Genomic DNA, 144,179 nt, shown 5'->3' with positions numbered 1-144,179 from the left:
AGTTGGAAATTTTGTTATTGCCTCTTTCAAAAAGCACTTTTGATGTTTAAACATTCAGACTGGAGGAGGATGTATTGTACATTGTTCTTTAGTGGTTCAATACAGAGTCAAGAATGCACACTCCAACCACTAGTTTATAACAATAAGTGTTCTCCGTAACAAGGAAGATTTTAGGATGGCAAGTCTATTAATAATGACAAATTTTAAACTGAAACTGCAAGACACACTCAATTAACAATGCTTTCATTGTTACTTCTTACTTGGAAAAGTATTTTTAGTATTACTAAGCATTGGTTCAAGAGGTTTGTATTAAGAAGATTCAATCCGCTCTCTTATTATGCAATTTCAAACAAGCCCAACAATAAACTTTGCAAACAAATTGTAATTGACGGACATGTATATGTTAACATAAAATATATCAATGTGCTATGTTTTCTCCTAGATCATCTATGACAGTATAGTACTTGCATATAACTGCATATACAATTGTTATCATTTATGTCAATGGTTTTATACCTAGATACAATAAATAATGTCCCTTTTGCCTTATAATAATGTCTTGAGCAAACGTTTTGGTTCAAATTGAAGTCATAAGTGAATTTTACTGCAAACAACATTATAATTTCACCATTGGTAATAGGGCCTATATAGGAGTCACTTTGTCTGTCTGTCCAGAAATTTTGTCCGGACAATAACTATGTCATTTATTGTTAGATTTTAAAATGACTTGGTACATTTGTTTACCATCAAGGGACGGTGTGGTGCGCAAAAGAATTACGTCGATATGTCCAAGGCCAAGGTCATACTTGGAGTTCAAAAGTCAAATGCTTGTCCTGGCCATTACTTTGTTGTTCATTGTGAGATTTTAAAATAATTTGCCATATGTGTTCACCATCAGCAGACGGTGTGTCCTGAGAAAGAACTACGTCGATATCTTAAATGTCAAGGTCACACAGTTTGAGCTCAATGGTAAAAGATGGCCATAAATGAGCTTGTCCGGGCCATAACTATGTCGTTCATTGCGAGATTTTAAAATCATTTGGCACATTTGTTCACCATCATTGGAAGTGTGTCTCTCGAAAGAATTGTGTGGATATCTCCAAGGCCAAGGTCAGTATACTTTTAGTTCAAAGGCCAAAAATGGCCATAAATGATCTTGTCCGAGCCATAACTATATCAATGTTTTTTTCAAAGTCATTGGACGGCATGTCATGTGAAAGAATTCAAGAATTAAAAGTTCAAAATGGCCATAAATGATAATGGCATAATAATTCTTAAAAATTGCCATAAATTAGGTTCTCTTGTTTTGTGAAGACAACATGCAAAATAGTCTGTGTCAATGCAGCATGTGGAGGTATACGTCAGGTCTGTGACAAAGCTCTACTTAATTTTGTTTTAATTAGTTCCCAAACGGTTTCACCGGAGGGGACTTATGGTTTTGTATCCGTCCGTCCGTCAGTCAGTCCGTCACACTTTTCTAGATCCTGCGATTACTCTAAAAGTTCTTAGTATTTTTTCATGAAACTTGGAATATGGATAGATGGCAATATGGACATAATGCACGTCATTTCATTTTGTTCCTACATCAAAAATTCTGGTTGCTATGGCAACAAATAGACTAGAAATACTGCTTAAAATGGTGTGTTTTTTCTGGATCCTGCGATAACTCTAAAAGTTCTTCATATTTTTTCATGAAACTTGGAATATGGATAGATGGCAATATGGACATTATGCACGTCATTTTATTTTGTTCCTACGTCAAAAATTGTGGTTGCTATGGCAACAAAAAGACTAGAAATACTGCTGAAATTGGTGTTTTTTTCTGGATCCTGCGATAACTTTAAAAGTTCTGAATATTTTTTCATGAAACTTGAAACATGGATAGATGACAATATGGACATTATGCACGTCATTTCATTTTGTTCCTACATCAAAATTTATGGTTGCTATGGCAACAAATAGACTAGAAATACTGCTGAAAATGGTGTTTTTTTTCTGGATCCTGCGATAACATTAAAAGTTCTTAATATTTTTTCATGAAACTTGAAACATGGATAGATGGCAATATGGACATTATGCACGTCATTTAATTTTGTTCGTACGTCAAAAATTCTGGTTGCTATGGCAACAAATAGACTACAAATAATGCTGAAAATGGTGGTTTTTCTGGATCCTGTGATAACTTGTAAAGTTCTTAATATTTTTTTCATGAAACTTGGAACATGGATAGATGGCAATGTGGACATTATGCACGTCATTTCATTGTGTTCCTACATCAAAAATTCTGATTGCTATGGCAACATATAAAACAAATATTCTGACAATGGTGGAATTTCTGAAAATGGTGGAGCCGGTAGGGGACTTTTATTGCGTGGCAATAGTCTTGTTAATTATCCTTCTACAAACACAGCGACCTATTTTCTGTAGACAAAGACTAAAATACAAGGATGTTTTGCGATAAATCATGTGGTTTTACTGCAATAAATCATGGAATTATTCTGCAATCAAAACCTATACATATTGATGGGCTTGTTTACTTCTTTGAGTGTGACCTGCATGGGTCAGCCATCTCACAATTTTGATGCAAGCGTTTTACAAATCGAATATATTCACAATATGTCACAAAAACAGCCTTTCTAAACTGTTTGACATGTACTTTTAAGCTTTACACTGTCAAAAGCATACATTTGACATTCAAAAGTACAATATGTGTTGCTGTTTTTTGTTTGCATTTCTGATTTTGCAAATTGTGTTTCCCACTCAGATTACGTCTAATGCTTATTTAAATGCAAAAGGCGCTGGGATATAGCTTTGTCATTGTCCGTGCGTCAGTTCATCAGTCCACCTATCAGTCCGTCCATCTGTCTGTCTGTCACTAAGGTTTAGGGCTATATCTCAGACACTATATAAGTTTCAACATGAAACTCCATAGGTGTATAGATATTAATGAGGATAAGGCAGGGGAAATTATCAATTCAAAGAAATTGCTTTTTGTTAAGAATTGAAAATTATAAAACTGGTGAAACCACTGTTGTAACTTAAGATCGGCTTATAAACCACAGTTACCACACCATTGAATTTGACCATAAGTAAGTGGTATAGTCAAACTTGAGATCCCTTGTTTAAGTGCTTTTTCACAGATTTGTGCATGTATTGAAGTTTGTCACTAAATGCTTTATATTGATACATGTAAACATTGGATCTAAAAAGTTTCAGGAAAAAAGCAAAAATTCAATTATAAACATTAAATAGTAACCCTCAACTCCAACCAATGGCTCCTGGAGTAAAAGTCTACCTCTTAAACCAATCGGCCATCTGTGCCAGGGCCCTCAATCCATTTTAGGGGAAGCGGGTCGCTACCCATAGCAGGGGGAATTTTCGCGGCGTTTCCCTTTTGGGGGGATTTTTTTACTTTTTCTCTAATTATAACATTTGTATATGTTTGCACTATATTCATTGCTTTTTTCATAATTTAGTATGTTTGGCAAGATTATATGAAAATAGAATTGAGATATAATAATCATAAGATACATCTTTCTATAAAAAGGGGAAAAAAGTATACTTTTCGGGGGGGGGGATTGAGGGCCCTGTGTGCTAAAACAATGAGGGATGTACATGTATTTTTATACTTTATATAAGCAATCGTCATAGTTTCAAAAAATTTAACCACAACAAAAGAACACTCCAAATTATTGAATCGTTTTGCATTGCAACACTTTATAATTATCAGATTTTTAAATCCTCAAAAGATGCATATATAGTGGATATTTTAGATAATGATAAATGTTCAGTAGTACTGTTTCCTCACAAATATCATAACTGCAATGAAAATTTACGAATCTGAAACAACTTTGTTAAATTTATTCAATTTACCAAAACATGAAAAGGCCCCTTTAAAAAAGTCAGTGTAGATTCACTTTAAAGAAATCACATAAGATTAAAGCATGCACTTTTACAGCGGAAATAGCTTGAATAAGAAAGACCATGTGGTGCAAGTGAAAACACATGAGTAATGTGGTGATGACCGATATCCAGACAAGTGCAGCAATCTGGAGTTGATTTTGTAGTCTTATCCATTTATAAGTTTAAATATTGTTTGAATCTTTCTTTCCAAATTGATTTAATTGCATTTTCGTGAAATGCGTTAAAATTTCAGACATTGTAGGGAATCCTGCGGGCATGTGACATGGAACAATTGTTATTGACAAAGAGTTTCAACTTGGAAAAAAATATATTGCTAACATTTCTCACAAGAGAACAAAAATCAATGTATTACTAATGTGTCAAACCAAGCAATAGACATAACATAGAGAACATTTTAATGTTTGTCAAAAGTATTGACTATGGATCATTGACGATACAGTTAACCTGTCAGAATAATGTTGCTCATATGATATATGATTTTATTTTTTGAACGCACAAGTGCCCAGCCAAAGAAAATATGATAATAGTGTACTATATCTATGCATAGAAACATAATTTTACAATTTCTACAAGTATTCTGATTTTGCATTAATAAATGTGTTTTCATGACAACACCACACCCAAACTGCAACAAAAAATGTCAAAGATGACAGTCGCCAAATGCAGATTGACGACGAACATGATAAAGCTATTGGTACAAGTCCTATGATACTTGAAACTGTTGATGACAAAGTCTATGCACCGAGCAATGGTGCTCATGAAACACTGGAAACAGTGGGACAAGTTGAAGATGGTGTAGGCAAATTCATTAAAATACCATTCTTCAATTGGTACAATTCACAACTTGATTTTCCCAATTGGAAGATTTCGCGACTCATTTTTAGCTCACCTGAGCACAACGTGCTCATGGTGAGCTTTTGTGATCGCATTTTGTCCGTCGTCCGTTGTCCGTTGTGCTGCGTCAACATTTGCCTTGCTAACTCTCTAGAGTCAACATTTATTGTCCAATCTTCATGAAATTTGGTCAGAAGATTGGTTTCAATGATATCTTGGATGAGTTAGAAGATGGTTACGTTTGCTTGAAAAACATTGCTGCCAAGGGGCCGGGCATTTTTCCCTTATATGGCTATAGTAAAATCTTGTAAACACTCTAAGAGTCCACATTTACTGTGCGATCTTCATGAAACTTGGTCAGAAGATTCATCCCAATAATATCTTGGACAAGTTTAAAAATGATGCCAGTTGGTTGAAAAACATGGCTGCCAGGGGGTGGGGCATTTTTCCTTATATGGCTTTAGTAAAACCTTGTTAACACTCTAGAGACCACATTTATTTTCCGATATTCGTGAAACTTGGTCAGAAGATTTGTCCCAATAATATCTTGTTATCTCGGGTGAGCGACTTTGGGCCTTTCAGGCCCTCTTGTTTCCCAATCTGATGATTTCACGACGCGAAAAATTCCCAAAGGCATGTGTACCGGACCCCTTCCCAATTGGGTGAAAAAAATCACTAAAAGTAGATCACAGTTACAGTACGGACAGGGCCCTCAATCCATTTTAGGGGAAGCGGGTCGCTACCCATAGCAGGGGGAATTTTCGCGGCGTTTTCCCTTTTGGGGGGATTTTTTACTTACTATCTAATTATTACATTTGTACATGTTTGCACTATATTCATTGCTTATTTCATAATTCAGTATGTTTGACAAGATTAAATTAAAATAGAATTGAGATATAATAATCATGAGACATCTATCTATAAAAACTTTTTTTTTTTTTTTTTTTAGGGGGAATTTTTCCCTAAAAAAGGGCAAAAAAGTATACTTTTCAGGGGGGGGGGAATGCGGCCGAATTTCGGCCGTGGATTTGACAGATTGAGGGCCCTGACAGATCTAGTAAAGCAAACTCCAACATTAAGATAAGGCAAATTAAAACATATTCCAAGCAAATTCATGCACATAATTTCACTATAGAAATAAAACTGTTTATCTGAAAAATATTTAGGTCTCTGTAAAATTTGGGTAAATGGATTATAAAACTGGTCAACAGGTTAAAGGTTACGCAAAAATTGTTGAAACTGTAGAAGCTACCCTTATGATTCATTGGTCCGAATTTGTATCATAGCAATATCACAAAAACTGTCAATTCTAAGTGAAGTGTATTAAAAACTTAGGTTACCATTTAAATTCTTAGAAAAACATATAGACACTCTAAATGCTATATTTTATTTTAGTCAAATGAAACTTGGTCTGAATGGTTAAGGGTCACATGGTTTATGTAGATTTTATAAATATCAACATACTATGCACCATCAGCGCCCTGAACATGCATAGCTTATACTAGGTTTACTATTTTGTATGTTGACTAACATCCTTAATGATAGTTATGATCCTGAAGTCTAGATTACATTCCGCACTCCATGGATCACTTCCTTTTAAACACTTAGATAGACCAAATACTACTTATACATGTTATATTCTGAACGGGCTTGTCGCTAAGGTTTTGTAAATTTATGTCTAATGTTGTAAATGCATATTCTCTACAACAGCGGTTTAGATCTACAACAGCGGTTTAAATGTGAATGCAGTTGTATAAGCTGGTCACTAAAAGAGGTTCACACAATTTGTATAACAAAATGACTGTTAAATATTCTTTGCTTTAGTATATTCCTTGCATCTTGTATTTTGGTCCTCTAAAAATAGTTTTAGCTAATGTGGTTATTGGCTTGTCAGCTAACCGATTGAAGGGATCGTCTTATTTTTTGTGGGAATGTTACAAGTTAGCTATGTCATGGGAACGGCTTACTTAGTATAGGGAATAAATCGAGATAGAAAACAGAGGAGTGCAAAACGAAATAAAAGAGGAGTGCAGTGTATTGTTTTATGCAATCCTCCTTTATTTAATGCACTTCTCTTGTTTCATTGCATCACTCATGTATTTAGTTTTGCATCCCTCTTTATTTCTCGCGTTTTCTCGAGTCAGTAAGTCATTCCCACGACATAGCTAACTCGTTCCATCGAGTTATTATGTCGTGGGAACGAGATAGTAAAAGAGGATTGCATTTAAAACAAAAGAGGAGTAAATGTCACCTCTATGGCAATGTACATCAGAGATCTTGATAATATATTTGTATGTCCCCCACCACTATAATGGGGGACCAGGGTCTTCCCCAGGCCATTTAAGCGCCCCTTGCCGGGGCGCTTGAATTTCGAAATCAGAGTCCCCGGGGCGCTTGAAATTTTCCGATCAGCGTATTCTTCAGTAAAAGAAAGTGGAGATTGTCCAAAAAAAAAATCAAGGTTTCCCTATCAGTGTATCAATATTTCCTGTTTTAAAAGAGCACTCGGTACCTACTTTCACAAGTAATCGCCATAAACACCACATGGGGTAATGGATAATCCACTGATAAGAGAATAGCATGACGCGCGTATCGATTATTCTAGCCACATTACACGGTCATTTAAATGCTGACAAGGATGTATCTGGTAACTTTCCAGTCGTCAAACTGTGAAGTTCATCGTCCAATCGGTTACGCGAATGCTTATGAGGGCGGGGTTAACTATCGACCATTATTTTTGATTGACGTCGGGCATGAAGTAAAAGTTTATCGCAGCTTGATTAGCAAGAAGTTGTACCATTTGAGTAATATAAAACCGGTAATTAGTACAGTACAGAACATTAAAGACGGTTTCGGGCATCATCATCACATCTTTTTACTGTAAACAAGTGTTACCTATGACTCATAATTAATACGAGAAATGAATTGCAAGTGGTAAACAATTAATTATTATAGCGAGTAAGTTGTGCAAATGACTCCCGGTTACAATTATGTGATAACAATTTATTTAATTCCAGTACATGTATATTTCAACATGTCCATTTATAGAACTGATTCACCTCGTTTTTCTGACATTTATTCGACACGTAATGCGCTTAAACAAATTTTCGTTGAATTAATTACGCACACTTGTAAATGTTTCGTCCGATAATCGATAGTTAGAAGACTGATGATGGCAACCGGCCGTGATCCTCGTGGACAACGTAAATTTCATGCATAATTCCGTCAAAACATTTATTCGACTCGTAAAGTGTGTAAACAAATTAGCGTTGAATTTATAACGCAACGGTTTATATATGTTGAAATCTCAAATGGGAATAATTAAATTTGTAATCCCAAACCCATTACCGTAAGTCGATGTTAACGCGTTTTTAATCCGAAACACACTTCCGAATGTAAATGTTACCGCAACGTTAAATATTTTTGCTTCAAATTAGCAGTGCAAATTTATTTTGTGTCGAATCTTTTTCTCAATTAAAAAGAGCGCGAAAATTATGCAGCATGTACAACGTCGCGTTTATTGCATACAAATGGCGTGTATTGAGCGTTTTAACAAGCACACAACAGGTCATGAGATTGACGCATATTCAGAGGCAATATTTCATCAAATCTATAAATAGTCACTTGAAAATGGCAAGGTTTGTGTTAAAGAAATAACTGAAAGCTTTTATCGTAAATATTTACCAGAAAGAGATTGATAAAAACGGAATAAACGGGATTATCGGGTAATAAATAGAAACTTGAAAAATAGTAAGTATACAGTAATAGAGTCGGGTTGAAACGGATGCATTGGGGAATTGTTCGAGTCGGGATTTTACTATCTGTGCGGAAAAGTTTTAAAACAATTAAACAATATAAAAAAAATATATTTTTAAATGACTGGGGGATTTTTTTGAAGAGTCATAGCGCACCAAATGACGTCTTTTGACGCTGTTTTTCTTTGAGTTATAACGCACCACAGAACGTGAATTGACACGTTAAATTTAAAAAAAATCAACGTCGGGAAGGGACACCCCGCCCGAACACACCCCCGGTCGGCCCCGGGGCGCCTGAACAAATTCCTGGGGAAGGCACTGGGGACATATTGTTTTTGCCCTGTCTGTTGGTTTGTTTTTGTGCTTGTTTGTTTGCTCCAACTTTAACAATTGCAATAACGTTTTCAATATTCAAGAAAGCAACTTGATATTTGGCATGCATGTGTATCTCATGGAGCTGCACATTTTGAGTGGTGAAAGGTCAAGGTCATCCTTCAAGGTCAGAGGTCAAATATATGGGCCCAAATCGCTCATTTTATGAATACTTTTGCAATAATGAAGATCGCAAGTTGATATTTGGCATGCATGTGTATCTCATGGAGCTGCACATTTTGATCTGTGAAAGGTCAAGGTTATCCTTCAAGGTCAAAGGTCAAATATATAGATTCAAAGCGGTGCAAATGGGGACATTGTGTTTCTGACAAACACATATCTTGTTTAAACCTAAATAAAGTGTCTTAATATCATGCCCCTTGAAATAAAAGAGCCCTTGTGGATTCAGTTTTATATACCATTTATTGACGTAATATATTTAAAATATGCTGACACCATTATGTTATTGATAGTATACTATATCATTTATTTTTCCGGTATAATAATCAACAATGAACTTGTTCTGTAATTATAATTCCGATTGGTTATGTTTTTGTAATGTTCTTGGCTAACCCTTTCCCTGCAGAAGAAGCAAAGTGGAAATGGCTTTTGCAACCATCATAAAACCAGAACATTCTGTGAGTAACTTGTATGCTAAGGTTGTATGCTGTTTGCTGCTCATCAGTGGCTCATGGTTGGAAATGAAGCCTTTAAACTTAAAACTAGTAAGAAATGTATTGTATTACATTAAACTTTCTAAGGGACTTCAAATGAGTCAAAATGTGCATCAAAGTGGTAAAGGGTTACTACATTCGGAAGCAATCATCTATACACAACATGTAGTACTTTTTAACGTAATATATTATTTGATAAAATTCTAAATTGCTGACTGACATGGAAATTACATTTAATATAAATATATTTTAATATATTCATCAATAGTAACTTAGCATAAAACAGGGATACTACGTTATGAAGTTAACATTGACTTATCAATGCCAATTTGAAGTTTAAAACACTGAACTTGTCAAATATATAGAAGCTTTTAATTGAATTTGCTATGATAACATTACAATTGTAAGAATTTAATATTCACTCTCTACATACACATCATCTACATACTGCGAAAGGAAGATTTTAATACTAAGTCATGTCAGCACACTTTAACCTCTGCTTGAAAACCATGAGTGTTCTTCTTCAATAACAAGGAAGATTAGTGACAGCTGGTCTGTTGATATTGAGAAGTGTTCAATCAAAACTAAGTGATGTCGGAAGCATACACAGAATAGAACAATACCCCCAATGTGAGTATGCACTAGAAAAAGTATTTTGCTTTTATCGAATGAAAGCCCCAGTCCGGTCAACACGTTTGTTTTCAGAATATTCAATGTGTACATTATTGTATTATTATGCTGAAACACTTTTATAGTCAAGTTTATAGTTAATGTAAGCACAAAAAAATAATTTGATTAACCAGTTTCAGTCAAACGCCTTTCAACGCCAAAGACCCCAGCCTATTTACAAACTTGTTGAATAAAAACCCTGTTCACAGTGCTCTGTCAATTCTAATACAGATGTACCTAGCTTGTTTTCTTCTTAGCTAACATTAGCACAATGTGCTTATGTAGTGATTTTGTGATGACATTTATTCCCATTGTTAAACATGCATTGCCAGTTATCAAAAATTACACTGTTAACACACTAGAGATTATGTTTATTTCAAATATTCACGAAACTTTGTCAGAACATTGGTCTAAATAAAAAATATATGTCTATTACAAAACTAGGTCCAAAAACTAGATCGTTACGTCAAATGAAAAAAAAAGTGCATTCTAGAAGTAACATGTTTACCCAATTAACCCCTTGATGGTCTTGTCTTCAACCATGGCATACCAATATTCTCATGGTTTTCCATTGTGGCTCTTTCCTGCTTATTACTCAGTACTGATTCCGGGGTCTTTCATGCTTACTAGTCAGTACTAATTCCCGGCTCTTTCATGCTTACTACTCAGTTCTGATTCGCGGCTCTTTTATGCTTACTACTCAGTACTGCTTCCCGATATTCTCATGGCTTTCCATTGTGGTTATTTCATGCTCACTTCTCAGTACTGATTCTCTGCTTACTACTCAGTACTGATTCCCTGCTTACTACTCAGTACTGATTCTCTGCTAACTACTCAGTACTGATTTCCGGCTTTTTCCTGCTTATTACTCAGTACTGATTCCCGGCTCTTTCCTGCTTATTACTCAGTACTGATTCCGGGGTCTTTCATGCTTACTAGTCAGTACTGATTCCCGGCTCTTTCATGCTTACTACTCAGTTCTGATTCCCGGCTCTTTCATTCTTACTACTCGGTACTGATTCCCGATATTCTCATGGCTTTCCATTGTGGTTATTTCATGCTCACTTCTCAGTACTGATTATCTGCTTACTACTCAGTACTGATTCCCTGCTAACTTATACTCAGTACTGATTCCCGGCTCTTTCATGCTCACTACTCAGTACTGATTCCCGGCTCTTTCATGCTTACTACTCAGTACTGATTCCCTGCTCTTTCATGCTTACTACTCAGTACTGATTCCCGGCTTCTTCATGCTTACTACTCAGTACTGATTTCCTGCTTACTACTCAGTACTGATTCCCTGCTTTCTACTCAGTACTATTTCCCGGCTCTTCCATGTTAACTACTCAGTTCTGATTCCCGGCTCTTTCAAGCTTACTACTCCGTACTTACTACTCCCGATATTCTCATGGTTTTCCATAGAGGTTCTTTCATTCTTACTACTCGGTACTGATTCCCGATATTCTCATGGTTTTCCAGTGTGGTTCGTTCATGCTTACTACTCAGTACTGATTCCCAAAATTCTAATGGTTTTGCAATGTGTCTCTTTCATGCTTACTGCTCATTACTGCTTCCCAGCTTACATCTCAGTACTGAGATCCGACTCTTTTATGCTTGCTACTCAGTACTGCTTCCCAAATGAAAAGTTATGCTGGTCCGAAAGTGAAAGATTGTACATGTTGAATATACATATATATTTATAATAAATAAAATGAACAAATATAATTGCTTAAAACATCAGCCAATAATACAAACACTCAATTAATATGATAGATTATTTAAATATTATTAATATGATTTAATATATTATAAAATTGATTGAAAAATGCATTATAATTGGAATACCTGATTTCTGTGCGTGTCCCTTGTTTGTATTGTTAATGTTTTTTAGCTTGACTATTATATATGAAATATATATAGTGGAGCTATCCTACAGTACAGCCATTGCGGAACAAATGTATTTTGCAATCCGCGGCGGCAAGGCGAAACGAGTTGATGCTGCGTCAGTAGTTGAAGCCGCATCAGTATGGGGCGGCAAGTCGCATTTTGCCGCGAAACTTCGCATCTGTCCGCCGAGGCATGCCGCTTTCCGCAACATGATGCCGAGTCGATGCGCATCATAAAATAAAATATCTTTTTAAAATTATTAGTTACATGTGGTTAACAAATTTTAAAAGAACAATTATAATAATATTAATATTATTATTTAAAATCATAATATATTTATTGTGCGTGGATTGTATTAGCATATACACGTTAGCATAGTTAATGTGTCTTGCAAATTAAGTTTGCTTCCCGCCCGTAGTGTATATATTTAACACATAAACAAGGTCACGTAATTATGTTTTCCCACATACCGGTACAAGTGATCAAGGCTCCAGCATATGGTGGATTTATAAATTAATTGCATGTTGTTTCTGCTATTATATTTAAGCTGAGAAAATTAGCAGTATGAAGCCACATCAATAATCAAGACGGTGACGACGTATTTGTTGTTTTGTTAATTATCAGCTTATCATAACTATTGTTTGAATTAGCGTATATAAACTCGTTTCATTTTGTTTATATTATACAGTTAATATCGCTACTCATTACCCGATAATCCCGTATATTCCAGTTTTAAAGCAAATGCTGGTAAATATTTACGAAACACAAACATTCTCCATATTTCTTAAGTATCAAATACATTTTGGCATTTGTTACTATTTAAAGAGATGATGAAATAACGTCTAATCGGTGCGTTTTTTTCCCCACTGAACACGCGATTTACGCCTGACGTGATGTTCATGTAAGTTATACAACACAAAATACACCCACATTTTCCAATAGACGTTCTACATGTCTGCATAATTTTGCGCTTTTTATGAGACAAAGGATATTTTAGCACTGTGTATATGACGCTAAAATTTGCCACATTCGGAAGTGTGTTTCAGATTACAAATTTTATAATGATAATTTCAGAATCGAACAAAACATTTAAAGTTGTGCGAAATTAATTCAACGATAATTTGTTAAAGCGCATTACGTGTCAAATCGCTTATTAAAAAGTGAAAATAATAATTATGAAACTAGCGTAATCTTGGTTTCTATGCTACACATATGTTCATTTAGGTGGATATGTTTTCACTCGATCCGCCGCGTACTTATGCAGCAGATTTACTCGGCGAAAGTACGCAAGGTTAATACAGAATCGGCGTTGTTGCGCGGATTGATGCTGAGTGCCACGGCGATACGACGCGTGAACACACGATTTGGCCGCCGCGTTCTAATAATCTTGCTGTGGCGTAGCCTGGGATTATGTTTGTGCCATGTTGGCTGTACTGTATACTCACCCCAGCGTTGGCGTTAGCGTTTGCGTTGGCGTTTGCGTGCAAATGTTAAAGTTTGCGTACTACCCCAAATATTTTCATTGTTTTCTGACATATTGCTTTCATATTTTGCATACTTATTTACCAACATGACCCCAACCTATAAACAAGAGCAGACCACTGTATCAAGCATTTTGACATAATTATTGCCCCTTTTATACTTAGAATATGAATATTTTTGATAAATATATGTTAAAGTTTGCGTACTACCCCAAATATTTCCTATGTCCCTTGACATATTGCTTTCATATTTTGCATACTTGTTTACCAACATGACCCCAACCTATAAACAAGAGCAGACAACTGTTTCAAGCATTTTTACAGAATTATGGCCCCTTTTATACTTAGATAATTAAACATTTTGCTTAAATTAATTGCCATAACTTCTTTATTTATGATCAGATTTTATTTTATTTTATTACTTTGACAAAACAACACTTACCTGAATACCACAATGGATTCCACCCAAACAATACCCCACGCCCCAACCCAGAATCCCTGCCTCCCTCCGCCCACCTTTCCCCCACCCCAATTTTTTTTTCCTTTTTTTATTTTTGATTTATTAATGACCACACCCCACATTATACCCCCTTATCAACCCCTCTACCCCTCCGCCAAAAAATTTTTTTTTTTCCTTTTTTAATTTTTGAAAGATCGTCTAATAAATGACCACACCCCACATTATACCCCCCTCTCAACCCCCCTACCCCCCAAAAAAAAAAATGTTTTATTTTTTTTATTTTTGAAAGATCTTCCATTATTAATTATTGAATATAAACAACTTCTCCATGATGGCTTACGTTACACTGTCAAGCACTCGAATAGTCGAGCGCGCTGTTATCTGACAGGTCTTGTTTATAATTCTGATATGTATAATTTGTGCATAATGTTTTCTTAAATACTCTACACAAATATCTCAGAAACTTGATCATGATCCCTATATGGTGAAACTGATCACAGTGTCCTGTTAGGGTGGACTTGTGCATCTTGTCAGGTTTTTCCTTTATAATTTTTCTCAATGCAGATGTAACTAATTGTTCTGGCTCATTGATTTGCACATATATTGCCTTTTTCTGGAACTCATTCTTAAAATAAACCCATATATTAACTTAGCGCATAATTGGGGAGCATTGATACGTTTTACTTATATTCTTGTTTTTCTTATATTATAAGGACTGTGAGAACACTTAATTAAGAGTATTGTAGAATCAGTTTAATGAATCTATTTTTTGTTAAATATTATCATTGTTGTGCTTTTACTTTCACTTTCCACATTTGCATTAATATAAATACAGTGACCCCGCGTTTATCCAGATCTCGATAGTCCGGAAATCTCGTGATGCGGACGAAAGTCAAGGGGAACGGATTTATTATGCAATATTTTGCCCCGTTAAGTCCGGAATCTTGGGACTTCGAAACACCGATCTGTGTATTTAGCTGTAATTATGTCTCATTTATAGGGATGCTTCCCAACATGGGGACTTAATCGCCCACCCGCCGTATAAACAAAAGCGCAATCACCGAGGCTCGAAGTATTGTAGTTTAAGGCTTAATTGCCATCCCATCGTTTAAACAAAAGCGCGCTCACCAAGGCGTGAAATATTATTGTGTTTAGGCGCTAAAGCTAAAAGGCGTGACTAAACATGATTCGACTCAGACTTAAAACGTAGATTGATGTTGGCATTACACAATGCATCTTAAATGATACAATGATATTCTTAAAGGTCTTTAATGAGCTGAACACGCGACCAATTAAGACGCTGATTACAATCGGACCGTCATCGTGCGTGAAAAGTTGTGCTAGGATTATTTAAGCAATCCGTTTAAAACGCATCGAACATTACGTGTCGCTATTTTGATCATTTCACAGTTTTATATTTTATTGTCATTTGCCTTCAACACCCTTGATATGTGTACATGACTTGTACATGTTCTTAATGTCGGTTACACGTTTTTGTATATATTGTTTAACAAACATTTTATTATACGCCAATTACCATTGGTAATGGGGGCTATATAGGAGTCACTTTGTCGGTCTGTCCGTCCGTCGGTCAGTCTGTTTGTCTGTCCTAAAATTTCATCCGATCTTCACCAAACTTGGTCAGAAGTTGTATCTAGATGATGTGAAGGTCAAGTTTGAATATGGGTCATGCCAGGTAAAAAACTAGGTCACGGGGTCACTTAGTGTGTTTTAAACTGAAAGTTTGTCCGGACCATAACTATGTTATTTATCGTTAGATTTTAAAATGACTTGGTACTTGTAGCATGTGAAAAAAAGTATGTTGATATCTCAAAGGTCAAGGTCACACTTGGAGTTCAAAGGTCAAATGCTTGTCCGGGCCATAACTCTAATGTCATTCATTGTGAGATTTTAAAATCATTTGACACATTTGTTCACCATCATTGGACGGTGTGTTGCGCAAAAGAAATACGTCGATATCTCCAAGGTCAAGGTCACACTTAAAGTTCAAAAGTCAAAAATGGCAATAAATGAGCTTGTCCGGGCCATAACTATGTTGTTCATTTTGAGAATTTAAAATCATTTGGCACATTTGTTCACCATCATTGTATGGTGTGTCGCGCGACAGAATTACGTCGATATCTCCAAGGATAAGGTCACATTTTGAGTTCAAAGGTAAAAAATGGCCTTAAATAAGCTTGTCAGGGCCATTAAACTATGTTGTTCATAGTGAGATTTTACAATCTTTTGGCACATTTGCTCACCATCATTGGACGGTGTGTCGCGCAAAAGAATTATGTAGATATTTCCAAGGTCAAGGTCACACTTTGAGTTCAAAGGTAAAAAATGGCCATATATGAGCTTGTTGGGTCCATAACTATGTTGTTTATTGTGAGTTTTTTCACTCTGGCTCTTTTTTCACATTTGGCTCTTTTGTTCACCATCATTGGACGGTGTGTCAAGCGAAGGAATTACGTCGATATCTCCAAGGTGTAGGTCATACTTTGAGTTCAATGGTAACAAATGGCCAAAAATGAGCTTGTCTGCCATAACTATATAATGTCATTCATTGTGAGATTTTAAAATGCCTCTGTTCATTAATTTTGTTCACAGTCATTGGACTGTGTGTCATGTGAAAGAATTCAAGAGTTCAAAGGTCAAAATGGCTATAAATGATAATGGCATAATAAAATTCTTAAAAATCGCCATAAATTAGTTTCTCTTGTTTTGTGAAGCCAGCATGCCAAATAGTCTGTGTCAATGTGGCAAGTGGGGGATTACAACAAGTCTGTGTCAAAGCTCTAGTTTACAACAAAACAAATGTCTGCGTAACAAGAAAATATCATTTTTGATGCAAAATAAGTATGTAAATGTACATAAACATAAGGTTTATGTCATAAGGTAAATATTTAACTCTTGAAACGGCACTGGTTCGTTAATCCGGAAGATTTGTTTATTAGAAAATTTCTACCAGAACGGACGTGTCTGGATAAACGCGGGGTCACTGTACTACATTATTAAGTGTGTGATGTTGAACACCATTTCGAAGTTTAAAGGAGAGACGATGCAAATGCTATTGGAAGTTTTAATTGAACAATTTGTATGGTCATATTACATTCTTGTAATTTAATATTCGCCCTCTAAATACTGCAGAAGGAAGTTTTTAATACTAAGTCATAACCACACACTTCAATTACTGCTTGAGAACAGTGAGTGTTCCTCTTAACACGGAAGATTATAGACAGATGGTCTATTGATAGTGAAAAGTGTTTGTTGTTTTGAGATATAACTTTTCAGGGCTATATCTCAGATATGCTACAAGATTTTAACATGAAACTTCATGGTTGTGAAGAAATTAATAGGAAGAAGTGCAATGCACAAGAACTATAACCCTGCACTTTTTTAAGTGTTATTGCCCTTTGTTGTTGTTATGTCCCCGGATCAAATGATCGGGGTATATTGTTAATGACCTGTCTGTCTGTCATTCTGTCACTCTGTCATTATGTCACTCTGTCATCCCAAAACTATAATATTGCTCATAACTTTTGCAATATTGAAGATAGCAACTTGGTATTGTTTGTCATACATATTTTCAAATTAAACTGCGATAGCTTTATTTAATAATTCACTTATAATTTTACTCAGAATAAAACCATTCACATTTACTTAAATGAGCAATGCTCTGTGAAAATGGGTTTTAATGTGTGTGCATAAAGTGTAACCCAGATAAGCCTGTGCAGTCTGCACAGGCTAATCAGAGATGAAACTTGTCATGTTATGGTATGTTTCGTTTACAGAGAGTATCTTCTTTGCAAAAACCAAGTTTAGGCGGAAAGTGTCGTCCCTGATTAGCCTGTGGGGACTGCACAGGCTAATCTGGAACAACACTTTACGCACATGCATTAAACCCGCTTTTCACAGAGCAGGGCTCATTAAAATTAATTAACAACAGTCTGAGTTAAATATATCAAGCGGTTAATTCCATTAAAAGCAATACTTGTTCCTGCAAATGCATACCTATCTCACAGCATTGTCCCAGCCACCCATCAGTAAAAATACTTATCTTTGCCGCGGAACCAGTACACTCTCCTCTGTTCTGACATGTGCTATTGTAACATGGATCTTTAACTGAAAGACTTATATAGAAATAATCCCCTAAAATTTGGTGATCTTCAAACAAAAATGCCAATCAAAGAAACTGTTTATGCCGCGTATCGAATGATCGGGGATATATTGTTTTTGACCTGTCTGTCATTGTATGCGTCTGTCTATAATAGTATATGTCTGCCTGTCATTGTATGTGTGTCACCGTCTGTCCTAAAACTTTAATCTTGGTCATAACTTTTGCGATTTTGATGATGGCAACTTGATATTAGACATGCATGTGTATCTCATGGAGCTGCACATTTTTGTGTGGTGAAAGGTCAACGTCATCCTTTAAGGTCAAATGTCAAATATATGGCTTCAAAGCCGCGCAATAGGGGCATTGTGTTTCACAAACACAGCTCTTGTTAAGGCTATATCTCATATAGGCTATAAGATTTGAATATGAAACGTTATGGGTGTGTAGATATCAATGAGGAGAATTGCACTTATTACTACCTTTTAATTATTACCCTACACTTATTTATTATACTGTATATCAAGGATTTGCACTGATCCATGAACAAAGTTATCAAATCAACAACTGTGGTTGTTTTGGAAAGATTCAATGTGTCAGTGTTTTTTTAAATTCAAAATCGAGTCCTGTAATCTGACTTATTCAACATGGAAAAACGTATAATCAAAGGTTTCCAAAAAAACATAATTATTTTTTAGATTTCAATTAAATCAACATGCAGGTAAATATAATACTGGACACACTTGTATCCTTGATGTTGAAGCATTTTATAGCAAAACAACATCAACACTATTTTCCCAACTTTAGTCTAAATGCCGCTAATTTTTCCAATCCAAAGGAACCGTGCCCATTCCCAAAACGGTGAAAAAGCACTGTGTGAATCAATCCCCACAAAATGCTACGCAAAGTAATTTAAGTTGACTAAAATGTATATTCAAGCCACATGCTTCATGGCTGTGCTGTGTTTCCTCCCCCACCTTCATGCCAAGAAGTAATTTGTGAGCATCATATGTCAATATATGTGATATCTCGATATAAGAGTGAATTTTCTCTTTTTCTTATTGAACTGGCTTAAACATTATGTTTGGTCCAAATTATAGCAGCATTTTAGTTGCTATAAAAGGTGCAGCATTCTCCTGCGTATTGCTATATTATTCTAAGACATGCATTTAGCAGTTACAGTCAATCTTGTATTAAGAGACCACTCAAGGGAGTAATCAAAAGTGGTCTCTTAATAAAATAGTCTTTAAATAAAAAAAGGCCATTCTGGAAGAATGTTTACCCTCAATTTTAATCTATATGAAGGATTATCTCTTTTGTCAACAATGATTTTAAATTTTATAATAAAATGAATATAAACACATATTTATTTGCAAAAACACCATAGACAAGGAAATATTTTTCGCATTTTTTTCACCTGACACATTATTTTCCACGTCTTCAAGCACCTCGGCTTTACGCTTAAGAATGTTCTGAATTTGAGTTTTACCGACTCCAAACTCCTCTGCGATTTTACGTGCACTTTTACTCTTTGACAATTCCAAAACCAGAATTTTCTCGTTCAACGTTAACACTTTTTGTTTTGACATTTTAATTTCTGCATGTACGCTTAAGGAAATCTGACTCGATTTTGATACATACAGTACAGCCAAGGCGGAACAAACATATTTCGCGATCTGCGGCGGCAAGGCGAAACGAGTCGATGCCACGTCAGCTGTTGAAGCCGAGTAAGTATGCGACATGACGCCAAGTCGATGCGTACATGTATCATAAAACAAACAATCTTTTTAAAATGATTAGTCGTTAAAAAAAATTAAAAGAACATTTATAATCATATGTCAAATCCTATTATTTAATGTGCGCGGATTCAAAATAAAATAGATAACATCGTTAATAAAAAAGTGTGCTGTTGTGTTTTTAGTGAGTGCATTCCCGTTTATAAACAAATTGTTGTAATCTTAAAAATTGAACAAAAATCAAAGTCATCGAAACAAAACACGATAATCAAGGGCATGTATGAATTCAATTTCAATAATAATTTATCTTTGTCATTTTTAGAATCGGTTTAAGTAGTTTTAGTTACTTTGTGTGCGTCTATTAACTGCACCGTTTCATTATTATTTAATATTGAAGTGATATTATGGGCATTTTTCACTGTTGAATTGAACTGAAAAGAATAAGCAGGTCAAAAGAGTTAGTGAAAATGTGGTTACTGACAATTAGCTGCAACTCATCTTGCTCCCGGCTGTTTATAAAATTAGATATTTTTTATGACTGGACATTCTTCTAAGCCGAAGTGATTCGTAAAACAAAAAAGTGTCTTTGTGTCGTTTGAACGAATCTGCACTAAAACTAAATTCACATTGTAAAACGAATACTTTCTGTCGTAAGTTGGGAAAAACGAAAGTACGGTTGATATACAAATGCATTACTTTCTCTTTCCTGGATATTGTTTTAGTATGTTGATGCTGCATTCACAAATATAAGTGTATCTTAAGTGAAAACAAAAACAATAAATAACGGTTGCGATAGACACCTATTACACGTAACTGTTAGATGACCATTAGAAAACTTTCAATGATCAACAAACATATTTGTTTTTGGTTTTATTTTTACAACAACAGGTATTATCATATAAGCATATTTAGTGTGCCTGGCAAGTAAGTAAGTTTCCTGTCCGTAAAGAATGTATTTCACACATTAACAAGGTCACGTAATTATGTACAAAATAGTTTGTTGAAATGTGGTTACTGACCAATTATCTGCAACACATCTTGCTACCAGTTGTTTATAAATTTTTTTTTAATTATAGTTGATATTTTACATGACTTATCTAGTCCCCTTAAAAAAAAGGAAGGGTAAAACAAAATAGTGTCTTTGTGCCGTATGAACGCATCTGCACTAAACCGAGATTTACATCGTAAATCGAATAATTTCTGTCGTCAGTTGTCAAAGTACGGTTGATATTCAAATGCATTATTTTCCTCTTTCCGTGATATTGTTTTAGTATGTTGATGCTGCATTAACAAATATAAGTGTAAATATGTGAACACACAAACAATAAACAACGGTTGCGAAAGGCACCTATAAACTGTACGATGCCCATGATATCACTTTATAACATGAAACTAATAACTATAAAAGTGGCGTAAATCTAGGTTTCTATGCTACACAAATGAACGTGTAGATGTATATCTATTCACTTGATCCGCCGTGTACGTATGCGGCTGATTCACTCCGCGAAAGTACGCGAGGTTGATACAGGCTCGGCGTCGTTGCGCGGAACGATGCTGAGTGCCGCGGCGATTTGCCGCGTGAACACACAATTCGACCGCCACGTACTAATAATCTTGCCGTGGCGAAGCCGCGGATAATGTTTGTTCCGCCTTGGCTGTACTGTAATGAGCTGAAAAAATTTAAGCACGTCAATTGAAAACAAACAGACCTGATTGGAAAATTTATTAAGCAAATAACAATGTGATTGGCTAACAAATATCTACTAATTAGCATTATTACAAATTGGTAATGTACGGATATCGACAGATGTTGCCGATTAATAGTTTATTTTCCGCACTTCTCAGGAAATGTTTGTTGCGTACAGTGCATTGTTTATGCACCTGTTATCTATACTTGAGAAAAATCGGCGTTGTCTCTTAACGTTCCACATAGTAAATTATTTAAGCTGTATACTGTGCGCAATACGTTCCTCTATTATTCAACTCAATAAATTGATACGCAGTCTACAACAATACCGGTCAGAACAAGTCAACGAGACAAAGCATAATGGTTTGTGTGAAAACAAAGCAGAGGTGCAACAGTACATCTTATCGGCTTAGATTAACAACACGGATTTGTCCCTGAAAGATCAATAGATTAACCACTTTTACCTCCTAGTGGTCGCTTAATTCAAGATTCTGACATCAAAATACACAAAAATCAGCGGTCGCTGGTCGCGTAAGACAAAAGTCGCTTAATACAATATCATTATATAGCGAAAAAGCTCCGTGGGATTTCAAAATGGTCGCATAAGACAAAGGTCGCTTAATACAAGTGGTCGCATCCACAAGATTGACTGTATAAGCATAGTAAATAATTTGCACATCTCTGGTTCAATCAAATAACAAGAGCTACTGATAAATGTTTTCACTATTCAGACCTACACCATTTGTATCATAAAGCAGCTGAAATGTGGGCATCAGTTAAGGATAAAGATTTGTATATGGCGTTTGGAAACAGGGCATAGTATCAGGCTGGTATAGGGCGTTATGAAACAGGTATTATCAGGCTGGTATATGGTGTTTGGAAACAGGGCATAGTATCAGGCTGGTATATGGTGTTTGGAAACAGGGCATAGTATCAGGCTGGTATATGGTGTTTGGAAACAGGGCGTAGTATCAGGCTGGTATATGGCGTTTGGAAACAGGGCATTAAGTATCAGGCTGGTATATGGTGTTTGGAAACAGGGCATAGTAACAGGCTGGTATATGGCGTTTGGAAACAGGGCATAGTATCAGGCTGGTATATGGTGTTTGGAAACAGGGCATAGTATCAGGCTGGTATATGGTGTTTGGAAACAGGGCATAGTATCAGGCTGCTCTGGCTAGAATATTATGAATGGGCGCGTGGACTGTTGGATAAGTGTTTGTTATATTTTATCAAGCATGACTGTATCTAAAAATATCTGTGTGACTTGCAAATAACAGGTCCCTATGTCCTAGACCAAAGTTCAAGGTCAAAGGTCAAAGCATTTAATCTACACATATCACTTTGTTTGCAGCAACAGTTTATGCAGCCTTAATACATGTATATTCTCAAATTAGTTTGCATGATTTACCAGTGTTGTTAGACAGAGCGACTTGCACCATAAACCAACGCCCTTCGAAAGGTTGAAGTCAAGGTATTGTCTGGATTATAATATAACCTTGTTATTGAAGCTTGGATGGATTTAAAAATGACAGAAGTAAGACTAATGCAGAGTGTAAAACCAAAGAACAATGTCCATCAATAAATGTCAAGTTTTTTTTTATGAGAGGTCAATGAGTGTTCAAAATTATTAAAAGCAATATGCTTCTCTGCATATGAAGGTCACTAAAGCATAGTATTGAAATAAATAGCAAAAACATTAAATACATCTCCCTTTATAAATGCAAGGGCTAAGATTTAATATGTTTATATTTCCTGATAAAAATAAAGTTAAATAAATTATGAATAAGACTAAACTACATATCTTTTCCAGAATTTTCAGAACACGAACCAACATTGTTATTTTAACAAACCCAGTCACTGTCAAACATCAATGTATGGGAATCTGAAGGGCTCCCCCCAGAATAAAATAATTAATAGCCAGCCACATAACAGGGGTTTAATAAGGCACAGAGTTTAATCCTTGCTGTTCAGAACAAAATAGTGTTTCAGCTTTATCACATTATAGACTACTTTGTTTCTCGTCTCAAAAGAACTGTAACTTCATGTTGACCTCATAAACTAATCTTTGGATGGAGGGGCATTGAGCCCTATTTGGAGAGGTACTTTTTGTTGATTCCGCTTGTGAAAAGCTCTATACATTGCTGTTACAACAGTGGCTTTCATTTTTCTGCACGCGTTACGACCAAGTCATTTGAACTGTATGATGATAAGATTGGGTACCACTTCAAACCACTTCTATTATCACTATAACTACATATCAAAACAAAAGCTTATCAAACGCATGGCAGTGTGTATATAGTAACCTAACATACCAAACGTACGACAGTGTGTATATAGTAACCTAACATATCAAACGCATGGCAGTGAGTATATACTAACCTAACATATCAAACACACGGCAGTGTGTATATAGTAGAGCTGCAACGATTCGATCCAATGAATCGAAAATCGGTTTGAAATGCGTCGATTCGATTACGATACCAAACCTACCAAATTGGATTCGATTCTTTAGCATATAGACATATATAAACATAGATACGTAAAGCTTGCTGTATTCTGACTATTTGATATGGAAAGGTGTAGGTTTTATCTTGTAATTACCTGTACAAGACCTGTAATTACGAAGCGCGCGATTGGCTGCTTATTACTATAGTCAACCAATCAATAAGTGCGTTACGGTCTACTTTCGGAAAAAGCGTCAAAATGGCTAAACAAGTTGTGGCCGACAAATTGAAATTATCAGATGCGCATAAGAAGCTTAAATAAAAAGTGTTGCAGTATTTTGGGTTTCGGGATGGTAGCGCTCCCGATAAAGCAAAGTGTAAACTGTGCTTCACAGATGCAAACATAACGTTGATTTAGCAAGACTTAGAGGTAGCACAAGTGCAACTACTTAAGTCGCCAGCCAGAAAAGTAGTTAAGTTTCTGTTGGGAATTTGTTAAGTTTATTAGAGAATGTGCTTTGTCCTACAGGTAACAGGTGATGCTGTCACGGCACAATGGTAGACATGCTTGTAGCGGTTTTGGATATAAGTATAATAGTGATAGTACTATCACTCCACTGATTCAAGATGTATTTATGATTATTTATTTAATTTTATATTATTGTGTATTCAACACAATCTTCTAGTCATAAATTTTTTTATATTAAAATTGAGTCCTAATTTGCTATTCTTTTTTGTATGTTTTATTGAAATATTGACAATGTTTGAAAGACAATTGGCAGTTTTTTGCATAATATTTCTTACAAATGTTAATTTTAAACACTTTCAACAGTTTTTAAAACACTGTTGAACCAACCAAACTATATCAAACACACACACAATTTGACAAATGCCCAAGATATCTAGGTATGCGACACTTTTGAACAGAAATGTTTATTTTGAGGCAGAAGAGTGAATATATGATAAAACTAGGTTTGAAGATGAATCGAATCGAAAAAATCGGTATCGGAGTGTCTAAAATCGAAATCGAATCGAGCTGTATTTGAATCGTTGCAGCTCTAGTATATAGTAACCTAACATATCAAATGTACGGCAGTGTGTATATAGTAACCTAACATATCAAACGCACTGCAGTGTGTATATAGTAACCTAACATATCAAACATACGGCAGCGTGTTTATAGTAACCTAACATATCAAACATACGGCAGTGTGTTTATAGTAACCTAACATATCAAACACGCGGCAGTGTGTACATAGTAATCTAACATATCAAATGCACTGCAGTGTGTATATTGTAACCTAATATATCAAACGCATGGGAGTGTGTATATAGTAACCTAATATATCAAACGCGCAGCAGTGTGTATATAGTAATCTAACATATCAAATGTACAGCAGTGTGTATATAGTAATCTAACATATCAAACGTACGGCAGTGTGTATATAGTAATCTAACATATCAAACGCATGGCAGTGTGTATATAGTAATCTAACATATCAAACGCACTGCAGTGTGTATATAGTAATCTAACATATCAAATGCACGGCAGTGTGTATATAGTAATCTAACATATCAAACGCACTGCAGTGTGTATATAGTAATCTAACATATCAAACACACGGCAGTGTGTATATAGTAATCTAACATATCAAACGCACGGAAGTGTGTATATAGTAATCAAACATATCAAACTCGCGGCAGTGTGTATATAGTAATCTAACATATCAAACGCACGGCAGTGTGTATATAATAATCTAACATATCAAACGTACGGCAGTGTGTATATAGTAATCTAACATATCAAACGTACGGCAGTGTGTATATAGTAATCTAACATATCAAACGCACGGCAGTGTGTATATAGTAATCTAACATATCAAACCCACGGCAGTGTGTATATAATAATCTAACATATCAAACACACTGCAGTGTGTATATATAATCAAACATATCAAACTCGCGGCAGTGTGTATATAGTAATCTAACATATCAAACGCACGGAAGTGTGTATATAGTAATCTAACATATCAAACACACTGCAGTGTGTATATAGTAATCTAACATATCAAACCCACGGAAGTGTGTATATAGTAATCAAACATATCAAACTCGCGGCAGTGTGTATATAGTAACCGTACATATCAAACGCGCGGCAGTGTGTATACCTAAGTTTTGGTCAAAATCTGGTTTACACCAAAGTGAGATCTTAGGGTTACAACACACCGAAATGTTAATCAACATAGCCGTCTGTATGGCTTATTAATTAATGAGTTCAATATTTCCCTGCTATTTATGCCCCCTTCGAAGAACAGGGGTAATATTGATTTGCACATGTTGGTCGGTCGGTCGGTCCGTCCGTCCACCAAATGGTTTCCGGATGATAACTCAAGAAAGCTTAGGCCTAGGATCATGAAACTTCATAGGTACATTGATCATCACTGGCATATGACCCCTTTGGATTTTCAGGTGACTAGGTCGAAGGTCAACGTCACAGTGACTCGAAACAGTAAAATGGTTTCCGGATGATAATTCAAGAATGCTTAGGCCTATGATCATAAAACTTCATAGGTACATTGATCATGACTGGCAGATGACCCCTTTTGATTTTCAGGTGACTAGGTCAAAGGTCAAGGTCACTGACCTGAAGCATTTAATTGTTTTTAACGTATTCACACAATGGCTGCCACTACAACTGACAGTCCATTTGGGGGGCATGCGTGTTTTACAAACAGCCCTTGTTATTTTTTTAGATCAATTAATCAATTATCAAACTGTGTATTTTAGAATGAATATATGATAGTAATATTTAATTGTTTTGTAAATTAAATTTGTATCAGGATATTGTATTCCTTGCCTAATAAGAATTCGATAGTCTGACGGCATATTCATGTGTTGATGATTGCATATAATTTTAATTTATCTTTAATGGTTCAAATAAAGCATTTTTTCATCATACTTGCTATACTTTCAACGAGTCTAAAAAGAGAGATGTTGATGTTATTTGTACTAACTTTTTATGCCCATGGTAGGTTGGCATATAGAAGTTAATTGCCCGTCAGTCCGTATGTCTGTCTGTCAGTCTGTCAGTCTGTCTGAAAACTTTAACATTGCCCACAACTTTTGCAATATTGAAGATAGCAACTTGATATTTGGTATGTATGTGTATCTTATAGAGCTGCACATTTGGATTGGTGAAAGTCAAGGTCAAGGTCATCTTCAAGGCCAAAAATCAAATATATTGCCATAAAGTGGCGCCGTAGGGGGCATTGTGTTTCTGACTAACACATCTTTTGTTATCTCTAAAACATCATCATCGCTGATGATATAAAATATATAATTTACCAAAGCAAAAAAATACCCTGTATTTGTGTTATGATTGAGAACCAGTTAATAAAACCTTAACAATTTTGTTCTTTTGCTTAGACCTTGCATTATTTTGCTATCTAAGGGCAATATTTCAACCAATCTTCGTGAAATTGAAAAAAACTACAACTGAAGTTATGCCCTCGATGTTTAGAACTTTTAACAGTTTCATATATATGTTTATTTCGCTACTAGTTTTACTAACGGGGACTATAGGTTTACCCTACCTATCTTTATGTATGTATGTCCTTCTTCATGTCCGTCAGTCTGAATGTCCGCTGAACTAGATCCTGCAATGTCTCAGAAAGTAACTAAAGATACTTGCAAACAAAGTATGTTTTTCCCAAGTTACAAGACCTTAACATTCCAAATTGAATTTTTTTTTGAAGATCTCAACATCTTGTTCATCTTCCATCCAGCTATGTAAGTTCAACTTTAGTGAATATAATACTGAAAACACTTGTATTATCAATTTTGAAGCATTTTTCAGCACAAATGGACAAGTTATTTTCAAAGGCTTTAGTACCCATCACTGTATAGCTTTTGTTGTTTATATTTAATTTAAAAAAATTGTATTTCATTATATTAATTAACAGCTAAATTATGTGAACGAAAAACTAAAAGTAACTCTGTTCAGGTTTAAGCACCTAGGTCATTTGATGAACAGCAACCCTTCCACTCCTATGGATAAATTACATATGTGGTTCAACATTTTAGACATCAAAAAGGGCTAAGTTCACAAAAGTCATTTTAAGGCTACCATTTAAAAGTTGTTCAAGAAAATTTGATTCGTCAAAAAACATGGCCACAGGAAGTTGAACTTTGCATGTTTATGCGTTTTTGCTATTTATTCGATATGGGATGAATAAACTATTTTCGTCTCAAACTAAAAGTTTATCGAAATACACTTGGAATAACTTTTTAATTATAAGAGATAAATGCATACATGTCGAGCGTGAAAGGTAGACCAACATGTTAACTATCCATAAATGTTAACCCTTTACCAAACAACACATTTTGGACTGCCCCAAATTGAAAGAGATTGCAGACGAGAAATAAAATTGTAAAGGACTATTTATAAAGTGGCTGGGTGGGATAAAAATTATTGTGATAAAAGGAGAAATTGCTCATAATGAGCAATTTCTCCTTTTTGAAACCAGAAGGCCTGTTTTCAAAACGAAAACAAACTCTTCAGAAGGAGTTATGGTCTATTGGAACGTCAGATGGAAAAAGTAAAGGAAAGTTAGGTCAAGTTCAGAGCTCCAGATAAGGTTTTGTGAAATTCTTAACGTAACTACCAGATTTTCAAAAAGAATTCTTAACTCTGAAATTTTATTCTTAACGTTACTACTAAGTTTTGGAAAATAATTCTTAACTTTTCTAAATGACCTAAAATAGATAATAATGGTTATTTTCAAGCAAAAAAATAAAAATACTAGCAACTTTATTTATACGAGTTCAACAGTGTCTATTCAGTATTATACAATTTTATTTTTCAAATACCTTCATATGCTCAAACTGTGCTTAGATTGCATGCCTTCGATTAATTTTTACATATTTCACAATTAAAACGGGTCTTCCCTTCAATCTTTTCAACGATTAGCCACGGGAATTGTCCCTTCCACTCGTTCAATATTTTTATTTTTTTTATTTTTGGACTAGTCGAGTCGCGTTTTTTATATAGCTTTTCCGACTGTGTCGGCAACTGAGCATTCAACATCGTATAAGATCTTTTCTATAATGTCTTTCTTAACATTCAACTTCGGCTCACTTTGCGTACAATATGTTTTAAGCGTGTTTTTGCACGCCTCGCATTTTTTTTAACGCTCTCTGGGCGCCGCCATAGTTTTTGACAGACTGTACACGCCATTTTAATTGGAAAACATGCGATTTGTTAAACAACCCCGATAACCATTCTATATAAGCACCAGAAAGATCTTAAATACGCGAAAAGAACTCAATAAAAATCGATACGAACCAATGTTAAAATAATATTCGTAACTTGATTTTGTAGTTCTGAATGGTATGACAAGATATTAAAATAAATACGTAACGGACATGAAAATAATTCGTAATTACGAAAATACGACCCTTTTCTGGAGCTCTAAAGCTAATTGTTTGTCATGATATCTCTTTAAACCTCACGCCATATACAAGTAGTGTTGCCATGATATCAACATCTTGATGAATTATGATTCAAATTTTTGTCTCATAAACATTTACTTTGTTTAACAAACAACCTCTACAAAGTTATCATTCCTACTGCCTTTCGGCACCTCATGAACCTGAACCAAAAAAACTCGTAACTTTATGTTTCCTCAGGCAAATATATTATTTGTACAATTAACAATTTCTTCGCCACATTAACAATCCTGCTACACTCACTAATGCCTCAAGAATGAAGTAAAGTTCAGGTGATCTACATCATTAGATATTTTGCATATGTCAGTGTCTTGAAGTATATAAGTAACAGAAACTTTGAAACCTACATACACTTTTTGGAATTTAATGGAAAAAGATTCATGATTGAATGAAGGAACTTTCATTAATCTTGAAGAACATGCGTAGATTTGATCTTCAGCATCTAAAAATATGTGAAATAGAAAAAACGACAATATCTTTTGGAGAGATAAATGTACCTACGCGATAAGCAAAGGACCTGTGCGACAATTCCCGGGCTTTTTAGTCTGTTTAGTTAACACCATAGTAACATTTTCCATTAATAAAAGTGCTCACCTTTCCAATATTAAGAACCCAGTGGGACGAGGGATAGAAAGAGTCACATGCGTGAGTACATTTCAACCCATGCACATTGCACGCTTTTTCCGCATAAAAAACAGTGGAGCGATTCAGGGCCATCATGACCCTCTTGTTAATACTGTATGAGGGAAAGGATCTGATATTGTAATAAAATTGGTTTATGCAAGAACCTGCTTAATATTATCATTATAATTCCATGTTCATAACATGTCATTTATTAGAGCAATTAAAAATGTGGTGTGTTAAATAATTTGGTTTAAAGGTTTTATCTATACAGCTTGTTTGGTACAGTTTAAACTCAAGTAATCAAAACACACATTACCCAATAGTCATGTGACAGTATGCATAGTAACACTGTTAACCTCTATCATACAAGTGCCATTTGACGGTTAACTTGGGTGCTGTTCAGTTAGAAATTTCAGATCACTTGTCTATGTTTAATAACATTGTGTGGGTGTGTGTAAAACATATGCTTGGACATAACTATTTCAAGTTATTTCAGATTGTAAAATCTTGTTTGTTGAAAGTGAATTAACAAAATGGCGACATCTGGAATTTCTAGAAATTCTGATGTGGTTATGTATTATTGTTGTACAATCTGCAAAACAGAGCGGTCTGTAGAAATACATGCAGATTTTTACTGTGAAAAATGTCTTAAATACTTCTGCAGAACATGTATAAACTCCCACAGACAGCATGGTTGGTGGTTTTATAAAAAATATCCTTATGGAAAGGATAAAATAAGGAAGTGGCCACTTTCTAAGAAGATGGAGACTTCTCTTTTAATATGCATCATACACAAGCGTGAAAAGTTAACAATGTTCTGCCCGGACCACAATCATCTGTGCTGCTCTAAATGTGTTGAGCTTAATCACAGGTAGCTAAAATTATTGCTTATTTTATATCAGTTTTAATTACTGCATTGTATAATTCAATTACCATCATCCATTTTAGTTTGTTTGGATTATTGTAATATTAGTTATATAAGTATTTCCAAATCAGTGCATGTGAACAATTTGTTGTTCAGCTTTAATTTGTTAATTTGTGTTTGTTAATAAATAACTCTTCAATGGTTCAAGTATATGGATTACAAGCTATTGGCCATATTTCAGCAAAAAACATAGTGTAAAAAGTCTTTCTCTGAAATGACTAAATTATAAACTCTTTCTTTGTTGTTTCAAGTCAAAATGGTAAATGCAATAATCATGATGGACCCAAAGCTGTGACAATCAACAGTTAATAAACAGTAAATTTCTCATAAATAATGTAATGACTCCAATGCGGCAATGCGAGCTTTGTTTCAGAAAAACCTTAAATCAACCTGCCTGTATAATGTCTGATGCATGTATTCCTTTACCCAATTTACATGTATGAAGGATACGTCACACGTGATGGCTGAATCTTTGAGTCTGCATTTTTTAACTCACTTGAGCTTAACCTGCTCATGAAGAGCTTTACTCAGCCTGATCTCTTTATGTTGATCGTTCGTTGTCTGTTCAACAATAAGCTAATGAAAACTATAGAGGCGCCACATGTATTGCCCGATATTCATGGGACTTGGTAAGAACATAAATTGCCTCAATGATTTTCTGCCAAATTTGAAACTGGTCTATGTGAGATGTAATGTAGGTCACATAGTCAAATTGAAAAAAAACCTGTTTTTCAACTCTATACAACAAAAGCATTGTTCGCATACATTCTTATATGTGCCGAACCATCGTACCTGACCAACGTTTCTTAAACAGGTCCGATGGAAAATGCTTTGTTGTCGGTCCAAATGTCCAGTAAATAATTAAAGAGCAAAAGTTTCTTTATTTCATAGAATTAAAACATGAAACTAAAAGCGAGCTTGAATGAAATATAAGCAGTACAAATTACCTCGTTTTTATGTTAATAGTCATGCAATGTTACTGCACATGCGCACCGAACACTTTCTCCTATGCGAGTAAATGTGTCAATAGGTTTTACTGTTAAACCAAAACACGTTCTGCTACTCAGATCGTTGTATTTGGGTATTTACAGTTGGTGTTGATATTAATTTACGCTTAATAGTGCTTTTTCATTGATGGTTATATCTTTGTGGTTGGTTTGTTGTTATTTATGCCCCCGTTCGAAGAAGAGGGGGTATATTGCTTTGCACTTGTCGGTCGGTCCGTCCACCAGGTGGTTTCCGGATGATAACTCAAGAACGCTTGGGCCTAGTATCATGAAACTTTATAGGTACATTGATCATGACTCGCAGATGACCCCTATTGATTTTGAGGTCACTAGGTCAAAGGTCAAGGTCACGGTGACGCGAAATAGTAAAATAGTTTCCGGATGATAACTCAAGAACGCATACGCCTAGGATCATGAAACTTCATGGGTAGATTGATTATGACTCGCAAATGACCCCTATTGATTTTGAGGTCACTAGGTCAAAGGTCAAGGTCACGGTGATCCGAAATAGTAAAATGATTTTCGGATGATAACTCAAGAACGCATACGCCTAGGATCATGAAACTTCATAGGTAGACTGATCATGAGTCGCAGATGACCCCTATTGATTTTGAGGTCACAAGGTCAAAGGTCAAGGTCACGGTGACCCGAAATAGTAAAATGATTTTCGGATGATAACTCAAGAACGCTTTTGCCTAGGATCATGACACTTCATAGGTACATTGATCGTGACTTGAAGATGACCCCTATTGATTTTCAGGTCACTAGGTCAAAGGTCAAGGTCACAGTGACAAAAGTCGTATTCACACAATGGCTGCCAGTACAACGGACAGCCCATATGGGGGACATGCATGTTTTACAAACAGCCCTTGTTACTTTGACAAAACAACACTTAACCTGAATACCACAATGGATTCCACCCAAACAAACCCCCCCTCATACCAGAATCCCTCCCCCCCCCCCAACCTCACCCATTACCACACCCCACATTATACCCCCCCTCACCCCCACTCCCCCCCCAATTTTTTGTTTGTTTTAAACATCTAATAAATTACCACACCCCACATTATACCCCCCCTCTCACTCCCCCTACCCCCCCACTCCCCCCCATTTTTATTTATATTTTTTTTAAACATCTAATAAATTACCACACCCCACATTATACCCCCCTCTCATTCACACCTACCCCCCCTACTCCTCCACCCCCCACCCCCACCCCCCAATTTTTTAAACATTTATAAATTACCACACCCCCAAATTATACCCCCTTTCACCCCCACTCCCCTACCCCCCCCCATCCCCACCCCCATACTTTTTTAAACATCTAATAAATTACCACACACCACATTATACCCCCTCTCACTCCCGCCAACCCCCCCCCTAATCTCCACCCCCACCCCCCACCCCCACCCGCCCCCCCCCAAAATATTTTTTTAAACATCTAATAAATTACCCCACCCCACATTATACCCCCTCTCATCCCCACCCCCCCCTACCCCCACACCCCCCCCCAATTTTTTTTTTAAATTACCACACACCACATTATACCCCCCTCTCACTCCCCCCTTCCACCCCTACCCACACCCCCCGCAATTTTTTTTTAAACATCTAATAAATTACCACCCCCCAACCACCCTCCAACCTCCCTACCCCCCCCCCGGCCCCCCAATTTTTTTTTAAACATCTTATAAATTACCACACCCCCACATTATACCCCCCTCTCACCCCCCCTACGCTCCCCCCGGCCCCACACCCCCAATTTTTTTTTTTAACCATTAATTACCACACCCCCACATTATACCCCCTCTCACTTCCCCCTATCCCCCCTACCCCCCGGCCCCCCCCCCTCCCCAATTTTTTTTATTTTTTTTAAACATCTAATAAATAACCCCACCCCACATTATACCCCCCTCTCACTCCCCCCATGATCATGACTGGCAGATGATCCCTATTGATTTTCAGGTCACTAGGTCAAAGGTCAAGGTCACAGTGACTCAAAATAGTACAATGTAAGGGGTTCACGATACGCTCACCTTACGATACGATACGTATCACGGTACAGTGTGTACGATACAATACGTATCGCGATACGTATCGTCAGATGGAAACAACATACAAACCATTTAAAACTATTTTTAAATTTAATTTAAAGACCTCTACATATGTGTCATACAATATACAAAATACCATATAATGTCATGAAAGTACACGAATTGACAATAAGTTATTATTGTTTACATATCTAAAACTTTGATTAAATATGAAGACGAAATTATGAATATGTTTGAAACATACGGACTGCTTTAAGTTTCTTTTACTGCGATAGATTATTTAAGGTAACAATAAAACGTGTTTACTAACTAGTCAAACTGGTTTGTGCCAATCTTTGCTTGTGCGGTAACACAGGGCTTTTTTTCCTTCTTTTGGACCCGCCGAAAAACGGCCCTTTCCCCTCGGATTTTTTTTCCCCTCAGCAGGTAAATTTTCCCCCAGACTTAATTTTTTTTTTAACTTTTAATACATAAGTTAACCTGATCCAGTGTAGAAAATATGTTGCCTTGAATTTGTTTTAAAAACAGCAAAATAAGTTAAATTGATTATTGAAGACTTTCCTTATTTTCCCCAAAATCCGGCGTTACGCGTGATTTTTTCCCCAAAATCCGGCATTTCGCGCGATTTTTTTTCCCCTCAAAAAGGCCAGGCCCTTTCCCCAAAGTCAGATAAAAACCCCTGGTAACAAAACTCCAAGCACAATTCTTAGAACCAGTCAAATATTGCACCTTGTTTCGTGACGTAGGCGACACAGCACATTTTTGAGTGGTTGAAATTTAATTTTAATGGTTTCAAAGAATTTGCAAAATTCTCAGCGGAATCATAAAATTACAGCTCCTGCTTAGGAAATTCGTAGAGACTAAAGTCTTGATATAAAGCAAATGTTTATACGAAATAAACACCTACCACTTTCTTACTGATAACACAAAATTCTTTCATATTTTTTATTAGAAGCTCGCTGGAGATGATTTCAATTAAACTTCCGCCATTTTTTGGGCAATTTACAGTTACTTCCCTTGAAATGCGTACCGTACTGACTCGGAGGCATATCGTGAACCGTACTGAGGGGAGACTATTACGATATACCGTCCCATGGAGTACCGTGACACCCTTAGTACAATGGTTTCGGGATGATAACTTACATTAGGTCAAAGGTCAAGGTCACAGTAACAAAAAACGTATTCACACAATGGCTGCCACTACAACTGACAGCCCATATGGGGGGCATGCATGTTTTACAAACAGCCCTTGTTGTAGTTTAATTCTGAGTTTTCATATAATTTCCAGACCGGGAAATGTATGTCATTGAAATATTGTAAATTCCTAGAATTGCTTTTAAAACTTAGTCTGTAAAATTATGTAATTGATAGGAACATTTGTTAAATTGTTTGAGGTACTTCGTTGAGTCCTTTCAAGTATAAAGGCGATGTTTTTGTGTAGAAATAATTTATTTACATTCTTCAGTCATTGTGACACCTAAATAACAGCATCTGAAAACATTGGTGTTCACAGAAATGTGCATGCCAGTATACAATTACTGAATTTTCAATTGAAAACTTGCATTGTCTTTAACTTCATTTTGGTTTAAATATTGTTCTTAAGAATACTGTGATTGTGTTGTGATTTGTTAGTGTGAATTGTTCAGTGCTGTGTATATTTTTCAATTCATTTTTATGCCCCCAGAGGAGGGCATATAGTGATCGCACTGTCCATCTGTCTGTCCGTCACTTTGCGTTTAGGTTTCGAAAAATGCTCATTACTTCTATGTCGCTTCAGATGTAACCTTCATATTTGGTATGCATGTGTAAATGGACAAGGCCTTTCCATACGCCTCAACATTTTGACCCCTGTGACCTTGACCTTGAGCTTAGGGTCCGCATTTAGGTTTCAAAATCTGCGTTTTTGTTTCTAAAAATGCTCATAACTTCTAATTCAAAGCGTTTATAGGGGGCATATGTCATCCTATGATGACAGCTCTTGTTCCAACTATCATTATGTCAATAAATTTGAGTTGATGACGTGATGTATAGGTCTTATGAATCCCAGTCCGGTCATACAATTTTATTGAGTCAACAGGACCCAATGTCCTATGACCTTTAAATACTTTTTGGAATGCCTGGTTTTGTCCGATCTTCATTAAACTTTTTACAGAATATTTTTATGCCCCCCTTTGAAGAAGAGGGGGATTATTGTTTTGCACATGTCGGTCCGTCCGTCGGTCTGTCTGTTGGTCCGTCCACCAGATGGTGTCCAGATGATAACTCAAGAACTAGAAACTAGGATCTAGAAACTTCCTAGGTACATTGATCATGACTGGCAGATGACCCCTATTGATTTACAGGCCACTAGGTCAAAGGTCAAGGTCACAGTGACTCCAAATAGTAAAATGGTTTCCGGATGATAACTCAATAATGCTTAGGCCTAGGATCATGAAACTTCATAGGTACATTGATCATGACTGGCAGATGACCCCTATTGTTTTTCAGGTCACAATATCAAAGGTCAAGGTCACAGTGACTCGAAACAGTAAAATGGTTTCCGGATGATAACTCAAGATTGCTTACGCCTAGGATCATGAAACTTCATAGGTACATTGATCATGACTGGCAGATGATCCCTTTTGATTTTTCAGGTCACTAGGTCAAATGTCAAGGTCACAGTGACACAAAACGTATTCACACAATGGCTGCCACTACAACTGACAGCCCATATGGGAGCATGCATGTTTTACAAACAGCCCTTGTTTTCTAATGATATAGCTGGAAAGAGGGACATGCTTCTGGCATGCCGATGGTGATACCTTGCAAACACTCTACACATCACATTAAAAGATCACCTGAGCACAACATTCTCATGGTGAACTTTTGTGATCAAATTTTGTCCATCTTTTGTCGCCCCTTGTTCGTCATCAAACATTTTGTCATAATGATATCTCGGCCACGAGTTAAGTCTGGTCGTGTGAGGTAAAAACTAGGTTACATGAAAGAACAATCTTGTGAACACTCTAGAGGACACATTTATTGCCCATTTTGTTATGAAACTCTTTGTCAGAACATGTGTCCAAATTATAAACCTGATATATTTAAAACTTGGTCATGTCTGGTTCAAACAAATAGTTTGTAAGACACAATTTAAAAGAAGCCTGTTCACACTCAAGAGGCCACATTAATTGTCAAATGAAACTTAGTAACAACATTAATCCTATTAAAATCTTTCATACGTCCTGAAAGCTCAAGAAGAGTAATACTGTATCAGACATTCAGTCCGACAACCATGTTTGCCAGATCAATACAAGATATACATGTAATCACTTAAACATTTTCGTGGTCTATCACAGCAAACATACTTTCGTATTGAAGTCCATGTCAGGGGATATAACATTATGCATATATTTTATACAAATTAATACAAACTTACAATATGCATATTATTGGTAAAAACAAATCATTTGTTTGTACGAATCACATTACTCACATGTATTGTCAAATCTTCATGAAACTTGGTAAAACATTTGTTCCAATGATATCAGTGGAATTCAAAACTGGTCCTGTTGGATGTAAAACTAGACCATAACGTGAAATTGATGAATAGGTTTGTTAACATATTTCAACTTGAAGTTGACATTTATTTCACATTGTTTTCATGACACTTAGTAATATTTGTCCCACTCATATCTCAGACTAGATCATAACTGGGTAGGGTGAAAAACTAACTCACAAGGTCAAACTAAATAAAACTCTGATGAAAGTACACACTGATTGTATAATCCTCGTGAGAGTATTTGTTCCAATGATATCTCAGCAGATTTGAAAACTGTAGACTAGGTCACTAGGTAATATAAAAAGAAAAGACTATGAACACTGAAGAAGTAATATATGTTTCCTCAATAATATTGACACTTGCTTAACATTGATTCAAGTGATTTCTCCGTAAAATAAGATTATTTATTATTTATATCTTATTTTGGTGCGGTAAGTTTTGCTTATGTTGCTATAGTAAAATCAGTTTTACACTTAAGAAGTCACATGTGTGACCCACTTTTAATGAAACTTGCTCAACACATTGACAGAGTGTGATATCATGATATGTGTTCTGAATAAAAAATGATTATGTTTTGTTTAAAAAAAATGACCACCAGAGGCAGTTTGCATCACCAGACCAGGAAGTGCTATTGTAATCACCTTTTGTCAGGTGTCCGGTGTAGTTGGTGTGCGGCATGCAGTGTTAGGTTTCCGATTTGCACCGTTTTGATACCACTCGTCAGGTGTAGTTGGTGTGCGGCATGCAGTATTAGGTGTCCGATTTGCACCGTTTTGATACCACTCGTCCAGTGTAGTTGGTGTGCGGCATGCAGTGTTAGGTGTCCGATTTGCACCGTTTTGATACCACTCGTCTGGTGTAGTTGGTGTGCGTCATGCAGTGTTAGGTGTCCGAGTTGCACCGTCTTTGTTACCACTCTGGATGCAACATGTGTAATGTATTATCAATGAAACTTGGTCAGAATGTTTATCTAGACAATATTAAGGCCAAGTATGAATCTGGTTCATGTGCATACAAAACTCCATCATTGAATACGCCTGAAATCAGTGCCAGAACTTCACGTTGCATGCAGCACAACCATGTATATGAATCCATTACAAATCAAATGGTTGGCTAAGAACGCAGGCTTATTAAATATAGTAATTCCGATGTTTTTCACATTGCTATTAACCACATAAAACTTGTCTTTTATGCACTAGTTGAAATTTTTCTGAAAAATGGTTTTAAAAAGTTATTTGGCAAAAAGCACCACTTACCGGTGTGTTTACATTCATTAACATCAATTTGTGAACCCCATAAAGCCATGTTATCCTGCATCCTGATTATGTGTCAAGGCTGAGTTCAAATGTTTGTGTCATGTGCGTGTAGAAAGTAGATTAGCAGATGAACAATAACAAATCATTTGTGCCACTCCAGAGACAAGATTTCATGACTCAATCTGGACAAAACACAGAATGTGTATGTTCACAATATCTAGGCCAAGTCTGAAAGTGGATCACATGCGTCTAGAAACAATGTCACCGGATCAAATCTTTCACTAAATTCTTACCACTCTAGTGGCAACAATTACGACTCATCCTTAATAAAACTTGATCATAGTGTTTTTGTTGACAATACAATTTCAATGTTTGAATTTGGGTCAAGAATAGTCAAAAATAGACCACCAATTGAAGTATTCCACAATGCATGTTCAGGAACTCAGATGAGCCCTTAAGGGCCATGATGACCCTCTTTGTTCATATGTAATATGTTGACATTAATTTCAATATAACATGAGGCTTTCATTTGTCATACACAAAAGGAAGGCAAGTGTGGGCCATTATGATAGGAACTTACCAATATAAAGAAGTGAAACTCCAGCTGCTGGAGCAGTATTGAATTTTCATTAAAACAATTAGTAGGTCCTTTATTTAAGGCAAGTGACCGATTGCCCAAACAGTACAAAACAGCACAATACAGCACAATACAAACCAACATAAACACAAAATATGAATAAAGTTGGGTTACCGCCTTGGAACGGTCAATGCAAAGCATTGGGGGTTTAAGCCTGGTTATAGAGCGCTCAACCTCACACTTGGCCCAGCAATATTCATAATACATTTAAGTGTAAATAAAATTTAACGTCATAGCATTGTAACTCAAATTAAACAATAATAAAAGGGAATTAAAACGCATTCAATTTAATTACTATTTAATTACTCAATTGCATTGAAGATACAAGAGTAACAGAATTACAACTTTTTGACGAACGATCAAATAAAACTATTAACAATTGTCAACTACATTCCTTCTTTATAGAAAAGATTTGAGAATATAGAATCATTGAGTTAATATCTCAGATAATCATCGCGCAAATACAGGAAGAAGCAGCAATAATGGGTGTAAAAATTCCATATTACATAGCTTGGTTGTTTATGTGACTGCTAAACAAATTAAAAATAATTAAATCAAACAAGAAACGCCTATCAGAGAGAAAATATAAATAAAATGGAACGTTATAAACCCAATGACCTATGCATGTAGATTACAACTGGGAAAGTCGGTCGTATGACGTCACAAAAATCCATAATGACATAATGACGTGAACAAATTCCAAGGGCAGTACTAAATAAAAATATTAATGGGGCTGTGCTACTAATAAAACAAGTTTAGGTGATTTAATATTAAGAAGCAAATGAATACAAATGGTAATTCCATTAAGGCGACATTATTGGAATCAAACAGTATATAGGTGTTTTGACAACTGAAGACAGAAATGATTTGATGTACGATTTGAGTCCAAATGTAGTTTACATGCAGATTTGTTCATACGACACAATGACACAATTTTATTCAACAGTGAAAAATGCCTATAATGTAGTATTCATGCAGATTTGTTCATACGACACAATGACACAATTTATTCAACAGTGAAAAATGCCTATAATATCACTAATGATTCCAAATTTTAAGGGAAGAAAGATATAGTGAATCGAAAACCATCAAACACGTGTTTTTAAGTACATAAGCATCGTATCCTTTTGATAAAAACAAGTTAATTAAATTGAAAAGTTTAATATGAACATTTGGTTTAACATATTTTAATTTGCGGACACGCTTCAAAACATCTCCGTAAAATGATGGATCGGAGATTCCATTATGTAAATGCCATTTTAAAGAAACATTATATTTTGAAATAAAATCACCATACTTAGAGTAAAATCTAGCAAATTTATTTCTAAGGTTATGATACAAAAAGTCTTGTTTTAGCAATTTTTTAGTTAATATTAGATTACGATCATTAAAATCTTTAATACACGAACATGCTCTGGCATAACGTACCAACTGCGAAATGTAAATACCATAGGAAGGTCCTTTAGGGATGTTGCCATCTAGAAACGGAAAATTCACAATTTCAAAGTTAAAATTGTCCCGTTTGTCGTATAAACTAGTTTTGATCAAATTATTATTAATAGTTAAATGTAAGTCTAAATACACAGCGTCTGTATTGGATATACACGATCTATTTAAGACTAGTTCTTTTGGGTAGATTTTGTGAATATATTGTTCAAATAATGGATTATCTAAATTAAGTATGTCATCAATGTACCTATTAGTAAGGTTAAAACAATTAATCAAATCTACTTGCTTAGTTTTAGATAATTCTAACATAAATTCGCTTTCATAACAATATAAGAAAAGGTCAGCTATAAATGGCGCACAATTAGTACCCATAGGAACGCCAATAATTTGTTTAAATATTTTACCATTAAAGGGGCCTTTTCACAGATTTTGGCATTTTTTAACTTATTCATTAAATGCTTTATATTGATAAATGTAAACATTGGATCGTAAAAGCTCCAGTAAAAAATCAAGAATAAAATTAAAAAAAGGAAAAGAACATTGCCCGGAGCAGGTTTCAAACCAGTGACCCCTGGAGTCCTGCCAGAGTCCTGAAGTAAAAACGCTTTAGCCTACTGAGCTATTCCGCCGAGTACACATTCTTAACGTATTTTATACATTACACTGTAACTCCAATATAGTGCGGTCCGTTATAACGCTGTGTCCAATATAACGCGGGGTGGTGCTTGGATCCCGTTTTTTCTCCAACCGTCCATTTCTGATTCAAATCCATGTTATGCAACTACTTGTATTTTCAGAAAATTCAAAGAAGCTGGCGATCACAGCTTGATTGCTTTATCCGTTCGTTTAACTGATTTTAATCAATTAGAGGTTAAACGACACTCGACAGCTAATTGGTGTTAATCTGTTGTGTAATGTCAATAAAGGTGTGAAAACTCAACAGTCCGTGTTTATTACATGCATTCCCTATCAGAGCGGTTTGGTGCGCTAATTTTAATAAGGTAAGTGCAAGCGTAATAATTATCAAATTAAAGTTATTTAAAACGATTACCTGTTTATGTTTTATATTTATCGTGTATTGTATTTCATTGTATAAACTATGGCTGTGTAAGTTTATCGTTTATTATATGCTATACAAGCTTGATACATAAAAAGATCTTTGTGTATGTTTAATGTTTCAGTACGTATACGAAAAGTAAATTAAAAAATCCTGACGATTTATTTATATGCTAACGCAGTGTAATTGTTAACAGAGCTTCACTTAAATTTTTGCCCGTTATCAGAAAGTCCACGGAAAGCAAGTGTTTTACATGCTGCGTATGACGCAATAAAACATTACTTTATACATGTATCATATTGCATTCAATCTAAATTTAAATTCGCTCTTCCAATGAAAGCTGTGTCCCATAATGCACTGTACTATTTTTCTGAAAAATGGCATAGGCATATGAATTTGTTTACGAAATTCGTAAACATATTTCTTGTAATAAATGTTTAACATTATTTTTTTGTAAGTCATGTTGAAATTATATTGGATTATCGGACAAATGAGCACATTAGAAAAGCGGTATATACTGTTATCGTTCGATTCGATTTATATGCATGTATTTGCGGATGACAACACAGCATGACAATATAAATAAATAAGCTCAAAACTTATAACGCTGTCCGTTTATAACGCTGTTGCGTGGCTTGGACCCCGTCATCCGCGTTATATTGGAGTTACAGTGATATAAGCAATCTTCGTAGTTGCGCAAAATTTAACGACAAAAACAGAACTCTCCAAATTATTCAATCGTTACGCGTTGCAACGCTTTATAATTTTTAGGTTTTAAAATCGTCAAAAGTTGCATATAATGGCTATATTAGAGCATGGCAATTGTTCAGTATTACTGTTTCCTCACAAATATCATAACTAAAACGAAAATTTGCGAATCTGAAACAACTTTTTTCAATTTTGTAAATTTACCAAAGCGTGAAAAGATCCCTTTAAATTCAACAAACAAGTTATCCAAAAGAAAAGTAAGTGCTGCACAAAAGTCAAGACCAGTCCAAATGATGTAATTATCTAAGATCTTATTAGTAAAAAAAGCTGTTTTAGTGTTTAAAGCTAGATACAAACATTTCTCTCTAGCAAAAGTTTTTTCAATCAAAGAAACAAGTTTGGATTTTATTAAAGCGTAAGGAAGCGTTGTATATAGTGTCGAAAAATCATAAGTACTTACCTGTGACACCTTATATTTTTTATTTTCAATTTTATCAATAACTTCTAAGGTGTTTTTTATTGACCAAAATAGGTTAATATTACTATCATACATGCCATAATTTTTCAGACCAATTCCGGGACACTGAATTAAATTGTCCGGGACTTTTGCCGATTTTCCGGGACATGTATAAAATGTAGCGATATTTATAGACATATGCATTTTTGGTACGTTTTTTTTGTTTCGCATCGTTTATTGCAAAAGTTCGAAAGCCTATCCGAAATACACTTGATCTATTAACGTCAAATTAAACATTACTACTTCCGTTACTAGATACAAGCCACGTGTTTTCAGTGTAAGCGTTCTAAACAAAGATGGTGACGTCACTGCGTTATTGTTATTAAGACCGGTGTGTAACGCGTAGTTGTTGATACGCCTTTAGTAATCTATTCATTAATAACATTTATGTAATAAAAAATACAACAATACAGTACCGGTAGATCGTCAATTCAAATCAATTCACAATACATACAACCAATCACAATAAAACAAATACAACAAAACAGTACCGGTAGATCGTCAACTTAAAATCCGGACAGTCACACATTAGAAACGTGCGAACATAAACTGCTTTTAATTTTTCACTCAGCGATGTTGGACTTCAGATGTGTGAACAACTATCTTTTGCCCTTACGCAGCGGGAAATAATGACGTAGTAGATTAAAGTCAATTAACAACCACATTAAACAATGCCGCCTTTTCGGTTTGACCGCGAACGTGAGACAATCGATATGATAACAGGACCCCTGTTAATTGATCGATTTTGACACGTAGCGTAGTCTGCCTATTCGGGTAGGCATTGTCATGGAGACGCTGCAGATATACACAGATTCGAGGTGCAGTTAAGCCTAAGATAAGGTACATGTATATATGGATTTTGTCAATTCCGGGACATTTGACAGATTTCCGGGACAGCGGGACAAGTTCTTCATTTCCGGGACTGTCCCGGACAATCCGGGACATATGGCATGTATGTTACTATTTTCATAAACTTTATTACAAAATTTAGCTATATGATATCTAATAGCACTCAATGCAGATGTAAGATACACTGATAATTGTTTGGTGGTACAAGACACTGAATTAGCGATAAAACGACTTTTATATGGCGTCTTATGTAATTTAGGTATCCAATAAAGTGATGGCAATTTCTTGTCAGTAATATTGACTATTACATTTAACTTTATGCATTGGGCAATATGGTTGGTAATAATTTCATTAGGTTGCTTATTGTACTCACAATATGATGTAGTTTGTGAAAGTTCTTGTGAAATAGTTTGAACATAAAACACTCGTCATATTATGATAACATTATTAGCAGCCTTATCAGCAGGAACTAAGACGAATTTAGATTTTAAGTCTTCAAGCAATTTACAGAGATTTTGTTTATTAAATTTAGGTGAATGTGGTAGGGCCAAAGGATGTGTATCATAAAAACATATTTTATTCATGGCCATACTAAATATTTTTGTTTTCCAATCATTGAGTGCAGTAATTTAAGCATTTTCCTTCCTGCACCATTTAGTGCCATAATCATGTAAGGATGTTACGATATTCTTAATGCAGTCATCAAAATCAACAGGAATAGGCAGTCTGTACTTAGGGCCTCTGCGTAGCAAATTTCTAAGGTTTTTATTTTGAATGAAATTAAGGTCCCCAGTAATAACATGTCCAACTGGACCATATATATATTTAGAACTAGTACAGTCACATAATGTAGGACAATTTATTATTACATTTATATCTGTGGAAATAGAATTATAATTAAAAACGATACTTCTTACAGGTTTACTATATTTGTAGCAAATAAGTGGTGATTCAGTATTGCGGAAATAAGGGGGAATCAACCGACGTACATTTTTATCATTGAATATTTTAGGAAGGTCAATTAAATCAAGACCTTTGTTACAAAACTCAATTTTGATACGATTTCTAGTTTTGTTAAGTACATTTTCAATAAAAGGTTTAAGATAGTAGTCAGTGAAAGATTCAATAATACAAGCACATTCATATAGAGGGTCAGATTGAAGTAAAATAAGTTAACATTCCTTATCAATATGCGCCAACGAAGAAACAGAAAGCATTTTTGCAAAGCTCACATTTTATGGAGTCGTTTGCAGTCGTCATATGTTGAAGTACAAAGCCACAGAAACAGTGCTTTTTATTCGCACGACGTTTTGTCCTTCACTTTCTGGCTGTCATGTTTCTTTTTAGCTCACCTGAGCACAACATGCTCATAATGAGCTTTTGGGATCGCTTTTTGTCCGTTGTGCATCGTGCGTCGTCAACATTGTGCCTTGTGAACACTCTAGAGGCCGTTATTGTTCGATCTTCATGAAACTTGGTCAGAACACTTGTCCCATTGATACCTTGACTGAGTTCGAAACTGGGTAAAAAACTAGGTCACTAGGTCAAAAAAAAGAAAAACCTTGTGAACACTGTAGAAGTCACATTTGATGCCAAGTCTTCATGTAACTTTGTCAAAATGTTTGTCTAAATCATATGTTAGTTGAGTTCAAAAATGGTTTCAGTCCGTTGAAAAACATGGCCGCCAGTGGGCGGGGCAGTATTCCTTATATGGCTTTAGATAAACCTTGTGAACACTCTAGAAGTCACAATTTTGCCCAATCATCATGAAACTTGGTTGATACATTGGTTTTATTGATATCTCGGACGAGTTTGAAAATGGTCCAGATCGATGAAAAAACATGGCCACCAGGGGGCGGGGCATTTTCTCTAAATGTATATAGTGAAAACATGTGACCACTCTTAAATTCACATTTTTGGTCCGATCTTCAGGAAATTAGGCCAAAACATGTGTTTTCTGGATATGACGCTTGAGTTTGAAAATGCTTATGTTTACTTGAAAAACATGGCCACAAAGATGCGGGGCATTTTTCCTTATATTGCTATATATGGCTATAGTAAAATCTTGTTAACACTCTAGAGGCCACATTTATTGTCTGATCTTCATGAAACATGCATGGACAGAAGATTCATCCCAAAAATATCTTGGACAATTTCAAAAATGATGCCGGTTGGTTGAAAAACATGGCTGCCACAGTCTCAGTCAAACATTGCTGGACCAACCGTCATGTCCTGTAAAGTTTTGTAAGGTCCGGCCTGTCAGTCAAATATACAGGGCATATTGTCTGGTAAAATAAAGAAAACCAATTATTTGGTTTGTAGATCTATAGGTTTAATTGTTAACGGCTCTGAAAGTTTTCTGAGGTGCAAAATAGGGATAGCGTCTTTATACACGTGCTTTTCCATGCTAACGCTCTTTTTGCTGACAGAATTTTCCGAGGGCATTTAATTGGTCCATTTTAAGCTCACCTGTCACAAAGTGACATGGTGACCTTACATGACCGTGTGATGTCCGGCATGCGTTGTGTGTGCTTGTGTGCGTGTCCGTCAACAATGGTTTATGTAGACAGTAGAGGTGACAGTTTTCATCCAATCTTTATGAAATTTGGTCAGAATGTTTATCTTGATGAAATCTGGGTTGGGATTGTATTTGGGTCATTTTGGGTCAAAAACTAGGTCACTAGGTTAAAAAATAGGTCACATAATAGGTCAAATAATAGAAAAACCTTGTGTAGACAATAGAGGTCGCAGTTTTCATCCAATCTTTATGAAATTTGGTCAGAATGTTTATCTTGATGAAATCTGGGTTGGGATTGTATTTGGGTCATCTGGGGTCAAAAACAAGGTCACTAGGTCAAATAATTGAAAAATCATCAACAATGTGTTTGTGTAGACAGTAGAGGTCACAGTTTTCATCTAATGTTTATGAAATTTAGTCAGAATGTTTATCTTGATAAACTCTGGGTTGGGACTATATTTGAGACATTTGGGGTCAAAAACTAGGTCACTAGGTCAAAAACTAGGTCAAATAATAGAAAAACCTTGTGTAGACAATAGAGGTGGCATATTTCATCCAATCTTTATGAAATTTGGTCAGAATGTTTATCTTGATGAAATCTGGGTTGGGATTGTATTTCGGTCATCTGAGGTCAAAAACTAGGTCACTAGGTCAAATAATAGAAAAACCATCAACAATTTTTTTGTGTAGACAATAGAGGTCACAGTTTTCATCCAATGTTTATGAAATTTGGTCAGAATGTTTATCTTGATGAAATCTGGGTTGGGATTGTATTTGGGTCATCTGGGGTCTAAAACTAAAGTCATGAAACTTCATAGGTACATTGATCATGACTGGCTGATGACACCTTTTCATTTTCAGGTCACTAGGTCAAAGGTCAAGGTCACAGTGACTCGAAATAATAAAATGGTTACTTTTTCTTGTTTATCAGATAAAGCCCACAGTTTTCATCCGATTCTTTTCAAACTTGTTCAGTGTCTTAATATAAATGAGGACTCGTACCCTATTGATTTTCAGGTAACTGGGTCAAAGGTTAAGGTCACAGTGACTCGAAATAGTAAAATGGTTACTTTTTCTTGTTTGTCCAATAAAGTCCACAGTTTTCATCTGATTCTTTTCAAACTTGTTTAGTGTCTTCATATTAATGATGACTTGAACCCTATTGATTTTCAGGTCACTGGGTCAAAGGTCAAGGTCACAGTGACTCGAAATTGTAAAATGGTTTCCGGATGATATCTCAAGAATGCTAAGGCCTAGGATCATGAAACTTCATAGTTACATTGATCATGACTGACAGATGACCCCTAGTAATTTTCAGGTCAAAGGCCAAGGTCACAGTGACTCAAAACAGTAAAATGGTTTCCGGATGATAACTCAAGAATATTAAGGCCTAGGATCATGAAACTTAATAGGTACATTAATCATGACTGGCATATGACCCCTGTTGATTTGCAGGTCACTAGGTCAAAGGTCAAGGTCACAGTGACAAAAAAAGTATTCACACAATGCTGCAACTACAACTGACAGCCCATATGGGGCATGTTTTACAAACAGCCCTTGTTTAAAAAGAGCAATATCGAAGCAATAAGTCCAGAATGACTTCCCCTTCAATATGAGAAAATCTTGAAATCCCGTTGTTTACGTAATTAATTCCACAGTGTTCATCCAATTATTTCAAAATTTGCACAGTATCTTTATATCAATGAGGACTTGAACCCTATTGAATACGAGCAGTATCGGAGAAATAAGTACACAATAATCTCCCCTTGAATTTGAGAAAATTCTCCTTGTTTGCACGATTAAGTACAAAGTTTCCATCTTATTCTTTCCAAACTTGCACAGTGTTTTAGCAGTAGAGCGATTCAGGCCCTAATGGGCCTCTCGTTTATTTAAGTCCATATCCAGTGACATAAAATTATACAAATATTTTATACAAATAAATACAAACTGACAATAATTATGCATGTTATTGGTAAAAAACAAATCATTCATTTGTACGAAGCACATTACTCACATGTATAGTCCATCTTCATGAAACTTGGTAATAACATTAAATTTTGTTCAAATGATATCAGTGGAGATCAAAACTGGTCATGTTGGATGTAAAACTAGATCACTAGGTAAAATTGAAGAAAAGGTTTGTTGACATACTCAGTGTTCTGCCGTGGATGCGCCCATGCGTCATTGGCGCAAAAATAAAAGATTTGTCCCCATCCGTTTTCCGTATATGGGCCCGCGGGCGCAAAGAAATTAAGAATAAAAACTCATTGATTCAATTTGTAAGTCGGTATAGTAATCGAGTGAATGTGTAACAAGAACAAATTATTTAATTGGACGTGACGTCATTTTGCAGCCAATGGTTAATTTACATTAATAACACTTTATTGCATTGGTAAGTTGAGATTATAACAACCAATAAGATATCAAGGAAATTTCCATACCTATCAAAATGGCGGAAAGTGACCGGCCGAAGAACACAAACTCCATTTTAGTTTTTTCCTCCAGCAAGTAAACTTAGAAAATATGACGATAATAATAACAACATTCCAACAGAGTCTTCCCAAGTCCCAACATCGTTTAGCAATGACAACAAAGTCTGCCCCTAAATGTACATTCCAAGCAAATTGTCTTTGAAAATTGTCTTTGTCACTGTTTGACATTATCAAAATGACATGCAGTTTGTGCATAAAGCACAAAAAAAGAAAACGCCTTTACTATCGGTAATTCTTAATATCGAACAAGGACTTTGACACGCAATGCTGAGTCCAATGACCATAAATCTGTTCTATGTTTTATAAATATGTTGACAATTGTTTGACAGTTTTAAAAAGTTAAAAAAATGTTCAAGTTTGAATTAGAATGTTACATCCTGTGAACTGGCTCACAGGAGGAAGAAATCAAGCAAATTTAAGTGTGCAAGTAAAAGGTAATTAGTTTCTGAAAATTTAATTCTGCTACAAATATATTACGGTGTCCCCAGATTTTTCCTTTTTGTCCCCACTTTTTAAACCGTAATGGGTCCCTGTCCCCAACAGTAAAGATTCACGGCAGAACACTGTACTTGTAGATAACATTTATTGCATATTTTTTTCATGACATTTGGTAAGAACATTTGTCCCAATCATATCTCAGACTAGATCATAAATGATAAGTTTGTGCTGTAGGGTGAAAAACTAACTTAAAGTCACTATGTAAAACTGCATGATTACAAATTGATGTCTTATTCCAACTTAACATAATACTGTGTTTAAGTCACAATGTAAAACTGCATGATTACAAATCTTATTAAAACTCTAGAGGCCAAATTTTATAATGCTCGTAAAAGCATTTGTTTCAATGATATCTCGGCCGATTTTAAAACCTTTGAAGTAATAACATTTGTCCAAATGATTTCAAGGTTGAGTTCAAAGCTAGATCACTAGATCATATTTAAAGAAAATATTATGAACACACAGTAGAAGTATTATATGTTTCCTCAATATCCTAGAAATCTGCTGAACATTTATTTGAGTTATTTCTCCACAAAATAAGATATGATTTAAGTCAATTAATAAACATGTCTTCAATGCGGCCGGTAGTTTTGCTAAAATTACATGTATCTTTTTTTCACACAAGAAGTCACATGCATACATGCCAGAATTTTTTAGGTCCAAAGCGGGACATTCTATAAAAAATTGTCGGGACATTTGACCAAAAAACAGGACACCTAAAACGATCTATCATTCCACCTTTACTGTAGTCAGTATAGTACTAACAAAAACTCTTGATACTTTTATTCAAGACATAAAACATCTGATATGAAGCATGAAATCTAAAACATAACAATAACAGTTTTATTAAATAAGACAATAGCAAACAACGAAGATAATATTCATCTTTTTAGAGTGCAAAATCTGGAACATAACGACAACAATACTCATTATATGACTTTCAATGGCAAACATTAACGCAGGGAAGTCTATCCAGTACACTGAAAGTACGGGTTACAGTAAACTTTCTACCGAACAGTTACATCAGCTTGACACGGAATGCGCGGCCGTATACATTTCCAAGGTAGGCTTTAGGTGGAAGCAAACCGTCTTTGTGTTCATTTTAACTGCCAAAAACACCTCAACCATTCTATGGCCCAGATTTTCCCTTTTCCATGCGCAGTTTGTTACTTGTCAATTGTCGCGGCTTAATTGGAGTTGGGTCAAACTGTCATGCATAGCACCTTGTTGTTTTTAGCTTAATTGGAGTAGGGTCAAACTGTCATGCATGGCACCTCGTTGTTTTTATTACAATTACACCCAATTACACTAGACAGGATGGGTATCACTTATTGGAGTGTTTGTTGCGATTTTGGTATTTTGCACATTCGGATTATCCCGCTATTTTGGAACTAAACATTGAATGTAAAAGACTCATTAATGACGTAGAGTTAATTTTACAAAACAATTGTTTTGTAAACCGTTTCAAACAAAGACAAAAACAAACACATTTTCAACATTTATTTCATTATAATACAACTATCGATAGCAATAAGCGATCACTGACTTGAAGACCACCATGGTGTGAATGCCTGATAAAATCAATAATTAGCCGATAAATCGCTGATGAGGTGTCATAAACAACACTGGTACACACGAGAAGTAGAATTGGATTAATAATTGGGGGCAATAAAGGGATTAGCGGTGGTAAGTGTTAGCGAAACTGAGCTTGAATAGCAAATTTTATTGGGAACCTACAGTACAGCCAAAGCGGAACAAACGTATTTCGCGATCCGCGGCGGCAAGGCGAAACGAGTCGATGCCGCGTCAGTCGTTGAAGCCGTGTCAGTATGCGGCGTTAAGTCGCATTTCGCCGCGAAACTTCGCATCTGTCCGCCGAGGCATCCCGCGATCTGCGACATGATGCCGAGTCGATGCGCATCATGAAATAAAAAATCTTAAAACAATTATTAGTTACATGTAGTTAACAAATTTTTTAAGAACTATTATAATAATAATTAAAATCATAATAAATATATTGTGCGCGGATTGTATTAGCATATACATTTAAGCATAGTTAATGTGTCTGGCCAATTAAGTTTGTTTCCCGCCCGTAGTGTATGTATTTCATACATAAACAAGGTCACGTAATTATGTTTTCGCACATACAAGTGGTCAAGGCTCCAGCATATGGTGGATTTATAAATTAATTGCGTGTTGATTTTGCTATTATATTTAAGCTGAGAAAATTAGCAGTTTGAAGCCACATCAATAATCAAGACGGTGACGACGTATTTGTTGTTTTGTTAATTATCAGCTTTTTATAACTAATGTTTGAATATGCGTATATAAACACGTTTTATTTTGTTTATATTATACAGTTAATATCGCTACTAATTACCCGATAATCCCGTATATTCCAGTTTTAAACCAAATGCTGGTAAATATTTACGAAACACAAACATTAACGATATTTGCTTAAGTATCAAATACATTTTGGCATTTGTAACTATTTATAGAGATGATGAAATAATGTCTAATCGGGGCGTTTTTTTCCACTGAACACGCGATTAACGCCTGACGTGATGTTCATGTATTTATACAACACGAAATACACCCAAACCTTCCAAACGAAGTTCTACATTCAGAACATGTCTGCATAATTTTCGCGCGCTTTTTATGAAACAAAGGATATTTTAGCACTGTTAATTTGACGCTAGAATTTGCCAAAGGTCGCGTTAGCATTAAAATTCGGAAGTGTGTTTGGGATTACAAATTTAATAATGATAATCGAACAAAACATTAACATTTGCGTGTAATTAATTCTACGCTACATGTATATACATGTAGGTTGATATCTTTTTACTCGATCTGCTGTGTACATATGCGGCGGATTTAATACGCGAAAGTATGCAAGGTTAATACAGACTCTGCGTCGTTGCGCGGATCGATACCGAGTGCCACCGCGATACGCCGCGTGAACACACGATTCGGCCGCCGCATACTAATAATCTGGCCGTGGCGTAGCCGCGGATTATGTTTGTGCCGCGTTGGCTATACTGTATATACCTTACATCGTTTATTACAAATGTCGGGACAAATCGTCTCATATCGGGACGTCGGGACAAAGGGCCAAAAAGCGGAACTGTCCCGCAGAGATCGGGACGTCTGGCATGTATGGTCACATGTGTGACACGCTTCTAATGAAACTTGCTCAAAACATTGATAAAGTGTGCTGTCATAATATCTGTTCTGCATAAACATTAAACAATTTTTTAAAATGACCACCAGATGTTGGGGCTGTTTTAATCACCAGACCATGAGGAAGTGCTATAATTGTAATCACCCTTTTCGGTGTAGTTCGGTGTGTGGCTGTAGTGTTAGGTGTCCGTTTTGTACCATCTTTGTTACCACTTTAGATTCACATTTTAATATATTATCAATGAAACTTTAAACTTTGTTAGAATGTTTATCTAGACAGTATTAAGGCCAAATATGAATCTGATTCATGTGCGCAGCTGGCGCATACAAAACTTCATTATTGAATACGCCTGAAATTGGTGCCAAGATTTCACGTTGCATGCAGCACAACCGTGTATATGAATTCATTACACATCATATGTTTGGCCAATAACAAAGGCTTATTAAATAAAGTAATTTCAATTTTTTTCACACTGTCATAAACCGTATATAAAACTGTCGTGTATGCACTGTTTGAAATTCTTAAAAAAATGATTTAAAAGTTATTGGAAAAAAGCATCACTTACCAGTGTGTTTACATCCATTGACATGAATTAGTGAACCCTTTAAAGTCATGTGATCCTGCTTCCTGAATATATGTCAAGGTCGAGTTCAAATTTTGTGTCATTTGTGTGTTGAAAGTAGTTTACCAGATGAACAATAAGAAAATCCTTTGTGCAACTACAGAGACCATATTTCATGACTCATTCTGGAAACAACTCAGAATGTGTACTGGTATCTTGACAACATCTAGGCCAAGTCTGAAAGGGGATAACATACGTCTAGAAACAATGTCACCAAGTCAAATCTCAAACTAAATTCTGAACACTCCAGTGGGGTCAACAATAGACCACCAGTTGAAGCCTTCCACAATTCATGTCCAGGAACTCAGATTAGCCCTTATAGGGACTGTCAACCACGACGAAGAAGAAAAGAAAAGTTGTAAGATACCGTATGTTTTTACCAATTATAAGTTTATATTGATTAAAATAGCAAGACTGGTATATTACATTACTTGAAAAAAGTTGTTAAGTTTTCATATTTTCAGTATATTCGGTAATAAATTTTACTGGGTATGCAGTGTGTGAAATTCAGATTTTAAAGTAATAGCCCAAATTCTTATACACATATATAAAAAGTAAAATTTCTTACTAGCCCGACTATATAATTTTTTAATACCCACTAGCCCGAATGGATTTTCACTAGCCAAAACCCTTCGGGCTAGTGCGAATTTCGCACACTGGGTATGTCTACCAGGTAACTACTAGGCAAAAATATAAATAACGCCAGTAGATTGAACATCATCGTCACGTGGTAAACTCAGGAATGCAAATTGTGCATGCGTAGTGAATTGTTTACATTTTATATATAAAATGATCAATATACTTGCGTTATTTATAGTGTGTATATCATTATGTCACATATTTTCGCGATGTACTTTTGATATCACATCGCGAAATTGTATTACCTAATATACTGAAAATATGAACTTTTTTCAAGTTATGCAATATACCAGTCGTGATTTTTTAATCAATATAAACTAATAATTGTAAAAAAAATGCGGTATTATACAACTTTTGTTTTCTTTGTCGTCGTGGTTGACAGTCCCTTTAAGGGCCATGATGGCCTTCTTTATTCATACTATGTTTTTTGTTTAATTATAATATGACATGATGCCTACATTCTTAATACTCAGAAGAAAGTCAAGTGTGGGCTATTATGCAACAAATTATGATGGGAGCTAAACATTTTGAAACTATTATATTCAAAGAAATGGTTTCATAAATGATAACATGTTTAAATGCAAGATCAATTCGCCATGTTGGTGCAAAAATTGCTATGTGCCTTCTCATTTCAATGTGATATGATACCTTTTTGCACCAAGGGGGCAAATTATACTTTTGAAAAATCACTTGAAATTCGTCCATCGCTTTACATTGGACGGTAACAAGAATTTATCTCTTGATTAAAAATTATGGAGTTTCAATATTTGTCAATATACTTGTGATTTGTGTTGAAATGGTTGAGTGTATGTGTGTATGTGCTTGTCCATTGTTAATTTTTACAGTATTTAACAATAAGTATGAATTATCACATCATTCTCTATCTATTTATTAATGAAGCTAATGCCAATTAATGCAAGAAAGCAATTAGTAAAGAGGAATTAAGTTCTCATAATTTATAACATTAAAAAAAAAAATATTATAGTAAAAGAGACATATTAACGGCTAATGCACAAACAGATTTTATTTTATACTTAGATTGCCATTTCATAAGAATTATTTCAATTTGAAACACTGAAAACACTGAATGTCTTAATAAAAACACACTTTGTCCTGTGGCACTTTAATCAGTATAATAATGATGAGTTAAATATACATAAATTATGTTATACACATGCATTCTAGTAATGACATTACTAAAGAGTGATAATAGCATTATAATTAATAAATGCACAATTTGTTGTTCATTGCGGTTTGCATTATTTCTCAAACGCACAGTAGATAGATACATATTTATTTATATATTTTTATTTTAATAATAATCAATATAGTATTGCCTCTAGAAAAGTTACATGTGAATTGATGTACATGTAACATGCATTGTTATTGTATGTGCCTAAATTATTTTTTTTGTTAAAATGCCCCTTTAAATTTGTATTATAATTAATATCGTTTCGGGGTAAACAATTGGTTATTGGTCAGTTGATTACTATTCAATCACTTTATGTCTCCTGTGTGGTTGTTTTTCAGACTATGCCAAGTAACTCCATTACCTCAGGCTGCCAGAGGGAAGTTAACCAACTTCAAGAACCTGTCTGTCAGAACGGAAAATACTCTTTCACAAATGAAACAATGTCAGACATATCAGGAGGACAGAATGAAGTCTCTTAAGGTTTCATACAAAGAACATGAGAGGCTTATTGTGGATGGTTTGCGTGTGAATATAGTATCGTATTTACGCGAATGTGAAACCAGCACAGTTAATACAACACATGAATATATGCAATACCCTATCAGTGAAATGCGTGAGAAAATCAAATATTTATTAGCAGATTTTGAGAAAAGCACTATTAAGGAGCAGAAAGAAGAGCTAAACCTGAAACAAGCTCCTCTCAAGGTTGTGAGAAACAGCTGCATTAGACTTCACTATGAATTGTTCCATCTCCATGTAGCCATACCGAAATTACTGGGTAAACCTGAACTCTCTTTAATTGCCAGTACAAAATGTCTGGAAAAAATACAACAGTCTAATATATTTTTAAAAGAGAACTTTCCAAATCATGTTTTCACTGTGAATGGGAAGTCTGTGCACAATGTGAAAATGCCAAGTGATTCAAAATCATGCTGGATCACAGCAGTATGTGCTCTCCCAAATGGACAGGTACTGGTTGCAGACAAAGCTAATTTCAAAGTCAAGCTTCTGAACCAGCAGTACCAGGTGGTGAGCCACTTGGATTTCAGGGGTGGATTCATATGGGACATGTGTCTTATCACACCCACTGAGGTTGCAGTGGCTGTGAACGAGGTCCAGTTTATCACAGTAAGCCAGAGCCAACTCGCCAAAGGCAGGAAGCTTAACTTACAACATAGATGTCGTGGTATTGCACACCACCAGGGTGACCTATATACCTGCTCTGGTAATGCTCTGTACAAGTACAAATCGAGTGGCAAACTGGTCTGCAGAGTCTATCAAGATACATCAGCTAATGTAACAGGTAAGAATCATGGTGGATTCATCCTAATAACATGTGTGATATGTACAGAGATTTTCTAGGTATTTGAGGAAAAAGAGTCTGGTCAAATTGATATTTATAAAATCAATAAAATGGCACATTGGGGAATTTTGTTATCGACTAAATGGACCGATTTTTTTCTAACAACAAATATTCGGTCTTTTCCAAACTAAGGGCAAACAAGAGTTGTCTCGCATTCAGGTAGGTATCGGGTAACAAGTAAACGAACCAAACGAAAACAAGTTATGCATCTCAGATCTCTGAAATCGTAATATTTACTGTTCATTTCAATTTACATATACAGTTATTTTTTTATTGATTGATATACTTATATACTAGTTTGTGTACATTAGTATTTTAATGCTGTATTGCCATATAACTTTGCAACCAAAAGCTCTTCATCAGTAAAAGTTAAGCACCACTGATAATTAAGCTTTCTGCTTTTAAAACGGTGCCTGTTGCATTATTCAATTGATTCCCAACATTTATTACGTTCCTGTCAAGTTTTTCATTGATTCATTCACCTCACTAATGTGGGTTTATTTTAAATATTGATTGATATTCTTCTGTCACTGTCACACTTGACTATCAGTTTCTGAAAGAAAAATTGTTTTAACAGCAGTTTCATACCAGTTAACTTTATTTTCTTGATTTTACGATAAATACATTATGATGTTTTTTAACTGATTTTTTGTTTTAAATATCTTCTTTATAATACTGTGTGAGAGTGTTGTGTTTGGTCATAGTTCAGTGTTGTGTTGTTTATTTTGAATGTCCACTGACAAAATTAATTGACCGGGTTCTTCTTCGAATACAGCACTCCTTCTAGCACTCTCTTGCACTACGGTTCATTACATTCACCTATATATTAACAATGAGTCAAAGCTGTATATCTGTATTAGAAAATAATATACAGAAGCATCAATAATTAGTTGCTGCTTTGACAAGATTTTGAGTGAATGAGAAATGTTGAATATAAATATTGACAGTCTGTTGATGTTTTACCAATGCAATGCCAGTTTGGTACACATAGACCCTGAAGATGTTTACTCAAACTAATTCTATGGTAAAATACACATCTTAAAATAAATTGCAGGCCAACATCAGTACAGTTGTTTTGTTATTGTTGTTTTAACAACATACATTTCATTGTCCCATGCTTATCCTGAAAGGGGACAACTGGAAGCATCTATCATACACTTACAAGTTCATTCAGGAATATGTTTACAAATACAAAATTATATAAGAGAAATATGACAATCTGTCAAAGAAGAATAGTATCAAAACTTCACAGAATCAAATTATGCTATTATAACATAAATTCAATTCTTTACATGATCTTTTAACTAAATAATAAATTGCAATACTTGTAATACGCATGCCTTTTCCCCGGCTCTTTAAGCACCTTAGTGCCTGAATCTTTAATTTATTACTTTATCTCACCAATTTGTGTTGCTGTAATTCTTCAATATCATGAAAGACATTAAAGATTCATCAGGTTTTTAAAGGCTGATTAGTTTACTTATATTTGTTCAATTATTGCACTTTCTTAAGTACAGTGCCTAACATGAAATTAATTCAAAGGAGTAACCCAGTACACTGTAAATCACATATTTTCTCCTGTGCAAATTTCTGGAAAAAGATCTGCATTGCTGATACAGTAGTGCATGTCCTTGTTTTGTTCAATGTCAATATCATTATTCAGGATATTCAGAAGGTTCAGCAATGCATCAAAGTACACACAATTAAACAAACTTGATTACATATAACAGGATTTTTTAGGTATTCTTCACAAGTGTAGAGGATGAGTTTAATAATAGAAAGCAATACGAGAAAAAGGGATGGTGGGGTGTAAATTTGAATGTCCTTAATTAATACTTTTTATGCCCCCGGATCGAATGATCTGGGGTATATTGCTTTTGGCCTGTCTGTCTGTCTTTCTGTCTGTCATTCTGTCCCAAAACTTTAACCTTACAGTTAAGTTTTGTAATAACTTTTGAAATATTGAACATAGCAACTTGATATTTGGCATGTATGTGTATCTCATGGAGCTGCACATTTTGAGTGGTGAAAGGTCAAGGTCATCCTTCAAGGTCAAAGGTCAAATATTTCAAACTTTTATATAGTAAAGTTTTGCAATAACTTTTGAAATATTGAACATAGCAACTTGATATTTGGCATGCATGTGTATCTCATTGGGCTGCACATTTTGAGTGGTGAAATGTCAAGGTCATCATTCAAGGTCAAAGGTAAAATTTTTAAAACATTACATAGTAAAGTTTTGCAATAACTTTTGAAATATTGAACATAGCAACTTGATATTTGGCATGCACGTGTATCTCATTGAGCTGCACATTTTGAGTGGTAAAAGGTCATGGTCAAGGTCATCCTTCAAGGTCAAAGGTCAAAAATTTAAAACTTTACATTGTAAAGTTTTGCAATAACTTTTGAAATATTGAACATAGCAACTTGGTATTTGGCATGCATGTGAATCTCATGGAGCTGCACATTTTGAGTGGTGAAAGGTCAAGGTCATCCTTCAAGGTCAAAGGTCAAAAATTTAAAACTTTAATATAGTAAAGTTTTGCAATAACTTTTGAAATATTGAACATAGCAACTTCATATTTGGCATGCATGTGTATCTCATGGAGTTGCACATTTTGAGTGATGAAAGGTCAAGGTAATCCTTCAAGGTCAAAGGTAAAAAAATAACTTTTTCACTATTGAAGATAGCAACTTGATATATGGCATGCATGTGTATCTCATGGAGCTGCACATTGTGTGATGAAAGGTCAAGGTCATCATTCAAGGTCAAATGTCAAATTTATGGCGTCTGTTCGTCTGAAAACTTTTCCATTGGTCATAACTTTTTCAATATTGAAGATAGCAACTTGATATTTGGCATGCATGTGTATCTCATGGAGCTGAACATTTTGAGTGGTGAAAGGTGAAGGTGAAGGTCATCCTTTAAGGTAAAATGTCAAATATATTGGGGTATGTCCGTCCGAAAACTTTAACATCGGTCATAATTTTTTTAATATTGAAGATAGCATTGATATTTTGCATGCATGTGTATCTCATGAAGCTGCACATTTTGAGTAGTGGAAGTTCAAGGTCAAGGTCATCCTTCAAGGTAAAAAAAACAAAACAAAAATCAAAGGAGCATTCTCATGAAACTGCACATTTTGAGTGATGGAAGTTCAAGGTCAAGGTCATCCTTCAAGGTCAAGGTTATCCTTCAAGGTCAAACAAAAATTCAAAGCTGCGTTATCATGAAGCTGCACATTTTGAGTGGTGGAAGTTCAAGGCCAAGGTCATCCTTCAAGGTCAAGGTCATCCTTCAAGGTCAAATGTCATTTTTTTTATTTAAAGCAGCGTTATCACGAAGCTGCACATTTTGAGTGGTGGAAGTTCAAGGTCAAGGTCATTCTTCGAGGTCAAAGGTAAAAAAATATATTTCAAAGCGGCGTTCTCATGAAGCTGCACTTTTTGAGGGTGGAAGTTTCAAGGTCAAGGTCATCCTTCAAGGTCAAAGGTAAAAAATTTTTTTTTTTAATTCAAAGCGGTGCACTAGGGGGCATTGTGTTTCTGATGAACACATCTCTTGTTTCTTTCATACACTGGCATACTTTTCCATAAATAATAAATGATTAAAATAAAAAGGAAAACACAACTTGACTTTTAATGTTTAATCCCTCATGTTCAGCTTTATTTATTTTTCAACATACAGTACCATACCAATAGCATATTTTTGAGTCTCTTTTCAATCTAAACAACAATAAATATACATGCACATGCAAGCACTTCAAGATAAAAATATTCTAGCATTAAAATTTGATCTAACCATTTTATCTATATGAATGCTATTCATAATCATGAATTCTATTATTATGAATGGGTACATAATACTGTGAAACCATTTATTTTCGACAGCACAAAATTTCGTCATTTTTATAAAAATGATGATTTCGTCAGCACTTAAATTCGCCGATTTCTGATTTTGAATTTTAAAAAAATGCGTCGGTCAATATCCGATTTGTGTGTAATACATATTCGCGATCAATCGCAGTTGCGAAAAATCGTGGTACGAATGCGGTAACACACTTGAGAATCACTGCAGGAGGTGGGGCCTGTTTGTCACATGCCAATTAACTAGTCTTTTGTTATCAAGGGACAGTAATGGACCCTCTTAATGTATGCCATTCACACGTTCATTGTTATGATTAGCGGACAAGTGGGATCGAATAACCGTTAACGAGTGTTTGTAACAACGAAGCCAATTGCCAATTAGTCTTATTCTATCAAATAGCAAATCAAACTAGACACTTTTGTTTATTTTCTTGGGTATGTGTTCTAGTTGGTATGATTTTTATTAAAATGCTGTCAGTACCGTTTAAAAACTCTTTGTGTTATACAAAAGAGGTTCCAGATTGTTAAGTGTTTTTTTTTCAAATAAAATGCTTTTTTTTATTCTGATATCAACATCAAAATTATAAACTCTATGTGTGTTTTTGTTCTTAAAAAGTAAACTACCGGTATATAAATCAATAATGTCAATAATTTAAAAATAAATAAATTGATACATATAAAATAGTAATAAGTGTGGTTAATCGCAAACAATAAAATATTCTTTATTTATTTGTGATAAATACGCATGTTGATCACACATCGTCATCTTTTCATTTGGTTTATTGTCTTTCATCGGCATTTGCTGCGTGATGGCTAATATGCAACACCCCTGAAAAACACAATGCACCTAATGGGTAATAAAGTTATAAACAATTAGCGCTAATTCATTACCATTCTACATAAACGAAGTCAACGCATTCGATACAGCTGTACTGCACACGCGTTTTAAAGAAGTGTAACGTGTCAGTTAAGTACCTTGTGTAATCAACATCCCTTTGTGTCAAAACCGGATTAATCTTGATTACGAAACAGCAGTGAATGTGTGCATGGATTATGTTGGAATTTAATGCCTCATGTCTACAGTAAAGTTTTAAAATATTGTTCAACTTAGTGTTTGTTTTTGTTCAAACATAGAGCATGATTGTTCGTTAGGATCTTAAATTCGCCGATCGGTCGACTGACGAAATTTATGAAAATTAATGCCTGACGATTAATAATTGTTTCACAGTATTGCACTGATAAATGTAAACATTGATTGGAGTGAAGTTTATTCATCAAACAATAACTGTGATAATTTACTAATTACTATTATATTGTAATAATTACAATTAACTTATTAAGATAATAAATGTTTATAGTATTTTTGTTTAAAAAATATATTATTTATATTGTGAATAATTTGTATATGGGGCCTATTGTACCACAAGCTGTTTCAGAATATGCTTGGAATTATAAAACTTTAAACAAATTTAATGATACATGTACATTACATTAAGAATGGTTCTAAATGTAATCTTAGTCATGTATCAAAATTAAAGATAGCACATATATCCTAGTAAACCTGTTTAAAGGAAAGTGTAAGAAAATTTGACCTCTTTTCAAATGGGTTGACTGGAAAGTATTCTCTCTTGAAAAGCAAGGGCAGGAATTACGAATTCAGCAACGTTAAGCATTTCATTTATCATAATTTATTATATCTGTAAGTGGCAATAAAGACCTAGAACTGCAGTTTATACATTTATAGTTTTAAGCATTATAACAAAGAAACAATCATCTACTATTCTACATGTACATGTAGGTTACGGTAGTCAATTTACTCATAACTTGATATAAAGGTCCAATAGTATGATCGCACAATGGTGGCAGTTCCAAATTAGCAGGTTACAGGTAACCATAAATAGTGATCAAGAAATAAACTACATGTTTATTAATTGTACACATGTAAACAGCATAATCCTAGACACTGGCCCTGATAGCCAGGGGTAAAAGATTCGAGTTCCGGATTGGCTGTACAGTTGTCCCATCCTGCAACATTTGGTGCCCAATGTGGGACCATGGCACAATCTATTCTCAACAAAACCTGTTCATGGTTTGAATGGATCCAGTTTACAATGATCCCGTGACTCGAATTCTCGAAAAAATTCCAGCTTGGCAGAAGAAAATGTTAGTGCACGAACTTAGTGATTGTCACTAAACAGAAGATGTTTTTTGGCATATCATTAGCTCAATCAGAAAAGCAAGGGGTCCCTGGTTAAAATCCCGGACTGGCTGCACAATTTTCTCATCCTGTGTCATCAAAACATAAAATACCATAGTATATTAACAATGCCCAGTATGTATTATGCTTGAGCATTAATTATGTGTATAATTTTTACCACAGGAGTTTGAAATTCTATACATGAAGCTAATCTTGTGGCAAAATAATAAAAATAGACCCCTATATAGTAAGTCTATATACTATATTAGTATATAGGGGTCTAGTTTTAATTATTTAGCCATTAGATTATTAGCTTCATGGATAGAATTTCAAACTCCTGTGATTTTTACTGAAAAAGCATTAAAAGCAAAATATTGAACAAGCACAGAAGTAACATTTCTAAAGTAATTAATAGTGCTTGGTAAGTATTAAAGGGGCCTTTTCACAGATTTTGGCATGTTTTGAAGTTTGTCAATTAAAGCTTTATATTGATAAATGTAAACATATTGGATCTAAAAAGCTCCAGTAAAAAATATAGAATAATATAAAAAGGGAAAAAAAAGGTAGCCCGCAGCAGGGCTCGAACCAGTGACACCGGAGTCCTGGAGTAAAAAATAAAATGGTGTAAACTTTTGCACATATTATTTTGTTCCTCTCTTATTCACAGTTTAAGTTCAAATGAAAATTTCTATGGAATGTGTTGTCTGTATTATTTTAAGGAGAAACAGCAATAACATGTTTTGGATATATAATAAACAGAGAGAGCTATATAAAAGTGAAGATAATAATAACCCTTGGAACAAATACATAGAACCAATTGAGCACATTTTATCAACAGAGCCTGAGGTGTGATAAATTTACTTGTATTCCTTGCAGAACAAATCCTGCAGTATGAAAACATTATGTACAGTTGATAGAACATCATATTTCGGCTAAATAATAACTCATTTTTAAAAAATACATTAAAGATGTATTTCTGATTTACAAAACTGATCAAATATTTAAAAAATAAATTCCATTTGCTTTTTCATGACATTTTGAAAGTCAAAACTTTGGTTTCGTCTGTAGAAATTCAATTAAATGAACTGATTTAAACTGACCTAACTTGGTAAAGGTACCAGAAAAATGGTTTAAATGTTGATATAAAAATAGTTATACAGTTTAATATATGGAAAAAATGTTTTGTTTTAAGTTAATGAAGAATAATAAGCATGTTTATTTGCTTAGTAAAAATAATTAAAACTTTCTTGTGACTTTGACGGACATCTGGATCCAATCTAATTTTCTTCAGAAGCTGTGTTGAATACTTTTTTTTCTAAATAAACAATATATATAGGTGGGTGGAGAATGGGATTATTGATGCAAGTACCTGCGGTTCAGTCCTCGTGTTCATTATAAAGAAACATGAAGTAGTACTTCTTGGACATTTTCGGGATGTTGATTTTTATCTAAAAAGAAATGTTTTATAAAAACATTACAGGATCAACATTTTAATAAATACGCACATTTATTAAACCTTCCCAAATAATTTAAACACACCGAAAATAATCGATGGTGACACCTCTGCAAAAACTCTAATTATTTTTAATTTCGTATCACATAATATGGACATGATATCATCAATGGTGTTCTGAAGATTAACTTTTCTAATTGAAATTGTTTCTGCTCCGTTTTTAATTAATTTGATTTTAAAATATGCTACATTTGTCTCGTTGTTGTTAATGTCCGTCATTTCGGAAATGCAATATGAAAATCATTTGTTAAATACTCACCTATTGGCTAATATCGTGTGGTATTGGCTGCAAAAGCCAATGAAAATCGCTGACGCTTTACAAGTCGACTTGGCACAACGAAACAACCCGTATTATAAACACATTTTGAACAACACTTTCAGCAATCTCCGCAAATTCTAGTTTTGGATAAAATACCAGGTCGGCAGGTGAAATATAAATTTAAAAAAACGAAAGTGACTTTTATTTTTATTTCTATTTGTCGAAAAATAGGGTCGGGCGCTCCCGTAAAACAAATAATTAAAAAAAATGCCAAAAGCACATAGTAGTATATATATATATATATATATATATATATATATATATATATATATATATATATATATATATATATATATATATATATATATATATATATATATATATATATATATGAGGTAGAGCAATAACCAAGACCAGCCTAGCCAAATAAGCAACACAAAGCAAAAGATAAAGCAAAATGATAAGCACCTAATAGTAATAAATAATAACTGAGACATTTGCACTAATCTAAACCGTAAGCTTACAAATTAATGAAGACAATTAAAGACATAAAATAAGCATGGCAAAGTGGTTATTAAGCACATGGTAGTATACAAATATATGACAGAGCAATAACCAAGACCAGCCTAGCCAAATAAGCAGAACAAAACAAAACAAAAACATTGATCATTATCGTCATACAATGATACACTATTAATTATCAAAAATAAATATTATCTATCTATCCAAATTGCAAACTTACGATATGTTCCCATAATTAGCTATTTCATTTGATTACACATTTAACATAAACATACACAAAACTTTCAATGTGTTTGTAGATTAACACTTGCTTTTCATCACCATTTTGGCCTTTTTTTACATTTTAGCGGAGTGATGTCATCTGCGTAAATGGGCATGAAAGTTGTTCTCATAATTGTTATTAAATATCTCAATAAATTAACAATATATGCAGTTTTTAAAGGTAATTACCTAAAATATTATGCTTGGTGTCCTAGATATTTCCATGAAAGAGCGTAAAATTACATTGATGTGTTTCGCCAAGATTTCTGGAATTGAGCCCGCTATAGAGATGTTGTATGTTGAGGCACAAACAACAACTCTGCTAGGAGAATGTCTTTCTAGATCAAATGTTTTGTGCCTCCCAAAAAGAGTTAATTTATTAAGTAAGTGCCTTATTCGTCTGCTTGCTTTAAGATTCTGATTTAATTTCCAGTCGGTTAATATTAATGCTTTTTACTGATAATGATTTAATCACGTGAAATTAAATTGCTTGGATTATGAATATTTTTGATGAGTGTCTCCTTAATTTTTGTTCTTCATATATATAGTAAAACCATCAATAGAGATACAATTAAAATTAGGAATAATTGTGGTAAAAGTGGAAAATTCTAAAAATGAGCAATATCTCTGTATCCCATAATTTTTAGAAATGTCTGCAAAATTATGTTATTAGATATATGCTCATTTATAATGAACCAAGAAAGTTTCCAACAGTTTTTTTTACAGATACCTGAAGTGTTTCATTTTGACATCAAAGAAATACATTTATAAATTTATATACGCACAGTAACAATAAAAACTATTTTCATATTATTCTTCAAGTCTTTGTTGGTTCATTATATAAACACATGGCCAATTGTTTAGTTTTAATCAATTGGGAAATAAATATGGACTGTTGTGATAAATATATCAATCTATACTTATATGGCCTGTGATATATGTGATTTAAAAGTATATGTTACTGTCACATGTGACTGTACATAGCACTCAAAGAACAACAATACAATGAAAAGATACAACTCATTAAAAATTAACAAATGTTTTATTTATCAATACAGTACTTGCAATGAAGAGGTTTTTTTTCATTTTGTTGAATCACAATTCAAATAATGTGTTTATTTATTTTATGTCATTGAAACTCATCAACAGGTCAACTTTTTTTACGCCCTTCTCAATCTTAACAGTTTTCAGTTTTTCAGAACATAACTTGTAGGCACCAAATTCAATCGATGTCAAAAACAAAGAATTAAAAAAAACGAAAGTTGGCAAGCCAGTATAAAACATTATTTTATCGTCTGAGGCATTAACATATTTGATGGTTATTTCTGATTTTTGCCTCCATTGGTCAAAGGCTAGCGGGGCTTATATCATGGTCCTGTGTCCGTCGTGCGTCCATCCGTGCACTAACTTTTCCTTTAAGCATCTTATTCTCCTAAACAACTGGTCCAATTCTGATGAAATTTCTCAGGAATGCTCCTGAGGTAAACTTTTTTCAAATTTGTTCAAATTATGCCCCTGGGGTAAAATTTGACCCTGCCCCGTGGGTCACAAAATAAAAAAAAAATCTTATATAAGGCCTATTTTGTAAAAACTTTCAAAATCTTCTCGTCCATAACTATTGGGCATAGGGCTATCAAATTAAGTATGTAAAGACATCTAATAGACCTCTACCAAATTTGTTCAAATTATGCCCCTGGGGACAAATTTGACCCTTCCCCAGGGGTCACGACATTGAACATCTTCTTATATAGGGTCTATTTTGTGAAAACTTTACAAATCTTCTCGTCCATAACCATTGGGCCTATAGGGCTACCAAATTCGGTATGTAGTAGCATCTTAAAGTACTCTACCAAGTTTGTTCAAATTATGCCCCTGGGTTCAAGTTTGACCCTGCTCCAAGGGTCACAAAATTGAACATATGCTTATATAAGGCCTATTGTGGGATTTTTTTTAAAATCTTCTTGTCCATCACCGTATGGCATAGGGCTACCAAATTTGGCATGTAGTGACATTTAATAGTTCTCTTCTTAGTTTGTTCAATATGCCCCTGGGTCAAATTTAAAACTGCCCGGGGGTCACAAAATTGAATATATGCTTATAAATGGCTTGTCCATAACCATTGGGCCTAGGGCTACCAAATTTGGTATGTAGTGACATCTTATAGTCCTCTACTAAGTGTGTTTATATTATGCCCCTGGGGTCAAATTTGACCCTGCCGTGGGGGTCACAAAATTGAACATACGCTTATATGGAGCCTATTTTGTGAAAACTTTAAAAATCTTCTTGTCCATAAACATCGGGCCTAGGGCTATCAAATTTGGTATGTAGTGACATCTTATAGTTGTCTACCAAGTTTGTTCAAATTTTATCCCTTGGGTCAAATTTGACCCTGCCTCGGGGTCACAAAGTTGAACACATGCTTATATAAGGTCTATTTTGTGAAAACTTAAACAATCTTCTTGCCCATAACCATCCGGTCTAGGGCTGTCAAATTTGGTATGAAGTGACATCTAATAGTCCTCTTCCAAATCTGTTCAAATTTTATCCATGGGGTCAAATTTGATCCTGCCCCGGGGGTCACAAAATTGAACATATGCTTATATAATGCCTATTTTGTGAAAACTAAAAAAAATATTGTCCATAACAATTATGCCTAGGGCTACACAATTTGGTATGTAGTGACATTGTATAGTCCATTATTTAGTTTGTTAAAATTATGCCCCAGGGGTCAAATTTGACCCTACCCTTGGGGCCACAAAATCGATTATATGCTTATATAGTGCCTATTTTGTGAACACTTACAAAATCTTCCTGTCCTTTAACCATAAGGCTGTGGCACTTCTACCCTTATTTAAATATATTAGTGTTCAAAGGTTCGTTTAAGTCGCGTTGTGTAATTTTTTGTTTTTACTAAAATGTTCCAGGTTCGTTTAAATGCAACAAGTCTTTTTATAGCATATATAGTCTTTTATTCTTGTTTAAAATGTTTGTATATGTTTTATTGTAAATGTATATTATTCTTATTTGTATTGTAAATGTATGTAATTCTTATAAAGAAATTGAACAAGATCTAAACAGGAAAGAAACAAGATACTCCAACACAAATATAATCCGTCAAGAAAGTAAATGTCCCTCTCTCCTGCACTTACCGTAAAGCCGTAAAATTATAATGTTTACTGTGCGAGTTGCTATCAATAATGGCTCGATTTAAAATACCCCTCTTTTATACTAATGCTTATGTAAATGCTTATACAAACGGTCATGTTCCAGAAAACGTGATCTCAGCAAGTAAACAAAACTTTCCATCACCCTGTCTAATTGGAGTATTTTATTCTAACTCCAGTAAACAAGCAGTTCGTGACCGTTTTAACATCGGTCTGACTGCCAAATAACCAAGGCTTAAGAGCATCCCTACATGTATGATAGTTCGAATTGAGTTCAGTCAGCTTACTAGGACAAAAGTGTTACAAGGCATGATAGGGCTACCAAATTCGGTATGTAGTGACATCTAATAGGTCTCTACCAAGTTTGTTCAAATTATGCCCCTTGGGTCAATTTTTACCATGCCCGGGGGGTCACAATACTGACCATACACTAATGGGGCCTTTTTTGCGAAAACTTTAAAATCTTCTTGTCCATAACCATTGGGCCTAGGGCTACCAAATTTGGTATGTTACATATATAATAGACATCTTATAAACTTCTACCACATTTGTTCAAATAATGCCTCTGGGTCAACTTTAACCCTGCCCCGGGGATTCACAAAATTGAATAAATGCGTATAAAGCGCCTATTTTGTAAAATCTTTAAAAAAATCTTCTTGTCAAAAACCATTTGGACTATTGCTACCAAATTTGGTATGCAGTTACATCATTCTTATAGTCCTCTTATACCAAGTTTGTTCAAATTATGCCCTTTTGGTCAAATTTGACCCGCGGGTCACAAAATTGAACATTATATACGCTCATATCTTGCTTATTTTGTGAAAAGTTTTAAAATATTCTTGTCCTAAACTATAAGACCTAGGGCTACCACATTTTGTATGTAGTGAGATATAGTAGTCCTCTACAACGTTTGCTCAAATTATGCCCCTGAGGTTAAATTTGACCCAGACCAGGGTGTCACAAAAGTGTACATGTGCTTAACTAGGGCCTATATTTAAGTATTTGCACATGCCAAGAATATTTGTTTCAGCCTTTTCTTCAGCAGTGGAGTGATACAGGGCTATCATGGCCCTCTTGTTTGTTATTTGTGGATATTTCATGCTCATCAGGAGATGCCTGCCCACCAACACTTTCAGAGCTGCCATCACCGACACTGGTGTCATCAGCATGTGACCTGGCATAAATGGAATACATAACTCTTATATGTATACACTGCAACTCCGCTACATCGCGATCCGTTATATCGCGCTGTCCATTATATCGCGAGTCGGCTATGGCTCCCAAAAATCCGACAAGAATGATCACAAAAACACATTTTTTTAAAAATTCGTTGACAAGCTATAATCTGACAATATGCAAACTGCGATAACAACCGGTTCTGGCTAGTAATTGATCACCCGTTTTACGCGGCTTATACCTGACACGCAGTGAAGCGTGAAAACAGACCTTAAGTGACAGTGTTGCTTTAACACGGATTGAGTTGTTTGCAGCACTTGAGTTATTAGTGTCTCATTCTCGATAATAATGTCAGTTTGTTGTTTTTGCTATTATATTTTAGCTGAGACATTTAGCAGTTTGAAGCCACATCAATAATAAACACTAAATTGTCGTTGTGTTAATTATCAGCTTATTATAACTATTGTTTGACTATGCGTATCTACAGTCGTTTCATTTTGTTTATATTATACAGTTGATATCGCTCATCATTACCCGATAATCCCGTATATTTCAGTTTTAAAGCAAACTCCGGTAAATATTTACGATAAAAGTGCTCAGTACACACACACATTTGCAATTATTCTTAATATCAAATACATTTTGGCATTTGTTACTATTTAAAGATGTGATGAAATAACGTCCAATCAGGGCGTTTTTTTCCCACTGAACACGCGTAAATCGCCTGACGTGATGTTCATTTTTTTATACAACACAAAATACATTCTCACTTTCCATGCGACGTTCTACATGTCTGCATAATTTTCGCGCGCTTTTTATGGAGACAAAGGATATTTTAGCACTGTTTATTTGACGCTAGAATTTGTTAATGTCGCATTAGCATTAAAATTCGGAAACGTGTTTCGGATTACAAATTTAGTAAAGCTCATTTGAGAATCAAACGAAACATTAACATTGTGCGTTATTAATGCAACGATAATTTGTTTAAGCATATTACGTGCCATATCGCTAATTAAAACGTGAAAATAATAACTAGGAAAGTAGCGTAAATCTAGGTTTCTACACTACACAAATGTAGGTGTATATCTTTAATACACTACACAAATGTAGGTGTATATTACGCTGAGCGTACCTGAAAATAAAAATTAATAATGGCATTACAATTTCCATGGTAATCAAAACTTTAATTACGATATTATTTTATACAAATAAATTTTTTGTTGTTGTTTTACAAAAGTACATGTAAAATTGGTTTGCAATTATTACGATACAAAGATAAAGCAGCGCCGTACATAAAATGAAAACACTGATGAAATTTGACACATTAACTGCACATCAACTGCTTAAAAACTAAGTCAGACATGTCTTGATTTATATCGCGCTCCGGATATAACACGATCTTTGGACCCCGTCAATCGCGATATAATGGATCTGTAGTGTATATTTATTTATTTATTTATATATTGAATTGTTTAATAATCTTGTTGTGGCATTGTAGATATGGTGCCTGCCTAGCCATTGGGAGGCCAAAGGTTTGATCCCTACTTGGGGAGGGTTCTCATGATCTTTACAAAAACACTATGTACTGGTTCTTCCCAGAAAACAGACTTGAGAGTATCTTAATAAGCCTAAGGCTTTGGATGCAGTCTAGCTAAAATAAATAAGTTTATTATTATACATACATTAATCTTAATGTTTATTTGAATGGTTTTCAATAAAGTTAATATTAATTTCCTAGTCCTACCACATAAAGTATGTTATGTTTTGTTCTCACAAAAACCATTCATGTCCATATTAAAAAAGTGTTTGTTAATCTTAAGAATCTTTGAACTAGAGGCATGTTACTGTTGAGTTAAAATTATATCTACATAAATATATACATTAATGCCAAACCTTATAAAGAATAAATAGCCATTTTTGGAGACGATATATATTGATATTATTACCCATGAAATCATTCAATCTGATCCCTGGAATTACTCTAACTCGTTGGACTTGAAGAGTCATTATGACTGATAAGCACTTTCAAACACCTATAAAAAAGTAATAGCAAGATATGAATGCATGTTTCTTTTATATAAATACAACAACAAACAAATATACTGATTAAATGCAAATAACAATACAATTTATATTCAAAGGAGGTACTTCATACTCAAATTCAAATAACCAAGTGCCTAAGTGATAAACTAGAAATAGGTTTGATGTTTTGAAATGTCATTGAATAATAGTGCTACATATTTGTATGAATATGCATGATTTGAGTGTCATATAACATACATTTTTTAACTGTTGTTGTTTTTTGGACTATTTTCTAATGAAAAGTTTTAGTAAAAATACGTGGTCTATAATTAATTTATTTTGATTGCATATATTATTATGCCCCCCTTTGAAGAAGAGGGGGGTATATTGTTTTGCACATGTTGGTCGGTCTGTCCGTCAGATGGTTTCTGAATGATAACTCAAGAACGCTTAGGCCTAGGATCATGAAACTTTATAGGTACATTGATCATGACTGGCAGATGACCCCTATTGATTTTCATGTCACTAGGTCAAAAGTCAAGGCCACAGTGACTTGAAATAGTAAAATGGTTTCCGGATGATAACTCAAGAATGCTTAGGCCTAGGATCATGAAACTTCATGGAAACATTGATCTTGACTGGCAGATGACCACTTTTGATTTTCAGGTCACTAGGTCAAAGTTCAAGGTCACAGTGACTCGAAACAGTAAAATAGTAAGGATGATAACTCAAGAATGCTTATGCCTAGGATCATGAAACTTCACAGGTACAGTGATAATGACTGGCAGATAATATCTATTGATTTTCAGCTCACTAGGTCAAAGGTCAAGGTCACAGTGACTTGAAATAGTAAAATGGTTTCGGGACGATAACTCAAGAACACTTACGCCTAGGATCATTACACTTCATAGGTACATTGATAATTACTTGCAGATGACCCCTATTAATTTTCAGGTCACTAGGTCAAAGGTCAAGGTCACATTGACTCAGTAAAATGGTTTCCTGATGATAACTCAAGAATAATTAACCTAGGATCATGAAACGTCATAGGTATATTGATCATGACTGGCAGATGACCCCTATTAATTTTCAGGTCACTAGGTCAAAGGTCAAGGTCACAGTGACAAAAAACGTATTCACACAATGGCTGCCACTACAAATGACAGCCCATATGGGGGGCATGCATTTTTTTCCAAACAGCCCTTGTTTATATTATATTCACATACTGTGAAAAACATGAGATGCATAAATAATTTAAAACGGGTTGAAAGGCTAAAACGGCAATTCATCACCTTTATTAGAGATTTACATGTCTTTACTTTCTAGATTGAAATGATCTTTTGCCCGTGGTATTTTGTTGGTACCTTGTTCCTGTTATTAGCGTTTGGACCATTTCTATCCACCAATGATTAGAGCATACCCTGGTGTATCTGCAACATCAATATATGTAAAAGGGTTTAAATAAATACTGAAAAAATTAAATAAAATTTATTAACAGCCAGCACACCTTAAATTTGCCATAGCGATAAATGAAAAATGCTAGTTTGTGTGTAACATGGCCACAAATTTAATATGTTACAGTGGGGCAGGGTGTTGGTGTTGTATCTACTGTAAGTAAACCAAGCAATATAGATCGAAAAAATAGTTCAATGTTGTATTAATAAGAACACGTTTTTCATTATAAATGGCATTTAATTTTATTATAATACAATTTTGGGCATTCATGGAATAGAAGAAATGATTGTTGGTATTTACATTGGTCTGTTCTGGTAACATAAATATGCAATGACAGTCTGCTCAAATTAATCATTCAATTTGAGATTAGCAAAGCATGGTGTAAAATGTCAACACATTAGGCCATATTAATTTTTTTTTTTTTACCGATTAATACTAAATAAAATGTTAATAATAATAATGCTTGCCATCTACATGGTGTAATACTCCTACAATACGATATTTATGTACATTAACAAATAAGATATCAATACACTAATGATACCTACCCGTTTGGCGTCGCATCTTGCCTGCTTATAGCTCTAATCCATGCGGTTTTCGTGGCATGATTTCTAGGCATTTTGTGCAGCGTTACATGCTTGCCATATATGCCAAATTGTCCCACATCAGGCCTTTACCTTGCCAGTTTGGAAAAAAATTATATAATTTATAGTTATATACTTTGTAAGGTTATTATAAAATACAATTCATATATAATAAGCATAAGACACTTCTTTCTTTAAAAAAAAAAGACATCAATGGAAATTGGAATTTTTTTTTGTTCAATATTGGTTTGGAATCGGGTACCTTTTAGGGCAATTTTTACATAGCAAAAACCCCCTGATATAATATAAAGTAATTGTTCAATAATGTGTATGTGCCATTTTATTGCTACAGTAGACAAAATAAAACATGTGTTCAGAATTATTGATTTATAAACATTAGTAATGAAGTATTTTGACTGTCACTACATGCCATGTCTATAAATAGAAACTGTGTTCCTGGGAAAGAGACACTTTCTGACCTTGTCTTAATTTTGTGGTTGTTTAATGATTGTACATGAACACTATGTTTACCTGTTGATTGAACTGTGCAATTGTTTCAGTATGTGTAATTGTTTTCATCTGTGTAATTGTTTTACTTCAATTCATATCTTACTCAACAGTCGCATTTCAACATGTCAAACGTTAACTAAATAGCTCTGCTACTGAAGTTTATTGTCATGTTTTACTATTGAATCATTGAAATGTATGCATATATTTTAGATGTGTAAAGGCCTCTTTATAGCAACATATGCGTAATACAATATCACTGCAGTATGTTTAATAAGATTATTTAACATTGACAGTAATTCAATATCTTGATGTTACTCTGTTTTGCAGTATACAAGTGTGCTGTGAGTCCCACAGGAGACAGGCTGTACATCATACATACCAGCTTCTACGAGAACAAGCTTCTATCCCTGGCCATGGATGGCACACTCCTGGCTGAATACACAGACACAAGACCAGAGTACCTACGTGGTCTACATGTGACCCCTGCAGGCCAGGTGCTGGTCTGTGGACACTATTCCGACACTGTACTACAGGTGGGCTGGGAGGGGGAGAGTAAGCTGGCGACTCTGGCTACACAGAAGGATGGAGTGATGGACCCATACTCAGTCTGCTACAGCAGCACAACATCATCCATCATTGTGGGACTGTTGGGGGACAACAACATCCTGGTGTTCAGAGTGGAATAGTGTGTACATGTATGTATTAGTTGTTGTAATTAGTGATTAGTATTTCAATGACAATGTGTTGTTTAGCATAAGAACATTGAAGTGTGTTATATTTCAATACAACATTGTGTGTGTAGTTGTTGAGGCAACTTTTTTGTGTACACATATAGTAATTTACTAATACAATGTGAAGATTTTTTTAAATATTAGATCTTATACATATTATGTTATGTTGTCAAATAGAGATTTGACAGAGACAATTATTTTCAAGGGAAGTAATTTATATAATTATAGATCTCAGATTATATATTTCCCTACCAAGAATTTAAGTTATTTTCACAGTTACTGTACAGATTTTGTATTTTGTTTATTTATAACTTAAATGATTGATTTGTCAAAGATTTTTTATGCCCCATTACGAAGCAAAGGCGGCATATAGTGATCAGACTGTCCGTCTGTCTGTCCGTCCGTCTTTCCATAACACTTTGCGTTTAGGTTTCGAAAAATGCTCATAACTTCTATGTCCTTTGAGATATAACCTTCATATTTGGTATTCATGTGTATATGGACAAGGCCTTTCCATATGCACACAAAATGTTACCCCTGTGACCTTGACCTTGAACTTAGGGTCCCCGTTTAGGTTTCGAAATCTTCATTTAGGTTTCGAAAAATGCTCATAACTTCTATATCCCTTGTGATACAACCTTCATATTTGGTATGCATGTGTATATGGACAAGGCCTTTCTATACGCACAACAAATTTAACCCCTGTGACCTTGATCTTGAACTTAGGGTCCGAGTTTAGGTTTCGAAATCTGCGTTAAGGTTTTGAAAAATGCTCATAACTTCTATTTCCATTGAGATATAACCTTCATATTTGGTATGCATGTGTATATGGACAAGGCCTTTCCATAAGCACAAACATTTGATCCCTGTGACCTTGACCTTGAAGTTAGGGTCCGCGTTTAGGTTTCAAAATCTGCGTTTAGGTTTTGAAAAATGCTCATAACTTCTATGTCCCTTGAGATATAACTTTCATATTTTGAATACATGTGTATACAGACAAGGCCTTTCCATACGCACACAATTTTGACCCCTGGACCTTGACTTGAACTTAGGGTCGGCGTTTAGGTTTCGAAATCTGCGTTGAGGTTTCGAAAAAAGCTCATAACTTCTTTCAAGCGTTTATAGGGGGCATAAGTCATCCTATGGTGACAGCTCTTGTTTTTAAATGATAAAACTATCATTTCTTTCCTGTGCTAATTTGTGAATGGTTGGTTTCATTACTTACCTGTGGACTTATATACATAGATACATGATGAACTGTGGCAATGATCTCTTTGATAAACTTCAGGCCTTGCTGGTCAGCGATGTCTGACTTGGTCATTTTGACTGTCTACAGACTCCCGCCCCCCCCCCCAGCGGTAGGGTGGCATATAGCAGTTGAACTGTCAGTCCATCTGTCTGTCTGTCTGTCAGTCGTCGGTCCGAACACTTAAACATTGGCCATAACTTTTGCAATATTGAAGATAGCAACTTGATATTTGGCATGCATGTGTATCTCATGAAGCTGCACATTTTGAGTGGTGAAAGGTCAAGGCCATCCTTCAATGATAAAGGTCAAAAACAAAATCCAAGGGAAGTAATAAGCTTTAAAGGGAGATTATTTCTATACCTGCCAAATGATAAATAGAAATTTTATTTAAAAGCGGCGCAGAAGGGGGCATTTTGTTTCTTACACGATCACATCTCTTGTTTCTAAACAAAAATCAAGTCTTAGTAAAATAGTGTCGTCTTAGGTTAGCCTATGAGGACTCCACTGGCTTATGTGGGAAGACACTTTACACATTGATTAAGTCCCCTTTTTCAAGAGCGATGCTCAAGTTAAGTCCATTTAAGGGTTGTATTTATACATTCTTATGAGAATGAATTTCGTATAACAAACAATATGATTAAAAAAGTGGTTATTGGGACAATGGTGTTCATGTTAATGCAAATTAAAAATAATTGTTAAGAGATACTAATGTAAGCAATGTGTGATTGAATTCAGAGCGCTTAAAACTGAATGGCTATATTTGTGCTATTTTAAACTTTTCTCACAGGGGTGAAGTCTCAATATATTTTTTAATTTTTGTAAACGAGTATCCAAACTAGACAACTAATTATTATATAATTGTGGAAACTTAATTTATTTAAATAAAAAAAGAATGAACATAACATGCAATAATAAATACAATAAAAATGTATTAAGAGAACCTTTGAATTTTGACTTGTTCACACATTAGCAGAATAGTAATTTTCTAAAATTATAATATACAGTCAAAACCTGTTTGCTCAAACTTGCTTGGCTCGACTTTCCGGTTGGATCGGACTTTCCTCGAAGCATCTATTTTTGTATTGCTAAATATTCATATACATTTATGTCAGATGGCTCGAATTTGCAGGCGTGGGATTAATATCTCATACTTTTTTAAGTCCACGTCACAATTTTCACGTTGTTTTGTTTGCCTTGCTCTAAAGCGCCTAGGGTAGCATAAAGCTGTTACTTGATTATGAGCACTTGATTAAAGGCTCCCTATAATTTCAAACATGTTATTGACTCAACCATTAATTGATTTGAGTAAAAGATGACAATCTGGCGTTTTTGTAGATGCTATAATATTATGGCTGGAACGGCTGCATCACAATTTGGTTTATTACACAATCCATCCAGAAGGCCAAAAGCCCAAGTGGACAAAGCAAGCATACAGTGTTTACAAAATACACAGTTTATGATTATACAAAATAAAGTTATACTATAATGTTAGAGTTACAGTTATAATATGTCAACTTGAAGGAATAGACAATTTTGTATCTATGCGTCATGTCATTCTTAAATAAAAACACATGCAAATAAAGTAATACATGTGTTATTTAAAACTAAGGAGATGTGCATATAATTCTTATATATTGCTTTGTTTCTTAGCGTTATTCCTTACATAAGATCATTGTTTGATTGTTTGTGTAATTGTTTTAAAATAGTGATTACTTAAAAATGTCAAGTATATAAATTCTGTCCTTACTGATTCAAAAGAAGAAAGTAGTACGGGGATTAGGCAGTATGAATACTCTTCAACTGGAGATGTAAATCTATTGCAGATTTATGTTAGTAATTTGTTATAATTTGCGGTATATTAATTAATGTTGATTTCGTGGGTTAACTGATTCACGAAATTTACTCAAACACATAACAAAATGATCCAAGCAAATTCGTGTTTTTTTTTCAACAAGTAAGTAATGCACGAATTAACATGTCCACAAAAAAGTATTTTTTTTAAAAACCTCCTAGTGTTATGCCAACTAATATAAATGATTTTTCAGGATCAGGGGTGTAGCGTTCCAGTCTCTAGCTTGAATTGTTGACCAATATTTTGCATCTGTTTCATCAGTCAGTGCCTTTTTTGAAGTTGTAGTTTTTCTGGAAGGGGCATGATTCTGGGCTATTTTTTCTTTTTATGGAATCGCAGTTTTTTTGCAAATTTGAGAGTTTTGTGGGTCACAATTTAAAGAAGTTTGTTACTAGAATTTTCTCAATTTTAAGAAGTTTGCTACTCATTTCTTCACTATAATTAAAATTCGAGAATCATTTTTCTTTCACAAAATGAATGGGTCAAAGGATGATACAAAACATGACACAAAACATGTCCTGTGATCGGATTTGTGTTTGTGGGCAATTGGGTAATATGTTTAGAGAAACTTGTGTTTCCCCTCAACATATCAAACAAAGTTTATGATAGCAATTTACTTGGAAAAAAATCATTTCTTGGTATTGGTTACTGTAAAAATGTGGATTTTTAGGCGTCACCAAAGAACGGGCAAACTAGTGTTGTCAGTGTGTAGTCTTTAAGGGCAAGTGGCCTATAACATAATTTAAATCCAATGTATATGAGCAGTAAAATATATGGAAACAAAGTTTATGATAGCCATTTACTTGGAAAAAAATCATTTCTTGGTATTGGTTACTGTGAAAATGTGGATTTTTAGGCGTCACCAAAGAACGGGCAAACTAGTGTTGTCAGTGTGTAGTCTTTAAGGGCAAGTGGTCTATAACATAATTTAAATCCAATGTATATGAGCAGTAAAATATATGGAAATGTAAAGTGATACATATAATGAGTACAATTGAAAAACAATGTTAAGAAGATGACTTTCTATTATTTGTTTGTTTTTAAACGGGAGAAAAACTTCTTTAAAATGGGGCTTAATGCATGTGCTTAAATTGTTGTCGTTGTCCTAGATTAGCTTGTGCAATCCACACAGGCATATTTGAGACAACAATTTCATATGTTTAGTATTTTTGTTGAAAAGAAATATCCTCTTTATAAAAAAATTCAAAGTGTCCTTCCTGATTAGGTTGTGTGGACTTCACATGTTAATCTGGGACGATTATTTGTAATATTTAGGAGCCGCATATTGGGTAATGAAATTACATCAGTATGGTATACAGTGTTTTATTAGCCAACAATGTTTTAATACGAAATGGTTTGATTATATTAATTTTCGTGCTATTGAGGACAATAAACCAATGAAATGCCAGATTAGAAATTCATTAGAAGGAAATGTTGCCTATTAAACACCTTCATAACCAATCAAGAAGCATAGTTTAGTATAGATTGTAATATAAACATTTTGAGCTCATCTATTTTTTGAAAAAAAATTATGAGCTATTGTCATCACGTCGGCGTCGGCGTTGGCGTCCGGTTAAGTTTTGCGTTTAGGTCCACTTTTCTCAGAAAGTATCAATGCTATTGCATTCAAACTTGGTACACTTACTTACTATCATGAGGGGACTGGGCAGGCAAAGTTAGATAACTCTGGCGTGCATTTTGACTGAATTATGTGCCCTTTTTATACTTAGAAAATTGAAAATTTTGGTTAAGTTTTGCATTTAGGTCCACTTTTTTCAGAAAGTATCAATGCTATTGCATTCAAACTTGGTACACTTACTTACTATCATGAGGGGACTGGGCAGGCAAAGTAAGATAACTCTGGCGTGCATTTTGACAGAATTATGTGCCCTTTTTATACTTAGAAATTTGAAAATTTTGGTTAAGTTTTGTGTTTAGGTCCATTTTATTCCTTAAGTATCAAAGCTATTGCTTTCATACTTGAAACACTTACTAACTATCATAAGGGGACTGTGCAGGCAAAGTAATGTAACTCTGACTGGCATTTTGACAGAATTATGTGCCCTTTTTATACTTAGAAAATTGAAAATTTGGTTATGTTTTGTGTTTAGGTCCACTTTATTCATACAGTATCAAAGCTATTGCTTTCATACTTGCAACACTTATTAACTATCGTAAGGGGACTGTGCAGGCAAAGTTATGTAACTCTGACTGGCATTTGGACGGAATTATGTGCCCTTTATACTTAGAAAATTGAAAATTTGGTTAAGTTTTGTGTTTTGGTCCACTTTACCCCTAAAGTATCATAGATATTGCTTTCATACTTGGAACACTCGCAAACTGTCATAAGGGTACAGTAAAAGGACAAGTTGCATAACTCTAGATGTCATTTTTACGGAATTATGGCCCTTTTTTGACTTAGTAACTTTGAATATATGGTTAAATTTTGTGTTTCGATCCACTTTACTTCTTAAGTATCAAGGCTATTGCTTTCAAACTTCAAATACTTTCATGCTATCATGAGGTTACTGTACCTGGCAAGTTTAATTTTACCTTGACCTTTGAATGACCTTGACTCTCAAGGTCAAATTATTAAATTTTGCTAAAATTGCCATAACTTCTTTATTTATGATTAGATTTGATTGATACTTTGACAAAACTACTCTTACCTGACATACCACAATAGACTCCACCCAAACCCGTGCCCCCCCCCCCTCCGAATCCCCCCCCTATTTTTTTTATTTTTTTTTTAAGATCATCTCACAAATGACCACCACACCCTCACACTATACCCCCCCCACCCCCTCCCCAAATTATTTTTTTAAAATGGTTAAAAAACAAAACTATTTATTTTGATTATTTTATGTTTGAAATACCGTCCAACCATCGCACCCAACAATCCCCCCCACCCCCACCCGAATCCCCCCCCCTAATTTTTTTTTAAGATCATCTCACAAATTACCACCACACCCTCATACTATAACCCCCCACCTCACCCCCCCCCATTTTTTTTTTTGAAACTGTTAAAAAACACAAATATTTATTTTAATTATTTTATGTTTGAAATACCGTCCAACCATCGCACCCAAGAATCCCCCCACCCCCCCTCCCCCCCACCCCCCCACCCGAATCCCCCGATTTTTTTTTGCATTTTTGGAACATAATGTAATGAATGTCCACACCCCCACACAATGCACCCCTCTTCACTCCACCCCTCCCTCCTTTGTGATTGAAAATGAGAGTCCCTTCACCTTTAAAAAGAAAATAGATGAGCGGTCTGCACCCGCAAGGCGGTCCTCTTGTTTACAAGTTCACATCACCCACTGTGCTGTTGTTTTCAGGACAGCACCACCATTGATATCGAGTTGGCCCAGCAACAGCACCAGTCCGGCCTGCAGGAGCCCCAGTCCAGGACGACCCATCCACTCCCCTGACCCATAACTCATCATACTTGATATCCGGAAAAATGGGGCCTTATGCATGTGCTTAAATTGTTGTCACAGATAAGCCTATGCAGTTTGCACAGGCTAATAATGGACAACATTTTCCTCTTAAAGGTATTTTTGTTGAACAAATAATCCTCTATGAAAATCCAGACTAGTCAGAAAGTACCCTCCCTTATTAGCTTATGTGAATTTCACATGCTAATCTGGGACGACACTTTCTAACATTAGTGATCCGCATATTGGCTTATGAAAATACATTTCTAGAAATAGAGTAAAGATTATAGATATAAATTTACAGATAAGTATAGCATTAGCCAACACTTTTCTTGTTTTAATACAAAATGACTTAATTGTATTTATGTTTATGCTATTAAGGACAAGGAACCAATAAAATGCCAGAATAGAAATTCATGTTTTTGAAAACCTTCACAGCCAGTCAAGAGGCATAGTTTGTTATAGCTTGTAATATACTTTGTTACAAGTTCCTATCACCCACTGTGTTGTTGTTGTTTTCAGCAGAGCACCAGCATTGATATCGAGTTGGCCCAGCAACCGCACCAGTCCCGCCTGCAGAAGCCCCAGTCCAGAATGACCCTCCCCCTCCATTGACTTCTAACTCCTCCCCCTTGACCTCCTGCCTCAAAAAGTCAGCATCGTTGAAAAAATCTGTTCTGCAGGAAATTCTGAGCATGATTCTGTTCTGACAAAACGCAATGCCCACTTTACGTTTTCCAAACAAAAGCCTGGGTAGTTTTGTTAAGCTAGAGTTCCGCGTGGGCCTGAAAGGGACAAGTGTTACAGACACGAAAAGTTATAGCAGAAGTTATGGTAACGCTAACAGTCAGTTGTTGCTGTTGGACATCACAACAAATATCATGAAGAATAAAAAGTTCAATCACTTGTTCCAATCGTTATGGGACAAACAGAAATTGAACAGGAGAGAATCAAGGAACAATAAAAGCGTAAGCTTTCCTAGTGGTATACGTCTGCTGTTGATAGTTTGGACAACAGAAGGGTTACGGACTGCCCCAGATTGTCCTCTCAGCGGCCAAAATATCATAATAGAACAGACTTTTAGCAATGTTACAAACAAAAAAAGGCAGAAATGACTTGGTTGTGAACACCCGGAGCGCGATACATCCATTCTTACACAGAAAGGCGGTAATAACTTGGTTGTGAACACCCAGAGCACAATACATCCATGCTGACACAGAAAGGAAGTAATGACTTGGTTGTGAACACCCAGAGCACAATACATCCATGCTGACACAGAAAATAAGTAATGACTTGGTTGTGAACACCCAGAGCAAGATATATCCATGCTGACACAGAAAGGCAGTAATGACTATGCTGTGAACACCCAGAGCACAATACACCCATGCTGACACAGAAAGGCAGTAATGACTTGGCTGTGAACAAAGAGCACAATACATCCATGCTGAAACAGAAAGGCAGTCATGACTATGCTGTGAACACCCAGAGCACGATATATCCTTGCTGACACAGAAAGGCAGTAATGACTATGCTGTGAACACCCAGAGCAAGATATATCCATGCTGACACAGAAAGGCAGTAATGACTATGCAGTGAACACCCAGAGCAAGATATATCCATGCTGACACAGAAAGGCAATAATGACTATGCTGTGAACACCCAAAACACAATACATCCATGCTGACACAGAAAGGCAGTAATGACTTGGTTGTGAACACCAGGAGCAAGATATATCCATGCTGACACAGAAAGGCAGTAATGACTTGGCTGTAAACACAGAGCACAATACACCCATGCTGACACAGAAAGGCAGTAATGACTTGGCTGTGAACACAGAGCTTAATACATCCATGCTGACACAGAAAGGCAGTAATGACTTGGCTGTAAACACAGAGCACAATACATCCATGCTGACACAGAAAGGCAGTAATGACTTGGCTGTAAACACAGAGCACAATACATCCATGCTGACACAGGCAGTTATGACTTGGTTGTGAACACAGAGCACAATACATCCTTGTTGACACAGAAAGGCAGTAATGACCTAGCTGTGAACTCAAAGCACGATACATCCATGCTGACACAGAAAGGCAGTAAAGACTTGGATGTAAACACCCAGAGCACAATACATCCATGCTGACACAGAAAGACAGTTATGACTTGGTTGTGAACACAGAGCACAATACATCCTTGTTGACACAGAAAGGCAGAAGGGACTTTGCTGTGAACTCAGAGCACGATACATCCATGCTGACACAGAAAGGCAGTAATGACTTGGACGTAAACACCCAGAGCATGATACATCCATGCTGACACAGAAAAGCAGTTATGACTTGGCTGTAAACACAGAGCACAATACATCCATGCTGACACAGAAAGGCAGTAATGACTATGCTTTTAACACCCAGAGCACAATACATCCATGCTGACACAGAAAGGCAATAATGACTTGGATGTAAACACCCAGAGCACAATACATCCATGCTGACACAGAAAGGCAGTGATTACTTGGTTGTAAACACAGAGCACAATACATCCTTGTATGACTTGGTTGTGAACACCCTGAGTACCCTACATGCATGCTGACACAGAAAGGCAGTAAAGACTTGGTTGTAAACACCCAGAGCACAATACATCCATGCTGACACAAAAAGGCAGTAAAGACTTTGTTGTAAACACTAAGAGATCCATACATCCATGGGGTGTGCCACAGCCGCAAATTACGCCCACTATTGTGAACAAGGTTCTTAAAGTGAACATATCTGGTTTTGTTATGAGCACATAGAACTCCAAGCCCAAAAGGCCTCGCATTGAATTGATGCAAGAGAAGGCTTTGAAAAATAACAGCAGTTTTGTTGTGTGGTCCAATACGCCCTTCGACTCTCAACCTGAAGAAAGCAAAACTCAAACTCATCTCTTAGCAATATTAGCAAGGCCAGCATGTCATCTCAGCTTCTTGAACTTCAGGTGAGACCTTACAGTGTTAATTATTTTGTTGAAATTGGGGCCGAAATTCAGCCCCATTCTTATCTCATAAAGTCTATATCCATGATTACTGGCTAAAGTTCTCAATTCATGGTTTCCCGGAAGAAAAAGAAGGTTGCAACATTGAGTTAATCAGAACTCAAATTCAGCCTTTGGCAATATCAGCTAGGCCAGCATATCAGCTCAGCTTCTTGAGCTTCAGGTGAGATCATACAGCAGGGTTCGCACAGGGCTTGAAAAGTGCTTGAAAACGAGTCCTAGGCTTGAAAAGCCCTTGAACTAAGGTTGGCATTGAAAAAGTGCTTGAAAAGTGCTTATTTCATGTAAAAAAGCCTTGAAAATGTTTATTTCTGTTCAAAATTTCTTTTATCATTGCCATGAATTTTAATCGTTCTTAAGGAAAATATTACGAAAATTTATCATAAATTCCTTTGCGCAAAAAGTTGAGTACGAAATATAAGTTTGGTACACTATTGGGTACGAAACGTTAAGTGTACACGTCACAGATTATGTGTACTAGGTCAGAGGTTCTCCGTTGTGATTTATTTTCGCGAGTAAAAATGCAGCGATGGGGTAGTGTCGTTTCAAAGCAGAGTGGTTAACTGAATATTCCTGGCGCTACTTTCTGGTCATAAACACTGATGAAATGCAGAAAAAATGCTTAAATAATTACCACTTATACGAAACGTCAACATTCTTTAAATATGAATATTCATGGCGCTATTTTCTGGTCATAAACAAGTTGTCAAAATGACGTTAATCGTTATGTTTTGCGCGAAACTTATGAATATTTCTGGGTATAGAAAACAAATGACATTCGAAAAGCACAATGTTTGGTCTATATGAAGACCATTGGGGTCGGGGGAATGGGGGAAAGCGCTTTGAAAAGCCACTATAAAGAGGAAACCCACAAAGAAAACATGAAATTAAGAAGCAAACAGGGTTCCTGCAATGTGTTTTTTGGTGAAACAGGAAGGTACTATTGTTAAAACTGTTGAATCTAAAACAGTCATAAACAACAACAGCCCTGTGAAATACAAAATGTAATAGTAACTGATTTATGTTTAAATAAAATGAACTAGTTTGTTTGATGTGAGCATAGAAAGAGACAATGTGTTTGTTTATAATAACTTTAAAAAGTAAATACATATGTGAGACTCATTGAGTTAAGGATGGATAACGTGTATTTGTATGTAATGACTATAAATAACACAAATGATTTATTGTGAAATAAGTTTAATGTGTTCAAGCAAATAAATGATATATACTGTGTTAATCGGCCTTGAAAATTTGGCCTTAAAAGTCCTTGAAAAGTGCTTGAATTTAGGTTTGAGATTTCTGTTTGAACCATGTACAGTGTTATTCATTTGTCGAAATTGGGACAAAAATTGAGTCCCATACCTAATCATTAACAGTTTATTTTTTCCATAATTACTGGCTTAAGTTCTCAATTCAAGGTTTGACCCGAAACAATGTTTTAATATGTTACAAATTGAGTTTTTTTCCTTATGCAGCTCTATAAGTTGAACCTTAGTGCAATTTATCTTGATATCACTTATTCTCAATTTTTTAAATTATGTTTGGCAAAAACTACAACCATTTTCCCAATTTAATTCAAAACACTATGATTTTTTATGAATTGTCCCAATCCAAAAATGGTAAAAATAAACTCTGCACAGAGCTAGCCCCTAGTTATAGCACATGTTAAAGTTTTTTATCAGAATAACTTGCTTAATTATACCCCCACAAACGAAGTTTAGGGGGTTTATAGAAGTGAACTTATCTGTTGGTCTGTCTGTCGGTCCGTATTAAGTGTCCGCTCTCTAATTCAAGTAGTTTTCATCCGATCTTCACCAAACTTGGTCAGAACTTGCATCTACATGATGCCTAGGCCAAGTTCGAACATGGGCCTTGGGTCAAAAACTAGGTCGCGGTGTCACTTAGCGCGTTTTAAACATTCAGCATGATGTCCACTCTCTTATTCAAGTAGTTTTCATCCGATCTTCACCAAACTTGGTCAGAAGTTGTATCTAGATGATCTTAAGGCAAAGTTCAAACATGGGCCTTGCCGGGTCAAAAACTAGGTCACGGGGTCACTTAGTGCGCTTTTTAACATTCAGCATGGTGTCCTCTCTCTTATTCAAGTAGTTTTCATCCGATCTTCACCAAACTTGGTCAGAAGTTTTATCTAGATGATCTGAAGGCCAAGTTCGAACATGGGCCATACCAGATAAAAAGCTAGGTCACAGGGTCACTTAATACGTTTTACACATTGAACATGGTGTCCGCTCTCTATTTTAAGTAGTTTAAATCAGATCTTCACCACACTTGGTCAGAAGTTGTAACTAGATGATGTGCAGGTCAAGTTCGAACATGGGCCATGCCGGGTCGAAAACTAGGTCACGGGGTCACATAGTGTGTTTTAAACCTCACCATGTTGTCCGCCCTCTAATTCAAATAGTTTTTATCCAATCTTCACCAAAATTGGTCAGAAGTTGTATCTTGATAATGTTTAGGTCAAGTTTGAATATGGGTCATGCCAGGTCAAAAACATGGTCAGTGGGTCAGTTACTGCGTTTTGAACATCACAATGTTTTCTGCTCTATAATTCAAGTAGTTTTCATCCAATCTTCACCAAACTTGGTTAGAAGTTGTATCTAGATGATGTCTAGGTCAAGTTTGAATATGGGTCATGCCAGGTCAAAAACTATGTCACGGGGTCACATAGTGTGTTTTAAGTCCTATCTTAGTGAGTTTTAAACCTCACCATGTTGTCCGCTCTCTAATTAAAGTAGTTTTCATCCAATCCTCACCAAACTTGGTCACAAGTTTTATCTTAATGATCTCAAGGCCAAGTTAGAACATGGGCCATTCCGGGCCTAAAACTAGGTCACCGGGTCACTTTGTGCATTTTTTAACATTCAGCATGGTGTCCGCTCTCTAATTCAAGTAGTTTACATTCGATCTTCACCAAACTTGGTCAGAAGTTTTATGGAGATGATCTTAAGGCCAAGTTAGAACATGGGCCTTTCTTGGTCAAAAACTAGGTCAAGGGGTCACTTAGTGCGTTTTAAAAATTGAGCATGGTGTCCGCTGTTTTTTGTGAAGATGACATGCAAAATATTGTGTGTCAATGCGGCATGTGGGGGTATTCGTCACGTCTGTGACAAAGCTCTAGTTTGCTTATTTCACTAAGTTTAATAACTATTTTGAACTCGCATCTATTGTTTCTTATTAAATGCCATACAGTTATATTGTCTCACATTAAAAGTTGTTAAGTCTCAGGTATAAGTCATAAACTTTCACATTTAAAGGTGTGCAGACTCACATTTAAAAATGGAGATTGTAACATTTAAAGTTGTGTTGTCTCACATTTTAAATTGCTGAGTATCACATTTAAAATTATGTAGTCTCAAATTTAAAGTTCTATAGTCACACAATTAAAGGTGTACAGTCTCACATTCTAAATTGCTCAAGTAATGCCTGTTTTTGATTTACAAAAAATAAATTTTACACCTTGCTACAAACCCAAAAATTCCAATTTCAAGTTGGCCAGGGTAAAACATTGTTACTACGTTATTCTGAGTTCTAATTGATGAAAAATTAATTGAAATATTCTAAATATCAATTATAGGCACAATGTTTGGCATTTAAAAAACAGGTCTGTAAAGTAAGGCGTTGCAAGGCTTATTCATGTGTCACTAAACAATCCGATTTTAGTTTACTTTCCATTTCCTTTTCAGTGAATTTTACTAGCAAACATGACAAACGTCATTGAAGTGAAAGTCGATGACAACCCCCTTCTTGCAAAAATACTACAACTCGCTTAAGAAGTTCAGCATGAACACGTCTTGCATCAAACCACCAAGCCTCCTTTCAATATCTCCTCCCATGTTGGCTACATCAACACTTCCAACAGCAGAGCCTTGGTGAGTTAGACTTCCGTCTCAGCATCGATGTCGCTTAGCAACAATTGGATGATGGGCGTCGACAAATTATGCCGTACAAGTCGCTCGAACAGAAACGATCTGATCCAACAGGTAGAGAGTCCATTAATGTGACTACTCGATATGTTGTTCTCGAATAATGTGAACCTTAGGCCTGGAGAGCAGTATGCGATTGACGCCATTCAACAACAGTTGTTGTCGGCAATTCTCGGGTTTGAGGTGGCGACTTCAGCGTCGGGACTCGCTCCATCTCTGTCTGGCCCAGTCACAGCAGCAGCAGCAACAAGAACAATAAGTAGTATCTTAGTGGTGTTCTGGGATATGGGGCTTCATGTATGTGCTTAAATTGTCATCCCAGATTAGCCTGTGCAGACTGCACCTACATTAAGTCCTATTAAATTGTCGTCCCAGATTAGCGTATGCAGACTGCACATACATAAAGTCCTATTAAAGTGTCATCACAGATTAGCCTGTGCAGACTGCACATACATTAAGTCCTATTAAATTGTCGTCCCAGATTAGCCTATGCAGACTGCACATACATAAAGTCCTATTAAATTGTCATCCCAGATTAGCCTGTGCAGACTGCACAAACATTACGTCCTATTAAAGTGTCATCCCAGATTAGCCTGTGCTGACTGCTCATGCATTAAGCCCTATTTTCCCCGAATGAGGCTCATATACTACACTTAACATCAGTATTTTATGTGCCTGAAAAGTTCCTAGCATCAAATGGGAATTATGTGCTTTTAAATTGATCACACTAAGTAAATAAAATGCAAATAGCACTTGATCTGATATCAATTTTAATCATAGAAGGTCAGGGCATGAAGTTTTGTATATTTTCGACCGAAATTCAGCCCCTGAACCAAAAGTTTATCCTTGCAGAAAAATCTGCTTTAATAGAATTGTAAAATTATATTTAATGTAGTAAAATAATTATGTAAAAGCCTTCAGCTCATTTCAATATTATTTTCTTTATTTATTTTCAATATTTATTAAAATTACTGGATATTGTTTTAAGAGCCTGTTCCTACAGGAACCCATGCACTCATAGATCGGTACCTAGCTGAACAACAGGCTGTCTGGTCAGCTGGGCCCAGACGCCTAGTGACACTTCCTGGCCCAGGACCTTTGGGCAAATGCTCAACTAGTCCTACCCACAGGGTGGAGCCACACTGATCCTGGGGCTCCATACTTTCTTGGCCAGGGGCCAAGATAACCTCGCCAATAAGGTAGGTTGGTAATGTAATTAATCATATATAATGTGCAGTGTTTCACTCCAAATTTCAATTTGAACAGTTTGGGTGTGTTTAATATTGATATAACTGTATACTGGCTGCTAGCTTAAACAAATCATTTATTTAAGTGTTAAATATTTATAATAGCAGCCATTTGTTTTGCCTTGAAAGGGCTCAGTAATTCACCCCGTCCTTTCTTTCAAGATCCTTCAAACATAATTTATTTCTTAAATATTTGTATACTCAAACAAAATTGATTGACTTCTTATATAACTGATGCCATTTCAGAATGCATTGAATTATTTGGTTTACAGGGACACATTCCTGTGATGCCCTAAGGTCTTTCTATCTGTTCACAGAGGTCTTATACTCACAAGTTCAAGCCCATTGAGCGATGTTCACATTATCAAACTCTGCATCTCAATAGGTAAGTCACCTTGCCATTTCAAAAGGGGCCACTGTGGCAAAGCATTCAGGAGACCCAGTTGTAATAGCCTAAACATTTTGATGCAATAAAGCTTTCACAAATACCCAATAGGTTAAACCCAATACAAACTGGGGTTTCTGCTTTTCAATTAATTGACCAGTTTATCTAAGTGTAAGGCTTCAGCCACAAACTACTTTATCTTATAAAGAAATTTGAAAAAAGTGCACAAGTTTCAAGTTAAACCCTCAAACTTGCATTTTAAATTTAACATCTAGAGTTATATTAAAACTCAAAACCACAACAACAACAACAACAACAACAGCAAACAATTCATCAGCAGGTACCAACATATCTGACTTTTTCAATCTTTACAAAATCATGTTCCATATCAACGTAAGTGTGGTTCTTAAAATAACATTGAATTACGAAGAGGGGTCAGTGATGTTTTAGTTTAGGGGGTATATAGGAGTGAACTTGTGAACTTGTCTGTCTGTCGGTCTGACGGTCGATCCGTATTAAGTGTTCGCTCTCTAATTCAGGTTGTTTTCATCCGATCTTCACCAAACTTTGTCAGAAGTCGTATCTAGATGGTGTCATGGTCAAGTGTGAATATGGGTCATGCAGGATCAAAACCTAGGGCATGGTATCACTTAGTTTGTTTTAAACATTCAGCATGTTGTCTTCTCTCTTATTAAAGTACTTTTCATACAATCTTCACCAAACTTGGTCAGATGTTTTATTTAGATGTCTATAGGAAACAATTGAACATTGGCCATGCCGGACCAAAAACAAGGTCACATGGTCACTTAGTGCGTTTTACGTAATCAGTTGGTGCCCGCTCTCAATTTCATGTACTTATCAACCGCTCTTCACCAAACTTGGTCAGACGTTTTTTTTATAGATGATCTGTAGGCCATTGTCGAACATGGGCCATGCCGGGCCAAAAGCTAGGTCATGGGGTCATTAAATGCGTTTTACACATTAAGTTTGGTATCCGCTCTCTATTTCAAGTACTTATCATCTGCTCTTCAACAAACTTGGTCAGAAGTTTAATCTAGATGATCTCTAGGCAATGTTCGAACATGGGCCATGCCGTGCCAAAAACTAGGTCGCAGGGTCGCGGGTGTGTTTTACACATTCAGCATTTCAAATTCTTATCATCAGCTCTTCGTGTAGGGGTGTTCGCCACGTCTATGACAAAGCTTTATTTTTTAAAGTTAATGGCTTTTTCATAGAGTATTAAGTGTGTTGCCAGGGTTGAACCCGCATTTTGATACTTGACAATTTTTATGAAATGCTAGTAAAGTCTTAAAAATTGTTGTCTTAATTAACACATGACAAACTTAATTCCAGAAACCCGGATAGCAAAGCGTTGGTTTGTTTTTGAAACATTTGAACCAGCAACAGTCATCTTTGGAGTTTCTGACATGTCTATGGTGTGGAACCCTCAGTCTATGAACATCATAACAGCACATGAACCAGCAGCAGTCATCATCTCAAGATTCTGGTATATCCATGGTACAGGACCCTTAGTCTGTACAGATCTTGCAGAACAAACTTCAGGTGAGTGTTCTTGTCGTGTGGATGTTTTTTACATGCTCCCAAGTTCAGAGATGTGTGAGTGCATGTAGATGTACATTTGTCAATCCATACGTACATCCAGCTGTTGGATTTGTATGTCAAGTCTAAACTCAAAAAGTATTGCTTCTAGTGTGATTAAACCAAAGATATTTGCCATTCTGTGAACTTGCCTACTTGTGTATTTTGGTTCTTTGTCTTTTAAATTATTGGAATTTTGAGACAAAAGCAAAATGTTGGTGCATGATTTCAAACCATTTTAACTATTTATTATCTATCATTATTTTATAAATAGTCTCAGGACCATCATTGCCTCAATGGATTCAAATCAGATTAGTTGTAACGTTCTGAAATACCAAGTGCTGTGCTTGTTATTGATTTGTCATCGGTATAAAAATAAATAAAAAACTGACATCTACAGTAACGAGTCTTTCTTTTTTCAGATGCAATTTGAGAAAATCAAACCATCCAATCGGAAACACAGCCTGTTGCAGCAATTGTTAACATATTGATCCCAGTCAAACCTAAGAAGCTCAGAGTTACATACTGTTTAACATGTGCTAGTCTTCATATACCTCCTGGTTTGTTCAGCACTTACTCTTTGAATGTTATGACGGGTGAAAATGAATGACCTTGTTCAGATCGAAATTGCAGAATGACACATCACAACAATTCAAGTGGAAAGCCACAAAGCCATGTCAACAGCCACATGTTGTATGTTGCCAGCCAAGCTGTATTAAAAAACACAATAGCTTACGTTTTATGTTATATGTGACCAACCAAGTTATATTCATACAAAAACAATAGTTTATGCTTTATGGGAATTGTTATGCTGTCAGTCTTTATGTTGAAATATTGTGTTCAATATAGCATGTTAAGTATTTTAAAAGCACGCATATTGCTCGTATATGCAATCTCTTTGTCTATATTATGATATCACTATCTATTGTGATCCCGATAATGGTAAACTAATGGGAAATACGCTTTAATCAAAGACTTTCAAAGTGTGACAAAGCTGTCTAAATGAGGTTGGTAACTTGGACAACATTAATAAAATATTGGAGTGTTTTCATGTTATAAAACATGTTTCAGTTTTCTGTTTTTTTACCCGTATTATAGATAAGCTAGATAAAAGTAGTGTAAAGAAAGGTTTAGAAGTTTTACGCTTCAGCTTTTTCTGTTTATCAATCTTTCTAAAAAAAAATACTAATAAATTTGCACATTCGGGTCGGTTTTCGAACAAGAATCTTGTTTAATAGCATTCGTGGAAATCCAAATAAATTATGTGCACACATGTAATTTACCTAAAAGTGTCGATTCTGTATTTACTACCAGTACTTTGTTGATTTCAATGGATATTGTTTGTTAAATAGTCGATAATGGTTATTGCATTTTTGGGAAAACTTTAAGGAAAACCTGAAAATTAAAAAAAAAATTTTTTTTCGAGTTTTATTAAAAGTGGCAAAAGTTATAAATGTTATTTTGTGTTGTTAAATCATAGACTTAGATGCTCATAAGTGTTTAAATTTATTTTCGGACATAATAGTTTATAATGCTTTATATTTGTATATGCATATGAAGACGACCAAAATGTATCCTTTTTAATCACTGAGTATCTTACTGGTAATCAATATCTCTTGATCACTGCATACATTGTAGAGGTATATTTGACATTTATATACAGAGCAACACTGTGAAACAATAGTATTTTAAACGTACATTATTTATTTATTGTTGCAATTTTTATAAGATAAACTCACTGTTTACATTAATTTGTACACATCATAGTCATAAAAAATATTGATTGTGTGAATCCTCATATATGTATTGAACTGTTAAAATAATGCACAGTAACAGATTCTGAAGAGAAAAATGTACTCAATGAAATATAAACACCTTGTTATATCAACTGCTTTTAATGAAGAACAACTACTTAAAATAAGTTTAATTTTGTTTTACATTATCTAAAGAAAATTTAGTACCTTGTTATTTGAAATCAGTCATTCACAAATTAAGGAATAGTGTTGTCATATGCTAACAATTGTCAAAAAAATGAAATTGTCTCTATTGGTAGAGTAGAGAGCAATAGTATTTGCTTAACAAAATATAAACAAAGATGTCTGCTTTGTAAGTGTATGTGGAATAAACACTTATGTTTGTGCTTATATTAAACGTGAACGTATTGACGTATTGCTGATAATAAAGTTTGACATTTTATTAGTTTTGTAACAATGTGTTTGACCTTTTATGTTAACATTCCCACAATTGATGTCAGCGCAGTGCCTTCAATGGAGTCATTTTCTGTAAATCTCCCACTGTTAAAGTTCAGCAAATGTTTTAAGACCAGATTTCCTTAAACTTGGAGTTGTTTATATTTAACATTTTTTGAATGCATGAAACATGTTTTTTATGTTGTAGAATAGCTGAAACTAGCTTGATGTTTGTAAATTGTTTGACATGTTAATCAAATTGATAATAGAGACCAACACTCATTATGCGTTAATTTGTATGTTTAGCTAAACAAAAAATGTTAACAAACACAAATATAAGATATATTCGTGAAACAGTATCAAATGCAATTTGAAATATAATGTTTAAATATGTTCGTCGACTCCAAATAAGCATTTTGAATAAGCAAATTAATACATAAATACTCTCTAAGGAAAGTACACGCAGGCACTTTTCAATCGCTTGTGTACTTCATATTAATCAGGGTCTTTCTAAATTCATGCATGATTTTGTATGCCTATGTCTGAATTGTGTAAATATCTGTTAAATCACTGTTAAAAAGGATTTATATATTAAAAGTTAAAATAGTGTCTAAACTTTAACCGGGCATCTGTTGCATTTATTTTTACGTGTTTATATTTTCTGGCTTACTGTGCTTAATTTTGTCTATAATTGTGCGTACTTTTATTGTGGTTTTCATATTAAGACAAAGCGCACTACTCTTATGCTGTTGTTTTTGTCCACCATTTCTATACAAAATGTTGTATGTAAATAATTAAGCATGTTGATGTTGGTAATAATGTATTTCCTGATCTAATATTGATGATGCACTCAATAAAGTACATAACCATTTATGTGGACTAGTATTGTTTAGTGATATTTTGTTGTTATTACTAATAAAATCTTCAAGGATTGGCTTTCCACTGATATATAGCTTTTCCCTATTGAACCTGGAGAGCACATTTTGTTTTCTTGTAACTGTCCTCTCGCCCGTAAGTCCTGTATAACACTTTTGTCACTCTTCATTATTCTTCATAATTTTAAGAAATACATATTCCTTACAAATCCTATTTCACATTCATTTCTACGAACCATTGTTATAAAACAAATGCTTGTGTGAATGATAATATATGTATTGAACTGTTAAAATAATACAACATAACACATTCTGAAGAGAAAAATATACTTAAGGCATCTGAAACAACTTTTAATAAAGGACAACTATGTAAACAAATATTTTTTGTTAAACAGTATTTGAAGCAAATTTAATACCTCGTTATTTGACATAAGTCAATTACATATTAAGGCAGAGTCTTTTTTGATAATACTAGAAACCATTATAATTTGCTTATACAATAACAGCAAAGATGTCCGTTCACCTCTTTTTAATGTACTTTTTGTATTTATATTTTAAAACCAAAATGGTGGTATTTTTCTACGAAAAATAAAGCGAGAATTATGTTACAATATTTAAAAGGGACCTTTTCACAGTCTTGGAATGTATTGAAGTTTGTCATTCAATGCTTTATATTGATAATTGTGAACAGTGTTTCTAAAATCTCCGGAAAAAAATACGAATAATATTAAATAATGAAAAAAGTAACCCTCAACTGGACTCTAACCACTGACTCCTGGAGTAAAAGTCTATCGCTTAGACCACTCGGCCATCAGTGCTCATGCAATGAGTGATGTATTTTATACTTTATTATGCAATCCTCATAGTGTCACAAGATATAACCACAACAACAGGAAGCTCCACATTATTCAATCGGTTCGCGTTGCAACGCTTTATAATTTTCAGGTTTTTAAATCGCAAACGATGCATATACTGTAATTGATATTTTAGAGCATGGTAAATGTTCAGTATTACTGTTTCCTCACAAATATTATAACTACAACGAAAATTTGCAAATCAAACTTTTTTATTTTGTCAATTTTCCCAAACTTGGAAATGCCCCTTATATAACGCACAGCTCGAAGCCAATTATTACATATGATAAAAAATGGTATAAGATATTATTCAAGGTTAAGTTTAAGATGTTAGTTCAAACATGGCCCAAGGTAATCGCAAAAAGCAAGAAAGACACGATTACATCTGGATAAATTCTGAATTGAAAGTTTCATCAGCTTAAGTTGTTAAACGAAGACTAAATACATTAAACAGAACACGACACTGTTGTAACATTGGGCTTAGGCAACTTAAATCAATATTTAACGAAGTCATCATTGACTATATTAAATATAGAGAGAAATTGAGTGCTTGTGCTTTATCTTAAAACTTAAATCAATATTTAACGAAGTCATTATTGACTAAATAAATATGTACATCTTTTCAATCCATTAGAAACGGCACTTATATACACAGTACAACAATAAAAAGCTATTAGTTATGCTCGATTGGTCATTGTCGGCTCGGGTACTACTTACATGTACCCCGGGTACTCTTAAGTATACTTACATGTACCCCGGGTACGGTAAATATACTAAAACGTACCCGGGAAATTTAACGCTAAATTGGTCTTTATCGGGGTTTTTTTAAAATTAATTATATTTTCGTTTTAATCAATTTTCTGTAAAATGGCCTCTATTTTATCGAAACTCATACTCAAAAAGCATGTTGATGCATTTTTTTATTAGAAGTTTGTTTTAGATAATCATTCATATATATAGTGAGAAATTGAGTGCATTTCGGTCTTCACATGAAGTGCATTCGGTCGGTATATTGCCGATATTTATCCAATTTTGGGCATTAATACCTCATAATAAACACAGGGTAGTATAAATATGCATGAAATATAACCATTTATAACTAATTTAAACCGTTTACACACAATAGGAACGCAAATATTATATATATAGCGAGAAATTGAGTGCGTTTCGGTCTTCACATGAAGTGCTTTTCGGTCGGTATATTGCCGATATTTATCCAATTTTGGGCATTAATACCTCATTATAAACACAAGGTAGTATAAATATGCATGAAATATAACTAATTTAAACCGTTTACACACAATAAGAATCAAATATTCATATATATAGCGAGAAATTGAGTGCTTTTCGGTCTTCACATGAAGTGCTTTTCGGTCGGTATATTGCCGATATTTATCCAATTTTGGGCATTAATACCTCATAATAAACACAAGGTAGTATAAATATGCATGACATATAACCATTTATAACTAATTTAAACCGTTTACACGCAATAGGAACGCAAATATTATATATATAGCGAGAAATTGAGTGCTTTTCGGTCTTCACATGAAGTGCTTTTCGGTCGGTATATTGCCGATATATCCAATTTTGGGCATTAATACCTCATAATAAACACAAGGTAGTATAAATATGCATGAAATATAACCATTTATAACTAATTTAAACCGTTTACACACAATAGGAACGCAAATATTCATATATATAGCGAGAAATTGAGTGCTTTTCGGTCTTCACATGAAGTGCTTTTCGGTCGGTATATTGCCGATATTTATCCAATTTTGGGCATTAATACCTCATAATAAACACAAGGTAGTATAAATATGCATGAAATATAACCATTTATAACTAATTTAAACCGTTTACATACAATAGGAACGCAAATATTATATATATAGCGAGAAATTGAGTGCTTTTCAGTCTTCACATGAAGTGCTTTTCGGTCGGTATATTGCCGATATTTATCCAATTTTGGGCATTAATACCTCATAATAAACACAAGGTAGTATAAATATGCATGAAATATAACCATTTATAACTAATTTAATCCGTTTACACACAATAGAAACGCAATATTTCATATATATAGCGAGAAATTGAGTGCTTTTCGGTCTTCACATGAAGTGCTTTTCGGTCGGTATATTGCCGATATTTACCATTTTGGGCAAAATGTAGTATAAACATACAATCATACAACCATTTATTACTAATTAAACTCGTTAACACACATTAGAAACGATATATTGCATATATATAGAGAAAAATTGAGTGCTTTTCGGTGCTATTCGGTGCTTTTCGGTGATTGTATGGACCCTAGGCAGAGCTATTGTTTCCATTCCCGCAGTAAAATTCATTTGTTGTGAACGGTTTAACACTTAATAATGTTCAATAGTGTAAATTTATGAAAATACAAGATATTAATCCATTATACAAGTTTATTGATACGATGTGTAACTATGATGTGTTTTTTTATGTTTTTTAATTATATACCAGTATATTAGACATACAAATATATCCGTGATAGACAAGTTCGTATACTGTTGTTTTGACTGCTTTGCATTGACCGTTCCAACATTCAAACATGAAGTTGGCCTCATTATCGGAACACTGGGTTTCATGCATGTGCGTACAGTTTCGTCCCGGGTTAGCCTGTTCAGTGCATACAGGCATATCTTTTTGTCGTTTCAAGAAATTCCATTCTAAGCGAAAATCCAGGTTATGCGGAAAAGGTCGTCCCAGATTAGCCATTGCATAAGAACAAGCATTAAGCCCAGTTATCCCAGTCCGAGGCTTAAATAAATACTTACTGAACATGTCTATTATTTGAACTGCGACTTAATTATACACCTTACGCCAAAATACTTAATATGACATATAAACAGAAGGCATAGTTATATGGTCTGTGAGAAAATCCGTTGACGACAATCGGTGGAACACTATGTAACTAGTCGACACCTGGTCACAGTCAGTTGAGACAGGAACTTTGTTGAAACATTGAGCTACGACCTGGGAAAACTGGGCTTAATGCATATGCTTAAAGTTTCGTATCGAATTAGCCTGTGTAGTCTACACAGACTTATCAAAGACGCCACTTAACGCTTTTATGCAATTTTGCGTTTAAAGGCAGTCTTTTATAAAAGACAAGTTTGTGTTATCGCAAAGTGTCGTCGCTGATTAGCCTGTGCGAACTGCACGGTCTAATTTGGGACGGCAATTAACGAACATTCATAACGCCCTTTTTTCCAGAACGAGGCTCCATTTTGTATTTTACACGGACCATGTCACCTAAGTATTAATTGCAGATTATAACATACACATGGGCAATGATCAATTAATAACCCGCGTTAATAATGATCAACGGTAAATCGTCTTTAATTTTCCATAAAGATCCGTAAATGCTGGAAATCAACGAATTTAAAGTTAAACATAACACAATCCGTGTTCCTTGTAGCAATAGCAAAATTTCAATGCTAGATTTGGTCTGATAAAATTGATTTAACGAGAAACAAAATGCTCGTTTTTATGTTTGTGGGCCGATATACCAATTTAAATTTCCCGCGACAATATCCGAACATTTACGAGCGAATGCAAGAATGGCTTTGGGCAGCTTTGAAAGCATGACGTATTTCTTGTAATAATCATTATGTAATTAAAAATACAAACATGCTAAAATCAAAGAATACTACGTAAAATAAAGTTTAACTATAACAAATACATGATCCTAATAGTAATAACCAACATTTCAACGCTAAAAAAACTAACAACATTTTAATGCTATATTTTGTCGTATAACGTTGATTTGATAAGAAACGAAATGTTCGTTTGTATTTTAAACGCAGCTGAATTTCGGAATTTGATGACGGCAGCTGCAGATTTATGTATACATTAAGCAAAACGAATGATTCCGATCCTGATAAGAGATCCTCCGTAAAACGGAAGAACTTGACATCGTGAAACGCTTTTTAGATCCTGAAAAGTTACATAATGTTTGTACTCTAATATTTTTACACCAATTTTTCTTGTACAGGGTTTTCCTAAAGTATAGCACTTTTTGTTGTGGTCAGTTTGTATATAGCATAATCGTATTGGGCAGTGTGTACTGATCTTAAATATTTCCGTCTTCGAAAAGAATTCCCAATATGGCTAACGCTCTTTCCGAAGAGCACAGACGTTAAGGGTATTGTTACGTCGCTTCAATATACGACTTCTGAGCAATCTTTAAAGGACATATTATTATGGTGTAAGTCCTATTAGTTCAGAATCATGAGCAGTGTGCTGACCATCTCAAACAATAAGTTCAATGATCGTCCCAAGCAATACCATAATCTTGAATATTAAAAGATACACATTTAAAAATGAGTGTTCCTGAAAAAAAGAAACTTGACAAAAACTTTAATCAACAACATATAAATGTTAAATAAAATAATATTAGATGCCGGTATATGAATAAAATAATTATGTGAATAACTTACACGTATACAGATGAGCCGCTACTTAGTTGAGGGTAGTTGCAAGGAAGGCTACTTAGTTGAGGGTAGTTGCAAGGAAGGCTACTTAGTTGAGGGTAGTTGCAAGGGAGGCTTCTTAGTTGAGGGTAGTTGCAAGGAAGACTACTTAGATGAAGGTAGTTGCAAGGAAGGCTACTTAGATGAGGGTAGTTGCAAGGAAGGCTACTTAGTTGAGGGTAGTTGCGAGGGAGGCTACTTAGATGAAGGTAGTTGCAAGGAAGGCTACTTAGTTGAGGGTAGTTGCAAGGGAGGCTACTTAGATGAGGGTAGTTGCAAGGAAGGCTACTTAGTTGAGGGTAGTTGCAAGGGAGGATACTGTGTCAAAAAATCGATTAAATTGAGCATGGCTCTGGGACCACCAGGCTTAATGCATTGTGTGATAAGTGTCGTCCCTGGACTGCTCAGGCTTAATGCATTGTGTGTTTAGTGTCGTCACAGGGCTGCAGGCTTAATGCATAGTGTGTTTAGTGTCGTCCCAGGGCTGCACAGGCTTAATGCATTGTGTGTTTAGTGTCGTCACAGGACTGCACAGGCTTAATGCATTGTGTGTTTAGTGTCGTCCCAGGGCTGCACATGCTTAATTCATAGTGTGTTTAGTGTCGTCCCAGGGCTGCACAGGCTTAATGCATTGTGTGTTTAGTGTCGTCCCAGGGCTGCACATGCTTAATGCATTGTGTGTTTAGTGTCGTCCCAGGGCTGCACAGGCTTAATGCATTGTGTGTTTAGTGTCGTCCCAGGGCTGCACATGCTTAATTCATAGTGTGTTTAGTGTCGTCCCAGGGCTGCACATGCTTAATTCATAGTGTGTTTAGTGTCGTCCCAGGGCTGCACAGGCTTAATGCATTGTGTGTTTAGTGTCGTCACAGGACTGCTCAGGTTATTCAGGAAAGATGCTTTCTGCACGGATAAGATTTTTTGTTTAAACAAAAAAATCATGAAAGCGGAAAATGTCATCCCTGTTAAGACTGTGCAGAGTGCACATGCTAATTTGGGCCGACACTTAATGCACTTGCATTTAGCCAAATTATCCCAGAGCCCTGCTTAAGTCTAAAGCTGGATGGTGATTTCTTTCCCTTATTAAGGATATTATTTGTTGACTGGGCATTGTTTTGTTTTGTTTTGTATTTTGTGCATCATACCAAGCCACCACAGGTGTTTGGCGCGTAACCGAGTCACTAAAACACTCTCAATAAGTCATAAAATAACATTGTTTATCACCATGACAAAAAGAAATTGTGATGAATTATATATGATCGCATATATTATATCATATTTTTGTATGTTCATGTTGTCAAAGTGATTGATAGTGTTTTAGTGAATAGGCCACGCACCAAACACCTGTGCGAGCGGCTTGAAACTTGCCAATATTGTTCATGAACATTCAATTTATTGCTTTAGCTTGAACATATTAACTTGAATCTTACATAAATTGAAGGCAGTGTCAGCTATTCCGTAATATCTGTCAAGTTTTCTTGTAAGGAAGTCTCTTAGCAAAATCCTGTCTCGGGGAAAGTGTCGTCCCTAAATAGCCTGTGCGGACTGCGTAGGCTCATATGGTACGACGCTTTACACACACATAATTACGCCTTTTCTTCCAGAGCAAGATTAACATATTTATACCTAAACAGTTGATGACATGTTAATGCTTCTGCTATTTACTAATGAAGCTAGTAAGATATGAAAGAAAATAATTGGTTGGCATTTTGAGGAATTGAAACTCACGTATATTGTTTGTCCTTACGGCAATACTTTTTTGGAATGATAATAGTAGATATTATCACATGCTAAACCTTGCCGCAATTCAGTAGTTTTTACAAAATACAATTTTTTCAAGTATTATTTTCATCCATATATTATTCTTTAGATTATTGCTTGGTGTGCTATTTTAATTTAATTGATAAATCACATAATCAGCATTTTACCTCTTCTTAAATTAGGTAAATAAATAAACTTTCCTGTATCAATATGTGTATAATGCCCACTTTCTTTATTCCGGTTAAATATATGGGATAACTTATATTGCATAACTCACCATTTCCAACAAGTGTTTTGTATATATTGCTTTTTATGTGGAAATCCTTACAAGTGAGCAACCAAAGAGTTTTACTTGTATCAAATAGTCACTGCTAGTGTTCTTTTCTTAACAGTGTGGTTGTTATTTTTTGTGTTTGTTTTAATGTACGATTTTATGAATGAAACAATGTTGAGGGATAAGTTTGATTTGTTTTTTTTCAGCCTCGCTCTGAGAGCAACTGGGCTTTATGCATGTGCGTAAAGTGTAGTGCCATAGTATCCTGTGCAGTCTGCACATGCTTATCAGGGGCAAAACTTTCCGCATTAATTTTGATACAATTGACGCGGAAAGTATCATGACTGGGATACCACTTTTCACATCCATTAAGACGGGACGACACTTTTCACATCCATTAAGACGGGACGACACTTTTCACATCCATAAAGACGGGACGACACTTTTCACATGCATGAAGACCTGTTTTCCCAGAGTGTGTCTCATATTAATAGTTACGGGGTTAGTTACGGACCTGGTACGGGATATACGGTTCTGTGGAAAACCATATCTGGGCGTAGTTACAGGGTTAGTTACACACCCGCTACAGGATATACGGTTCTGTGGAAAACCATATCTGGGCGTAGTTACAGGGTTAGTTACACACCCGATACGGGATATACGGTTCTGTGGAAAGCCATATCGGGGCGTAGTAACAGGGTTAGGTACACACCCGATACGGGATATACGATTCTGTGGAAAACCATATCGGGGCGTAGTTACAGGGTTAGGTACACACCCGATACGGGATATACGGTTCTGTGGAAAACCATATCAGGGCGTAGTTACAGGGTTAGGTACGGACCTGATACGGGATATACGGAGACCAAAGGTTTCCCAGAGAACCGTTTATCATATATCGGGTCAGTAACTGACCCTGTAACGATTATTTTACGCCAACTACTTTCCAACTCATCAAATCAACAAAAATTATATGGTTAAATGTAACCAGTATCATTATATTTCTACTGCCCCATATACTCTACTCACACCATATAGAATATATGGGGTCAGCATATGACGTTGAACAGCCAATGAGAGAAGAGTATATAATAGATGGCGTGATATATATTGTTATTGTTATACGGTGTCAAAAATGGTATGCATGGCATATGTTGAAATACCTAAAGGGAAAGATATTATGGTACATAATAAGACCTAAATATATATTTTGTACCAAAATCTCGTTTTGCAGATATACTTAACATGCTGTTTTATAGTATTAATATTTCATATATGTGTGTCTTGTCATATTTAAGTATTGTATATAATGTTTCAAAATCAAATCAAATGTTTTGTCAGTATGAATCCAAAAACACGACTTTGTGTTCAGAGATGTTTTCCGATGTGGCTGTAGACTAACCCTCAGGCCATCATCGTGACTGTCTGTCAGTTGGTACGTCCGTCCACAAAATTTATCTGATTTGATAAGAGAGGGCCTTAAACTAAAATGTCTTGACAACAAAGCTGATTTATATTTGTTCTAAATCTGTTTAATACATAAATGATATTACTTTGTGTTAAAGGTGGGAAATGATTCAATATGTTACACGTTATTATAAGTATTTAAAACAAACAAAAACTACAACAACAATATGGAAGCGTATTTGTGTCATAAATGTATGTGGATATTTGAATTGAAATGGCGTTTATGTAAGTATTCCTCTTGAATCTGTACCTTACTCAAAAAATTGAGGCACCTTTGGTACATGCTATTGTACATATCCCAAACGACCTAAATTAACATAACGACATAGTCACATAGTTTCAAATGTCACTTCCATTTAGTTATCTTCATGATACATGTATCTTTAAGGTCTTGAGTGACAGACCGCTGGAAACTGCGTGTTTAAGTTTCCCGCGCACTGCATTATCAGCAGACGCCGCTATCACTGCATGAGCATTAACAACCTCCGTGTAGTTTCTATAGGCCGCTGTTTCCCTTCTAGTGACGTCATCGTGCGGATAAAACACCAGCCGGTCCGTGCCCACTTGAAGTCCCGACTGTATAGCTTTTGCCATATCCGCTGAAGTACATAATTCGACGACCCAGCGGGAGTTTATTCCTGGTCGCGTCGACCGGATATCGAGGGGATCGAATTGAATACTTCGTACGGGAATGTTGAGTTGAGTTAAACCGATTTACTGGTTGTTTTTTTTTTGTAGCAACATTCTTTATTTCATTTTGCTCATAATAATTATTAAAAGTAATACTAGCAGTACTAGCAGCAGCAACAGTAGTTATTGTAGTTAGCTAGTACATATGTATTTTGTTATTATAAAATTATTATTTACGTAGTATGAGGGATATATTTGATCGAGGTCCGTCTTTGCAATTATAATACATTTTTGATTTAAGTCACCAATAGTACCAGCTGTAGCCGGTCGATACAATTAAGTTCTTTGTTTTAACTAACCTCATGTCATTAAATAAGGTTTGCGAACATAATCAAAAACTCGAAATAGAATGTCACAAGATGCGGTCGTGTAAGTGAAGTCTAACAATTTTAACTCCAAGTGGGGCACGTTTTCGTTGATCCAGAAACTGAAAACTGCGGCGTTCGGACAACTGGGTGGTGTGTCACTGCGCATGTGCAGACTTGGGGCGATCCGGTAGATGTTGTCACTGCGAATGACATTGGCGTCCGGGCAAGCTAGATCGTTCGGCGCTGCCACGTCACTGAAACCATGAGAGCTGGACCGGATTAAGGGACTTAAAACAGGAAAAAACAACACAGTAACGTAACTAAATTGTTTTAGAAAAACTATTTTAAGGGGCGGACATTTAACAACATGATGCAAACATATCAATTGGTAACGCGTGGAAAAAAAAACGTGCGTTAATTTCAAATACTTGCGTTAAAAGATAAAATAATATGCATTTCCTCTTATAAGGCTCGATTGGTCATTGTCGGCTCGTGTACTACTTAAATGTACCCCGGGTACGGAAAATATACTAACCCGTACCCGGCAAATTTAGACTGTACCCGAGTTTTATTCCCGCCAAATATTCGATGTCGTTAAACGCGCTACAAAATTCGAAAAAAAATTCTTTGAACAAAACCTGCCTCATCATGCTTTTTTGAGTAGGAGTTTCGATAATATTGATGCCATCTTACAGAATATTAACATAAATATGAATATTGTTAATTTGACTTAAATAGCCGACAACGACCAATTTAGCGTTAAAAGTCCCCGTTACGTTTTAGTGTATTTTCCGTACCCGGGGTACATTTGAGTACAACCCGATCCGACAATGACCGATTGAGCTTTAATAAGTAAAGTTAATTTAAAACAATGTCACGATTAGCTCGTGTGCTTTTCTGTCAAAACATTTTCGTGCACGCGGAACTCGTTGTACGTGTACAAAATCGATGCAGATAAAACTTCATGACGTCAAAACGATGACGTTATTTTCAAATTGTGAGTCGGGTACAATTCCTTGTTCGGTTACCAGATAGGATTTCGAGTCCGGGTCGAATGTGAGGATGCTGGTGTAACCCCTTGGTACAGTTTGATGTTTGAAGAGTTGCGCAGACTCGCGCCAAGGGCCTGCACAGCGTCCCGGTCCGGCATGTCCCTTCCCACACCCACCAGCACCTGCCCTAAATTGAATACGGTCACGATGCTGCAGTGGACCGGGGTACGGGACTCGCACTGGGGACCAGATCCCGAAAAGAAAAACAGCCGCAATTACAAATACAAGAGCACATTAAATTTTATTATACTGATATTAGACTTATAAATTATAACACTGTATATACAGTAGTATTGAAGTTGTCAGTGGTGGTTAGTAAAACGTAACGTGCATAGGGAAGCCGATTTATAAACATAGCAACAGCAGCAACATTACAATTTCACGCGCACATTGAGTGTTATTGTACTGAATAAAAAACAACTAACACTGCACAATTAAAGCGAAAAACTAGTTTCCAATTAAACACCAATTTAACCATGCAAATAAAGCAGCAGCAGCAAAAGCAACAGTAGTAGTAGCAGTGGCAGTAGTAGTAGTAGTTGTAGTAAAACCAAAACCATCAACATCTTCACTATCTCCATCATTATCATCATCATCATACGAATCACTTTCAATATTTCCTCACATCTGTCGGCACAGAGCACTGAGATCCCGGCCGATGGCCCGACGACGTCGGTCGCCCTTCATCCTCGGTAAGTACGCCTTTCTTAAGTATGAGCGTCTGGCTAGACGTCGCCATTACCTAGGCAACGGAACCGCATTTTAAAGGGACATGTTAACCGATTGGATGAAAATAATATATTTCATATTAAGTGTAAGTATGACAAAAACAATTCGAGTATGGTTGAAGAAACAACATTCTTCTACCAATGGCTGATTCTTCCCTCGACAAATGTACATACATTTATGACGTAATTATTGGCACAGATTGGAATGATGATGATTTCATTCCATGCGCATATATGCTATGATAGATTGTTAAGCTTACAATAAATAAATAAATACTTACCCATCTGATATTGGCCCAACTAGACAAAACATGCTCAACCTTGTTACCATAACGCGCGAAGTCAATGACGTCAATTACAACGGCGTAACGTCAGAGATATAGGGACGTAAAGTTTTTGTATTCAGATTGACGTCTGAAGACCGTCTTTTGTTTCATATCAATCGCTGTATGACTAATTTAAGTAGCATTTGTGAAGAAAAACTAGTTAAGTATTGATGCAAAGCATCAAAGGGCGTCGGGAATTTCAGTGTAAAAGGCACTCAATGAAGTTTCATGGAACGATTTTTTTTCTACTGTAGATATTAATATATTGGCCGATTATTTTAAACAAAATAGAAAAAGATACTGGTATAACCATTATCTATGATTTTGTGTTATAACCCCCAAATAACCATTATCTGTGATGTTGTGTTAAAACTCCCAAATAACCATTATCTATGATGTTGTGTTTAACCCCCAAATATTTCATAGTTCATTTTATTTACACTGGTTTCCTTTTTTCACTGGCATCCGTGTGCAGTTTTCATTAATGGAACAGAACTGTGTAGGTTTTAAAAAATCTGCTTCATCTTGTAAGCGTAATTTCATATTTTTCTCAACTTCAAGGGGAGATGATTCTGAACTTATTCTTACGTTGCTCATTTATGATAGGGGTTGAGTACTCATTGATATAAAAACACTGTGAGAGTTTTAATGTGTTTACGAACCCCCCACCCCACCCTCTCACACATATATTTCATGGGCATAATAAAAACAAAAATGGTTACAATAAAACAGCAGATTTATTTAAATAAAATGACTACATAAAAAAGTTAACCTAGCACACAAATAAAATGATTTGATTCTACTGGGGCTCGAACCTTGGGCCTCTCACATGTGAAGCGAGCGTGTAACCACTTCACTACGGAACCGCTTGAAAAATCACCTTCTAACTAAGATATTAATAAGTGACTGTAGTGTAACGGTTATCAATAAAGCAATAAACCGTGTAATCGCTGTCGTCTTGTAAAATTGAAGAAAATACGCGTTAACCAAAACTCGAACAGCAAAAGTCTGCGCTATTGTTAGAAAAACCACACAATAAATAAAAGAATATTTCTTACAGAAATTCTTTTAAGCAAACAGCGCAGACACAGATGAGACGCCGCATTCGGTGTCTCATCTAGATCTACACTGTTTGCCAAGGCCTTTTTCTAAACGCTAGTCATAAATGGGTTAATTGAATATATATTTGTTCAAGACAATATGTTAAAGCGGGACTGCACGATTTGTATATGTGTTTAATTGTAATATATTGATACAAATATGTTACAATAACACAAAATAGGCAAGAACAATTAAACATTCAACACAAATTTTGTAAAAGGCAGCAAAGATAAATTAGCGCCCCTAGCCGATTGTGACGAAGATATTTCGTACATATTTTCCTACAATAACTGAAGCATTCGTCTTTTAATTACTATTTGTGTGAATGTTCGTGTGTCATATGAATTGATATCGTTGCAGGAAATTATAATTATCCGTAAAACTAAACATGCATGATACACAAGCTGACGAATTCGACTGTACAGACATTTTCTATTTAAGAATTAAATATCTGGCTTATTTCGCATTTTTCGACACATGTTCTTTTTAACTTTTATTTTAATATATATTGAAATATATGTATAATACTTTTTTTTACACAATTTATATAAATTCATAAATATTTGACAAAATCGTGCAGTCCTGGTTTAATGACATTTTGAGCCTGTATATACATGCCAACTCTGAGGTATTTTTATTGATTCTAAGGCTTTATTTCATTTAAATTTAACTTTCTAAGAGACTACAAATGTGTAAAAATACATATGTCAGTAGTAAAGGGCTAATCATAATTGTGTCGCATTCTGAGAAAACTGGGCATAATACATGTGCGTAAAGTGTCGTCCCAGATTAGCCTGTGCAGTCATCACATGGTAATCAGGGACGACACTTTCCGCCTAAACAAGATTTTCGGTAAGAAGAGACTTCCTTTACACAAAAAATACCATAAAAGCGGAAAGTGTCGTCCCTGTTCTGGGACGACACTTTATGCACATGCATTATGCCCAGTTTTCTCAGAACGCGAGACAATTATTTATAAAATAATTCTCTCTCAAAAGAGTAAGGCCTACATGAAGATTAAGGGAGCTGTACAATGTCTCGAACGCCTCTCTCCGTTTGGTAACTGCTGTCTGCCCACAAATGAACACTTGACTTTTCTTGTGCCCCCATTCCTCCTCTTTTGCGTCCTTTGTCTCCTTTAGCTTCTTTTGCTGCTGCTCGAACGTGAACGCTTTCATTGCCTGAATTTTGTTACCCTTAAAGGCAAAGTTTATCAGGGCATGAACATTCTAATTGTCCGCTCATCCAGACTACTACAGTGGGACTAAGAAAATTAAACCCTTTTGACGTATGAGTGTTTTATATAAAATCTTTTTTAGACATAACTTGTCCCAGGGGCTAAAAGACTTTTTCATGGACGCATAAATTTATCGATTTCTATTTTGGCAAAACAATGAGTAGCTTTTTGCGTAGGATATTGTTTAATATGTTTGTCTTAAATTCCTGCATCACTTGAACCCGGGGTCGTATTCCAGAAGCATCTTAAGTTAAATTTTATTCTCATCCTTAAATTGGGAAATTTTCTTAAGTGTTTCATTTCCTATTGCAATAATTTGGCATAAATAATTTCATCAAAATAACATCTTTTATGTCAATGTTATTTTAGGAATTGTAATTTTGAACTTAAGTGAAATTATTTAAGAAATGACTTACGATGTTTCTGGAATACCACACCAGGAAATAAAGAAATTGAATATCTCTGGAATAATAATGAGTGTATGTTAATTATTACCAAAGTATTAATTATTTAACCAAATTAAAGGGGCCTTTTCAAGTTTTGGTAAATTGACAACCTTAAAAAAGTTGTCTTTAATTCACTGTTATACTGAACATTTACAATGTTTTAAAATAGCCATTATATTCATCTTTGACGATATAAAAACCTGAAAATTATAAAGCATTGCAACGCAATACGATTGAATAATTTGGAGAGTTCTGTTGTTGTCGTTATATTTTTTTTAACTACGAGGATTGCTTATATAAAGTATAAAATACATCACGCATTGTATGTGCACGGATGGTCAAGTGGTCTAAATGGGAGAATCTTTACTCCAGGACTCCGGGGGTCAGTGGTTCAAGCCCTGTTGAGGGTTACATTTTTTTCTTTTTTAAAACTTTTATTCTTGATTTTTTAATGGAGATTTATAGATCCAATGTTTAAATTTATCAATACAAAGCATTTAATGACAAACTTCAATACATGCCAAAATCTGTGAAAAGGCTCCTTTAATTTTGTTTCTGGAAGTTTGGTTGTTTACATATCCATACTTATAACCACCTAATAAGTGAGATGAAAGCATTAGAATTGGTAGATGGATCAAAGGGACAAACAGAGCCCCAGTGTGAGAAAATTGGGCTTAATGTATGAGAGTAAAGTGAGAAAAGTGTCGTCCCATATGAGCTGTACAGGCTAATCAGGGCAGTACTTTCCGCCCAAACTGGATTTTTTTCTAGGAAGATTCTTCCTTTCTTCAAAAAATAAAACAAAGCCAAAAGTATCATACGAGATAAGCCTGTGCAGATGACACAGGCTAATCCGTGATGACACTTTATGAACGTGCATTAAGACCAGTTTTCCGTGACGACACTGTATGAACGTGCATTAAGACCAGTTTTCCGTGACGACACTTTATGAACGTGCATTAAGACCAGTTTTCCGTGATGACACTTTATGAACGTGCATTAAGACCAGTTTTCCGTGACGACACTTTATGAACGTGCATTAAGACCAGTTTTCCGCGACAACACTTTATGAACGTGACCAGTTTTCCAAGGATCAGAAAATGTCCTACCTCTTCATCACCCTTGTCACCCTGCAGTTGTCGGCCCACCTCTGTTATGAACTCCATTATCTCCATAATAAGGGTATTCAGCTAATGGAGGAGTAAAAGAAGAGATTAGATGTGGCCAAAAATATGCATGCCATCAAATATAATTTGATCAGCAAAATAATCCAATCATCACACTGGTCATCTTCTTGTGTTATAATGAGAAGACATTGTTTTAAACATTTTTTGTACCAAACCCTGTAGCATTCTCCTGACACCCCCACAAACAAGAGAAGATACTCTGCACACATGCTTTAACTAGAGATATATATTGGTTAGGCCTATATGGAAAACTGCAACATCCCTTGAACATTCTTTTTTACACTAGACTAGAGGCTACACGTCAGTATTTTTTTGTTCTTATCTTCCCTGATTGTGGAGCAGTGAATCTTTTTAAGATTATTTACACTTTCAATAATTACCACAATTAGGGATGTCTGTTATATTTATTTCTATTTTTAAAATATTTCTTACAGATATTCCTTAAAGCAAACAGCATAGACCCTGATGGGACGCCGCATTATGCGGCATCTCATTTGGGTTTGTTTGCCAAGGCCTTTTTTCTAGACGCTAGGCATAAATGGGTTAAACTAAACTATGGGCCCTGGTACTCACCTTGCCCTGCATGTCCCCTGCCTGGAACAGCTTGAGTTCGCGTGACTGCTTGCTGGTCAGCTCATATTTTACTGCCTCCTCCAGTTGGCACCCCTTCTGAGGCGTCTGGATTGGGGGCAGCTTCTCTGTAGGCGGCTTCTGAATACAAACCACAGAAGTTTAACCCTTTACCACTTAGATATTTTGGCGTGTTTGTAGTCCCTTAGAAGTTTAATTTAATTGAAGACCTTTCTTACTTTAAAGTTCAAGTTTAAAAGCTTCATTTCCAAGCCTTAGATACTGATGAGCAGCAAACAGCATAAAACCTGACTGTCATTTTCACTTGGCTTCTTATGGGGGAAAAGTTTAAGTGACACAGGTTAACACAAGCAATTTTTCACACCTTTAGTTTAAACCTATTTATTGTAGCTTGATTGCATAGAAAACCTCAAGCTCATTTGAAACGCTGTTATGTTTCAATTTCGTTGGCAAGAGTTTAACATACATCCACATTTTTCCATTAATTATTCTTAATTCTTTATCACAAAGTTATGAAGTTGATAATGTAAAGACATATCTCTTAAGTCTGTAAACATATTGTGTATATGTTTTGTCTGAAACTGCAATGATGTTATAATGTGTTTTGTGCACAAGAACATATGAAGAAAATCCATTAATTTTGTCTTCTGTTTGGGTAAAGGTATCCTTTTGATTAATAGAGGCCACCTTGAGTCCGTTTCCTGGGACTAGAACCAGCACTTGGTGTCTATGCGGAAAATCTAAAAAAAGCTCCCATAGTGGGGCTCCAGCTGTTGACCTCCCGATTGCTAGGGGGACACTATATCCACTACACCACTGCCATCTTTATTAGCAAGACACAACAGATAATCTCATTAAAACTGTCAGATACCCTAGTAATAGTAAGTTTGGGCGGCTGTTGAAAACAAAAGGTGGAAATTTAAAACAGATGTTTTTGTCAAGCATCTATTTCTTGAACATTAATACTAATATTAAACTCAAGCATTTTATCTGCCACATGTATTGTGCCATATAATTAAAATAAACATAAAATTTAACAAACCTGTTCTAAGTATCTTGCCTTCACTTGTGTGGGCTTAGGTTTCATGCTGGTCTTTTGGTTTGATGATTCTTTGGGTTCAATAGTCAATAGTCTCCTGGAGGTTACATTACACTAAATCATTGTGTATCCCTCCGTGGTCCATTCGAAAGTAGTGCCTATTTCTAAAGAGTTCCTTTTCTCTTCTTGAATATAAGCCATTTAACAATGTGAGACATGTCTTTTGTGGTTATTTGTAATATCCTGTATGTGTCTGGAGTACTTTGATGCCTTGGATTGGAAGCTAACTTAAAAGATGAACTTTTGAGGGTGTGTTTTCTATTGTGTGGGGCTTTTGTCGAAATTAGGATTCCGAAACACGTTTTTCTACGGTGGGTTCATTCGACAGCGATTTACTTTCTTAGAAGTTGCGAGACGGTATGTTTTTGATTGCAATTATTGGAAGATGACAGATCCATCTTTAAAATGATACCAGGTTCGGAAAAATTGATACGTCGGAAAGGCAAGAAAAATGCTGTGAAAGTTGTCAGTTTTATAATGGGACCCTATGGGAATCGGAATTAGTGTAATATAACCTTTAAAAAGCACATTTACTGCAATGTCAAGGTCACATGGATTCGTCTGCAAGCGAGACAAGTAGAAAATGAATTTTAATGAATGTTTTGATGATTTGGGTGCTAAAATAGATGAGAGGTGTCAATATTTTGGTCCAACTGGATGTTTTAGGTGGTTTTGGACTGTTCCGGATGGTTGGGGAACCTGGTACGGACAAGTAAGGGTAACATTTCCAACAAATCTTAAATGTAAATATTAATATGATTATAGGTGCTACCTAATTTACGGGCAAAAGCTTTTTATTTATTTTTTTGATAACCATGTATTTTTAATAAATATATGGACATGATTGTGTTCAAAATAATATAATTGTTGCAATTATTAAGTAATGCATAAAAAAAAATCAATCTTAAAACGAGTTACATGTTCCAAGCTTAAAGATCTAGCATCTTATTAATTTTTTTTTCTAGCCACAGGAATTTATAGCTGGTTCGGTGTCTGTGGTATAGTGGATGGGGTGTCTGCTAACTGGCTTAGTCACTGGGAGGTCTCTTTATTGATCCCTTAAGTGGGAGCATTCTTAAGATAACCCTAAAGACATACTATGGCGTACCATTTGGGTTGTACCAATAATTGTACGTCTACATAAATATAAATACACTTCAAAGTATATATTTGTACGTCAAAGTACAATTTGTACTTCGACATACATGTTTGTACTTCTACATGCCATAATTTTTCTGACCAATTGCGGGACATTGAGTTAAATTGTCCGGGACTTTTGCCTATTTTCCGGGACATGTATAAAATGTAGCGATATTTATAGACATATGCATTTTTGGTACGTTTTTTTTGTGTTTCGCATCATTAATTGCAAAAGTTCGAAAGCCTATCCGAAATACACTTGATCTATTAACGTCAAATTAAACATTACTACTTCCGTTACTAGATACAAGCCACGTGTTTTCAGTTTAAGCATTCTAAACATAGATGGTGACGTCACAGCGTTATTGTTATTAAGACCGGTGTGTAACGCGTAGTTGTTGATACGCCTTTATTCATATATAACATTTATATAATAAAAAAATCAACAATACAGTAACGTTAGATCGTCAACTCAAATCAATTTACAATACATACACGAACATAAACTGCTTTTAATTTTTTACTCAGCGATGTTGGACTTCAGATGTGTGAACAACTATCCTTTGCCCTTACACAGCGGGAAATAATGACCTAGTAGATTAAAGTCAATTAACAACCACATTGAACAATGCCGCCTTTTGGTTTGACCGCGAACGTGAGACAATTGATATGATAACAGGACCCCTGTTAATTGATCGATTTTGACACGTAGCGTAATTCTGCCTATTCGGGTAGGCATTGTCATGGAGACGCTGCAGATATACACAGATTCGAGGTGCAGTTAAGCCTAAGATAAGGTACATGTATATATGGATTTTGTAAATTCCGGGACATTTGACAGATTTCCGGGACAGCGGGACAAGTTCTTCATTTCCGGGACTGTCCCGGACAATCCGGGCGCTTTTCCTTCAGATTTATTCATAATAAATGTTTAAAATCTCTTTTTTAATTGAGGACAAAATGAATAAAAATATCAGAATGGCAAAAAAACAACAAATAGAAGTTTTAAGTATTTAATGCATTGAAATAGATTATATACAAATTTGAAGAAGATTCAATTGTTACCTTTTTAAAATTAAAATTATTCAGCATATTGTGAGTATTTATTGATCATGCGGGGCGGAGTATCACGACCGTCCAGTGCATTACTGTGTAGGAAATTCCCAATGGTAACCAAACAGTTACAAAGCATTAACGGGATAAATAATGTATTATAACCTTTCCGTTGGTCGTATTTTGTGATAACCATAACTTGCATAAGTCAGAGGTTAATTCCGCCACGCCAGGTCAATAAATACGCACAATATCTATGAGTTAGCGGTCGATAGTCGCATAATTTGGTATAAATAATAATAATAATAATGTTTAATAAATACGCACAATATCTATGAGTAAGCGGTCGATAGTCACATAATTTGGTATAAATAATAATAATACTTATGTTCAATGTCAAATATCTCTAAAAGCAACAGATGTAAGGTGTCTTCTATTTGGCTAACACTCAAGGGTCGGTGAAAACTGTACGTCGAAGTACATTTCTCGTTCTACCTAGTAGGTCTTGTAGACTTTCGACGTCATGGTACGTCATATAGACACTAAGTACTGGTCCTACCCAGGAACCAGTTTGTTTCATCAAATGTCTCAATTCAACTTGACAGCTTGCTAAAGCAGTTGCATTTAGCATACAGTACATGTGATGTGTCAAATCAATTTTGATTGACAAATTTGACAGGATTTTTTTTAATCCAATAAGTTTTAGGCTGCCAAATAACACACACTACGTATTGAAAGCCATACCTGGAGCTTTCGTATGTATACCACTGACTTCATCAGAAGAATGATTTCTACTGTTGGGAAACGTTAACACCACTAATTGTCTTCTTATTTATTATCAATGAATAATTATGTGTAACAGCATAACAACATACTTGTTTCGCAATTAAAATATTTAATAAATACAGGTATCTTGCAGGTTTCTAATTTTCTTTCGCAAACTATTGTTGAATAGTTTAAATTGTGTCGCCACTAAAAAACTAGCCATTTTGTAGCAATTCTAAAATCACAGTCTAAACTGCATACACTTAGCTCTACAGTTACAATTTGAATGCAAATATTAGAATGCATCATGTTATATCATCCATATTTTTTTATTTAAACATTCAAATAACACATAATACAGTACATATATAAAAGATATGTGGTATTGTGTGGATATACAAAACACTTCACATCATTTATTTGCACATAAAATAATGGTTACAAAATAAGCAAAACTCATCAACCTACATTTCAAGAATATTTACGTTTATGAAATTACAAAGTGGTGTTATTGTATTACCTTTTACAAAATTAACATTGCTGGTTTTGCACTAGCCATAAAACATTTATCATGGATTAGCAAGTAACAACCAATTTATTAATTACACAATAGAACGGAAATCATATTAATTGCATTATGCATTTACTAAACAAGCTATTTGCTACTGTTTAGAATTACACTATCTTACTAAAAATGATCACTGGTACTTAGTGCTTTTTCATACTTGTGGTAAGTTTTGTATTACTAGTTTGACAATAATCGGCAGACACTTGTCGATATACAGACAAAATTTGCATGGAAACTTTTCATATTTTTTCAGCATAATTGCCTTCAAATTGTCAATTTAACAACCCTTTGACATTGTTTGCAAATCTGATCTTATTATACCATGGCTGATTTTTGTTTATAGATAGACATATATAGACTTTTCAAAGTTCAATAAAAGTTCTCACATGTTCCATCCAAGTAAACAAACAGAACCAATAAAGATCACCACAGATAATAAATGTGTGTATAGCTTGGAAATTTTGATAGTTCGGGAATCCCTCCTTTGTTGATTTCTGTAAACCAAAACTGTCAGTTTTGCTGGATATAATGGCTTGTATAATGCCCAGCTCTTGCCTTGGCAGAACAGCTTCTAAAAACGGAAAACCAACAAATATCTTAAAATTTGATCAATAATGCAGACAATTTATAAATGTCTCGTTTTTTGTTGATTTCGAATCTTGAAGATTTTTTACGTAAGATTGTGGTACGAAAATTCCAACAGTATCGGATTTTGTGGTTTTAGGCCTAAACTATTTATAGTGATATGTAATCTTTTGGGATACCGGTAAAGTGCGAGCAGACGAGGTGAAAATACTTTAAAAATTAAAGCTAAAAGACTAAAAAGTTAGATCTGAATATCTTAAAAATTTGTGAATAAATGTGTTTCTGGTGGGTAACAACGACAACTTACCAGAATATTGCTTATGATCAAACGTAAAACTTCTTTCTGAGAGCGAATGGAAAATGCGTCACAAATTCTGATACATAAACAGTAGGGTGTCGTTATTGAAATACCGCGAGAATACTTGAAGAATAGAGATGCCAACTATAGTGTTTAAAACAAATAATTTTTTAACAAGCGATTGTGATTTGTCAGGATAATAATAACAATAAGATATCGAAAAGATCAAAGCAAATAAATTCGACAGAAATCGGAGATTCGGCAATATATTAAAGACGGGTTATGTTCACGTAAATTGTGTTCGGTGAAGACTGTTACTATATGTAGTGAACCAGTCTTCGGCTCATACCCACTGAAGAAGAGCATTCAGGGGAGATAATTGAGTAATGACCTAATTCTGGAACGGTTGCGAAGAAAAACAAATAATGCGAGAATATTTAATGCGATTCGCTACACAATTATGATGTCATTGATATAACTTTTTCTGAGGTATGTATTAAGATGTGATTTAGCTTATGTCAAAGTGTTTTTGATTTGTTCAAGTTCATAAATAGCATCGCGAAAATATATGTCGCGTGGCAAATTTTTTTGAGACGTATCCATATGTGGTATTGTTATGTAATTTTATGTCTAAATTCCCATATGTATGAACGGTCAACGCCCGCTTCGCGGGCTTTTGCCCGTATTATGTCCATAGATTGAAGTTTCAGGTGGAGAGCAAGATGAAAAATATGCAAAATTACATGCATGCAACCCATTTATGCCATTTTTCTCTTTGTTTGTAGGCCTGACCGTTTGTCCTTGAGCCGTAGATGGTCAACAATCCGCTAGCTGTCTTGCTCTGACTGGTGCACTGGACATGATTTCAATGTGAGTCATCATACTGATTGTTTAATTAACACATGAATTTCAGTTTGTTCGTTAAAGTACTAACTTAGCTGTGTATTTTTACAGTGGACGTAGTGGTGCGGTGCAGGTGGTAGACTAGGTATTTCCATATATACACTATGTTTACAGAATTGCGGCCAGTGGAGCAACATAGCTGATGAGTTAATAGCACTAGTTCTTCAGACAAATAACTTTATTTTCAACCTATAAAGCATATTTAGCTGTAGATGGGGCCAATTAGCTGTAAGATCTGGCTTTTGTTCTGTTAAGCCCTTAGAGTAATGAATTTCAGAGTGAAGACCATAGCGCCTTTTCCTAGTCAAGTATCGGGCAGCTGTATGTCTTTTCAGAAATGCACATGTCTTTTTAAGCATGTCATTGTGTTTGCTTTTAATAAGATAGGCAATAAACTCATAACCTTTAGACAAATGAGCATCTGTAAATTCAGATTTCACTATTTCAGAGTCAGCCAGACCATGATTGAGCTTAAGGGTTGTGCTGCGGATGCAGCCTGTGCAGTTCGGGGAGAAAGTCACTGTCTCGGGCAATGCGGTCTGGTATCAGGTAAGCACTATTGAAAGCCTCACACTTTTGGGGGGTCTGAAGCCTTGTGCTGTCAATGCGATCTGGTTCAAGTACAATAAGAATGCATTCTCATAGCAGTACTTCATCAGATATGGTTATCTCAAGCTTACAGTTCGCGGGCAGATATGACTTCGATTTGTTCTTGCTAGCAGAACCCCTACAGGCCAAACTATGCGTTAAGCACTATTTTCCACAGCAACCCTTGCAGACAGAAAAACAATACTTAAAATTACTTCTGGCATTTAATTTCTAATTTCCTACATATCTCTTTTGTATGTTTGTTTGCCCTTTTTAACTCTGACATGCCATCTTGCTCACATTGATGGAGCATACCTGTTTTTGTTTAGAGCCAAGTCCCCGGCTGCTCGAGTTTGCCGTGTCAATAATGAGAAAGCCATGGCATGATGTCTCCTCTATGTGTTTCCTTATCTCAGTGTTGAACATAATTGCCAGTTTCAGGGGCCTAAACATTTTATTTTATTAAAGGTCTGGATGATCCTTGCCTGACTGCGGGTTTGTGTACACCTCAATCCGACTCTGTGTCCTGAACAGAGGCCGCAGTGGTGCAGCGCTTGTGGACGATCCATCAACATCCTGAAAGGTCAACACTACACCAAGCTGGGAAAATTGATCCTGATAGTCATCCCCAGGTAGTGGAATGAATGTTCACTGAACTACAGAGGAATCACACCCAAATGACTTTCCTGCCACGACATTAGTGTGGCCACTCGCGTAGGAATTCCTTAGCAAACATGCTCTTTTGCATGGTGACTGTGGACATTTTTGCAAAACTTACGCTTTCAACACTAGATTTTAAAGAGAATACTTAATAAAATGTCGCTAACAGGACTTATTTATATGAGAGAGACTATCTGGATGCGCATTAAGTGTCACTTTGTGTCGTAAGCTGTTGAAGGAGCGATTTGCGCCTTTTTAAGTGTTAATTTTGGGTAGCCGGCTTGTATCGGCTTGAAAGCTGAAAATTATGCCTCTCATCATAATAGCATTAATTTTTGTAATTGCAATGTGTATGTTTAGATTGTAAGTGAAGCTTTTAATAATAATTTTCATAAAAAACATGATTTTATATGCTGTCAGTGAGTTTTTTATTGAAAAAAGTGCTTAAAATTTTTAAAAAGTCTCCTATTTCATCAAGAAAAGTACACTGATTCACAATCAATACATTTATTTGGGCCTTTTGCTGATATATTGGTGAATTTCGCATGCAATGATACCAGTTTTTGCCATGAAAGTTACGCGTAACAATAATTGGAGACGCAAAATCAGCTGTCGTCACTTAGACTAAAAATCATGCATTCCGACTTGACTGCGGCCAATTTAGTCACCGCTTTAAATGGCCATTTTAAGGCCTTTACCCCCATCCGAATGCACTGAAATTGCATATTCATTGTGGAAATAGTTGAAATCTCATGTGGAGAAAGTTTGAAAAAGATAGGACAAAGTTGAGTTCCCTTAAAGGTTACATTACACTAAATCATTGTGTATCCCTCCGTGGTCCATTCGAAAGTAGTGCCTATTTCTAAAGAGTTCCTTTTCTCTTCTTGAATATAAGCCATTTAACAATGTGAGACATGTCTTTTGTGGTTATTTGTAATATCCTGTATGTGTCTGGAGTACTTTGATGCCTTGGATTGGAAGCTAACTTAAAAGATGAACTTTTGAGGGTGTGTTTTCTATTGTGTGGGGCTTTTGTCGAAATTAGGATTCCGAAACACGTTTTTCTACGGTGGGTTCATTCGACAGCGATTTACTTTCTTAGAAGTTGCGAGACGGTATGTTTTTGATTGCAATTATTGGAAGATGACAGATCCATCTTTAAAATGATACCAGGTTCGGAAAAATTGATACGTCGGAAAGGCAAGAAAAATGCTGTGAAAGTTGTCAGTTTTATAATGGGACCCTATGGGAATCGGAATTAGTGTAATATAACCTTTAAAAAGCACATTTACTGCAATGTCAAGGTCACATGGATTCGTCTGCAAGCGAGACAAGTAGAAAATGAATTTTAATGAATGTTTTGATGATTTGGGTGCTAAAATAGATGAGAGGTGTCAATATTTTGGTCCAAATGGATGTTTTAGGTGGTTTTGGACTGTTCCGGATGGGTGGGGAACCTGGTACGGACAAGTAAGGGTAACATTTCCAACAAATCTTAAATGTAAATATTAATATGATTATAGGTGCTACCTAATTTACGGGCAAAAGCTTTTTATTTATTTTTTTGATAACCATGTATTTTTAATAAATATATGGACATGATTGTGTTCAAAATAATATAATTGTTGCAATTATTAAGTAATGCATAAAAAAAATCAATCTTAAAACGAGTTACATGTTCCAAGCTTAAAGATCTAGCATCTTATTAATTTTTTTTTCTAGCCACAGGAATTTATAGCTGGTTCGGTGTCTGTGGTATAGTGGATGGGGTGTCTGCTAACTGGCTTAGTCACTGGGAGGTCTCTTTATTGATCCCTTAAGTGGGAGCATTCTTTAGATAACCCTAAAGACATACTATGGCGTACCATTTGGGTTGTACCAATAATTGTACGTCTACATAAATATAAATACACTTCAAAGTATATATTTGTACGTCAAAGTACAATTTGTACTTCGACATACATGTTTGTACTTCTACATGCCATAATTTTTCTGACCAATTGCGGGACATTGAGTTAAATTGTCCGGGACTTTTGCCTATTTTCCGGGACATGTATAAAATGTAGCGATATTTATAGACATATGCATTTTTGGTACGTTTTTTTTTTGTTTCGCATCATTAATTGCAAAAGTTCGAAAGCCTATCCGAAATACACTTGATCTATTAACGTCAAATTAAACATTACTACTTCCGTTACTAGATACAAGCCACGTGTTTTCAGTTTAAGCATTCTAAACATAGATGGTGACGTCACAGCGTTATTGTTATTAAGACCGGTGTGTAACGCGTAGTTGTTGATACGCCTTTATTCATATATAACATTTATATAATAAAAAAATCAACAATACAGTAACGTTAGATCGTCAACTCAAATCAATTTACAATACATACACGAACATAAACTGCTTTTAATTTTTTACTCAGCGATGTTGGACTTCAGATGTGTGAACAACTATCCTTTGCCCTTACACAGCGGGAAATAATGACCTAGTAGATTAAAGTCAATTAACAACCACATTGAACAATGCCGCCTTTTGGTTTGACCGCGAACGTGAGACAATTGATATGATAACAGGACCCCTGTTAATTGATCGATTTTGACACGTAGCGTAATTCTGCCTATTCGGGTAGGCATTGTCATGGAGACGCTGCAGATATACACAGATTCGAGGTGCAGTTAAGCCTAAGATAAGGTACATGTATATATGGATTTTGTAAATTCCGGGACATTTGACAGATTTCCGGGACAGCGGGACAAGTTCTTCATTTCCGGGACTGTCCCGGACAATCCGGGCGCTTTTCCTTCAGATTTATTCATAATAAATGTTTAAAATCTCTTTTTTAATTGAAGACAAAATGAATAAAAATATCAGAATGGCAAAAAAACAACAAATAGAAGTTTTAAGTATTTAATGCATTGAAATAGATTATATACAAATTTGAAGAAGATTCAATTGTTACCTTTTTAAAATTAAAATTATTCAGCATATTGTGAGTATTTATTGATCATGCGGGGCGGAGTATCACGACCGTCCAGTGCATTACTGTGTAGGAAATTCCCAATGGTAACCAAACAGTTACAAAGCATTAACGGGATAAATAATGTATTATAACCTTTCCGTTGGTCGTATTTTGTGATAACCATAACTTGCATAAGTCAGAGGTTAATTCCGCCACGCCAGGTCAATAAATTCGCACAATATCTATGAGTTAGCGGTCGATAGTCGCATAATTTGGTATAAATAATAATAATAATAATGTTTAATAAATACGCACAATATCTATGAGTAAGCGGTCGATAGTCACATAATTTGGTATAAATAATAATAATACTTATGTTCAATGTCAAATATCTCTAAAAGCAACAGATGTAAGGTGTCTTCTATTTGGCTAACACTCAAGGGTCGGTGAAAACTGTACGTCGAAGTACATTTCTCGTTCTACCTAGTATGTCTTGTAGACTTTCGACGTCATGGTACGTCATATAGACACTAAGTACTGGTCCTACCCAGGAACCAGTTTGTTTCATCAAATGTCTCAATTCAACTTGACAGCTTGCTAAAGCAGTTGCATTTAGCATACAGTACATGTGATGTGTCAAATCAATTTTGATTGACAAATTTGACAGGATTTTTTTTAATCCAATAAGTTTTAGGCTGCCAAATAACACACACTACGTATTGAAAGCCATACCTGGAGCTTTCGTATGTATACCACTGACTTCATCAGAAGAATGATTTCTACTGTTGGGAAACGTTAACACCACTAATTGTCTTCTTATTTATTATCAATGTATAATTATGTGTAACAGCATAACAACATACTTGTTTCGCAATTAAAATATTTAATAAATACAGGTATCTTGCAGGTTTCTAATTTTCTTTCGCAAACTATTGTTGAATAGTTTAAATTGTGTCGCCACTAAAAAACTAGCCATTTTGTAGCAATTCTAAAATCACAGTCTAAACTGCATACACTTAGCTCTACAGTTACAATTTGAATGCAAATATTAGAATGCATCATGTTATATCATCCATATTTTTTTATTTAAACATTCAAATAACACATAATACAGTACATATATAAAAGATATGTGGTATTGTGTGGATATACAAAACACTTCACATCATTTATTTGCACATAAAATAATGGTTACAAAATAAGCAAAACTCATCAACCTACATTTCAAGAATATTTACGTTTATGAAATTACAAAGTGGTGTTATTGTATTACCTTTTACAAAATTAACATTGCTGGTTTTGCACTAGCCATAAAACATTTATCATGGATTAGCAAGTAACAACCAATTTATTAATTACACAATAGAACGGAAATCATATTAATTGCATTATGCATTTACTACACAAGCTATTTGCTACTGTTTAGAATTACACTATCTTACTAAAAATGATCACTGGTACTTAGTGCTTTTACATACTTGTGGTAAGTTTTGTATTACTAGTTTGACAATAATCGGCAGACACTTGTCGATATACAGACAAAATTTGCATGGAAACTTTTCATATTTTTTCAGCATAATTGCCTTCAAATTGTCAATTTAACAACCCTTTGACATTGTTTGCAAATCTGATCTTATTATACCATGGCTGATTTTTGTTTATAGATAGACATATATAGACTTTTCAAAGTTCTATAAAAGTTCTCACATGTTCCATCCAAGTAAACAAACAGAACCAATAAAGATCACCACAGATAATAAATGTGTGTATAGCTTGGAAATTTTGATAGTTCGGGAATCCCTCCTTTGTTGATTTCTGTAAACCAAAACTGTCAGTTTTGCTGGATATAATGGCTTGTATAATGCCCAGCTCTTGCCTTGGCAGAACAGCTTCTAAAAACGGAAAACCAACAAATATCTTAAAATTTGATCAATAATGCAGACAATTTATAAATGTCTTGTTTTTTGTTGATTTCGAATCTTGAAGATTTTTTACGTAAGATTGTGGTACGAAAATTCCAACGGTATCGGATTTTGTGGTTTTAGGCCTAAACTATTTATAGTGATATGTAATCTTTTGGGATATCGGTAAAGTGCGAGCAGACGAGGTGAAAATACTTTAAAAATTAAAGCTAAAAGACTAAAAAGTTAGATCTGAATATCTTAAAAATTTGTGAATAAATGTGTTTCTGGTGGGTAACAACGACAACTTACCAGAATATTGCTTATGATCAAACGTAAAACTTCTTTCTGAGAGCGAATGGAAAATGCGTCACAAATTCTGATACATAAACAGTAGGGTGTCGTTATTGAAATACCGCGAGAATACTTGAAGAATAGAGATGCCAACTATAGTGTTTAAAACAAATAATTTTTTAACAAGCGTTTGTGATTTGTCAGGATAATAATAACAATAAGATATCGAAAAGATCAAAGCAAATAAATTCGACAGAAATCGGAGATTCGGCAATATATTAAAGACGGGTTATGTTCACGTAAATTGTGTTCGGTGAAGACTGTTACTATATGTAGTGAACCAGTCTTCGGCTCATACCCACTGAAGAAGAGCATTCAGGGGAGATAATTGAGTAATGACCTAATTCTGGAACGGTTGCGAAGAAAAACAAATAATGCGAGAATATTTAATGCGATTCGCTACACAATTATGATGTCATTGATATAACTTTTTCTGAGGTATGTATTTACATGTGATTTAGCATATGTCAAAGTGTTTTTGATTTGTTCAAGTTCATAAATAGCATCGCGAAAATATATGTCGCGTGGCAAATTTTTTTGAGACGTATCCATATGTGGTATTCTTATGTAATTTTATGTCTAAATTCCCATATGTATGAACGGTCAACGCCCGCTTCGCGGGCTTTTGCCCGTATTATGTCCATAGATTGAAGTTTCAGGTGGAGAGCAAGATGAAAAATATGCAAAATTACATGCATGCAACCCATTTATGCCATTTTTCTCTTTGTTTGTAGGCCTGACCGTTTGTCCTTGAGCCGTAGATGGTCAACAATCCGCTAGCTGTCTTGCTCTGACTGGTGCACTGGACATGATTTCAATGTGAGTCATCATACTGATTGTTTAATTAACACATGAATTTCAGTTTGTTCGTTAAAGTACTAACTTAGCTGTGTATTTTTACAGTGGACGTAGTGGTGCGGTGCAGGTGGTAGACTAGGTATTTCCATATATACACTATGTTTACAGAATTGCGGCCAGTGGAGCAACATAGCTGATGAGTTAATAGCACTAGTTCTTCAGACAAATAACTTTATTTTCAACCTATAAAGCATATTTAGCTGTAGATGGGGCCAATTAGCTGTAAGATCTGGCTTTTGTTCTGTTAAGCCCTTAGAGTAATGAATTTCAGAGTGAAGACCATAGCGCCTTTTCCTAGTCAAGTATCGGGCAGCTGTATGTCTTTTCAGAAATGCACATGTCTTTTTAAGCATGTCATTGTGTTTGCTTTTAATAAGATAGGCAATAAACTCATAACCTTTAGACAAATGAGCATCTGTAAATTCAGATTTCACTATTTCAGAGTCAGCCAGACCATGATTGAGCTTAAGGGTTGTGCTGCGGATGCAGCCTGTGCAGTTCGGGGAGAAAGTCACTGTCTCGGGCAATGCGGTCTGGTATCAGGTAAGCACTATTGAAAGCCTCACACTTTTGGGGGGTCTGAAGCCTTGTGCTGTCAATGCGATCTGGTTCAAGTACAATAAGAATGCATTCTCATAGCAGTACTTCATCAGATATGGTTATCTCAAGCTTACAGTTCGCGGGCAGATATGACTTCGATTTGTTCTTGCTAGCAGAACCCCTACAGGCCAAACTATGCGTTAAGCACTATTTTCCACAGCAACCCTTGCAGACAGAAAAACAATACTTAAAATTACTTCTGGCATTTAATTTCTAATTTCCTACATATCTCTTTTGTATGTTTGTTTGCCCTTTTTAACTCTGACATGCCATCTTGCTCACATTGATGGAGCATACCTGTTTTTGTTTAGAGCCAAGTCCCCGGCTGCTCGAGTTTGCCGTGTCAATAATGAGAAAGCCATGGCATGATGTCTCCTCTATGTGTTTCCTTATCTCAGTGTTGAACATAATTGCCAGTTTCAGGGGCCTAAACATTTTATTTTATTAAAGGTCTGGATGATCCTTGCCTGACTGCGGGTTTGTGTACACCTCAATCCGACTCTGTGTCCTGAACAGAGGCCGCAGTGGTGCAGCGCTTGTGGACGATCCATCAACATCCTGAAAGGTCAACACTACACCAAGCTGGGAAAATTGATCCTGATAGTCATCCCCAGGTAGTGGAATGAATGTTCACTGAACTACAGAGGAATCACACCCAAATGACTTTCCTGCCACGACATTAGTGTGGCCACTCGCGTAGGAATTCCTTAGCAAACATGCTCTTTTGCATGGTGACTGTGGACATTTTTGCAAAACTTACGCTTTCAACACTGGATTTTAAAGAGAATACTTAATAAAATGTCGCTAACAGGACTTATTTATATGAGAGAGACTATCTGTATGCGCATTAAGTGTCACTTTGTGTCGTAAGCTGTTGAAGGAGCGATTTGCGCCTTTTTAAGTGTTAATTTTGGGTAGCCGGCTTGTATCGGCTTGAAAGCTGAAAATTATGCCTCTCATCGTAATAGCATTAATTTTTGTAATTGCAATGTGTATGTTTAGATTGTAAGTGAAGCTTTTAATAATAATTTTCATAAAAAACATGATTTTATATGCTGTCAGTGAGTTTTTTATTGAAAAAAGTGCTTAAATTTTTTAAAAAGTCTCCTATTTCATCAAGAAAAGTACACTGATTCACAATCAATACATTTATTTGGGCCTTTTGCTGATATATTGGTGAATTTCGCATGCAATGATACCAGTTTTTGCCATGAAAGTTACGCGTAACAATAATTGGAGACGCAAAATCAGCTGTCGTCACTTAGACTAAAAATCATGCATTCCGACTTGACTGCGGCCAATTTAGTCACCGCTTTAAATGGCCATTTTAAGGCCTTTACCCCCATCCGAATGCACTGAAATTGCATATTCATTGTGGAAATAGTTGAAATCTCATGTGGAGAAAGTTTGAAAAAGATAGGACAAAGTTGAGTTCCCTTAAAGGTTACATTACACTAAATCATTGTGTATCCCTCCGTGGTCCATTCGAAAGTAGTGCCTATTTTTAAAGAGTTCCTTTTCTCTTCTTGAATATAAGCCATTTAACAATGTGAGACATGTCTTTTGTGGTTATTTGTAATATCCTGTATGTGTCTGGAGTACTTTGATGCCTTGGATTGGAAGCTAACTTAAAAGATGAACTTTTGAGGGTGTGTTTTCTATTGTGTGGGGCTTTTGTCGAAATTAGGATTCCGAAACACGTTTTTCTACGGTGGGTTCATTCGACAGCGATTTACTTTCTTAGAAGTTGCGAGACGGTATGTTTTTGATTGCAATTATTGGAAGATGACAGATCCATCTTTAAAATGATACCAGGTTCGGAAAAATTGATACGTTGGAAAGGCAAGAAAAATGCTGTGAAAGTTGTCAGTTTTATAATGGGACCCTATGGGAATCGGAATTAGTGTAATATAACCTTTAAAAAGCACATTTACTGCAATGTCAAGGTCACATGGATTCGTCTGCAAGCGAGACAAGTAGAAAATGAATTTTAATGAATGTTTTGATGATTTGGGTGCTAAAATAGATGAGAGGTGTCAATATTTTGGTCCAAATGGATGTTTTAGGTGGTTTTGGACTGTTCCGGATGGGTGGGGAACCTGGTACGGACAAGTAAGGGTAACATTTCCAACAAATCTTAAATGTAAATATTAATATGATTATAGGTGCTACCTAATTTACGGGCAAAAGCTTTTTATTTATTTTTTTGATAACCATGTATTTTTAATAAATATATGGACATGATTGTGTTCAAAATAATATAATTGTTGCAATTATTAAGTAATGCATAAAAAAAAAATCAATCTTAAAACGAGTTACATGTTCCAAGCTTAAAGATCTAGCATCTTATTAATTTTTTTTTCTAGCCACAGGAATTTATAGCTGGTTCGGTGTCTGTGGTATAGTGGATGGGGTGTCTGCTAACTGGCTTAGTCACTGGGAGGTCTCTTTATTGATCCCTTAAGTGGGAGCATTCTTTAGATAACCCTTAAGACATACTATGGCGTACCATTTGGGTTGTACCAATAATTGTACGTCTACATAAATATAAATACACTTCAAAGTATATATTTGTACGTCAAAGTACAATTTGTACTTCGACATACATGTTTGTACTTCTACATGCCATAATTTTTCTGACCAATTGCGGGACATTGAGTTAAATTGTCCGGGACTTTTGCCTATTTTCCGGGACATGTATAAAATGTAGCGATATTTATAGACATATGCATTTTTGGTACGTTTTTTTTTTGTTTCGCATCATTAATTGCAAAAGTTCGAAAGCCTATCCGAAATACACTTGATCTATTAACGTCAAATTAAACATTACTACTTCCGTTACTAGATACAAGCCACGTGTTTTCAGTTTAAGCATTCTAAACATAGATGGTGACGTCACAGCGTTATTGTTATTAAGACCGGTGTGTAACGCGTAGTTGTTGATACGCCTTTATTCATATATAACATTTATATAATAAAAAAATCAACAATACAGTAACGTTAGATCGTCAACTCAAATCAATTTACAATACATACACGAACATAAACTGCTTTTAATTTTTTACTCAGCGATGTTGGACTTCAGATGTGTGAACAACTATCCTTTGCCCTTACACAGCGGGAAATAATGACCTAGTAGATTAAAGTCAATTAACAACCACATTGAACAATGCCGCTTTTTGGTTTGACCGCGAACGTGAGACAATTGATATGATAACAGGACCCCTGTTAATTGATCGATTTTGACACGTAGCGTAATTCTGCCTATTCGGGTAGGCATTGTCATGGAGACGCTGCAGATATACACAGATTCGAGGTGCAGTTAAGCCTAAGATAAGGTACATGTATATATGGATTTTGTAAATTCCGGGACATTTGACAGATTTCCGGGACAGCGGGACAAGTTCTTCATTTCCGGGACTGTCCCGGACAATCCGGGCGCTTTTCCTTCAGATTTATTCATAATAAATGTTTAAAATCTCTTTTTTAATTGAGGACAAAATGAATAAAAATATCAGAATGGCAAAAAAACAACAAATAGAAGTTTTAAGTATTTAATGCATTGAAATAGATTATATACAAATTTGAAGAAGATTCAATTGTTACCTTTTTAAAATTAAAATTATTCAGCATATTGTGAGTATTTATTGATCATGCGGGGCGGAGTATCACGACCGTCCAGTGCATTACTGTGTAGGAAATTCCCAATGGTAACCAAACAGTTACAAAGCATTAACGGGATAAATAATGTATTATAACCTTTCCGTTGGTCGTATTTTGTGATAACCATAACTTGCATAAGTCAGAGGTTAATTCCGCCACGCCAGGTCAATACATACGCACAATATCTATGAGTTAGCGGTCGATAGTCGCATAATTTGGTATAAATAATAATAATAATAATGTTTAATAAATACGCACAATATCTATGAGTAAGCGGTCGATAGTCACATAATTTGGTATAAATAATAATAATACTTATGTTCAATGTCAAATATCTCTAAAAGCAACAGATGTAAGGTGTCTTCTATTTGGCTAACACTCAAGGGTCGGTGAAAACTGTACGTCGAAGTACATTTCTCGTTCTACCTAGTAGGTCTTGTAGACTTTCGACGTCATGGTACGTCATATAGACACTAAGTACTGGTCCTACCCAGGAACCAGTTTGTTTCATCAAATGTCTCAATTCAACTTGACAGCTTGCTAAAGCAGTTGCATTTAGCATACAGTACATGTGATGTGTCAAATCAATTTTGATTGACAAATTTGACAGGATTTTTTTTAATCCAATAAGTTTTAGGCTGCCAAATAACACACCCTACGTATTGAAAGCCATACCTGGAGCTTTCGTATGTATACCACTGACTTCATCAGAAGAATGATTTCTACTGTTGGGAAACGTTAACACCACTAATTGTCTTCTTATTTATTATCAATGTATAATTATGTGTAACAGCATAACAACATACTTGTTTCGCAATTAAAATATTTAATAAATACAGGTATCTTGCAGGTTTCTAATTTTCTTTCGCAAACTATTGTTGAATAGTTTAAATTGTGTCGCCCCTAAAAAACTAGCCATTTTGTAGCAATTCTAAAATCACAGTCTAAACTGCATACACTTAGCTCTACAGTTACAATTTGAATGCAAATATTAGAATGCATCATGTTATATCATCCATATTTTTTTATTTAAACATTCAAATAACACATAATACAGTACATATATAAAAGATATGTGGTATTGTGTGGATATACAAAACACTTCACATCATTTATTTGCACATAAAATAATGGTTACAAAATAAGCAAAACTCATCAACCTACATTTCAAGAATATTTACGTTTATGAAATTACAAAGTGGTGTTATTGTATTACCTTTTACACAATTAACATTGCTGGTTTTGCACTAGCCATAAAACATTTATCATGGATTAGCAAGTAACAACCAATTTATTAATTACACAATAGAACGGAAATCATATTAATTGCATTATGCATTTACTAAACAAGCTATTTGCTACTGTTTAGAATTACACTATCTTACTAAAAATGATCACTGGTACTTAGTGCTTTTACATACTTGTGGTAAGTTTTGTATTACTAGTTTGACAATAATCGGCAGACACTTGTCGATATACAGACAAAATTTGCATGGAAACTTTTCATATTTTTTCAGCATAATTGCCTTCAAATTGTCAATTTAACAACCCTTTGACATTGTTTGCAAATCTGATCGTATTATACCATGGCTGATTTTTGTTTATAGATAGACATATATAGACTTTTCAAAGTTCTATAAAAGTTCTCACATGTTCCATCCAAGTAAACAAACAGAACCAATAAAGATCACCACAGATAATAAATGTGTGTATAGCTTGGAAATTTTGATAGTTCGGGAATCCCTCCTTTGTTGATTTCTGTAAACCAAAACTGTCAGTTTTGCTGGATATAATGGCTTGTATAATGCCCAGCTCTTGCCTTGGCAGAACAGCTTCTAAAAACGGAAAACCAACAAATATCTTAAAATTTGATCAATAATGCAGACAATTTATAAATGTCTTGTTTTTTGTTGATTTCGAATCTTGAAGATTTTTTACGTAAGATTGTGGTACGAAAATTCCAACGGTATCGGATTTTGTGGTTTTAGGCCTAAACTATTTATAGTGATATGTAATCTTTTGGGATATCGGTAAAGTGCGAGCAGACGAGGTGAAAATACTTTAAAAATTAAAGCTAAAAGACTAAAAAGTTAGATCTGAATATCTTAAAAATTTGTGAATAAATGTGTTTCTGGTGGGTAACAACGACAACTTACCAGAATATTGCTTATGATCAAACGTAAAACTTCTTTCTGAGAGCGAATGGAAAATGCGTCACAAATTCTGATACATAAACAGTAGGGTGTCGTTATTGAAATACCGCGAGAATACTTGAAGAATAGAGATGCCAACTATAGTGTTTAAAACAAATAATTTTTTAACAAGCGTTTGTGATTTGTCAGGATAATAATAACAATAAGATATCGAAAAGATCAAAGCAAATAAATTCGACAGAAATCGGAGATTCGGCAATATATTAAAGACGGGTTATGTTCACGTAAATTGTGTTCGGTGAAGACTGTTACTATATGTAGTGAACCAGTCTTCGGCTCATACCCACTGAAGAAGAGCATTCAGGGGAGATAATTGAGTAATGACCTAATTCTGGAACGGTTGCGAAGAAAAACAAATAATGCGAGAATATTTAATGCGATTCGCTACACAATTATGATGTCATTGATATAACTTTTTCTGAGGTATGTATTTACATGTGATTTAGCATATGTCAAAGTGTTTTTGATTTGTTCAAGTTCATAAATAGCATCGCGAAAATATATGTCGCGTGGCAAATTTTTTTGAGACGTATCCATATGTGGTATTCTTATGTAATTTTATGTCTAAATTCCCATATGTATGAACGGTCAACGCCCGCTTCGCGGGCTTTTGCCCGTATTATGTCCATAGATTGAAGTTTCAGGTGGAGAGCAAGATGAAAAATATGCAAAATTACATGCATGCAACCCATTTATGCCATTTTTCTCTTTGTTTGTAGGCCTGACCGTTTGTCCTTGAGCCGTAGATGGTCAACAATCCGCTAGCTGTCTTGCTCTGACTGGTGCACTGGACATGATTTCAATGTGAGTCATCATACTGATTGTTTAATTAACACATGAATTTCAGTTTGTTCGTTAAAGTACTAACTTAGCTGTGTATTTTTACAGTGGACGTAGTGGTGCGGTGCAGGTGGTAGACTAGGTATTTCCATATATACACTATGTTTACAGAATTGCGGCCAGTGGAGCAACATAGCTGATGAGTTAATAGCACTAGTTCTTCAGACAAATAACTTTATTTTCAACCTATAAAGCATATTTAGCTGTAGATGGGGCCAATTAGCTGTAAGATCTGGCTTTTGTTCTGTTAAGCCCTTAGAGTAATGAATTTCAGAGTGAAGACCATAGCGCCTTTTCCTAGTCAAGTATCGGGCAGCTGTATGTCTTTTCAGAAATGCACATGTCTTTTTAAGCATGTCATTGTGTTTGCTTTTAATAAGATAGGCAATAAACTCATAACCTTTAGACAAATGAGCATCTGTAAATTCAGATTTCACTATTTCAGAGTCAGCCAGACCATGATTGAGCTTAAGGGTTGTGCTGCGGATGCAGCCTGTGCAGTTCGGGGAGAAAGTCACTGTCTCGGGCAATGCGGTCTGGTATCAGGTAAGCACTATTGAAAGCCTCACACTTTTGGGGGGTCTGAAGCCTTGTGCTGTCAATGCGATCTGGTTCAAGTACAATAAGAATGCATTCTCAAAGCAGTACTTCATCAGATATGGTTATCTCAAGCTTACAGTTCGCGGGCAGATATGACTTCGATTTGTTCTTGCTAGCAGAACCCCTACAGGCCAAACTATCCGTTAAGCACTATTTTCCACAGCAACCCTTGCAGACAGAAAAACAATACTTAAAATTACTTCTGGCATTTAATTTCTAATTTCCTACATATCTCTTTTGTATGTTTGTTTGCCCTTTTTAACTCTGACATGCCATCTTGCTCACATTGATGGAGCATACCTGTTTTTGTTTAGAGCCAAGTCCCCGGCTGCTCGAGTTTGCCGTGTCAATAATGAGAAAGCCATGGCATGATGTCTCCTCTATGTGTTTCCTTATCTCAGTGTTGAACATAATTGCCAGTTTCAGGGGCCTAAACATTTTATTTTATTAAAGGTCTGGATGATCCTTGCCTGACTGCGGGTTTGTGTACACCTCAATCCGACTCTGTGTCCTGAACAGAGGCCGCAGTGGTGCAGCGCTTGTGGACGATCCATCAACATCCTGAAAGGTCAACACTACACCAAGCTGGGAAAATTGATCCTGATAGTCATCCCCAGGTAGTGGAATGAATGTTCACTGAACTACAGAGGAATCACACCCAAATGACTTTCCTGCCACGACATTAGTGTGGCCACTCGCGTAGGAATTCCTTAGCAAACATGCTCTTTTGCATGGTGACTGTGGACATTTTTGCAAAACTTACGCTTTCAACACTGGATTTTAAAGAGAATACTTAATAAAATGTCGCTAACAGGACTTATTTATATGAGAGAGACTATCTGGATGCGCATTAAGTGTCACTTTGTGTCGTAAGCTGTTGAAGGAGCGATTTGCGCCTTTTTAAGTGTTAATTTTGGGTAGCCGGCTTGTATCGGCTTGAAAGCTGAAAATTATGCCTCTCATCATAATAGCATTAATTTTTGTAATTGCAATGTGTATGTTTAGATTGTAAGTGAAGCTTTTAATAATAATTTTCATAAAAAACATGATTTTATATGCTGTCAGTGAGTTTTTTATTGAAAAAAGTGCTTAAAATTTTTAAAAAGTCTCCTATTTCATCAAGAAAAGTACACTGATTCACAATCAATACATTTATTTGGGCCTTTTGCTGATATATTGGTGAATTTCGCATGCAATGATACCAGTTTTTGCCATGAAAGTTACGCGTAACAATAATTGGAGACGCAAAATCAGCTGTCGTCACTTAGACTAAAAATCATGCATTCCGACTTGACTGCGGCCAATTAAGTCACCGCTTTAAATGGCCATTTTAAGGCATTTACCCCCATCCGAATGCACTGAAATTGCATATTCATTGTGGAAATAGTTGAAATCTCATGTGGAGAAAGTTTGAAAAAGATAGGACAAAGTTGAGTTCCCTTAAAGGTTACATTACACTAAATCATTGTGTATCCCTCCGTGGTCCATTCGAAAGTAGTGCCTATTTCTAAAGAGTTCCTTTTCTCTTCTTGAATATAAGCCATTTAACAATGTGAGACATGTCTTTTGTGGTTATTTGTAATATCCTGTATGTGTCTGGAGTACTTTGATGCTTGGATTGGAAGCATACTTAAAAGATGAAATTTTGAGGGTGTGTTTTCTATTGTGTGGGGCTTTTGTCGAAATTAGGATTCCGAAACACGTTTTTCTACGGTGGGTTCATTCGACAGCGATTTACTTTCTTAGAAGTTGCGAGACGGTATGTTTTTGATTGCAATTATTGGAAGATGACAGATCCATCTTTAAAATGATACCAGGTTCGGAAAAATTGATACGTCGGAAAGGCAAGAAAAATGCTGTGAAAGTTGTCAGTTTTATAATGGGACCCTATGGGAATCGGAATTAGTGTAATATAACCTGGAGTGCTTGTTGGGCTTGAGGTTGCTTTTCAGTGGTCTCCGTTTTAACTGGCTTAGCTTGTTTTGTTGATTTTACGTCAGAAACTGGAACTGTACCTTGAGGTCTAGACTTAAGCAAGCCAGATTGTTATAAATTTAACAACTGTAGGCATTATTAATAAAATGATTAGTCATATGTAGCTTTTTTTTAAAAATAGGATTTGATAATGAATAAGAAATTCTCAAATAGGCTATTTCACCTGAAATGAGGAAATGAGGGTAATGTTTATATGAAGAAGAAAAAAGGAGATGCATTTTTTTCTGAAATAGAGATTCAAAGGGGACTCTCTAAAAAAAGACACTATAAATAAAATAGGGGAGAATAGTGGAATATTTTTAAAACTTGAAATACAGGAACATGAAATTTCATGTGAAACAGAAACAAATATGGTTATTGTTATGTTTGAAATGAGTAAAGAGGGTATTTTTGTCTGAAATAAAGTATCAGAGGTTGTCATCTTTATAACTAGGGAAACGGGAGACAATTATTTCTTTATTTCTGAAAGATAAAAAAAAGTGATATGTTTCTAATGATCATGATCTGAAATAGTGAAAAATATGGATAGTTTTTTTTATCATAAATAGAGAAAAGGAGAGGAAGCTTTGTCTAAAACAGGGCAATATAATGGGTACATTTATTTGAAATTAAGCAACAGTGGGGAAATTAAAAGTGAAAAAGGGGAGAACATACACTACAGATCGCTGGGTATTAGGAATTTTCGCCCGAAATTCAGTCAAATGAGAGTTCATTACCTCGATGTTATGATCATCTTCAGGCGCAGGAGCCAGCATGGGATGCGCATCATGGTCCATCATGCGAAGATCTGAAATCTCTCGGAACGCTTCGCTTAGTTTCATCTCTGTTTTGGCCAGTGTACGTTTCAGGTTCTCACATCTGCTCTTCCATTTCTGTACCTCCTTTTCTAAAGCAGCTACCATCTCCTATGGGAGATAGAAAATTGTACGGTCTTCAATTAAATGTAAACATGTGTTATTAATTTCCTTTCAATAATCTGACTCAAATAATATTGTTGTTTTGCCACTATAAAATGAAAGCTGCATGACGGCCCAACAATTGTTTGACTATTGACTAAAGTAATTTAATATGCACTTCTTTATTACTTCCCCATAAGTTGCAAATATTTTTGTAGTAAAATATTATGTTATTTTTATCTCCATAATTAAAGTGTGTTTTATATGTTGGTGTAAAGACAACGTATGAATGATTGTCCAAATGGGCAAAAGAACGTAGGTACCGATGTCCGGGATTTCAAAATAACGTAGGGACCATTACTCTTATTATCAAATTTACGTAGGAAAAAAACGTATGTCTGTGTCGAAAATAGCATAAGAACCATTACACATCGTCATACATTTTCGGGTCTCTACAAATAATTACCTATAGGTGGGTGGACTATGGCCACAAGTACCTAAAATAAGTCATGTGTTTCTACTAACATCGCAAAGAAGGGTATTTAGGTGTGTTAAAACTATATAATAGCATGCTCTAATCATACAAATATCTTTTTGCATGTTTTATCATGAATTAGTTTGATTTAATATAAAATTAACTCAATTTAGTATGATCAAATGTTGCACAATGACAGCACAATTTATAATTATGTCTTGAATTTTGCAAATGATAGAAATCCCAGGCCTAATGGTCTGTAGGGTAACTGGGAACAAACAACTTTCGTTTGTACGCCTTTCACTTTGAAACATTTTACCCACCTGGTTGAGATCTCCTACTGCAGGACTCTCCGTTTCCTGCTCTTTACCAACCTCATCGACCTCATTAGGACTTTCCTGAGGAATATCAGCAGCAGTTGTCGGTTTCTGAAACTGCACATGTGGCTTCGACCTGAAATCGAAAAGACAGTCACAACAATTCGCGTTTTGAAATGGTTATCCAGTTGGTTTTGTTACTTTACAAATTGAATTATCCTGATTGAGCCGTTTGCAACTTATAAGCAAACTTACGGGTAAGAAATATGTCGATTCTTTTAACTGGACGAGTCTCACCTCTTTTAATAAGATTGTAATTGGTGAATCATAAAAATCACGTACTGTATACTGTCCACAAAATACATTGCTACTGCTATAAAATTTTTGTCAGGCATGTTGCTGTATTTATTTACAATTGAGTTTTGTTTGACTGAGTCTAAGACAATTTTTGTTTTATTATTTCCAAAAGTCTCAGAGCTGCATTTCTTTTGACCCACGTCCTTACATTCGATTTCTATGGCTGCCATTTAGCAATTTTCAAAGCCTTTGGATAAAACTATGCGGATATGTTTTTCAATAAATTAATATTACTATAGTATTTGAAAACATTTGGTTAACTGTGAACCTTGGTCGGGATCATTGATGTTAAATCGATCATTGATGTTTAATCATTTTTAAATCAGCCATTAATTGTTGAAACTGAAAGAAGTCTAAGTGAATGAACAGTTTCATTATAATTTCTTAAAATGAAGGGATACATGTATGCGCTACAATTTTCCCGATCAGGTTTATATAAATGGTAGAAATTGTTAAAGTAACATGAATACAAAAAAGCAACGAAAATTTCGTACAACATTTCAAAAAAATAAAGTTAACACAGAAACAAATCAATGTTCCTTATAGCAATAGCCAAACTTTCAATGCTAGATGTGGTATATTAACATAGATATAAAGAGATACAATATGCTCGTTTTTATTTTTGTGTGGAGCACTTTATTACATTTTAATTTCCTGCAACGATATTTATTCATACGACACACGAACACTAACTTGGTATATGGAATGTGATAAATATATTGTTCCGCAAAAGACAAATACGAGCATTTTGTATCTTGTTAAATCTATGTTACCAGACCACATCTAGCGTTGAAATATTGGCTAAAGCTATACGGAACATAGATTTGTTATGTGTTAACTTTATAAAAAAAATTACAAAATAGTGTACGAAATATTCGCTAATTTTGACCCATTTATGCCTGGCGTCTAGAAAAAAAGGCATTGGCAAACAGCGTAGACCCTGATGAGACAACACATGATGGGGCGTCTCATCTGGGTCTGCGCTGTTTGTTAAAAGGAATTTCTGTAAGAAATATTCTAAATATAGAAATAAATATACTAGACATCCCCTATTTGGAATATAAATTGATCCGATTTAGAAGGATGGGAGAGTTCACTTTGCATAAATGGGTTGATGGTTTATGGGCCTCTAAGACGTACACGGCTCTTTGTCTGTCGTTCCGCAGCGTGACTAAGTCTTCACGAGTTTGTCGTTTTCCACCTCAATACTCTCGATGTAGTTTATCTGTCAATGAGATCAAATGCAGCACATGGGCGCAGATAATATCTGTGTAACTTGTAATAATTTTTGAAAACGTTTTTTATTGTTTAAGGAACATGTTGATTAACCCATTTTTAGCCTAGCGTCTAGAAAAACGTTTTTGGCGAACAGCATAGACCCAGGTGAGACGCCGTATGATGCGGCGTCTCATCATGGTCTGCGCTGTTTGCTTAAAGGAATTTTTGTAATAAATGTTCTAAATATAGAAATAAATATACTAGACATCCCTAATTTTCGAAATAAATTGATCCAATATAGAAGGATGGGAGAGTCCACTGGACATACATGGGTTAACCTTATTTTGCTACAAGCATACATGTTTAGCCTGTACCAGGATCCCCAAAATTACAAGTCATGAAAGTTCGATCTATTTTGTACTAAACGCTTTTTCCAGCTAATAACAGTTTTCTCTGAATGAATTTGCATTTGTTAACATTTTAAAAGAGTTACTAACAGTAACCAAGCCTTGAAGTTATGGCTGATTTCAATGATTAATTGCTCTTGATTTGTGTTGTAATGTCAGAACTCAATAAATGGATGTGCAAAACTTTAAAAAAAAAAAGGCCAGAGAGTTCAGAATGCCAGGTTTACAACGTTACTAAAAGCTTTGACAAAGGACACAGATCTGTAATTAAAGAAGGTGTCATATTGTCGATTCTGCTCGATGATCGACTACATGCAATGGTCATTACCTTCTCAGTTAACTCCATCATCATCTCCTCCTTCTCCTCAGCCATGTTGGAAAACGCATGAAACAGAAAGATTAGCAATAATGTAAATAAGAGTCTTGTTCTGTGAAAATTGGACAAAATGCATGTGCATAAAGTGTCGTCCCAGACTAGCCTGTGTAGTTCTCACAGGCTAATCAGGGACGACACTTTCCGCTTTTATGGTATTTTTAGTTTCAAGAAAGTTCCTCCATACCGAAAATCAAGTTTAGGCGGAAAGTGTCGTCCCTGATTAGCCTGTGCTGACTGCACAGGCTAATCTGGGACGACACTTTACGCACATGCCTTAAACCCAGATTTTTTAAAGAACATTACACATATTTACGAAAACACTTTAAACAAACATTCATCAAAATTGTCAATTTGGTCAAGCGTTAACAAAAAACAACAACAAACAAACAAAGAATAACACGTTTCGGTTTTCTACAAAGCTTCAACAATTAGCAAAACAATTAATTAACATGTTATGAGAGGCTATAGCTTTCTGAGAAAGGCCTTTTGTATAAACGTTAAGACTAAAATATATTATCCATTTCTCAAGCTAAGAAACGGTGACCTTAACCTTGATCCAACTAGGCCAAAATGCAGTCCAAATTAAAATTGTCGTAACAACAACATACAAACGTAATTTTAGCGCAATACCTCCATCCAAACGTTTTTTTATAAACGAAACGGGTTATCTATCTTAAGAAACAGTATGTTAGCAGTGCTTTCTCCAAATACAATGCCAATATTGGTCTTATTAAATCAGCTTTCTATACCGAACGTTGCATCTAGATTGGTCAAGACAAACTAGAGTTATAAACCATAAATCACATTTTTGCAGTATTTAAAGATGTTGTTACATCGACCTGTAGCCGAGTTACCCCAAATGCAGTCCCTATCTAGTTCTGCATGCAAGCTACCTACAAACAAACTTCCAGTGCTATATGTTCATCTTACGACATCAACATGTTCATCGTTATCGGTCACTCCAAAATAAATAAATTGACTGGAAACCACCACTCTGACGATGCCCTAAATACCCCAATCTTCGTTTGAACCCTGGTAAACAGGGCAAATACATATGTGACCTCGGACTGACCTCTCTCAAGCCATCCATAGCTTCCTGATAAGTTCTGATCTGGGTTCGCAGCATTGCTGGGTCGCTAGTCATCTTCTTAACGGGTGTTTCCGGCTCTTCATTGCTGGGTCGCTAGTCATCTTCTTATCGGGTGTTTCCGGCTCTTCATTGCTGGGTCGCTAGTCATCTTCTTAACGGGTGTTTCCGGCTCTTCATTGCTGGGTCGCTAGTCATCTTCTTAACGGGTGTTTCCGGCTCTTCATTGCTGGGTCGCTAGTCATCTTCTTAACGGGTGTTTCCGGCTCTTCATTGCTGGGTCGCTAGTCATCTTCTTAACGGGTGTTTCCGGCTCTTCATTGCTGGGTCGCTAGCCATCTTCTTAACGGGTGTTTCAGGCTCTTCATTGCTGGGTCGCTAGTCATCTTCTTAACGGGTGTTTCAGGCTCTTCATTGCTGGTTCGCTAGTCATCTTCTTAACGGGTGTTTCAGGCTCTTCATTGCTGGGTCGCTAGCCATCTTCTTAACGGGTGTTTCCGGCTCTTCATTGCTGGATCGCTAGCCATCTTCTTAACGGATGTTTCCGGCTCTTCATTGCTGGGTCGCTAGCCATCTTCTTAACGGGTGTTTCCGGCTCTTCATTGCTGGGTCGCTAGCCATCTTCTTAACGGGTGTTTCAGGCTCTTCATTGCTGGGTCGCTAGCCATCTTCTTAATGGGTGTTTCAGGCTCTTCATTGCTGGGTCGCTAGCCATCTTCTTAACGGGTGTTTCAGGCTCTTCATTGCTGGGTCGCTAGTCATCTTCTTAACGGGTGTTTCAGGCGCTTCATTGCTGGGTCGCTAGCCATCTTCTTAACGGGTGTTTCCGGCTCTTCATTGCTGGGTCGCTAGCCATTTTCTTAACGGGTGTTTCCGGCTCTTCATTGCTGGGTCGCTAGCCATCTTCTTAACGGGTGTTTCCGGCTCTTCATTGCTGGATCGCTAGCCATTTTCTTAACGGGTGTTTCCGGCTCTTCATTGCTGGGTCGCTAGCCATCTTCTTAACGGGTGTTTTCCGGCTCTTCATTGCTGGATCGCTAGCCATCTTCTTAGCGGGTGTTTCCGGCTCCTCAATCTGTACAAGAAACAATTTAAAGACAAAACTCTTAATTGGACTAAGATATCGTAGTCATTAATTTATTTTGAGCACAAACACCATATACGTGGTCAATAAAAAAACAGATATATATTTCACTGAAATGTTTCATCAGGCATATCGTCTAGTATTTTGGAACTCTTTCCCTGACCTCTTAATAGTTGTTAATTGGCTTTGTCTGAGGCCTCATTGACATTTGAGACGCGTGATATTTTTGTCACATAAGCATGATTGTCTGAAAGGTTTTGCAGAGCCCGTGACGTGACAAAAATTGAATTCCTTTGTAAGATGTTTGGGAATGGATCGTTTTGCAGAGTCTGCGAGATGCTTCACAGTAAATTACATTAACACAAAATTTTGGAAATTGATTGTCTGAGGATGTCTAACCTTTGCAAGAAGTTTGGAAATAGACCACTTTGCAGAGTCTGCAACATGCTTAACAATTAATTTCCTTTGCAAGAAGTTTGAAAATAGATCGCTTTGAGAGTTTCTTACCTTTGCAAGACGTTTGAAAATAGATCGCTTTGAGGGGTTTCTTACCTTTGCAAGAAGTTTGAAAATAGATCGCTTTGAGAGTTTCTTACCTTTGCAAGAAGTTTGAAAATAGATTGTTTTAGGGTTTCAGACGCTTGCAGTGGTTCAACTCCCTTTATATGGGACTTGGCGTGCGTTTCTTCCTTCAGTTACTGACCATGAAGCTGGCGGATCATCTAAACAAATAAACAACAACATTGCATGTGTAGCTGATATGCTGCACTGATTTTATTACATTATTTGGAGTTATGACATGCACTAAAGATGTTGTTTCATTCTACTCACCAACAGGCTATTATTATTGTTGTATGTGTAGTTTGATTGTGCTGTTATACGCTGCAGTGTTTTGTGTTCAGCCTTGTGACATGCAATAAATAACTCCTTTGTTTCAAATAACCAACCGATAATTATTGCTGGTCCAACCCCTAAAATGGTTACATTTCGACTAAATGTGCTACTCTGCATAATGTTCTCTACATTTAGTTTAAAGTATAAGGAAAGAACAATACATACTGATTATGGACATTTTCGGTCATTGAAAATCCATATAATTTAAATGTAGGAATAAGCTCATGTCCCATAAGCAACTATAATGAAAACATCTTGGCTGAACAACATAGATAATCTACCATTTTGTTTAGATGGTGGAAACAAACATAATTTTGTTGAAACATGTAAGATATAAATTGATTATTATTATTAGCATTTGCATTAATATTAGTAAAGAGTTTTGTCCAGGCATTTGAGTTTTGAAATACGTTAGCATAAGTATACCATTATTTTTGAAAGAAACATATACACGTTTTTTTAATTTTAGCTGGAACTGTTAAACACTACAGAGTATGTACCTATATGTTGTTATTCACCATCGAGTATTTTACAACGCGTTGTTATTCACCGCCGAATATGTAACTATGTGTTGTTATTCACCACATAGTATGTATCTATGTGTTGTTATTCACCACCGAATATGTCACTATGTGTTGTTATTCACCACCGAGTATGAAACTACGTGTTCTTATTCACCATCGAGTATGTTACTATGTGTTGTAATTCATCACCGAGTATGTAACTATGTGTTGTTATTCACCACCGAGTATGTAACTATGTGTTGTTATTCACCACCGAGTATGTAACTACGTGTTGTTATTCGCCACCGAGTACGCAACTATGAGTTGTTATTCACCATCGAGATTGTAACTATGTGTTGTTATTCACTCCCGTGTATGTGCATGTAACCATGTGTTGTTATTCACCACCGAGTATGTAACCATGTGCTGTTATTAACCGGCATCGAGTAAGGAATTATGTGTTGTTATAACTATTATAATTAAAGGAGGAGAAGAAAACGAAGACGAAAAAGAAGAAGACAAATGGAGAAGAAGATACGTGTTACTGACACTAATCATATTTGATTACACAGAAATTACCGTCTGCGCTTTCGCTCCGGACATTCTTCAACATGCCGACGATTTCTTTGGCCGCGTCTTTCCATGGCGTGTCGTCTGCTACCTTCAGCTTTATCGTTTGTATGCTCACTACAATGTTTGCTCTATTTTATTTTGAGACATTCAGAGAAAACTGGACTAACAGCATAAGCGTAAAGTGTCATCGCAGATCAGCCTGTGCAGTCCGCCCAGGCTTATATGGGATGACACGTATTAATACGACACTGTATATGGAATCTGTCGTTTAAAGGAAGTCTCTTCTGAGAGGAAATCCAGTTAAGAAGGAAAGTACATGCACATGCATTAAACTCCGTTTCTCCTGAGCGAGTTCAATCTCTTGCATGACAGTTACCGTATATCTAAGAAATAATTCGTGTACGTTATAGTTTGTTGTCGAATAACCCACGTCCGGAAGTTTAGATGCGCATGCATTAAATCACGAGTGCGAAGCACGAGTGATTTTAAACCACGCATCTAAACTTCCGGCCGTGGGTTATTCGACAACAAACTATAACGTACACAAATTATTTCGATTCTAACACGGTTTTTACTAAACATTTATACAATGTATCTTATTTTTCTTGTGTACTATTTTATGTGAAGTTCCGCCCATGAAAATGTATCGGCATGTTTTGTTTAGTTACAGCGCGTGCTTTCAGTGTATAAGCTCCGCCCATAATTATTGCAGACTAACCGTTAGACGATTTTCTTCTTTGTTTATATGAAAATAAATTGGCACTTGCCATGTTAGAATCGGGATTAATTCAGCATTGATGTTTGTTTACACCTCGATGTAAAATTTAGCTAAAAAATAATCATATATTAAGTCAGTTTGTCAGTTTATACCGTGGATCACAGCCGTTTTGGACCTAACAAAAATGAAACGAACACACAATATGTCTTCATTATTTATCGTTTAAAACAGCAATTGGTGAATTTTTAATCACTAATATTTTACACATAAATCACATGACAGCATGTAGTGTACAGTAAATTTACTGTCTTTCATCACCCGAAACTTGTCGACCACACTTTTTTCTATTTCCACCTTTTT

General features: G+C 35.4%; 3 protein-coding genes and 2 long non-coding RNA genes across 8 annotated transcripts; 3 read left to right on the top strand and 2 right to left on the bottom strand.

The window, feature by feature from the left end:
- The first annotated feature begins 30,561 nt into the window (after positions 1-30,561).
- Positions 30,562-76,934, top strand: LOC127842381 (uncharacterized). Its single transcript, XM_052371855.1, has 4 exons — positions 30,562-31,049; positions 55,656-56,620; positions 74,538-74,887; positions 76,926-76,934. Exons 1-4 carry the CDS (start codon positions 30,712-30,714, stop codon positions 76,932-76,934), a joined length of 1,662 nt encoding a protein of 553 aa, XP_052227815.1. The 5' UTR covers positions 30,562-30,711.
- A 4,449-nt stretch (positions 76,935-81,383) lies between these two features.
- Positions 81,384-94,806, top strand: LOC127842654 (uncharacterized). 4 transcript variants are annotated; one of them, XR_008031810.1, is made up of 7 exons: positions 81,384-81,599; positions 82,005-84,449; positions 88,211-88,709; positions 89,454-89,649; positions 89,970-90,082; positions 91,436-91,645; positions 92,104-94,806. It is a non-coding gene; the product is annotated as an uncharacterized LOC127842654 (long non-coding RNA). The 4 variants fall into 4 exon arrangements; XR_008031809.1 differs by having other exon boundaries at positions 89,439-89,649; XR_008031808.1 differs by adding an exon at positions 90,622-90,725 and having other exon boundaries at positions 88,211-89,649.
- Positions 94,807-104,347: 9,541 nt separating this feature from the next.
- On the bottom strand, positions 104,348-106,887 carry LOC127842584 (uncharacterized). Its single transcript, XM_052372152.1, has 4 exons — positions 106,663-106,887; positions 106,279-106,395; positions 105,630-105,832; positions 104,348-104,855 (listed from the first exon to the last, which is right to left on the bottom strand). The coding sequence occupies exons 2-4, from the start codon at positions 106,390-106,392 to the stop codon at positions 104,594-104,596; spliced, it is 579 nt and encodes a 192-aa protein (XP_052228112.1). The 5' UTR covers positions 106,393-106,395; positions 106,663-106,887; the 3' UTR covers positions 104,348-104,593.
- Positions 106,888-107,056: 169 nt separating this feature from the next.
- On the bottom strand, positions 107,057-112,356 carry LOC127842380 (uncharacterized). The gene is made up of 5 exons (XM_052371854.1): positions 112,312-112,356; positions 111,252-111,389; positions 110,601-110,681; positions 108,769-109,004; positions 107,057-107,060 (listed from the first exon to the last, which is right to left on the bottom strand). Exons 1-5 carry the CDS (start codon positions 112,354-112,356, stop codon positions 107,057-107,059), a joined length of 504 nt encoding a protein of 167 aa, XP_052227814.1.
- A 5,110-nt stretch (positions 112,357-117,466) lies between these two features.
- On the top strand, positions 117,467-133,980 carry LOC127842961 (uncharacterized). The gene is made up of 9 exons (XR_008032009.1): positions 117,467-117,647; positions 118,129-118,229; positions 118,737-118,900; positions 124,880-124,964; positions 125,446-125,546; positions 126,054-126,217; positions 132,199-132,283; positions 132,765-132,865; positions 133,373-133,980. It is a non-coding gene; the product is annotated as an uncharacterized LOC127842961 (long non-coding RNA).
- The last annotated feature ends 10,199 nt before the right edge of the window (positions 133,981-144,179 follow it).

Source organism: Dreissena polymorpha, chromosome 8 (genome assembly GCF_020536995.1).
Source record: "Dreissena polymorpha isolate Duluth1 chromosome 8, UMN_Dpol_1.0, whole genome shotgun sequence".
Taxonomy (NCBI): Eukaryota; Metazoa; Mollusca; class Bivalvia; order Myida; family Dreissenidae; genus Dreissena; species Dreissena polymorpha.
The sequence above is the reverse complement of the archived record's forward strand: the minus strand, read 5'-3'. Positions and strand labels throughout refer to the sequence as shown.

Coding starts and splice junctions, on each gene's coding strand:
- LOC127842381 (XM_052371855.1), top strand. CDS start 30,712: ATGGCGACATCTGGAATTTCTAGAAATTCTGATGTGGTTATGTATTAT. Junction 31,050..55,655: donor TGTGTTGAGCTTAATCACAG/GTAGCTAAAATT, acceptor GTTGTTTTTCAG/ACTATGCCAAGTAACTCCAT. Junction 56,621..74,537: donor TACATCAGCTAATGTAACAG/GTAAGAATCATG, acceptor TCTGTTTTGCAG/TATACAAGTGTGCTGTGAGT.
- LOC127842584 (XM_052372152.1), bottom strand. CDS start 106,392: ATGGCGACGTCTAGCCAGACGCTCATACTTAAGAAAGGCGTACTTACC. Junction 105,833..106,278: donor AGTGCTCTGTGCCGACAGAT/GTGAGGAAATAT, acceptor TCTGGTCCCCAG/TGCGAGTCCCGTACCCCGGT. Junction 104,856..105,629: donor CGGACTCGAAATCCTATCTG/GTAACCGAACAA, acceptor TCATGGTTTCAG/TGACGTGGCAGCGCCGAACG.
- LOC127842380 (XM_052371854.1), bottom strand. CDS start 112,356: ATGAAACCTAAGCCCACACAAGTGAAGGCAAGATACTTAGAACAG. Junction 111,390..112,311: donor AGGCAAGATACTTAGAACAG/GTTTGTTAAATT, acceptor GTTTGTATTCAG/AAGCCGCCTACAGAGAAGCT. Junction 109,005..110,600: donor GTGACAAGGGTGATGAAGAG/GTAGGACATTTT, acceptor TTTGCCTTTAAG/GGTAACAAAATTCAGGCAAT.